Source organism: Channa argus, unplaced genomic scaffold (assembly GCF_033026475.1).
Source record: "Channa argus isolate prfri unplaced genomic scaffold, Channa argus male v1.0 Contig023, whole genome shotgun sequence".
Classification (NCBI taxonomy): domain Eukaryota; kingdom Metazoa; phylum Chordata; class Actinopteri; order Anabantiformes; family Channidae; genus Channa; species Channa argus.
This window is the reverse complement of record NW_027125242.1, coordinates 487,584-631,762: the sequence shown is the minus strand read 5'-3', so window position 1 is coordinate 631,762 and position 144,179 is coordinate 487,584. Positions and strand designations below refer to the sequence as shown.

The 144,179-nt window shown below is 39.0% G+C and overlaps 4 protein-coding genes across 13 annotated transcripts in view; 1 reads left to right on the top strand and 3 right to left on the bottom strand.

Annotated features, from left to right (window-relative positions):
- The window catches only part of LOC137115692 (gap junction alpha-5 protein-like), a 9,274-nt gene extending 7,616 nt beyond the window's left edge, over window positions 1-1,658 (top strand). The window contains exons 1-2 of the mRNA XM_067495459.1: window positions 1-901; window positions 1,447-1,658. The exon at window positions 1-901 is cut by the window's left edge and continues 7,616 nt beyond it. Of these exons, the coding sequence (XP_067351560.1) occupies window positions 1-901; window positions 1,447-1,658 (1,113 nt within the window). The remainder of the gene's footprint in view (window positions 902-1,446) is intronic.
- Window positions 1,368-67,335, bottom strand: LOC137115698 (transcription regulator protein BACH2-like). 2 transcript variants are annotated; one of them, XM_067495477.1, is made up of 6 exons: window positions 67,035-67,335; window positions 57,741-57,914; window positions 42,291-42,573; window positions 37,107-38,501; window positions 11,336-11,542; window positions 1,368-9,961 (listed from the first exon to the last, which is right to left on the bottom strand). In XM_067495477.1, exons 3-6 carry the CDS (start codon window positions 42,555-42,557, stop codon window positions 9,530-9,532), a joined length of 2,301 nt encoding a protein of 766 aa, XP_067351578.1. In that variant the 5' UTR covers window positions 42,558-42,573; window positions 57,741-57,914; window positions 67,035-67,335; the 3' UTR covers window positions 1,368-9,529. The 2 variants fall into 2 exon arrangements, with proteins under 2 accessions (XP_067351578.1, XP_067351577.1); XM_067495476.1 differs by lacking the exon at window positions 57,741-57,914 and having other exon boundaries at window positions 67,035-67,334.
- A 10,404-nt stretch (window positions 67,336-77,739) lies between these two features.
- On the bottom strand, window positions 77,740-93,122 carry LOC137115695 (mitogen-activated protein kinase kinase kinase 7-like). Of its 6 annotated transcripts, XM_067495468.1 has the most exons (15): window positions 92,666-93,122; window positions 92,021-92,131; window positions 88,179-88,244; window positions 87,883-87,928; window positions 87,571-87,709; window positions 83,793-83,917; window positions 83,282-83,410; window positions 82,319-82,449; window positions 80,699-80,798; window positions 80,442-80,557; window positions 80,206-80,344; window positions 79,615-79,676; window positions 79,327-79,442; window positions 79,217-79,249; window positions 78,734-79,084 (listed from the first exon to the last, which is right to left on the bottom strand). In XM_067495468.1, exons 1-14 carry the CDS (start codon window positions 92,729-92,731, stop codon window positions 79,246-79,248), a joined length of 1,350 nt encoding a protein of 449 aa, XP_067351569.1. In that variant the 5' UTR covers window positions 92,732-93,122; the 3' UTR covers window positions 78,734-79,084; window positions 79,217-79,245. The 6 variants fall into 6 exon arrangements, with proteins under 6 accessions (XP_067351566.1, XP_067351567.1, XP_067351571.1 ...); XM_067495465.1 differs by lacking the exons at window positions 78,734-79,084; window positions 79,217-79,249 and adding an exon at window positions 77,740-78,727 and having other exon boundaries at window positions 92,666-93,119; XM_067495466.1 differs by lacking the exons at window positions 78,734-79,084; window positions 79,217-79,249 and adding an exon at window positions 77,740-78,727 and having other exon boundaries at window positions 80,720-80,798; window positions 92,666-93,116.
- Window positions 93,123-95,349: 2,227 nt separating this feature from the next.
- Window positions 95,350-142,436, bottom strand: daam1a (dishevelled associated activator of morphogenesis 1a). Of its 4 annotated transcripts, none has more exons than XM_067495461.1 (26): window positions 141,834-142,435; window positions 121,270-121,487; window positions 121,065-121,154; window positions 120,661-120,732; window positions 120,296-120,390; window positions 119,972-120,191; window positions 119,381-119,494; window positions 118,070-118,180; window positions 117,607-117,710; window positions 117,418-117,484; window positions 117,168-117,285; window positions 116,951-117,089; window positions 116,158-116,216; window positions 115,201-115,388; window positions 114,742-115,002; window positions 104,562-104,669; window positions 104,226-104,326; window positions 101,381-101,465; window positions 101,007-101,113; window positions 99,894-99,982; window positions 98,735-98,903; window positions 98,321-98,428; window positions 97,135-97,195; window positions 96,867-97,001; window positions 95,976-96,146; window positions 95,350-95,767 (listed from the first exon to the last, which is right to left on the bottom strand). In XM_067495461.1, the coding sequence occupies exons 2-26, from the start codon at window positions 121,453-121,455 to the stop codon at window positions 95,567-95,569; spliced, it is 3,159 nt and encodes a 1,052-aa protein (XP_067351562.1). In that variant the 5' UTR covers window positions 121,456-121,487; window positions 141,834-142,435; the 3' UTR covers window positions 95,350-95,566. The 4 variants fall into 4 exon arrangements, with proteins under 4 accessions (XP_067351562.1, XP_067351561.1, XP_067351563.1 ...); XM_067495460.1 differs by having other exon boundaries at window positions 121,270-121,470; XM_067495462.1 differs by having other exon boundaries at window positions 104,226-104,323; window positions 121,270-121,470.
- Between the last annotated feature and the right edge of the window lie 1,743 nt (window positions 142,437-144,179).

The following is a 144,179-nucleotide window of genomic DNA, read 5'->3' as shown; positions in this document are numbered from 1 at the left end:
AACAGTGTAGACTGTTACATCTCCAGGCCTACGGAGAAGACCATCTTCATGGTCTTTATGATTGCCATTGCTGGGGTGTCACTTTTCCTTAACATTCTGGAAATATCTCACCTGGGCATCAGGAGAATCAAACAGACACTGTATGGAGAGAGGTACACAGAGGATGACAGCTTGATTTATAAGTCCAAGAAGAAGTCTATCCAACAGCTTTGTGTGCAGAGCAATTTATCACCTCACAATGGGCCTTTGACTCAGACCTTCAAAGTGATTCCTGATGTGGACATGAAGCCTCCTTATTACAGCTCTGGGCTCAAACCCAACCAGGATGCACCACACAACAGTTTTGCTTATCTTGGACACAGTCAGATGAGCTATATCTGCCCCCAACCTAGGTTGCAAACCAGGTCTGGCCCAAACTGTCCGATCCAAGCCTCCCAAACCCATGAAGGTCTAGAGAGCCACACATGCATAGTAGACCAGCATCCAGCATGGGCGTCTGCTGTGTCTAATGTGGAAACACTAAGCCATCAGGAAGACACCCATGAGAGTCTATCCCATCACCCAAGCCAACTAAAAGCTCTGCTCAGTACTATCAGGGACCACAATGAAGACGAGCGAAGGGAGTCTGTGGGGAGTGAGGTCCTGATCCACAACCCCAGGAAGCCCAGCTTCATGATGAGACCACCATCTGAGAGCTTGTCCTCCATCAGTGGCTCTACAAGCCAGTCCTTACATACCTCAGAGGAGTCAGATGAACTGGGCTCTCTGCAGGGAGACATGCCCATGATGCCACCTGCTGGAGGCAGAAGAATGTCAATGGCAAGTAAAAAGCAAAATTTTCACCTGTGCTTGAGTCACATTCATTACCAGTGCAAACCAGCCACAGACATGTGTTCCCCTGGTGAGAATAGCCAAACAATTTCTAGCTGACAATATAGATGTATCTGAACCACGGCTCACCCTACTGATCAATCAGAGAAAAGCAACAATAAAGTGCAGTTAGAGGGTCTCAGATTAAGAATAGCTTCAGTTAAACACTGTAGCTTTAAAAATATAAATAAAAATATTAAGTAATTAAACAATATGGACTGAATATTTGCCATTTCAACCCAATAATTAAAACAAAGTAAAATGGACAAGAGGTTTAACAGATAATAATTAATCTTTATCCTGACTCCTGCTGTGCTAAACTCTTTATCTCAATAGTTACATTAATTAAATTAATTAAAGAAAATCATAAAACCTCTGCACATAAAATAATTTTTGTAGGAAAATTAATGTATTTCATTATTAGTAATAGATTTATTCATCATTCTTTCTGCTGTTCCTTGAAGTGAAGCTACTTTTTGCCTTTAAATCATGTGCAAAAATTATCAGGTGGACCACTAAGCTGTGACATGGCTTCTAGGTATATTACAGTTTGTGATGTCTTCTTGTCTTCCTCAGAGTATGTTTCTGGATATCTCCTCCATCATGAAAAAGTGAAGAGATGTGCTAATATGGCCATGACCAGGAGCTGTGTTCCACAGTCCAGCAGGGCCAACAAACAGAAGAGAAATTGTATCAGTGATCCAGCCATCAACATTGATCCACTGCGCAAGTCACATGGGGCCAAAGGCAGCCTAACAGTTGGCCATGATGAGGCAGCCAGAGCCTAGTATGTTTTGGATTTAAAGCACTTTAGCTCAGCCACATGTAGGTACTAACAGGAAATAACTGAGGACATCTCTCCATGTGTTGACTGATTTTTTTTTTTGAAAGATTGAGCATTAACCACACAAAGAATAATGGAGAAAACTCAGAGAATATGCTTCTATAGCATGAACTTTAAAACCAAAAAATATTTTTTCTAAGTCAAAGACTATTAGAATCGGTGTACAGCTGTTTATACACAGTCATCTCCTGAGAAAATATAATGCTTTTAATTATATATTTAAAGATTAAACGCTTCTTAACAAAACAACTTCCAAAGATTTTGTCAACAGATATTTTATCAAAATCCACAAACCAACACCAAACATTAGAATTCTCATGCTTTTATTTATCAACAAAAATTGCCTAGACAAAAATGCTTTTTGTTCTTAATTTAAAACCTTTTACATATCAAAGAAACAAAACATGTTGCACAATATTTACAAAAAAACCTAAACAAAACCCAGGTCATTTCAACATTCAAAGATAAAAAATGAAATTCAAAAGGCTGAATCTGCATATAACAGTCATGTTTCAGGTACTCAAAAAAGGACTTGTGAAAAATGGCTCACCAAAATCTACAAATACAATGATGTAACCACTATAAAAAGTTAGAAACAATGTCACTGAAACTTTCTACATGTCTATCATACAGTTCTAACCCATAAGAAGAGGTATACTGAATCATCAAGGTAGATAAGCATTAAGAGTTGTTCAACAGAGGTTTTAAAGAGCCTTATAAATCACTACTGAGAGTCAAGTGGGCCTGATTTACACATTGTGTAAAAAAATTGGATCAAATAAGTACTTCCTTAGTCTGCCACCATGCGTTGTACTAGCAAATTGAAGGCATTTGATTCCACTACTACTGACATCCAAAAAAGAAAGCTCATCATTGATCAAAACTGCTCAACATTTGAACATTGACAGTTTGACCTCCTGTACATTAATGCTGCCTTCAGAGATGCTGGAATGTTGGAAACTTTATAGCTATTCAGTTTTTCAGAACAATGTGATGTCATGTTAACATTGCAGCACAAACTGTGGACTGTGTGGTTGTCAACTGCTCCATGTTACATGGCTACATGCTAAGACACTATCACACTAATCAGAAACAGAATATTGAAGATAGATTTATAGGACCACACCAATGGGTTTTACTTATATTACTGATGGATTTCTAAACTGGAGGTTTTTTTGGCTTTGCATAGGCAGCATTTGCTTTTTATTTCTTTCAGTGCAGTCAAAGTGCAGAGACTCCAAACCTCTGTCATAGTGAACATCATGTACATTTTTACAGTTATCAGAGTTTTGGTTCAATGAATGCAGACTGAAAAATCTGCATTGGACTGCTACTCTGGCAACAATGCAACTTTGACAGCATCAATAACATCACAAATCAAACCCAAGCAGATTTCAAATCTCCAGTTTGTATTGAACTTGAATGTAATTCTGAGTGTACTTTAAAGGATGCTTAGCAATCATAAGAAGTATACAATATGTGGCCAGTAAGGCTAAAATACAAATTGGAGCAGTCCTTTAAAAACTAGTGCCTGCATTTTGTATAAAAATTGCACTGGCTTCACATATTCTCTGTGCTTACATGTCAAGTAATACTGCTACTGATACAACTGCTTCTGAATGCATATGGAAGAGGATTAGAGCTGCTGATATCTGAGATTGATGTCAACATTTTTAATATTGTATTGGAAACTGTCAGACTTTTGTTTCTAAATTTACTCCTGACCTTTTTCTAGTATTATTTTAGTTATAAGTCATAATTATTGATCTAATCTTTTTTTCCATACCTTAGTACTGTGAAGTGCCTAGAAAATGTAGAACGCCCAAATTCAGTATATTTGATTCTTCACATCTCTGAAGTTCAGTCATTATTAAACTTCATTAAACAAGCACCATGTTTCATTTGCATTTTAGCATGAAGGAAAACCAGAGGGAACATGCCTACTTAAAAAGCCAAAGCAAGACACAAATTCATTTAATGGCATTTACTCATTTGTCAGTTGGAAAAAATATATGCTGCAAAAATGCAAAGTTTTAAAATATTTTCTTTAGCCCATTTTTGCACCTTTTTAGTGTAGAATAGATTAAATGCTACAGAAGGATGCAATGCTTCACTCTGATGTTCACAAAAGAGTAGTTTCCGTAATTATTTTTGTTTTATTACAGAAACATATATGATTATTTACAATAACTTAATTTAGTAAATTGTTTATGTTTTATTCCAAGGGGACACTTCAATGTAGTGCTCCAGAATTGTCAATATTAAATAAATAAATAAATCATATGAATAAATAAATAGGAAGAAATAATGTATCAATTAAACTGTAAAATAAAAATGGTCCAATATAAAAAATGTGGAAACAAGAAGAATCAATACTAAATAATATCAAGCATTAACAATTATGATAAATAATGTTTATTATTGATGTTTATTAATGATCATTTTGAAATGTTATGCTGTTCTTTCAGACCAACAGTGAATTGAAAATTGTTTTAAAACTCTTCTAATTTCATGGTTATCTTCCATATTAACATTTTTTTTTTATTTAATAGCGAATACTTTAGGGCTCCATATTTTCGGGGCGGGGTTACACTTTCTCACTTTAATCTCAGAGGGCTCAGAAGGGGACACATCCATATTAGTGTAATTTCAAATGAAAATCCTTTTCCCTTCCCCTGGCTAGTTATGGCCTCTGTAACCTCTAAGGGCAAGACACTGTAGCTGCACTTGTCAGATTCCTATTTTTCTCACGTAAACACTTACGTAACTTTAAGAAAAAGATTTATCCACTTTTCTCCTCAAATTAATCCTCATATCTTAAATTTTTACAAAGCAATAAAAGAACAGATAATTCACAAAATTGTAAACATACACACAGCCCATTAAATTCAAATGTTACAACCTAAGTACATGTGTGACTTGTAAATCAAAACATATTTTTCATGAGTTTTTCAAAAAACAATCAAAAAACATCCATTAACAAATCAAGTCTAAGAAAACATAAACTACGTTTTACATCTATTTCTTCTACACCCTACCCTGACCTGGGAAACCAAGACTCCAAATCAATAAATTAACAATTTTACATTCAGAAATTAAGTGTATGAAAATCAGCTGTGCAGAGTTCTTCAATGTACTCTTAGTGTCAAGTACATTCTGATTAGATCATCATTGGTCAAGTCCATTGACAGTGTTCTGTGGTGATATTGTGGTTGTGACTGGCTCATGGCCATGGCTTGTACAGTAACTATCCCACATCTTACATCTTACAAAATCAAGTGAGGAAACGTTTTATTATTTACCCAGTGCTTGATCAATTCAAGTGCATTGAAATATTATTATGAAAGTTTCAAAATTAGTGTTTGTGATCTTCCTGATTGACCTAAAGGTGACCTAACCCTCATCCAGAGGTTCAAAAGAAGCTCACACACTTTCAGTGTTTGAATGCCCTAATCATGCTCTAACATGAAGCGGACAGTGCAGTGGCGGAGTGCTTGGTGGCAGCGGCAACCACAGCCACGTGCCTTACCATTGACTTTTCAACAGCAGATGAATTTGCCAACTCCCTAAATCGATAACACGCCACTGTGTTTGTTTGAAACTTTTAACTTCATACCATACACTGTTAGTGATACTGGGATACTGCAAGTTAGTATTGATCATTTTGCTTATTGTCTTGATGATGAGTGAATCTGAAAATGTAGGTGTCTTACACCAACATACTGTACCAAATACTTTTAGTGAGTATATTTGTCTTACAATATGAGAAAATTGCAGCTTAATACATGATTACCATAGGTAGAAACATTAAATGCTTAGTACTTCAAAGAAAAGTGGGTCAAAAGAGCACTTATGATTTTTTTAAGCTGTGTTAACATTTTAGCCCATTTAACATGTATCATTACTGCCAACAGTTTTCAAGAGAATAGTGTTATTTCCTTTCTACCTTTTAGGTAGTAAGTTTTCATTAATGTGACTCAGAATCAAGAATATATGATTATTCAAGTTACGGAGTCAGCTAACCTGCTCATCAGCAAATAATTCTGACATTCATTCCATTTGCCATTTTAGTTGTGGCTTTTAAGTAACACTTTAAAAGGATCAGTATTTTCAAATACTGTAATCACTATGAAATAAACCCAAAGGACTTCCATAAAAGACCATGTAACATGGGACTAATTGTACAGAAACAAAGAGAACATTCTAAGACAGAGCACACAATGAAAGCTCAGTCACTTACAAACCAAATTTCCAACAAAAGAAAAAGGGATACTGCGTAAAATGCAAGTGAAAGAAACGGTAAACAAATTAAAACCTCTTTGTTTATAAATGTCATAGAGACCATGTTTAAAATGTTAAAACTGAGTTTGATTTTGAAAACAATAATTTTTAATTTGATGGTACAGTTCAAGTAAGTTGTGACAAGGGCCTGTTCACCACTGTACTACTGCATTACCTGATTTTTTTAACAAGACTTCACATATTTGGGAACTCCTTTGTCATATTTTTTGCTTCAAAATATGCCGAATGTTGTGAGTGGGTGAGAGGCCACTTTACTAACTACTAAATTACTAAATGTAATTAGAGAGAGTGTAGTAAGACCCTTTACACAGTGTCCATCATTTCCAAAGAAATTTTAAAATTTTGACTCTTCAGACCACAGGACAGTTTCCACTTCATCTCAGCTCATTTGAAATGAGCTCAGGCTCAGAGAAGGCAGCAGTGTCTGGATCTTGTTTATGTATGGTTGCTTCTTTGCATGGGAGAGTTTAAACTTACAATTAACTATGTTCAGTGACAATAGTTTCCAGAGGCGTTTCTGAGCATGTGCAGAATCATGTCGGTTTTTCATGCAGTGCTGCCTGAGGGCCAGAAGATCAGTCACTGACTATTGGTTTTTAGCATTGCAGTTGTATACAGAGATTAATCTATTAATGATGCAATGTACAATAGATGATAAAATCCACACATTATCTGGGATATCACATTGCAAAACATTATTCTGAAGGCATTAAACATGCACTTTTTCACAGCCAACCTTTGTTCCTTGTTTCTGAAAGATTCAGCATAACATTAGGTTTATGTGTGTTTTTTTATTTAGGTATTAGACAGCATTTTGTATTCCATTCCATTCAATTTTACTAGAATTTTACACAGTGTCCTGACGTTTCTAAAAATTAGCTTTATATTAATCGTATTTGTAATTTATTTCTAGTGTAATTTCATAGTTTTTTGTTTGTGTTTTTATAAAGTGACTTTTTAAGTCACTTTGACATTATAGTGTCAAATAGGATAACATTCATAGTAACCCTCATATAATAATTCTGAAATAAAACTAAAGAACTTTCCCAGAAAGAACTATATAATTTAGTAGTAATTGTACAAAACAAAAACACAGTTACTTGATTAAAAGTTTTAGGGAATAACCAAAAGATCCTGTAAAAGTAGCATATTGGAGACTGTATGTGTGTAGTCTTGATGACTGGGAAATGACTGTGGCTGTGTGCAAAAAAAGGTTATAAATACATTTGTTGGGACCTTTATTCATTATATAAGATTTGCTGTCATTTGTGCTTGACTGTGATTTACTAGTCCAAAACTGACATTTTGTTTGTTTTAGTAAATAAACATAACATTATCAGTTAATAACTGATTTTTTTTCAAGTTTTAATTTTTAGTATATTACCAAATCATATAGTTCTTTATGGCAGGAACTTGCCAGTTCCTTGTTAAGAATTTCTTGGGAAACCAGGAACCATAAAATAAAACATCACCCAGTTTGACAAAAAAGACAGAAAGTGTTCAGTCAAGGTTTGCATCCCCTTATTTTGAAATGGCAAAAAGACTAAAACAAATATTTTAAAATATTATATTAAATATTTAAACATTAAATTGAATGCACATTCAACTAGTAATTGTTCCTACATCATAAATTAATTAAAGTTAATTTTGAATTAATTAATCCAGGGGGATGCACCATTTTCCCCAGATATACATTTTCAATGTATTTTTCAATGTGAGGGGATGCAAACTTAATCCTAAATCTAACATAATAATGACGCACTTTCAGGTAGTAGAAATGTCCCTTTATCATCAGAAGTACCAAAAATGGTCAAGAATTTTTTTTTTAAAAGTTTAGTAATTTTAGTAAACTAATAAAAATCATATCAATGCAAAATTACTCTTGATAAATTATTTCAGAATTCAGAAAAATTCATTTCTAATCAAGGAACAATTGTTCTACTTGAATTTGCATTAAATATTATGTTGATGAAAAATGTCTTTGTTTTACTCTTTCAAGATAAGGGTGTGCAAACTTTTGCACCCAACAACCTGTCAAGGTTCATCAGCTCTCAACTTACATGCACACTGATTTTACACCAATTAATTACTCAAATCAACAGATACACATTGCAGCTTTGGAAAATGGTCATCAGAAATGTGAACTAACACTGGTATGCTGTCTACGTGGAAGTCCAGTGAGGCTTTGGACTGAAGTGCCTATGTCAATGTGTTTGTTCATATTCAGTGTCAGGTTTGACCTCTTGGAGGTGCTGGGCAGTGCTTTAACTATGTAATGTACTTCTGTCTGTCTAATCACAGATATGAAAAAGGCAGAAGAGAAACATGTAAAAACATCCATCTGAGTACAGGAATAAAAAGAAAAGTGAAGTTTGACAAAAGAAACTTTGCATAATGAGAGCTAATTTACAAATACGCACCTTTGGTAACATTTTACTTTAGAGTCCTGTTGTCACTTAACAATTACCTAATCACTTGATAGGTCATATGATTAAGGAATTTTTCTAAAGGATTAGTGCAACATTTTGAAGAATATACACCACAACATAAATACCACCAGGTGGTTTTATAGTAGTGGTTAATTGTCTATTTGTCTTCTGTTTTGGAAAAACTTAAGATCTATTTTATATATATGTATTCAGTATGTTAACAGATGGAGTCAACCATTCACACTGACATTCACACCTATGCAATTTAGTCTTATTAACCTAATATGCATATCTTTGGATGTGGAAAGAAACCATTCGTAGAAAACCCATCCGAGCAAAGGGAGAACATGCAAGAGAACTCCACACAGAAAGGCTGCAGCCAGCCGGGATTCAAACTGATGGCCTTCTAACTGTGAGGCGGTAGTGTTAACCACTTTACCAATGTGCTCCCCAAATATAAACACAAGCATAAAAAGTCTAATAATGCTGTAGTCAGATAACTGATCAGAAAAAAAATTCCTTTGTCAAGAACTACTGTAGTTTCAGCAATTAACCAAAATGTCTGGTCATGTCACAATAAAATAAAGTTTAAAGTTACCAATAACACTTTTCAGCTAGTTGTTTTCCCCCGCTTCAAGTTGTTTCTTTGCTAACCACATTCTGTTTCCAGCTTTTTGTTGTGGTGCAGTATCTCCCAAATAAAGCAAATACCTGCATCTATTCCTATATAGAACCAGAATTGACAGATAAAAAAATGAACACTGACTTATTTCTTAAGTGTAATTATTAAGATTATACAGGACTGTAAAGTAAAGTGCATGTACATGTTGACAAGGACATTACTGAATATTCTGTGGAATTCCTGAGTTTAACCTCCCATTAAAAACACGAGAGAGGCAGGGAAGCTGAGAGAAAGAGAGTCAGGATGAAAGAGCGTGAGGAGGAAAAAGAAAGCTGCCAGTGCTTTTTTTTGTACCAGTCCAAAAATATCTTTTGAACAGTATTGCTGATAATCATCAATTCCAAATTTCAAATATCAAGGTGTAGACAAGATGTATGTCAGAGACCAGTTTGTCACCAGACTCTAAGTACAGTCCTGTCTTTTCTGTTCCTCTGTTGTGCATTTCTCAGTCATTTCCTGACAGAAATCCACCGTTACAGTGGGGCTACATACTTCCTCAGGGGACCCAAGCACCAGTGGATGCTCCTCCTGCCCCAGACATGACACCTCCACACTACACTGTCTTTCCTCTAGCCCCTGCTGACTGAGACCCACATCAGACACACAGACGGCCTCACTTTGTTTCAGCACAGGTGACCTGGGCCGGCATGGGTCCTTGTCAGAAGGTGATGATGGGTTGGAAGTGAGGTCGATGCTGGTAGAAATGGGAGGTGGCTGGTTGCCCTGCACCTCCCTACATACTTGCTGGGAGAGGAAGGAGAGGTTCTGCCACAGCTCAGACATACAAATCTTCAGCTGGTTGCGCTCACTCAGCAGCTTCTCCTTCTCACACACCTGAATTTATAAGATTGGTATTAGTATCATCAGGTCAGCACAGAGGAGGTACTGTGGTTTTCTTTTTTTTTATCTTCATACTTCCAGTTAATGTTTATTAATGTGGTGTGTGTGTGTGTGTATGTGTGTGTCTCCTCCCCAGTCGCTGATGGCCAAAGCAGGCTAATCTGGGAAGCAGGCTCACCTTGAGGGATAAAGGCGGTGAAGGAGCTGTTGTGTCCCTCTCTTTTTCTCTCACATGACCGGCACAGATTATATATTTGCGTTTTCTGTTTTGGTTTTGTTGGGTTAGTTGGATGATTATTAGGTTAGTGGGAGAAGTTGGAATCAAGGGCCTATTTTGAGCTTGGCCCCGGCTTTCCCCTGTGTTTTGTTTCTTTGGCCGGGGCTCCCATTTTTTGTGTTTTTAAATTAGTTTGAACTTTATCAGCATTGTGATATTTTATATGTTATGTGTTTCACTGAGCCATGGTGATATTAGGACCGTAAGCATGTAACACTTCTAATTTCACAGGTACCATAGATCCCAAATGGAGCAGGATGCTTGTCAGTCATAGATGTTCAGAGCAGACGGTTTGAGGAATTAGTTTACCTTTTACCATGTTTTCTTATTCATTTTACCGCACAAATGTTTGCCAAAATCAAAATAGTAAAACACAGTAAGAGCCAAGATTTAATGTAATAAACTGAAATACACCTGTAACAACTCCTTCTGATTTCTTCAGTTTTTTAGACAGTATGATGAGCCAATTGTTACTTACCCATTTTAGTTGGGAGTAAGTTGTTCTGAGTCAGTGGGTAAATCGAGCTAACTGGGGGTAAACAGCTGAGACAGCTGAGGGTGGAAAACTTTCGAATGTGGCTGAATTGAAAAAGTTCTAATATAAAGTGTGGACTGAAATTCCACCACAACAATGTGAAATAGTAATGTCATTTACGGGGGGGATTTACTTTTAGACATGGGTAATAATAAAATTATTAAACTTTACTGTGTGCTTAAGTTGGCTGTAATTTGCAGATCAGGACCCATGTAAGTATAAGATGTATACAAAAACTGCAGTCAAAAGGAGGAAAAATACTTTTTCAGAGCACTGTACGTGTGAAAAAAATCAGTCACCTGTTGTAGTTGTGATATTTCTATTCAACACAATGATAGGGAAAAGGTTAAGTGTCAGTGAACAATAGTCCTAAAGAGCTAATCTTGTCCAAATGGCCACTAGAGGTTATGTTGAAACAAACTTAGTGCTTCAACATGATCAAATTCAAGACAATTACATTTGACATTTTTCAGTAACTGTCATGTACGATGGATTGTTGCTGTGTTTGGAAGGAAAAAAGTGGGTGTGTGGATATACAGTATGTGTGTGATCGCACCAGTTTGCGGATCTCGCTCTCCAGGTTCTGGATGCAGTCCAGCTTCCTCTTGCGGCAGCGCTGTGCGGCAATGCGATTTTTGCTGCGGCGGCGGATGTCATGAATGAACTCGAGTTGCTCCGAGGTCAGCTTGTGCATCTTGATGAGTATCTGGAAGTCATTGCGTGGCAGGTTGGTGATCTGGTCCACAGGAAAGGGCAGCTTCACCTAAAAAATACCATATTACCAAAATATGTATTTGTTTATTAAATTAATCACTTAATCACTTCACTTCAGTCACCATGGAATACGTGGAGAAATGTCTCCTTTAAATTTTACCTTGAGTTTTGCTTTACAGGCTTTTTACAAGCAGATGGAGCATTTAGTGGCCATTCTTGTAAAAATACAAAAATACATTAACCAAACCGAGGGGATTTTTATAAAGATGCAAATCATGTATGTATTATTGCTAAAAAAACTAAACCCTGTTCTCAGAACAAAACTGTCAAAACTTAGTTCTCTGACTTAACTTTTTTGCAAGACCCTAAAGGCATTATCACTGACAAAACGCATAAGTAAAAAGGATAAAAGGGAATGGAAACACCAGAAGAGGAAGAGAAGCATGTGGTTGTTACAGTATGGTTTTCCTCCTTAACAAGACCTTTGACGAGCACAATATATAGACAAAGGACATCAATACATTTTCTGAATTTCTATTTCCTCAATGTACTGCCATAAATTAAACTGAAATTAGGTGAAAAACAAAATATATGCAACTGAGAAAAACACGGAAGACAGCACAGGAAGGTAGAGCAGTAGTTGGTTCGATTCCCGGCTCCTCTGGGGTAATAATTCATTAACGTGATCAACAAGAAACACTACTTTTGCAATGTTGTACTGTGGCTAGTTGTAAAATATCTATTCATATATATATATATATATAAACCAATGTAAAACAGTTTTATATATAACACTTTATATAATGCGCATATTGTAAGATAAATAGCTTTATGTAATAAATACATTTTAATACAATATTTAGTTTAATATTTTTGTACTTCCAGGATTTTGAAGATTTATTTTTATTTGCTAATGTTACTGAAGAAGGGATGTGAATACCTTCAACAAAACCTTGGTAACATGATTAGATCGGTTCCAAGTTGGCAGATAGAGAGTGATGTGGTGTAAAATCCACTAGGTGTTAGCATTGAGCTGCATGAAACAACATGCTACGGAGTAGGGTAAGAATGTGTGGCAGTGCCAGGATACCTTGTATCACCTAATCAACGATGTCTTTAATTCATTACCACGGAATAATCCCTCATGCTGTTCCATGTACAGTGAAAGTAACAGTACTATATATTTAAAATGTCATCATGTAAGGAACTTAAAGGACAACTTTTCAACTTGCTTTCTATGGCTTTAATTTAGGGTGTAAATATACATGCATCACAATGGAATGCTTTTAAACTTCCCCCTGACTTCACTTTTCTACCTATTGCCACTCAAAGTGCTTTACACTGCTCCTTATTCATTCATTCGCACTCACAATCTACCGGGAGTACCTAAGTTGGGGTTCGGTGTCTTGCTCAAGGACACTTAATCATGTGACTGGAGGAGTTGGGAATTGAACCAACAACTGCGAAATAGGTGGACAACCGCTCTATCTTCCTGTGCTACAGTTGCCCAGTATATGTCTTCTGTTTGGTGCTGGGACCACCAGACGTTGTTCATTGGCAATACGCAGCAGACAGGAGGTATTGTATACCTGAATGAGGGAGTTGAGGTAAGCAGGAGCTGTACAGTTGAACGCCCTGTAGGCAAGAGACAGAGCTTTGAACATTCTTCGAGTAGCTACAGGAAGCCAGTGTAGAGATCTGAAAAGGGGTGTGATAGTGGTGCCGCATTTTGGATGATCTGCAAGGGTTTGTTTGTGCATACCGGTAACCCCATTAACTGAGCGTTGCCGTGTTCAAGACAAGATGTGACCAGCACCTGTACGAGTTGGGTTGTATATATTTTTATTTTGTGCCCCCTTCTCCTTACTTCCTGTCCCTGGTTCTTTTTGCCCAGCTTTACCCTCGTTGTCCCTAATTGTTTGCACCTGTTCCCCCCTCTATTTAAGTTCAGTCTTCCCTTCACTCCCCTGCCAGATCCTTGTTGTTGTTAATGTGGTCACAGCCGTCGTTGTTCCTGACTTTATTGTCGTCGTTATTACCCTCGCCAACCCCACAGTAGACTCTGGACTTTTGGTAAAGCCTAAACTTATGTTTCTTGGACTCTTGGGAAATCTGGACTCTAGCATCTTGGACTTTAGTATTTGTGTGTTTCCTGTGTGATTTTTGTCCTGTCCCTGTTTGTCCTGTCCCTGTTTGCCTAGGCCCTGTTTGCCTAGGCCCTGTTTGCCTAGGCCCTGTTTGCCTAGGCCCTGTTTGCCCAGGCCCGGTCCAGAGGTCAGGGTCAGCCATTGCTCCAACTCCTGCTCGTCCAGCCACGGTCTCCCAGTCGACAAACACCACCTCAGCTCCTGTTGCGGGGCGCGTCGACGTCGCAACTTCAGCTCCTGTTCCGGGGCGCGTCGATGCCGCCACCGGCGCAGCCTCTGGGAATTCCGCTGTGGCTCATCCTGTTCCTGTCACGGCACTGAGTGCGCCGACCGCTCGTCCAGTCCCTGTTCCTCTACCTGTCCCAGCGCCGAGGTCGGCGACCGTTTCTCCTGTCTCTGTTTGTCCCGTCTCTATGTGCCCAGGTCCAGCTCCTGACCCTGATCCTACTCGGGCACCTGCCTTTCGACCGGTCAGTGCTCCGCCGGGCCCCGATGCCAATCCTGCAACAGCACCTGCCTCCAGGTCACTCGATGCCTCGCCCGGCCTCGACTCAAGTCCTGCTACAGCACCTGCCTCCGGTTCGCTCGGCGCCTCGCCCAGCCTTGACTCTGGTCTTGGCTCTGTCTCTGTTCCTGGGTCTGGGTCGGCCGTGGTCCGGCCTGGCTCTGTTCCTGCTCCTAGTGCCGGGTCGGCCGAGGTCCGGTCCGCTCCTGATCCTGCTCCTGCTCCTGTTACTGGCTCTGGGTCAGCCGTGGTCCGGCCCACTCCTGACCCTGCTTCTGTTCCTGGTTCTGGGCCAGCCAACACTCCTTCTGGACAATCTTCTGGCCCTCCACTACGGGGTATCAGCCGACGTCGCCGGCCTCCTGCCCGGCCCCCAGGAGGGCTTCAGCCATTGCCGCCGGCCTCCTGCCCGGCCCCAAGAGGGCTTCTGCCATCGCCGCCGGCCACCTGTCCGGTCCCCGAAGGGCTTCTGCCGTCGCCGCCGGCCACCTGTCCGGTCCCCGGAGGGCTTCTGCCGTCGCCGCCGGCCACCTGTCCGGTCCCCGGAGGGCTTCTGCCGTTGCCGCCGGCAACCTGCCTGACTTCTTGCTGGGCCTCCTGTCTGGCCCTAGAGGGCTTGGATTCTGACTTCATCGTTGTCGTTATTACCCTCACCAACCCCACAGTAGACTTTTGGTAAAGCCTAAACTTATGTTTCTTGGACTCTTGGGAAATCTGGACTGTAGCATCTTGGACTTTGGTATCCTGGACTCTGTGTTTCCTGTGTGGTTTTGGTCTGAGGTTTGCCTTTTGTTTAGTTCAGTGTTTTGGTCTAGTCTCTAGTTTTCTCCGCTTGTTTGATCCTGGTTTTTTCATGTTTAGGTATGCTTGTGTGTTCTTCAGTTTGCCAGTGCTTTGTGTTTAGTTTGTTTGTGTCTGCCTCCCCTTAGTTCTTGTGTTTAGGTGCTCTCCCAACTCTGTTACTTGGGTATCTTTCCCTTCCAGTTTGTTTTAAGTTGTGCTCCGTTTTACTTTAATCATTATTACGTGTTATCCTTTGTTCAGTAGTTTGTGTCCATTTATATTTCTGTTAGTCTCCTTAGCCTTACCCTTGTGTTTACCCGCTTTAGTAGTTTAACGTTTATCTGTGCCTTATTTATTTAGTAGCCTTTGTTTGTTCTTTCATTTCCTAGTCTACCTTGTCCCTGACCCTTAGTTGTGTTTATTTTGGTAATTCTGTTCCCCTCTTGTTTTCAACGTCCACTCTGTTGTCACCTTAGATTCTATTAAGTTAACTCCTTTCGTGTGCTGGTCCTGTTCTGAATCCGGTTTCTAGTATCCTCCTGTTAGGACTAACCTCTGTTCACCATTTACGTTTCTGTCAATAAAAGAGATGTGAAGCAAATTGTGTTTATTAACAGTGGTTTTTAGAGGTGTTCCTAAGCCGATGCATTGATTTCCACTACAGAATAATGTCTGTTTTTAATGGAAATTATTTATAAACACATTTAAAAACACCTGTTGGGCATAATTGCTGTAGAGCCACTTACAAATGATAAAACAAATAGAAAAACAAGTAGGAATCCTGAAAATTAACTCAATAAGGTTTAAAGTTTGACAGTATTTCCAGTAGTTTTGCAAAGGGTTTAAAGGACTACTTCACTCATATTTAACTTCCATGTTTTGGTTCTATTTTGAGTACTTGTCATGATCTTTCCCTTCAAATTCACTTCCCGTTCTGGACTTTTATTTAGTAGCCCCTTGCCCACTTCCTCTTCCCACCCACTAGCTTCACAACTCATCTCCGTTCACACCTGTTCCCCTGCCCATTTAGACAGTTCCCTGTCAGAATGTTGTCTTTTCTCCCCGAAGGAATGCTCTGCCTTCTGGATTGCCTATCCCATGTAATGTGGATTTTGTTGCCTGTTCACCTTTGGTCTAACGTTTGGTGGTTGTGTTCCTCATTTTTACTATGTATGCGTGTTTAGTTTGAGCACAGCTAACAAAGACAATTTGTCCTGGATGTCTCTATACCTGGCTTAGCAGTCATTTCTGTTCCTTATGTTGACTTTTCACCTTATGCACATTCCTGGTCCACCTTGTATATGCCCTGTTCAGTTTGATGTTCACTTCTCTGACCCACAAAGCTGGCAACACCCTGGACCTCATTCTCTGGATAGTGTATGGATAGTCTCTGCCTCATGTCTTCTAGACCCCCTCGTCCCTCAGCTTATAATCGGTGGCTCACCGACTGGCTCCATGGGCAATGCACCACGCTCAGGAGTGCTGAGAGGAAGTGGCACAAATCCAAGACTCCATCTGAGTATCACGGCCTGCTTGAATCTTTTCCTCACAGTGTCACCAGGTCAAAGACTGAATACTACCAGGACAAGCTCAGAAAGCCACCTCCACCTCCGCCATCCACCTTTCTCACTGCAGACGACATTTCCGGCTTCTTTACTAATAAGATGGCAGCAACCAGCTCATAGGTTCTCTCCTCCAGATGATGACATCCTGCTAATTTATTCCAACACTGCATCACCTCTTCTTATTTTCAACTGTGACTGAGGACAATGTATCCACCCTTCTCTTTCCTAACCATCTATTGACCTGCTCTCTGGATCCGATCCCTTCCACTCTCCTTCAAGCAGTTGCAGCCACACTAATTCCACTTATTACACATCAGGCACTCTTGTGGAGAATTACCGACCTGTCTCTCTTCTTCCATATCTGGCCAAGACAATGGAACAAACAGTCTTCAATCAACTCTCAGACTTTCTTTCCAATTACAACTTACTCAACGTCAACCAGTCTGGCTTCAAGACATGTCACTCCACAGAAACTGCACTCCTGACTGTTGTGGAACTTCTTCGAGTTGCAAAAGCCGCAGGTCAGTCTTCTGTCTTAATCCTACTTGACCTATCTGCAGTCTTTGACTCTCTAATCAATCACATCCTTTTGTTAACTCTCTCTGACTTGGGCATCTCTGGAACAGCTCTAGCCTGGCTTCGGTCTTACTTATTGCGATGAACCTTCAAGGTATCATGGCATGTTTCTCACTCTCATAGCCTCTCTACTGGTTTGCTGCAGGGTTCAGTTCTTGGTCATCTTCTTTTTTCTGTCTATACTACATCCCTGGGTTCTATCATCTTCTCACATGACACACAGTCCTGTCTTTTCCACCGAATAACTCCACTGACTCATCACGCATTTCTTCCCGTCTCTCTTCTCTTGGATGAGTTTCACACATATTCTCCTCCTGCATCCTTCAATGTGAGTAAACATGTTGCATTGGCAATGTAATTTTGTGAAACTAAAGTTGACGCCTATTGACGTACTTTTGAGAGGATTGCCTTAGCGTTACAATGGCCCGCTGAAGTATGGCCACTGTTACTACAGTGAAGAATTTCTGGTTAAGCACAAGAGGTTGTAGCTGCTCTCCCTTTTGCAGATAGCTCTGACTATAAAACTATTAAAAGGGCAATCTTACGCATCTATGAAATTCTACCTGGGGCATATAGGCAGAGGTTTAGACTTGCTAAGAAAACTCCTCATCAAACATACATAGAATTTGCTAGGGATAAGGGAAGTCTTTTCAATAAGTGGTGTGGTGCTTGCAAGGTCACTGATTTCAAAGCATTGTGGGAGCTCATTTTGCTGGAAGATTTCAATAAATGTCTCCCTGAAATTACATGTAAATGAGCTGCTTCATTTGCTGATTTATGTGCTTCATCTGAATTATGTGTTAAGTCACAAGCCAACTCTGTTACCTGTTCCAACTGAAAAGACTCACGCTGTCCAACCTTCTTTACCATTTCGCCTAGAGGATTGATGACCTGACCATTCTAGGCCTTTTAAGCTAGAGGCTGATACCAGGATGCTAAAGGGACTGAACATCCTGTCTGTTATTTTTCTTGTACGTTTACACCACACAAGCTCAAATACTGTTATTAAGAAAAGAAACTGTCATTGCTACTTGTGCTCCAACACTTCGAGGTATATGTTGGATCTAGTCTACTACCAATCTAGTCTATTACACTGACCATAACTTACTAGTGATCCACATGCACATTACCATGCATGTATAACCATAACCAATGACATATGCTTTGGGTTTTGTTAGTACAGGATTACAATCTTGAGATTCATCGTAAGAAGGGCACAAAAAAATGTCGCTGCGATTTTGCATCAATCTAATATTGTTATGATTGGTCCGTCATCCAGTCCAGAGAACCAGTCAACTTGTACTCCACCTGCCCTGACCCTTTCACCAATCAAGCTTGGAGATAAGATCTACACCCTCCATAAAAGTAAAGCACCCCTTAGAATTAGAGCAGCTGGGATTTCATGTGAACAGCTTGTCTCTGACACTCCAACATCCACACATCAACATCTGGCTGTTTATACTGCTTTTCTAACTCCTAGCAAATAGGCACATAATGTGGACTGTAACACCAGGGGAAATAGGACAATTGATTAACAGTGCCATCCCACTGCTTGCACTTGGGAAAGTAGACTCCTGATAAGCAGCTCCTGATCCTGGCAGCCCATGTGTGCAGAGAGCTGAGGAGGCTTCTTCCCAGCAAAGCAGCTGGTCCTGATGAAGTATCACCGCGACTGCTAAAGGCCTGCACATTGATCGGGGAGACCCTCAACCTGCCTGGAAAAGAAGGGAGTCCCTCGGTTGTGGAAAACTTTCGGGATCATCCGAGTCCATAAGAAACCACGTCCTGGAAAGCTGAATGACTTCAGGCCAGTCACCCAGATGACACACACATAGAAGACCATGGAGTGAGTCCTGCCACATGCAAAAGTTTGCGGACAACACTATTATTGTGGGCTTTATCAGGAGTGGACAGGAGGAGTACAAGAAACTGATCCAGGACTTTGTCTAATGGTGTGACTCCAACCACCTACACCTCAACACCACCAAGACAAAGGAATTGGTGGTGGACTTCAGGAGGCCAAGGCTTCAACAGAAACCAGTGAATATCAATGGTGACTGTGTGGAGTTTGTAACGAACCTGGGCAGCTTACACATCTGAAAAGGCACCATAAATGCTGAAAAGTACATAGAAGTTTTAGAGCAACATATGCTCCCATCCAGATGTCTCTTTCAGGGAGGTACTTACATATATCAGTGATGGTAAATGCTAAACCACATGGGAGACTGTGGTGCAGGAAGTAGAACGGTTGTCCACCAATCACCCAGTTGTTGGTTTGATCCCTGGCTCCTCCGGTAACATGTTGAAAGTGTCCTTTGAGCAAGACACTGAACCCCAACTTAGTTGCTACCGGTGAGCGTTGGCCTGCTGCATAGCAGCTCCACCATCTGTGTGTGTGTGTGTTAGATTGTGAGTGAGAAATGGTTCATGAGAAGCAGTGTAAAGCGCTTTGAGTACCAGTAGGTAGAAAAGTGCTATATAAGTGCAGACCATTTACATACTGCATCCATCACAAGAACATGGCTTTGCAGGAGTAGCTGAACTGAACCTGAAACTGAACTGGCCTGGTGCAGTCCAGACCTTTCGCTGATAGAAAACATTTGGCGCATCATAATACACGTAAAATCCGGCAACAAAGTCCCAGTACTGTTGAGCAGCTAGAATACTGCATCAAACAAGAATGGGACAAAATTCCTCTCCCAAACTCCAGCAGCTGGTTTTCTCACTTCCTACACACTTACAGACAGTTATTAAAAGATGATGCTATACAATGGTAAACGTCACCCAGTTCTAACTTTTTTGAGATGTGTTGCTGCCATCAAATTCAAAACGAGATAATATTTTCCATGAAATGTTTATTTCATGGAACATCTTAAGTTGTTTATGTTATAATTTGAATAAAATATGTGTTGATGAAATTAACTAAACATTGCTGTTTTTATTTTCATTTTGCACATCGTCCCAATCTGTCTTTTGACAAGCTTATGCTATTAGGGTTTCTGATGACCAACAGGGTGTAGATGTTGTTAGCCTAGATCTTGTTGTTGCTGCTTACCTTGTGGTCTCTTCATGGTTCCCATTTGTCTGAGGGGTCTTAAAACACTTGTAGCTGTCTTGACATCTGTTATGTGACCCTCGGGTAGAACGATCCCCACAGTTCTGACTACCTTCCCTCTCCTTTTTGCCTACCAACTAAACTTAACCAGCCTGAATGACATCCCTAGTTTCGTGGCTGTGGATCCTAGTGATGTGGACCTAATACCTTGATCCAGTATCATCAATGCATAGGGGGTGTCTGACTGTTTGCTTAATTCTTTAGTCAGTATCTTTAACCCTCTCGAATGCTGTAGCTGAGAGGATTTAGACTCTCTTCTAGTTAATCCAGGCAGTGCACAGGCAATCATTAAGTAAAGTTAGCTTCTTTTAGTCAGTAGGCATGGATAATATCGGGGTCTATTGTCTCACTTCCTTCACAGTTCTGCCTTATAAATGCATTGTGTGTTAATACTGTATATATCTTTTTTTCAGCTGTAGCGGAGGACACCAAAAAACAAGCTATTGCTTGTTAAATACTGCTGAATTAATTCATGTTACAGCTGTCCATGGTATTTTTTTTCATAGCAGCAGTGTTCAGCACAGAGTTGCCAGAAGAAAACGATGACATCATTTACTGCTCTGAAAACAGAAGCACGTGTGTATGCAATGTCTGTCCTCTACTCTATGTACATCTATATATAGCTCCATGACTCTCAGCAGTCACATAATAAGGTTGGAATGACAAAGTGAGGCTTGGATAGTAATAAGCCCCCTCACCCTTCATCTCTCTAGTGTTCTGGGTTCCATTTTTAATCGTGTGTGTATCCTCATTCTATCAGATGATTAAATATAAAAAATGTATTTCTTTTTTTGGTTCAATTCTACAGCTTGGCAATAGGATGGGTAATATTTTGGAAATAATATAGTGGTAATATCCAAGTAATAGCAGGTGTAATGTCTTGGTAATAACAAGTTTTTTTTTTTTCTGTAATTTTTTCTGTAAGTTCTGTAATTAGGGGTGGCTGTAGCTCAGTTGGTAAGGCAGTCATCGATGGATCACAGGGTCAGTGGTTATATTCCTGATCCAAGCTATATGTCTCTGGTAAGACACAGAACCCCCAACAGCCCTTTCCCATACCCAGCTGTGCAGTGGCATTCCAAGCCGGGTTGGGTTGCGTCAGGAAGGGCATCCGCTATAAAAACTGTGCCAAATCAACATGCGGACAATGATCTGCTGTGGCAACCCTGAACTAATGGGATAAGCTAAATATGAGTTCTGTAATGATGAGTATGGATACATATCACTTAGCGGAGGTGAAGTTAAAGCTCCACCATACACACAGCAGGGCTGCAGCTGTGAGGCGGAGGTGAGGAGACGAAGCCCAACTCAGACGGGCCACTCAGGTTGACATCTGTTATGTTTAGAACTGAATTGTTCCACACTCAATAGTAAAAAGTAAACAGAAATTGTTTCACCCTTCAAACAAGCATAAACTTTTCAGAAAAACTGTAATGTCAGCTCTGCCTGTGGTTTCATCCATCTGTTTTATGTGTTAACATAGTGAAGCTGTTAACAAACCTATAAAGGCTTTGAATATGCTGACTATATTGACTAAAGTTCTGCTTAACACTGGCACCCTCAACAAACTCTTTGGAAAACCAATAACCACAATGGGTGGTGAGCAAAAAATAATGTTGAGCCCTGTTATTATAAATATAAAAGATAGCTGTAAAATGCATAACTACTCTTTCTACTTAATTTCAAGGTAATATGTCTAGTGGTAAAGATTGACAATGTGTTCAGAAGTGAAGCCACCTTAAACCATGGTTAAAGTATAGGTCAACAAACCCCACCTCCTAATTTTCAGCAATGAGTTTTTTTTATTAAATATAACATGTAATATATATGAAAAATAGAAAAGGGTGTATCTTGGTATACTGAGATATGTAGGGTTTATTACCTATAACATGGCTCAAGATAGGTTCACATATTAGGAACTGCCATGTCATCCATGTTTACTACTACAGAAAATGTTTTTTCTTAAGAATAGTTAGTGAATAAAGCTTCGAAGCAGAGTTGATGCATGGAGTCGATACAGTACATGCCACCTTTCATTGGCAATGGCCAAAATTATCACTGTGAACATTGTGAGGGGTTTGTGCTCTTGCGTCATTCATAGATGGTCTACATCTCTTCGGGTTTAAATTGGATAAATAAGGTTGCCAGCTGTGCCCAGAAGTGCCTAATCAAGACTTCCTTTCCAGGAATTTTCAGTCTTGTCCTTCTTGTATTGCAGCTAGGCAGTGACCACTCATCAAACATTCAGTATGTAATTATGAAGACACTGTAGAGTTACTATGTAATTAAATTAATTTTGAAATTAGTTCCAATAACAAGTCATTTTCTTGCAGTTTTTTAATCATATGTAACTGTATTACCACATGGATTAGAATCAGATCTATTAGCTATTGAGTGTAAATATATAATGCCAACTGAAGCCCACTGTTGTGTTTTTGCAACATAAAAACAAATTATTCCAAATCATGTCTATTATACATTTAAAGTTAGCAGTGCTTCCCGTTACATTGCATCTTTAGAAGCAAGAGAAGTAGCTTTCAGTATAAAATATTTATTATTTTTGCATTTTAATCACCAAAATACTAATCTTGTAAATAGCACTACTTTATTAATGGCAAAAGCAAAACAGCTAAATGTAAAGTGGGTTGGAAAGGAGGGTCTTGGTACGCTGGCCTAATTAGGGCAGGCAGATCTGGGGTCAGAAGTAGCAGATGGTGGACAGAACACCTGCCTACAGGGCACCCTAGGGTGGGTCTGTGACCGCACTGTGGGTGAGACAACTGGGTCAGGGAAAGGAATTGGGACAAACCGCACACTCCTTCATACACACATGAACACCAACCATATATATATATATATATATATATATATATATATATATATATATATATATATATATATATATATATATATATATATATATATATATATATATATATATATATATATATATATATGTGTATATATATATATATACACACACACACACACACACACACACACACACACACACACACACACACGATTTCCTGTGCCCTCCCTCTCAACCATACTCTTCTAAATGATAAATGTTAAATGGTCTGCACTTATATATTTACACTGCTTTCCACTTACCCATTCACTCTCACCATCACTCACACACTTTTGGGGGACCTGCTATGCAGCTAGCCAGCGCTCACCAGGAGCAACGAAGTTGGGGTTCAGTGTCTTGCTCAAGGATGCTTCACACAATACGGGGGCACTTCAACATGTGACCAGAGGAGTTGGGGATCAAACCAGCAACTGGGGGATTGGTGGATGTGCGCTCTACCTTCTGTGTTACAGTCACCCCGAAAGCTCATCTCTCTGGGTGTGATATAGGTTTATACCTTAAAGACTTCCCATTGTTGTGTAATTTCCCACATTCATCTTTTTTTTAATTCTTCTCTTATGACTTCCTTAAATGGCTAATCAACAGAAAATTGCTTTAAACTGCAAAGGATCTGGTCTGTGAAATGCTTTATTTACAGGGCTTTAAAAAAGTATTCATACCCCTTGAACTTCTCCAAATTTTGTCACATTACAATGACAAATATAAATGTATTTTACATATTTTACAAAGTGGTACATAATTGTGAAGTGAAAGGAAAATGATAAATGGTTTTCGATTTTATTTTTTTTTTTACAAATAAATATCTAAAAAGTGTGGCATGCATTTGTATTCAGCCCATCTAAGTCAATACTTGCTTTTCGGGTATGTTTGGGTATGTATCAGCTTTGCACATCTAAAGTTAATTTTTTTATACATTTTTCTTTGCAAAATGGCTTCAAATTCACTGTTCTAGATGAAGAAAAGAATGGTCTGCACTTAAATAGCACTTTTATACCCATCTGCACTCAAAGCGCTTTACACAACTTGATGCTGCCACCACCATGTTTTATGGAGGGGATGGTGTGTTCAAGGTAACGTGCAGTGTTAGGTTTCCGCCAAACATAGCTTTTTGCATTTAGGCTAAAATGTTCAATTTTGTTCCCATCTGACCAGAGCACCTTCTTCCACATGTTTGCTGTGTCCCCCACATGGCTTGTCGCAAACTGCAAATGGGACTTCTTTTGGCTCTCTTTCAGCAATGTCTTTCTTCTTGCCAGTCTTCCATAAAGTTGAGATTTGTGGATTGCATGACTAAAAATTGTCCTGTGAACAGATTTTCCCACCTGAGCTGCGGATCTCTGCAACTCCCTAAGAGTTATGGGCCTCCTAGCTGCTTCTCTGGTTAATGCTTCACTTCACTGGCCTGTCAGTTTAGGTGGACCTCCATGTCTCGGTAGATTTGCAGTTGTGCCATACTCTTTCCATTTTTGGATGATATATTGTACAGCCCTCCGTGAGTTGTTCAATGCAATATTTTTCTATAACCTAACCCTGTTTTAAACTTCATCACTGCTTTATACCACAGAATCTCATGCTCTTATTTTATTTGTTTGATAGTTTCCACATCCACAAATTTAGTTTTTCAACGTTGTGTTGTAATGAAGGAATTACTTCTTCACTTTCAGGTGTTTGCATTTGCCCGGTTTCGCGGGAGTCACAGGAAATGGACGTCATCAACACGCCCACTTACACATGGTGAAATCTCTGGAGTATGTCAGGGTCACAGACTTGGGCATTTCTGTTCACACATACACCCACCCCAGAGAAAGTCTGGAAAATGTCTGAATTCCAGTGCATATCTAATAGGAGCTTTATTCCTTATTCCTTATTATCCTTAATCACCCATTATTATTATATTATAATATAATAATAAAATAACTTTGTGTATAAAGCACGTATGAAACAAAGTGCAAAGTGCTGTACATTAAAAAGGAAAATAAAGATAATTAAATAAATAAAATCAGGGTTAAAAGATAATGCAACCACAAGGAGACACAAGCCAGTGTGTTCCTGTGCAAGTCCCAAGTCTGGATAAATGCAGTGGGTTATGTCAGGAAGGCATCCAACATAAAACACATGCCAAATTAAAAATGTGAATCATGACTTTCACACCAAAAATGACTCCCATACTGGATCGGTCGGGGCCGGGTTAACAACAACCGCCACCGGTGCTGTTGACCTACAGGGTACTGGTGGAAATTGGACTACTGTTGGTCAAAGATGAAGAAGGAGAGGAGGAAGGTGTGTTCGTAGGCAGAGAGAGAAGAGAAAAGCTAAGAATGTAGGACTGACAGTAGGGACTATGAAAGGGAAGGCTAGAGAGTTGGTTGACTTGATGCAGAGAAGGAAGGTGGATATACTGTGTCCAGGAGACCAGGTGGAAAGGTAGCAAGGCTAGAAGCTTAGGAGCAGAGTTGGACATGTTTCAATGGACATGTAGCTGAAGAGAAAAGAGGTGATCAAAATGTGATGGGCAGATTTGGTCTTCAGGACAGGAACGCAGAAGGACAGATGGTGGTAGACTTTGCAAAGAGGATGGAAATGGCTGTAGTGAACACTTTCTTCCAGAAGAGGCAGTAACATAGGGTAAAATATAAGAGCCGAGGTAGAAGCGCTCAGGTGGACTAAATCTTGTGTATCTGAAAGAGATCAGTGACTGTAAAGTATTGGTAGGAGAGAGTGTAGCCAGACAACACAGGATGGTGAAAAAGGAAAAATGTTGTATAGTTTTCAGAGAGGAGCTGAGACAGGCTCTGGGTGATCAGGAGGTTCTTCCAAATGACTGGACCACTACAGCTAATGTGATCAGGGAGACATGTAGGAGGGTACTCGATGTGTCATCTGAAAAGAGAAAAGTGGACAAGGAGATTTGGTGATGGAACGAGGAAGTTCAGGACTGTATACAGAGGAAATGCTTAGCTAGGAAGAAGTGGGACACTGAGAGAACTGAAGAGAGTAGACAGGAGTACAGGGAGATGCAGCATAAGGTGAAGGTAGAGGTGGCAAAGGCCAAACAAAGAGCATATGATGCTAGGTTGGAGACTGAAGAGGGAGAGGTGGATTTGTACAGGTTGGCCAGACAAAGAGATAGAGATGGGAAGGATGTGCAGCAGGTTAGGGTGATTAAAGATAAGGATGGAAATGTACTGACAGGTGCCAGGAGTGTGATGGGAAGATGGAAGGAGAACTTTGAAGAGTGATGAATGAGGAAAATGAAAGAGAAAACGAAGAGTAGAAGAGGTGACTGGTGTGGAACAGGAAGTAGTTACTAATCAAGATTAGGAAGAGTAAGGTGAGGAGGACGTTGAAGAGGATGAAGAGTGGAAAGGCAGTTGGTCCTGATGACAAACCTGTGGAGGTATGGAAGTGTCTAGGAGAGGTGGCAGTAGAGTTTCTCACTAATTTGTTTAACAAGATCTTGGAGAGTGAGAGGATGCCCGAGGACTGGAGGAGAAGTGTACTGGTGCCAATTTTTAAGAACAAGGGAGATGTGCAGAGCTGTGGCAACTACAGAGAAATAAAGCTGATGAGCCATATAATGAAGTTGTGGGAAAGAGTAGTGGAAGCTATGCCAAGGGCAGAGGTGAGCATTTGTGAGCAGCAATATGGTTGCATGCCATCATAGCAAAGGTACAACAGATGCAGTATTTGCTTTGAGGATGCTGATGGAGAAGTACAGGGAGCGTCATAGGGAGTTGCATTGTGTGTTTTTAGATTTAGAGAAAGCATATGACAGAGTGCCATGAGAGGAGCTGTGGTATTGTATGAGGAAGTCTGGTGTGGCAGAGAAGTATGTTAGAGTGGTGCAGGACATGTATGAGACATGTATAAGACCTGGTGAGGTGCTGTAGGTGTGACAGAGGAGTTCAAGGTGGAGGTGGGTCTGCATCAAGGATCGGCTCTGAGCCGATTCTTGTTTGCTCTGGTGAAGGACAGGCTGACAGATGAGGTTAAACAGGAATCTCCGTGGACTATTTGCAGATGACATTGTGATCTGTAGTGAGAGCAGGGAGCAGGTGGAGGAAAATCTGGAGAAGTGGTGGTCTGCTCTGGAAAACAGAGGAATGAAGGTTAGCTGCAGTAACACAGAATACATCTGTGTGAATGGGAGTGATCCAGGTGGAATGGTGAGGTTACAGGGAGCAGAGGTGAAAAAGGTGCAGGACTTTAAGTACTTAGGGTCAACAGTTCAGAGCAATGGAGAGTGTGGAAATGAGGTAAAGAGGCGAGTGCAAGCAGGTTAGAACGGTTGGAGAAAAGTGTCAGGTGTGTTGTGTGATAAAAGAGTATCAGAATGAAAGGAAAGTTGTTCAAGATGGTGGTGAGACCAGAGATGTTGTTCGGCTTAGAGACAGTGGCACTGAAGAAAAGACAGGAGGCAGAGCTAGAGGTAGCAAAGCTTAAGATGTTGAGGTTCTCTTTGGGAGTGACGAGGATGGACGGGATCAGAAATGAGGACATCAGAGGGACAGCTAATGTTAGATGTTTTGGAGATAAAGTCATAGAGGCCAGATTGAGGTGGTTTGGACATGTTCAGTTGAAAGACTGTGAATATATCGGTAGAAGGATGCTTCCGTTGGAGCTGCCAGGCAGGAGGTCTAGAGGAAGAACAAAGAGGACATTTATGGCTGTAGTGAGAGAGGACATGAAGTTAGTTGGTGTGAGTGAAGAGGATGCAGAGGATAGAGTTAGATGGAGGCACATGATTCGCTGTAGCGACCCCTGAAAGGGAACAGAAGAAAGGAAAAGAAGGAGACGAGACTCTGAGTCAGAGAGCCTGAGTTCCCCAGGTAGGTCATTCCAAAGTTTTGGAGCCATGATGGAAAATGCTCTATCCCTCTTGGTTTTTAACAGGGATGTTGGAACAGACAACAATCCCCTGTCTGATGATCTTAAGTTTCGCAACGGCACATATGGAATTAAAAGATCAGAAATATAGGATGGCGCTAAACCATGCAGTGATTTATAAGTATTCAGTAAAATCTTAAAATTTATCCTAAGATGAACAGGGAGCCAATGTAGAGATGCAAGACAAGGAGTAATGTGGCTGAACTTCCTGGTTCTAGTCAGGAGCCTAGCTGCTGAGTTCTAAACAATTTCTAGAAGTTTCAAGTCTTTTTGGTTAAGTCAGGAAAATAGGCTATTGCAATAGTCTAGACCAGAGGACATAAAATCATGAATAATAGTCTCAGCATCATTAAATCTTAACATAGATCTGTTTGTTGCAATGTTTCCAAGATGATAAAATAATGACTGAACTAATTTAGTGATGTGATGCTCAAAACTGAAGTTGCAGTCAAATAAAACTCCAAGATTTCTGGCAAATGGCTTAACAAATTTTGATAAAGGCCCTAAGGATGGGAGTACATTACTGGAAATATTTTGGCGTCCATTTGTGAGAGTTTCTGATTTATTTGAATATAATTGAAGAAAATTTAAGGACATCCAGTTTCTAATATTGGACAAACAATTTTGTAGAGAACTCAGCCTACTATGGTCCATAACAGTGAAATTAAATATTATGTCTCCCAGTGGAAGCATGTAGATTGAGAAAAGAATTCGGCCAAGTATCGATCCTTGGCGAACACCATACTTAGGGGGAGAGGGATGACATATAAAGAAGAGTTAATCGTAATAACCTAATAAAAGTTAAGGCTACTCCGCTTACAGAACAAAACCCCAAAACAATTAAATGTGGATTATTAAATATCAGATCTGTTAGTAAATTTCTTAATAAGCCATCATCAATTCGATATATTCTGTCTTACTGAAACTTGGTTGCAGCAGGAGTCAACCCCCCCAAGTCATATTAATTATCATGTTCCTAGAAGCACAGGCCGAGGTGGAGGAGTAGCTGCAATCTTCCACTCTAGTTTACCAATAAACCCTAGACCTAAGCATAGTTATAACTGAATTGAAAACCTCAATCTTAGCCTTTCACACCCAAACTGGAAAAACTCAAAAAACACTATTTGTTATCGTGTACCGTCCTCCAGTCCTTTATTCAGAGTTTTTGATTGAATTTTCTGATTTTCTATCTGATTTAGTGCTTAGTACAGATAAAGTCATTATAGTGGGTGACTTTAACATTCATGTAGATGCTGACAGTAACTGCCTGAGCACTGCGTTTAATTCATTATCAGATTCAATTGTTTTTTCCCAAAATGTAAATAAACCCACTCACTGTTTTAGGCACACGTTAGACCTTGTCGTTACATATGGAATTGAAGCAGATAATTTAACCATATTTCCTCATAACTCTCTTCTGTCTGACCATTTTCTAATTATCATTTAAATTTACAATAATGGAATATACAGCAGTTATTAAAACATTACAGTACAGTGCTACAGCAGATGCTTAAGTGAAAAAGCTGTAAACAAATTTAAAGAAACGATTCTTTCATCATTTGCTTCACCATATGTTAATACAATGGAAAGTAGTCTCCTTAATGTTACTCCTGCACAAGTAGATTATCTTGTTGAGAATTCTGCAGCCTCACTATGTACAATACTCGATAGTGTTGCCCCTCTGAAAAAGAAGGCAGTGACCCAGAAGATCTCCATGGTATAGTTCGCAAACACACAACTTAAAACAGGCAACATGAAAGTTAGAAAGGAAGTGGGTTTCAAAAAAGTTAGAAGAATCTCATTTAGCCTTAAAAAACTGTACAAAAAAGCTCTCTGTGATGCCAGAACAGCATATTATTCATCATTAATAGAGGAAAACCAGAACAAGCATTCTGTTGAGCGTAGTATTCCCTTAACGCTGAGCATCATTGACTTCACAATTTTCTTTATGAATAAAATTGTAGCTATTAGAGAAAGAATTCATCAGATCCTCCCCCCAAATATTACAGTCAATCAATAAGGCCCCTATGCCTCTTAGCGCAGTGAGATCTATGGGTAAAAAGCAGTCTAACTTCAGTTATTAACTCATCTAAACTAACAACCTGTCATCTAGATGCTATTCCAACTAGACTACTCAAGGAAGCTTTACCCTTATTAGATATGTTCGTAATAGATACCATTAATCTATCTTTAGAAATAGGCTATGTACCACAGGACTATATGGTAGCTGTAATTAAACCACTACTTACAAAACCCTGTCTTGTCCCAGGTGTTCAAAAAGTAATTGCAAAACAATTATCCCAACACCTGTACAGGAATAATTTGTATGATGACTTTCATTCAGGATTTAGAGTTCATCATAGTACAGAAACGATGGCCTCTTGGCCTCAGATAATGGACTAGTCTCTATACTTGTTCTGTTAGATCTTAGTGCTGCATTCCATAACATTGACCACAACATTTTATTAGAGACTGGAACATGAAGTTGGAATTATAGGATCTGCCCTAGGTTGGTTTAAAACTTATCTGTCTGATAGATTTCAATTTGTTCATGTTAATGATGAATCCTCCATGCACACAAAGGTTAGCTATGGAGTTCCACAAGGCTCTGTGTTAGGACCAATACTTTTTACTTTATATATGTCTCCTTTAGGCAACATTATTAGAAAACACTCCATAAATTTCCATTGTATGCTGATGATACCCAGCTATATCTATCTATCTACGGAACCAGCTTTAAGCATGCCTACAAGACACAAAGGCCTGGGTTTCCCACAAGTTTCACTTCTAAACTTAGAGAAAACTGGGACTAAAAATCTCAAAAATAGGCTGTCCAACCATATTGTTACTGTAGATTGCACAACTCTTGCCTCCAGTACTACAGCAAGGAAACTAGAGCTATTTTTGACCAGGATTTGTCCTTTACGTCAAATAAAAAACAATTCTCTAGAACAGCTTTCTTCCACCTACGATAGAGTGACTATCGTAGGTAAATTAGAAGCATCTTGTCTCAAAGTCATGCCGAAAAACTAGTCCATGCATTTGTTACTTCTAGGTTGGAATACTGTAATTCCCTACTTTCAGGATGCCCCAGTAACTCCCTAAAGAGCCTGCAATTAATCCAAAATGCTGCAGCAAGATTGCTGAGCGGAATTAGCAAGAGAGTTTATATTTCACTTTTCCTAGCTTCACTCTATTGGCTTCCCATTAAATCTAGAATAGAATTTAAACTGGTCAAACTCCATCATATATAAAAGACGTCAATGTTTCATATCATTCGACTAAACCTCTTTGATCTCAGAAAGCAGGCCTATTTGTGGTTTTCAGAATTTCCAAAGTTAGAATGGGAGGTAGAGCCTTTAGCTATCAAGCTCCTCTCCTCTCTATTTATGTCAAAAATAGTAGTCGCAGCAAAGGTTCATGTTCATCTTAGCTACAAAAATCTTTTCCATTCATTCAGATTTTGGAAACAGACACATTTTTAGGTCTAGGCTTCCTCTTTGATAAAGTTTATAGTTAGTTATACTCATGCTGTTATAGGCTTAGACCAGGGATGTCAAACTCATTTTAGCTTTGGGGCTACATGGAGGAAAATCTATTCCCAAGTGGGCCGGACCGGTGAAATCATAGTATAGATAACTTAAAAACAATAACTTCAGATTGTTTTTTTTGTTTTAATACGATCAACATAAAAGATAAAGCTGGAGCCTGAGGACAGTGTGTCCAAAATAGCACAAGCACAAAATCACTATTAACCATAAAACACCTCAAGAACATACAAACACACAATGCCTCAGTGATTCACAGAAGTATATAACAGATCACAAAACTATATCAGGGTGTCTCATGCAGCACTTTAAGTGGGTTGCATAGTTTATTTGACTCCTGATACCTGGCATCTTTTAGTTTTCACCAGCGCATCAATATCAGGCGTCATATCCTGAGTGGCAGCCAACTTCAGGATGTAATTCAAGTGCTTGTGCGTGAGCCTTGAGCAAAGCTTTGTTTTATTTATGCTCATTACAGAGAAAACTTGCTCACAAAGATATGTGGTTCCAAACATGCACAACAGTTTTGCAGCGAGGGCTGTCAAGTTGGGGTAGCCTGGCAAGAGATTCTAATAAAATGTGTCCAGGTCAGCTGCGGCAAATTTGCCCTTCAAATCCGCGTCACACTGCAAGTCTATTACTTCAAGTTGGATGCTGACGGGCAGATCAATTGGATTTGCAGTGAATGGCGAGCAAAAAACTTGAAGTCTTTCTACAGTTCACTAAAAATCTGAAAGCGTTGCTCAAACTCCCGTAAAAGTCCCGTTATTTTATCTTTGAACCGCTTCATGTCTGCCACATGTTGGGTCGTGCACACAGTCTTCAGACAGGGGAAGTGAGCTGCATCACCACCGGCGAGTTGCGACAGCTTCAACTTGAAAGCACGTATGCTGTCATGATACTGTTTGACAACTTTGTTCCGCCCTTGCAGCTGTTTGTTCAAGTTATTCAGGTGCTCTGTAACATCCACCATAAATGCAAGGTCCTGTTTCCATTCTGCGGATTGAAATTCTAACACTGGTTTGCCCTTTTCTTCCATGAACTGTTCAATTTCTTCTCGTAAATCAAAGAAACGCCTCAGCACAGCACCTCGGTTTAACCATCTTACCTCAGTGTGGTATGGCAGGCCATAGATGTGGTCTTTCTCTCTGAGAAGGCCGTCAAACTGACAGTGATTCAGGCTTCTGGATCGGATGAAATTAACAGTTTGGATGACCACCTTCATGACGTTGTCCATCTTTAATGACTTGCAACACAAAGCCTCCTGGTGCAAAATACAGTGAAAAGTCCAAAATTCACGTCCTCCATTTGCAGATTGCACTTTCTCTCTGAACTTTGCCACAACGCCTGCTTTTTTACCAATCATTGAAGGCGCACCATCTGTAGCCAGGCTGACAGCGCGGGATCAGTCCACTCCAACCCTGTCCAGCGTGCCGACGAGTGTGGTGAAAATATCAGCTGACCAACTCCACGAACTCCTCAGTGACTGTCAATGTGTCATCAACTCCGCGGATGAAAATGGCCAGTTTTGCAACATCTGTATTGTCCGTGCTTTCATCAATTGCAACTGAATACGCAGGAAATGTCTTTACTTTTTGTTTCAACTAACTGTCCAAATCCACTGGAAGATCGGAAATCCTATCTGCAACTGTGTTTCTTGTCAGGCTGATATTTGCAAAATCCTGGTGCTTTTCAGGGCACACAATCTCCGCTGCCTTCATCATGCATGTTTTTACAAATTCACCCTCACTAAATGGATTTGAATCCACTGGGATTTCATTAGCAATGAGGTAGCTAGCTTTCACTGCAGGGTCACTGATGTCTCGGCTATGAGTAAACACAGACTGCTGTTTCTTCAGACCCACCAAAAGTTCATTCCCCTTTTCTTTTCTCCGCTGTCCTTGAAAGTTGTGATATTTGTCGGCATGAAGACTCACATAGTGGGGACGAAGGTTATATTCTTTCAGCACTGCAACATGCTGTAAACACACCAAACATACAGCTTTCCCATTCACTTCCGTGAATAAATAGGGGGATGACCATTTTTTTTGGAACACTCTGCACTCTGCATCCACTTTTCTCTTTTTTGAAACATATAATGTTGTGAATAATGTTAAGTACAAGCCGTAATAAATGTTGCGGGTAAAACAAAGTAGCTCATCCGGACTGGCTGCACATGCTTGACCTACTTGCTCTGCCTCGATAAGAGTTTGCTTGCTTAACTCAATTGCTATTGCGCCATCCGGTGGACGCAATTGGAACAGCAGTTTCTTTTATTAAAAAATTGCAGCTCATTTTTATACTTTACAAAACTATCTTGCGGGCCGGATTAAACCTGTTTACGGGCCTAATCCGGCCCGCGGGCCATACGTGTGACAGCCCTGGCTTGTTGGGGGACCTAGCCTTAATGCACTGAACTCCTTTTCTCCTTTTGTCCTCTCCTCTTACCCCGCAATTGTTACCACTTTATAACATTAACTTTGTGTGTTTTCTCCTGTATTTGTCTTTCTTCTTCTCTGTCTCCCTCTTTCTGTCCCTTTCTGCAGCTGTCCCTGACTTTGGAGCTGTGGGTTTTCCAGTGCGCAGCTACTAGTCCAACCAACCTGCCAAATGTTTTGTTGTTGGTTATGTTGCTCTGTTCCTTTCTCTCTTCACTTTCCACTCACCCAAACCGGTCAAAGCAGATGGCTGCCCACCCTGAGCCTTGTTCTGCTGGAGGTTTCTTGCATTAAAGGGAATTTTTTTCCCCTCTCCACTGTTGCCTAGGGCTTGCTCAAGGTGGAATTTTCAGGTTTTCTCTATCCATCTTTATAGTCTTGACTTTATTCTGTAAAGTGCCTTGCAATGCCTTTGTTGTAAATTGCCCTATAGAAATAAAGTTGAACTGAATTAAGTTCAAACCCGTAAACATTATGTTATACACACATTTGACTAAAGCCAATAGCGGCCCATATAGATCATCAAAATAATATAAATAAAATAATAAATCAGGGGTCTATAGTTATACTCATTTAATATGGCTTTCCGAGAAAGAGAGAGAGAGAGAGATGCTACAGTACAAATTTTCACATATTGCATCACCATGGTAACCATTTGGCTCTTTTTAACCATACAGAGTCTGTGATGGAAGTATTTGCGCATTGCTCCTGAGCAGAAAACAGTCTAAAAATAGTTCCAGCTGCAAGCCACCTACAGTGTCCAACCACAGACATTGGCTACTGACAATGAAAAAGAGACCAACATTGTCAGTGGTTTGTGGGCCCATGTTCTCCTGTAGTAAGTTACTACCTTCTTTAAAACCCTGTCTGCCCTATAACAAGGCCAATCTACTACTACTACATCTTGCATCATCTGTTACGTATTGTCTTCCATGCCATTACTCTAGTCTGTGTAATGGCTTTTATGTTTATTCATTCTGCAACCTGACAGTATGTGCCCCCCTAAAATGATGGATCAAGCCAACATAGACATGTGGACTGGGCATGTTGGTTCTCTGAAGGAGACTCTCAGGAGGCACGACCAGCAATTAGCAGAGACCCTGATAACTTGCCAGCTGTATCGCCACTTCTTTTTGGAGACCGCTGCACGCCAGAACCCTCAGGCTACTGATGATGATTTTGCATCCGATGCTGGTATGCCCACCTCAACTGCTCCCACCTTTCCTCTTGAACCGAGGATCCTGGTACATGCTGTTGGTTCCTCACCCCATCTCCTGTGGTCTTTATTTCCATCTGAAATGGCTAAAGTTGCCCGTGTTATTACTCATTTGAAGGGTCAAGCCCTGTTTTTTGGGGTTTTTTTTGATGACTTTTCACCCTGTGAGGCCTGAGTAGGAGGCATCCTATGGCTTAGGTAGACTTGTTCCTGATTATTCCGTTTATGTTTATTCTGATTTATTTTTCCAGTTAAACAAGTGGTTTGATATAGATGGTAAAAATACATGTAAATGTTTCTATGTAATCAAAGCTATATTACCTAAGGTTTAAGAACTTAGCTTGTTATAATCACATTAATAACACAAATCTTTATTTTATATGTGATGTAAGCACTAATTACCAGACCAGCCAGACAATGCATCTGATGGAAACTCTATTTATAAAACTATTAAACTAAACTATTGACACTGTGCTGACCTGAAAGGTTGTAGGACCTTCGCTACGTATTTTCCCACTGCTCTGTAAAATTAACCCTGTCTTCACTTTTTCCTTCTCTCAAACCAGATCCAAAATAGTACTGGGTATCAGCTTCTTATTCAAAGCAGATGTGAAGATCTTGAAACAACATTACATGCCATACAGTATTGATTCAGTGCATGTTTGAAATCTGTTTGGATTTGATTGACTTTTGAATGAGAAAAAGTGGTGAGAAGCTAATTACAAATTACATTAATCAATAATTAATTTGTTCTAATGGTTAGGCTCTTTGAAAGAAAGACATTTCAACATTTTTTATCAAAAGCTATGCATTCTTACTCTTTTGTTTCTGTACAAAAACAAAGTTAAATTCTGAAGAAAACAAAGACACCATAATATATCACATGGCTTAATTAATTACACAGCATTTTTGTGCACAAACAGATGTAGTAGGTTACAGATCCGGCCTCACATGAATCTGTACTTCTGAGGGGATGTAAACCATGCTATTCACATTCTCTCTTCTGAAAGGACAGTTGTTTGGAACCTGAAGTCATAATCAAATCTATGTGGGCGACTGTGGCGCAGAAGGGTTGTCCACCAATCTCACAGTTATTGGTTCAATCCCCACCTCCTCCAGTCACATGTCGAAGTGTCGTTGAGCACGACACTGAACCCCAACTTAGTTGCTCCCGGTGAGTGTTGGCCAGCTGCATAGCAGCTCCCCTCATCGGTGTATGAGTGTGTGATTGGGTGAATAAGAAGCAGTTTAAAGCACTTTGAGTGCCACTAGGTAGAAAAGTGTTATATAAGTGCAGACCATTTACCATTTATCTAACCTATCTGGCACCACCAGACACATTCCATGTCATGACTTATTTATTTCGTGTTTTATTTATTCATCTCGTGATTTATTTCAACAGTGATTTGTTACACTTCATGTAGAACTGGGACACCATTGTTATTACTTAAAAGTTAAAAGGGCTTACAAATTAAAAGGGTTTTGTAGTAGTTGGGTAATGACGTAAAATAACTGCAGCTGAGGATAGTTGCATAAACTTGCCTAAGCCTTTTTAAACTCCTCCCTGAGTCTGTTGAGCTGATTGAAAGGTTCAGAGCCCCTGTCACAATGAATAGCAGTTGTCACTGTCTTTTGTAGTGTTTACTATATTAAATGTTTTCAGATCATGACAAACATTTTGACTACAAAGTAAATAAAGAAGTAAATACATATATCCAGACATTTCTGTTATTTTCTGTGAGTAATTATGTTTATATAATTCTGATTTTGGTAATGATGATGTTGACTACTAAAAGGATACTTGGCCAATCCATTGTGTTGCTTCAGCAATATTACAAAGGTTTACTTTAACAAAGCTCATAAAACCATTAACAGTGTTAGAGTAGCAGAATTTGCCTTGATGCTAATACATTGAATATGTTTGGCAAGAAAGTAAAGTATAGAATCATACATGTACTAACCTCAGGACCAGAGGCTCTAGATACGCCGCTTTCACTGTCTCCTTCTGAGAAAGAGCCTGATTCGTCACTGGAGTTGCCACCACTGGCACCAACTCCCTGTTCACTTTTGACCTTGGTGAAACCCTGAGAGAAGACCACTTTGCCACTGTGGGGGTTTCTCTGCTCCACCACCCCAGCCAAGCAGTAAGACAATCCAGAGATGGAGCCTGGGTGTGGAGATGGGGAAAAGCCTGCATCCTCACGGTAAGAAAACAAGGAATGGGAGCTGGAATTCTGGGTCTGGGGCTCAGACAAAGACTGGGAGTGGGTTGATGTCCTGATGGGAGCAGGTCGGCTGGTTGTGAGGTTTGACGGAGCAGAAAGAGAAGGAGGTTCTACCTGCATCAAGTTTGAAGCTTTTTCTTTGAACTTCTCATCCACGTATGAATGGCCGGAGATTTCTCGCTCACCAGCTGCTGAAGAGAAAATAACACTGCGTCTGTCCAGCTCCCCCTCCTGGTTAGAGGAGGATGCTTTGGACCCTGGCCTATCTATGTTCTTGCCAATGCCAGTCAATGCTGCTGGTAATACATCTGCAATGCTGCTCTTGAGGTCCATTGCACCTAGTGATTCCCTCTTATCCCTCTGCCTGTCTTTGACCAGTTCACTGTGGTTGAGGGACAGTCTGTTGGTGAGCAGCTGCTGGATTGTTGTGCTGGGCACACTGCTGAGATCCAGGCCACCTCTCTGGAGGTATGAGCGTAGACAGGATGAGGGGGAGCCTCGGCTTGGAGATTGCTCCGTTGCTACCGGAACCCCTTCTACCTCCAACTCCATCTCAAATACCTCCTCAGTGCACAACTCTGAGTTGCAACCATTCCGTACATCTCCTTCCTCAAACACAAAAGGTTCCTCTTTAATTCTGGATGGTGAAAGTAGAGTTTGTGAAGCAGCACTGCTCTGTGCTAACTGTGAGCTCACAGGGCTTACTGAGGTATGATTGGTTGAAATGACATAATCAATGTCATGATGGTTTTCTCCATTGTGCTTAATGTCACAGGTCTGGTACCCATATTTCCTGTATTTAGGGCACTGGGTAAGGTCAGAAGGAAGTGAAGCAGTGCTTGCTACATGATTTGTCTGCTGCCTAGTCTCTGCTAAATCATCCAAGGATACTGCCTCAGAAAAGACTGTATCCTCGATCGTGATTTCATCATCATATTCCACCTTTCCATTACTGACATGTTGGCTGTCATTTTGAAGCTGGGCTTGAAGAAAGCGGAAGCAGGAGTCCTCCAAGTTGTGAACACCAAGAAAGTCAGCACACAGGATGACCTCATGAATGTTCTCCTGACTTAAAACCAGCTTGGCTGTGTAGGCAAACTGGAGCAGTGGAGCAAAACCCTTAGCTGTCACCTGTATAGGAGAGTAGAGAACAATTTCAATTAAATTTGAGCATCTAATAGCAAATGAGCAAATGTTAAATACAAATGCTATGAAGCAGCAGCACTTATTGATGGAATGGGAAGAAAAAATGTTGAACATGCATATGGTAAAAAAAAAGTTGTGCTGTTCAAACAAATCTGAGCAATAGTGAAACATTTAAAACTATTTCTTGTCTACCTAGCAGCTTGGATATTCTCCATGGAGATCTAGTACCAGGGGCCTCTACCTTAAAGTCCACAAAACCCATCTCAAAGAATAAGAGTTAGAGAAACTTTTCCAACTATGGAGGAGGGAGAGTGTGTAAACAACATAAGTAGACAGGGTTTGAGCTTCTTTGTCTTTTCCATTCTTCACATAAATACTGCTTACTTTTTATGTGCACAGTCAATTGCATCACAATGAATGCCTTTAAGCAGAGACTGCACAAAACTGTGTACTCTTACTCCTATTTATTTAATTCACTGATGTCACATAAACATAAAAGACACAAAAGTCATAAAAGTTCTTGAAGGAAAATCAGTTAGGTAGAAAACATCAGAACCCATGACAATGCTCGTCTTTGTGTTGAACTGTGGGTAATTTCTTTTTTTGCTTGTCATGCAGATAGAATGAATCAAATCTATACTATATGATAACAACAAATAAAGAGAATGCACATTAAACGTTAATTCCTGAGATATTGCGTTGTTTTTTGGAACAATATATGTTCATTTTGGAATTGATGCCAGCAGTGCCACATGAAGGTCTGAAAGCACCGATCATTGGGTTTCTGTCCTGTACCTTAAAATATGGATGGTTATGAAAATTATGAAAAATAAATGAAAAAATCTCCTAATTTGGTGCAATGTTAAATTTTTCTTGGAGCAGCCTCTCACTCTCAACCAGAGCAGGTAGGCTCCACTATTTTGTGTGTGTATATGTGTATATATAGATAGATAGATAGATAGATAGATAAAGATATATAACTCTCTCTCTCTCTCTCTCTCTCTCTCTCTCTCTCTCTCTCTCTCTCTCTCTCTCTCTCTCTCTCTCTCTCTCTCTCTCTCTCTCTCTCTCTCTCTCTCTCTCTCTATATATATATATATATATATATATATATATATATATATATATATAAAACTCTAATTATCTCAAAAATAGTAGTCGCAGAAAAGGTTCATGTTCATCTTAGCAAAAAAATCTTTTCCGTTCACATTCAGATTTTGGAAACAGACAAATTTTTAGGTCTAGGCTTTTGATAAAGTTTATAGTTAGTTATAGTCATGCTGCTATAGGCTTAGACTGTTGGGGGACCCACCCCCGATGCACTGAACTCCTTTCTTCCTTTTGTCCTCTCCTTTTACCCCACAATTATCACCACTTTATAACATTAACTTTCGTGTGTTCTTTCTCCAGTAGCTGTCTTTCTCCTTCTCTATCCTCCCGCTCTCTGACCCTTTCTGCAGGTGTCCTAGGATTTGGAGCTGTGTGTTTTCCAGTGCACAGCTACTGGTCAAGGCAGATGGTGGAGGTTTCTTCCGTTAAAGGGAGTTTTTCCCTCTACACTGTTGCCTAGGGCTTGCTCAAGGTAGAATTGTTGGGTTTTTTCTACACATCTTTATAGTCTTGAATTTATTCTGTAAAGTGCCTTGAGATGACTTTGTTGTGCATTGCCCTATATAAATAAAGTTGAACTGAATTAATTTCAAACCTGTAAACATTATGTTATACACACATTTGACTAAAATCAATATGGGCCCTTTTTGTGAATGGCGCTATAAAAATAAAGTTGAATAGAGTTGAACTGGGTGTCAACTATTTTAAGTTAGCCCATCAGCTGGTCAGTAAGGCTTTAAGAGATCAATAAGTAAAACTGCACAATAAACTTTAGAATTTCTATGAATTTATATCGGGTTTTTTACAAGAATTGTTGAAATGGCAAAGGGTACAATTTCTGTTAATTAAATACACAACTTTTAACTTAATTTAATGAGGTTCATTTAACACCCCATGGCCTTCAACAGCCTAGGTGACCAGATCACTCTGTTCAATTCAATTTACCACCCATTGAACATCCTGTAAGTACACCTACTCCACAAAATGTTAACATAGAGTTAAGAGAGCACAGTAAGTTGTACAAAAAGAGTACAAGACACAAATTATCTGAGTAGTGGCAAGGAGAAGGGTAATGAGGCAAAAGGCTAAAACACTAGTTTTGATTGACTAGCACTGACTAAAGGATTACTGGTTGGCTTGTCAGGTTAAGTAGTTCACAGTCTGTGAAGACAGCATTATTAATTACAACTGAACATTTATAATAATATAATAATAATATAATTTTAATATTTTAAAAGTCATTACTTTTCCCCACAAAGATTTTTCATACTGCTAAAGCACCTGAACAACTATCTATAGAAAACAATAACCTAGAAAATAACTTTTGCCACAAAAGCCAAGAATTCAGGAATTTGCCCAAATGCCAGAGAGCAGAGTGTATAGACAAAAAAAAGCCATGTTTAGAGTCAGTAGGGAATAGACTCGTTGTAAAGTGCTGATGGTCTGCATGAGTTATTACTGTAAAAGGTAGAGACATATTAATCAATCTGACAGATCTGGGCCATTATATGGTAATACCAGCCACTGGGATCAGGGGCTGCTCCCCATTCAGCCTCAGTGGTGAACAGAAGCAGTAGCACTATCAGGGCAATTCCATTAATATTCATGTCCAACATTTGTCTGTAAACACATCAATTTAAGTCAACCCTACCGTTTCCATCCACATCATCACACTTCCTTTTTAACCTTAAATAGCAGAGGAAGGTCATGTTAGCTTTAGTTCAGCATCCTCCTGTTCCTTTTATACATGCATACAGTCCCACTCATCCACACTGGCACAGTAGCTGCCCACAGTCAAAGCCTATAAAGGACTAGTTTTCAAGGACAGAGACCAGACTGGGTCCAAGCCAAACTCCATAAAAATAATATGCTATAGTATAGCATAGGCAATTCTTTTCTGTCAGGTCTGTGTCAGTACTGTTTGTCCTGAGTGGGTCCAAGTGGGCCCTAGCAGTTGTAATAATGTGATGACACATTCTACTTTTTCCCACTCCGGCAACTGGTTAATTGCTGGAGCATCATGCTGCTGCTGGTACTGCTGGTCTCTCTCTGTTTGCATCCGTTCTGGTCCACTGAACAAGTCACATTGCAGCACTCAACAATACATCAGCTTAATCAGAGTGGGCAAAGAACGTACAGTCACTTGGTCCATAGTCTGCCTCATTTCCAATGCCCTGAGTCTGTGCAACAATTAGTCCTTTTTCAGTATATTTCAGACTAAAATGTATTGGGAATCCTCAAAACACAGTCACTAAAACCAACAAGTATTTGTCTCTACTCCTGCACAATCAGTCTGCAACTTGAATTACCTTATTCGTTTTTGCCGCAGACCTCTATAGTTTTTAATAATTTTCAACTTTATCTAAACACATCATATCACATCAACATGTTTCTTCATTGCAAAGAGATTGTTAACAAATGTTGCACCAAATGCTTTAAATAATTGTAATTTTGTACAACTATAGGCTAATCTCTTGTCCATAGTTGTTAGAAAGCAAGGAAGGGAAGATGTGGTAGTCTACCCTGAAGTAAAGGTTTTTAACCATACATTTATAGTTTCAAAGCATTAACTGAGAAAACTCTTTCCCAGAATTTGAAAGTTCGAGTTCTGATAAAAACCTCAAAACATGCAAGTGTTAAGAGTGTTCTCATTCTGGCCTTTACCTTCTCTGGCAGGGTAATGATGGGCTCTGCTTCACACGGTGAGCCACTGTGCCCCAGCAGGGCATGAAGGAAGTAGCGGCTGCTAGCAGCAAGGACGGCCCTGTGTGCACGTACTTCCCTGCCTTCCACCAGTACAGTAACATCACAAAGGATGCCCTGCCGACGCTGTTCCTCTAGGCTCAACAGCACATTGGCACAGTGAACCTTGGATTCATATACATACATGGGTGCTGCCACCTCACTGTCCCGCTCCTCGTCTGACGACATCACTCTTTCTAGCACCCTGAGTAGAAGAAAGACAGAAAGAAATTATTTTATGTCAGGAAACTATATGGGACCTATATGGGTTTTTGATGGAGGCTTTTGATTGTGTTCATTAAATTGAACTTTATTCAATTAAGCTTTATTTATATAGCACCAATTCACAACAACTGTATACTAACAAATGCAAATAATTGCATAGTTTTTTATATGGATTATATGGGCATGTACTACTTTAATTCTGGGAGAAAGCTCTTTCACATAATTTTTGGATTGATGTCATAGCTCTCTGTTGCTTGCAGATTATATACTGTACTATTTCCCAGAGATCGGATACTTCCTTTCTTCTTGTCATTATTATGTTTATTATTTCCGTAGTAACAAAACAGTGTGAGCAGCCTGTCATATGGTGGGATGTGCACAGTGGTCATACAGACCGATGCCTTTCTGTTTAAAATTACAGAGAGGCATCAGAATCAAATTATTAATTCTTAGAATGTTTACTAAATAATCAAAATCACAAATATATATGCAATAAGTATATCCAGTGAAAGACAATATACAATATCTGGTTCATGAGTTTATATTAAAAGAAAAAGACGTTTTTTGGATAATTCTATTCATATAGAAAAAGGCTTTCAAAAGTTTACCTATATGTTTGTATATATCTGATTCATTAATGCATCATTTGATTACACATAAGACTCCACAGGGCCCATAACCGGGGTTGGGGTTGATGTTGATGTTGGTGGGGCTGTTGTTGTTCCTACTAATGTTGAAACCAAACCACAAAGTAATTATAATAACATGATGTGTCATAAAAATCTGATTGTCATTCCAATATTTACCGCAACTGCCAGAATGTTGCTGGTCTCCTGACAGAGACTCAGATGTTTGATGTTTGATCAGTAGAATGATACATTTAAGATGTGCTAATGAAGTTAATTGTAAAAACTATTATAACTTATTTAGCCAGTGCTAGCTGTACTGGTATACCTGTACATGGCTTACTGCCTCTCATATTCATTGTTCTCCCACACCCTGTAATTGCAAACATAGTGGCCTAACTTTTGTTTTGTGCACATTGGACTTCATTAGAGTCTGAAATCCGACCAGCCCATATGTGACCTTGTCCTATTTCGCAATGATGGGCTGCTTCACCCTAAGGAAGAGCACAGGAACCTGTACTAAAGTCATCCACCAGGTGGTGATCATGAAACTCTAATTTTGCATATGAGGTGCAAAACCATGTCACCAGTCTTTAACTAGAGAGCCAAAGTAAAATTAGACTGAAAACAGGCTGGATTACAGAAGTCATAGAAACTAATCCTTAATCCAATTAAGATTTGTAACTTTGGTAATATCTACACATATTGGCCACTTCATTTATTTTATTGATTTATTTCAGGGATAATGTATATTCATTAACATTTCTGTAAACATGACAGAGTTAACCAGAAGCCTTATTTTTCCTCTGCAGACAGATGTTAAATGTCACCCTAAAAGCCACATGATTATGAAACATTTCACCATCCAATAAAAAATACCATGTACTAAGTGACCCTAAATGCAACAAAGAATAAAATAAAAGATTTAAAAATAATTGACGGGCAGAAACATTACATTATCAAGAATTTATTAAGAAGCCTTCCAAAGTGACGTTTTCCAGAGGCTTTTCTTTGTGTTTCATTTCAGTGCTGTAGTACATAAAGCCCTGATACAGACTGCTGAGCATGCAGTCTGTCTGTCTTATCAGCCTTGGGCTCTTGGTCTGTGTGTGTGTGTGTGTGTGTGTGTGTGTGTGTGTGTGTGATCAGGCATAGACAGGGCTGCTTTCTGCTGATTCATAGCTTTTGTATAGATAGAGCCCACCACTGGGGGGTTGCTGAAGTAGTGTTCTGGCTTGTCTCCCTGTGGCCGATGGGCAAATCATCTCAGTACAGCATATAATCTTCTGCTTTCCGTCAGGACCATTTCAGGCTCATACACTTCTCAACTGCTTTTCATTGTGCTTGAGTATTTCTCACTAACACTATTTGTCCAACCAGTATTAATGCTGTGGCTGGTCAATGTATTAAATATGAAGGCACTCACTGGCCACTTTATTATGTACATCAATACAATCTGAAAAATCTGTGTTTATTATTGAGGTTAGTGGGTGGCCACCCTACTTAAATTGAATGAGGGGGCTAAAACTTTAGCTTGATATTATTCATGGCAACATGACACTTCTTGTTTCAGGTCATACAAGTGAAGACTTTAAACACTTCATGTTTTATGTCTCAATATCCTAAGATCAGGATCTCTTGAAAAGTTTTGTCCCTCTTTTAGATATGAGTGGCACCATGTTTAGGATAACCTTATTTTATTTTCCAATTAAGTAGGTAATTTATAGACAGACTAAATAACGGTACTTAATATCAACACAATCTTTTGGAACATATCACATTAAACATAGAGCAGTCGTCCACCAATCCAAAGTTGTTGGTTTGGTGCACGGCTCATCAGGTTACATGTTCAAGTGTCCTTGAGCAAGACACTGAACCCCAGTTAGTGTCATGCTCCCCCTATTGGTGTGTGTGTGTGTGTGTGTGTGAGTGTGAGAACGAATAGGTGAATGAGAAGCAGTGTAAAGCACTTTACCTACCAATAGGTAGAAAAGCACTATATAAATGCAGACCATTTATCAACTTCTACGTGAAACAAGAAGTATCTTGTTGGCATAAATACACAGTCGCAATGTGTACTGCAAATTAAGTCTCACTTTATAGCTATTTAAATTTATTTAAAGTTATTTTAATTAGCTACTGACAGCTCTGTTTTAGTTTAAACCTGTGGTTCCCAATGTTTCTTCCATGGAGCCCCCCCTACTTGTATCCAAGAAATGCTGACCACCACCAGCTGCACTCACATGCAGACACCTAAAGAACTGTGTTGGGCTGTAACGCGTCATTAGTAAGTAATTAGTGTAATAATGTATTCAGTAACAAGTACTGTTAAAAAAATAATAATTCTATTTATTTACAACTATATATGCCCTCCAAAAACAACTTTGCAACATTACTTTTGTTATCACAACATCAAAGATTGATTTGATTGATTCATTGATTAATATTCATTTTCATTGTGCTTGCACACATCACTATTAGCAGCACCATAAGCTGGTTGGAAGATGGTAGTGCCCACATTTAGTGGTCACATCTTTACAATAGTTAAACAGTATTGATTGTATGGGTGATGCTTGATTCAAATACCATGCAGTTTGTTCTATTTACAGAACATGAACATCTCTGTGAACATGATTACTTTAGCTCTCTGCAGTCAGTACTGGCTACACCATCACATCAACATACTGAAATTATTTGGAGACATTGCATAAACACTTCCTGCTCTGTTTATTCCCCCAATTCTCACTTTGAATTAGCAGAGCCTTTGACTTGTATAGATATGCTTCATGTTGCTTTTTGCCCTCTCAACCATGCTGGGTAAACTGTTCAGAGACAGTTGAAGGGCTTTGGTAAACAAGACATTGCCAGTGGTTTCATCATCTTGTCTGGGCTCTGCGCTAATATGTGTGAGGAGAGGATGGTATGTTTCAGCAGCACACTGGGCTCATATCCATAAAACCCACACTGTAACATTGGTAGTGATGGGGGGACAAATACTGAAATGCACTGACATGTGTACTATATGTTGGATATTGATACACATAAAATAAAAAGAACACAATACCTTGTGGCCAAAATATGCAGCAGTCTAACTGAATTGTTCAGAATGGATTTTTTCGAGTTTTTTTGACTGGTCTGGTACATCATAGAGTAACAGTTGTATTAATGAGGAAATATAACTATCCTCAGGTCGATCCTAAGAATGTCATGGGGCTGTTTTGTCTGTGTGCTGTGTTTCAGTTTTGTGATTCAAAACTTAATAGTACAGTGAGATGGTGACATGACTGACATGACAGATGTCTGTTGGTTAGCTAGCGAACAGATCAGGGTAGCGCTGTTTATCTAAGTAGTCAAACATCTCTGTTTTCTTTATAACCACTATAGTAAAACATTAACACAGCCATACAGAAAATCAGCCAGCCTATATTTACTGTTGAACCAAAGCAAAATCACAATTTATTACACAAACTTTGAAAAATAAGGCCTTATCGTAGGTCTTTTCTCCCTGCGGTGGTTGTAATGCTGTGCAACAACATCAGAAATTTTTGCTGTACATTTGCAAAAAAATGTTTCTGCTGCTGTAACATAAAAATTTCCCCACTGTGGGACAAATAAAGGTTTATCTTATCTTACCTTATCTCTTATCTTAGATATGATCTATGAAAGCCGAGACAGTGTTTAGATTTTGCTAAATTTGTTTCCCTGAGAAATTATACTGTTATCAGGAGATAATGACAACGATAATAGCATTCATGGCTGTTCTCAGCTTAGGTAGGTTACACTATCAGAAAAACAAACAAAATGTTAGTCCTGACAGTAAAATTAAGATACCAGATTATGCCAGGTAATAAAAGACAAGCGTGTTAAAATCAAATGTATGTATTAGTAAGATAAACAAAATAATATTTACCAAATCATTGTTAATATTTTTTTACATGGATATGAGATTACTCATATGATATAAGATTACTTAATGATATGAGATTTACTCTTAAAGGGGTAAAACTGCAAACCATCAAATCTGTAAAGTTAATGTTTTATCTGGGAAAAAAAAAAGAGTTTACTCGCAACTCGCTTAAATGCTTTAACCTCTGCTTTGAAGGTTGAACATTCAGTTGCAGGTTTATAAACTTTCTTATGAACGCAGCAATCTGTTTATGAACATGCAGGTTTTGGCACATTTATTACATGCTCCTTTTCTGCAAACAAAGGTTTGTAAAATAATGAGGGTCTGTAAATAGCACGTATGTAAATGTAATTGAATATTGTGAAATTTAATTGAAAATGATGTCACTGAAGGTAGATGAAGATGGTGGCAACTCAGCAACATCAGTATAGAGTGGCATTAGCTTGCTATTGCTATAAGTTACAGGTACTGATTAAAGCTCTGGTGGAGACAAAAATCAATGTTTATTCAGCATGTCTTCTGTTTGACATTACTGCTGTAGTTGACTGATGAGATTAATCCTACCATTGGATTTTTTGGCCCATGTACAGGTTTATTCCAGTAATTTAATCATTTGAGAGAAAACTACTTCTAACTTCTACTAACTACTTCAAGTCCTCTCATTTGCATCATTTGCAGGAAAGGAGACCTGAGTATTTGCAAAAACTGATCAGTAGAATGCCTCCATTGTCAGGCAGTTATTACTGCTTTACATGCAAATAGATTAGGACCATAAGTCTGTGCTCAAATAAGCTTAAAAATGCTTACTAAAGACCATGTGGTATTTCAGCTTTTCCTTTTTAATAAATTTACAGATATTTCTAAATTTCTGTTTTCATGTTGTCATTATGGCATACTGAGTGTAGATTAATGAGAAACAAATAAATAAAAGATTGTATTATCTGCAACATAACAAAATTTTAAAAAGTTAAAGGGGTCTGAATGCCCTATATAATGAAGCTAAACCATCACTCACACATACACACAACTATGACTTTTCCAACCCTTGAGACAGAGATGAGCAAAGGTGGCCAGAGACACACACAGCCCATCCCAGCAGGCAGAAATATCCAGTGAATTATTCATCATAGGAGAAGCAGAGCCCAAGACCAGGCAGGGATCCCCCAGAGCTGAAGCTACACACATATTAATTAACAAACACTAACAATTTACCAGTTCCACCATGTGCGTATGTGGTTGGGTAAATCCAATGTATGTCCCACTTTCCACATCCTTTCTTGCCTTATCCCCTGCCCTGATTATGTCATATTTTTATCTGATGGTGTCTATGGGGTATTCAAGTAGCATATTCTGTTTGCACACACGTGCGATTGTGTGTGCGTGCCCTTTGTTAAGTGCAAGAACATGTGTAAGTTTCTAAGATTAAAAAAGTGAAAAACATACAGTAAGTATTAATTTTTACATTTACATGTACATTACATTTAGTTATTTGATAGATGCTTTTGTCATGTAAGTCACATGTGAGGTTCAAAACAAGCTAAAAACCTAAGTCAAGGAGACAACATTAAAGCAAATTACCTATTTTATTAGATGCAAGTGCAAGGACATGTCAAAATCAGACATTGATGGTAACCTGAGAAAGCCTTTTAGGCCTCAAAATAAAAGTATGTCTGTGAGAAGCTATCCTAGAGGAATTTAAACAAGCCAGAATGGATTGACTACATCAGCTGTGTATCTCTGATACCTGGAATGGCATTACCAAAAGAAGACACAGGACCCATGATGCCGGGAAGAAACACTGTGGATCTGACAGAGGAGAAAGGGTGGATTTGGACATATTGATTAAAAGAAAATGTATGAGTAAGGTTAATCATTAAAGAAGTGTAGCCAAGAAGACGTGTGAATACTTTTGATGTATTAAAATGTATCAAATATCAAAAGAATTTAGGAAAATGGCTAAAAGGAATTGAAATGTTTGTGTGTAATCCTGTAATGAGGCTATAACAAGGAGGCTGTGCAGAAACAGACAGCTGGAGAAAAAGGGAACTTACATTGACAAAAATAGAATGATGGGATCATGGTAACTAACAAATCTGTGGACACAATAGACACAATGGTAACAGACATTTTTTATCAAATTGTGGGAAAACTTGGTGACTGGTCATTTTCACTTCAGCTTGACGAAACAACAGACATCAGTGGAAATGCAAAGCTTATTGATTTTGTTAGTGGATTAATAATAACAATGTTTGTAAACATGTAGTTTTCTAAAAGATTTTGAGAGGATGAAACAACAGAAGAGGACGTATATTTAATGTTGTTAATGTTGTTAATGCATTCTTCTCAGAAAACACTCTGAACTGGAAATCCTGCACCAGTATCTATACCAACGCAGCCTGTGATATAAGCAAGGCTTATGGCACAGATTAAATGAAAATCCTATAGTGCAGTCGACACACTCTGTCATACATAGGGAAGGATTGGCATCTAAGAAAATTAGTCCTTACAAATTAGAACAATGTTTTAAATGATAGCGTCAAAGTAATAAACTTCATTAAGCCACTCAAAAACAAAACAATTGCCCATGCACAGAGAGGTTGGCCTACTCTCTCGAATAGACTGCTCAACAGGTTGTTGGAAGAGCATGGATCTCTCAATACCACCTTGTATATAGACACAAACTGGCTTGCAAAGCTGTGCTATCTAACAGCTATCTATTCAGCAAACTGAAGCAAATGGATGTGTGTCTGCAGGACAAAAGGACACCAGCATTCTAACCCTGTTTGACAAGGTCTGTAGGTTCCTGAAGAAAGCGGAGCTGTGGAAAAGGGTATGTGCAGATGAGGATTTCACCTGCTTTGCTCAGGTGAATGCTTTTACAATAAATTCAAGACTATATAAATCCCCCTTGATCAGAGTTAGGTGAGAGTGATGAGGAAAACCTCCATTTAAAAGAAGAAACCTTCAACAGAACTCAGCTCAGGGTGGGTGGCCATCTGCCTTGACCAGCCAGGTTCAGTAGAAAGGGGAGAGAAAAAACAAACAAGAAGCAATAAACAAATAATACTCCATATTTGATCACTACAGCTTAGAAATAGAATGCTCATGTTCATTATTTAGATTTTGTCTATTCACAGCGTTCATGTGGCTGTTCAGATATTATGGTTCTTGTACTGTCCTTTATGTGTTTATGGGCTTTTTCAGGGTTATTTATGATTATGATGGAATGCATTGCCAGTATTAAAGTATATTGTCTTGTTCAGCTGACATATGTGCACACAGTGTCACATTGGTCACATTCATATAGGATACACAACCAACCTAAAGTTTCATGGAAACATAGCATCAACACTGATATACCTGTCATAAGGCCTGCTCATTTTGTTAGCTTAAACACATTTTTGGATAAACTGATATTTTTAATGATTAATATTCAGGAAATCATCAAAGCTATCAAAAGTCTTCCTCCGGGGAACTTCAAAATCTGTATAATGTCTCCTAATCAGTTGCTGATATTTTAATTTACCAACATTTTAACCTCATGGTGGAGCCAGAGGACAGTCTGGAGTTCACCAAAGTCAGTAGGATTCACTGTCTAGCAGCCAGGCTTGTCGGTACACAAAGTTGTGCAAATACACTACTTACATGTAGCTGGTGAAATAATTTAGTCTGGACTAAAGTGGAGGATCAGTCAATTGGTAAGAGTGATTTAAAAAACATAAAATAAAAAAATCACACTCACTTGCCAGTTTATTAGGTACAGCAGGAGCTCTGCCATGAATTCTACTTTTACCAGGTTATAATGCAGTTTTGTTTTTTCAAATAAGGTGGCCAAAACATATGAACCCCTTCTTGATATAATGGACTCCAGAAAGACTCCACCATTCACCGTGACCTCATTAATTAGTGGAATAGTACAAACATAATATTCCTGACAGTTGTAACTTTAAAACTAAGAAATTATAAACTTGTAAAAGTAGGCAGAACTACTGTATTGGACTGCATTAGAGATATACCTAATGAAGTGGCCAGTGAGTATATGTATTATCTTGAAAGATGATTGTTTGCTTATGACTGCTTCTTTCTCTTAACTTATCACACACATACAAATAAATGAATGAATAAACTTTATCTTGGAAAGGAATTATTCACAGCTAAAAATAGTGCTCAGTCCTGGCTACATTACCAGGGCCCTCCCTTAGGACTTCCCTATCTCCGGAAATACAATGCCATGACATAAGCGCCTCTCATTCAACAAAGAATCTTTGTTGACAAAGCATCTCTCAGGAACTTTAACTTGCACTGTGGTCAAAGAGATCCTGATAAACTACCTCTGAGGTCACTGCCAGCAGTGTTTACTCGCCCTTGAGCCTTCAGTATCCCTACATAAGTCACCTTACCATTGTCAAGTGGAACTGAATTCAGTGCAATTTAGACCTCTTCATCCCCCTGCATAAAGCCGTCCCTCTGTCAGAGCAATAATTGTCAGACAACCAATGAAGATGTCTGTGAGGGGCAAGAGTAGGAGTTAGGGATTATAAGTAGTAAATAGACTGTGTACTGTATGTGTTAGATCTTTGATCTTTCATATCAAAACTATGATATAAAAGATTCATTTACAAACAAGAATAATTCTTTTTAAAAAGGTATTGTAAAAACTGCAGTTTTCTATATTTGTGCACAAACTTGACACTTTCCCTGCCATCAGCTCTTTTAAACATTTACCTGGCTGCCATGCCATTCACACAAATGCTTTCACCTTCACAACTAATATGAGAACTGTCCTGCAACTGAATATGAATAATCATGAATGAAGACGTGTATGAGCCAAACTAGGGTTTCCTCTGTTTTGTTTTGTTGTGTATTGTAAGGTCAATTAGATTGAGAAGTATACGTATAGATGTACTAATGATGTTATTATTTAAAAATTATGGTTTTGATGTTTGCCATTGTAGTTTACCTTTTAAGTTTGTTAACAGTTGTAAAGGAAAAATGCATAACAATGGTTTGTTACAAGATAGTTCAGGTCAACGCAGCCATTGAAAATCACAGATGTGGACTACAAGAGAGCCAGTAACTGCAGCAATGGAACTGATTACGAGATAGTGGGGACCACAACAAGTTAGAATTGAAAGGTTCAGTGTATAGCTGTGGAGGCATATGGTTACTTACCATGTTCTTTGGATTTAGCCACACTACTTGAAACTTGTTTTATGAAACTGTTTTGTAAACGTGTTTGTGAAATTACTGTTCATAAACTTGTATTGTAGAATTTGTCTATTTAAGCTAAGTTAAAAAACTAATGCAATAAATGTTCAATGTTCCTCATACAACTATGACTGGAGTAAACTAATTGTTTTAAATATAAAAGGAATAATCCCATAACATGAACAAAGGACATCCATTATGTAAACCTGGGTCAATGAATAATTTAGGATTTGTTCCCGTATATCCAGTACGACCAAACTTCTTTTTCCCGTGCAATAAATCTAGTTAGACATATGTACATTTTCACTGGGCAGTTAAACTGCGGAGGAACAGAGGTGGACACTGTTGCAGAAAAAGGGAACTCCACTATTTGGTGCCTTTCAGCAGCAATCAACAGTACATGCCCCACACAGTGTTTGATGTAGACTGTACTTTCTTCTCCACATGAAAATATTCAGCATTATTGCTCATTAGCATGTCAAATCACACAAACATCACGGTGCTTTGTTTTTTTAGTGGCCAGTGTTAATATGGAATATCAATTAAGACACAGTTTATCTGGTGCATGTCCAAATGTGTCACATCAAAACAGTGGAATGAATGAATGGTGTTTAAGATGATGGTAAAGCTCTGAGCTGCCAAATGACTCATAAAAGCAGGGATGTTGAGCAGAGGATTATTTCATCTCCTGCACAAGGCAACACAGTGTAGGCGTGAAAAAATGAAAGTACACATGTGGGCTGCTAGATGCTAGAAGTTTCCACAGAGGAAAACTGACAAGATTAACATCACCTTTATGAAATACACTCAATTCTTTTGTGCTTTAAATATTTTGTGTTGCAGCACAGCAACAGCTTTTTGCTGGAATTCTAACACACATAATAGAGTCACAAGAGATGCACCAGATGATGACCTCATCCATCTCCTTGATGATTATTTATCCTGTAGTATTTTGAATTATCACTCTCCTCATATTTGATGTCAAACTGAACATTGTGGTGACACCACCACTCCTACTAAACCAGGAACCATTTAAAAGTCAGTCCTGCTCCACTCGATTTGATTTAATCTGTTATGCTTACAGATGTAGTGGAGGAGGAGTTTTTCTCATTAGTGAGCTCCTTTATAGTCACCTTTGTTTCCTGGCACTGACTACTGACTACCCTTCTTTTAGAGAGAGGCTGGGCTGACATCACTGTGCTTTAGGCTGCTGGGGAAATGTAAATTGGATCAGGCTTGTCAGGTTTCAGGGAAAGTGAAGCTAGCGTTTGCTGTGTGAGTCACGCTTAGGATGGAAATGCTGCAGAAATTCAAATTCAATGCACTGGGAAAGCAGCCAAATCAAACAGAAATGAAGAGATTGGATCAAAAAAAAAAAAGGAAAACACTTTTGGCTGCATATATAACCTCTCAGTGTTTACTACTGGATTTAAACATGATACAGCCTACAGTCAGCGATTAGGAACAAGCTTTTTTCTAAAGACAAGCTTGTTTTAATGAACACTTGGCATCTGTCTCTGTAGTAACTTTGATGATACTTTCTGTCATGATCACAAAGTTCATACAGCTCCTCATTTGTAGCTGTTATACTAGACTGACAAAGTGCCCTTAAACCTTGACCCATGATAGGAACATTTAGGAATTTCGAAGAACTGTCAACACAGATGGGCAAGAAGCAGGTCCTGCACTACAAAATGTTTAATGGGGAGGGTGGTGGTGAGGTAGTTGGGATTAACTGAGGCACACGCACACAAGACGTTGCTTTCAAATGTAAATTATAAATCTTTCTAGCAACATTTAAGGTCCACCTGTACAATCTATTGCAATTCTTATTATTATATGCCCAATTACTTTTTCACATGGGTCCATAAAATGTAAATGCAAAAGCACGTCATGCTGTTGAATCCATGTGTGCAGACTGTTTGCTATAAAAGCAGTGGCAGGACAAAACAGTTGGACCAGCCTTAGGCCATTTTCAAAGTCTATATATACCACAGTCATCCTGCTATTCTACCTATATATTATGAAAAAAATGTAATGATAAATGTAATTCAACAATATTGCAATTAAAGAAATTATTCTATAATGTGGGACTGTGACAATATCTACCACCACATGGTTATTCTGCTGTGTTCTGGGCTGTTCAGGCTGGGTGCAATCTTACTGGTTGTTGTCAAATACAAGCAGAAGTGCAAGAGGCCAAATTATAGACAAACATTTTTGTACTTTGTACACCCTTTCAACTTTGCTTGTTCGCTGCCTAGGTTCGAACGTAGGCAGGCGTCTGCTAGGTCAACCATGGCATATAATGTTACTAGCGATTTTTCACTACAGTTTAACTGCACTTTTTACCATGGTAATATTGTGTTGTCATTTTATATTGTTATATCTCTATTTATTTCTACCTAACTATTAGGTAGATAGGAGTAGTAGCAGTAGGAGACATAATACACTGACACTCGTCACTGTCAGTGTATAACTGCAGTGAGCACCGACCTCACATACATATACAACAAGAAAACCATTAATTTAACTGATTAAATAAAAAGACAATATGGCTAAAGAAATTAGAATCATGGTATTTCCTATTATTGATCAATTAAAGAGCATACATTGATATTTAACAAAGTAAAAGAGGCAAAGCTAGACATGCTGTACATGTTTTTAATACTTCTGGAGAAATGTGTGCATGCCTCTACCACTCTACCACAAGAATTCAGCTGCCCTTTGATTCCAATATTAAGTAACCTGCTATAGGAAATAGATAGAAGTCATTACAGCTTAGCGAAGAACAAATGTGTAAGAAAGATGCCCGGCTATAGTAGAGTGGGCATCAGGAGAACCGGGACATTTCCCAGGGGGTTGCTACACAAAGTGGGCCAGAGGCTCTGCGTGAAAAAAAAAACAGAGACAGGCAGACAGATGGACAGACAGACACAGAGAGAGAGCCAGGGAGACTCTGCACTCTAAGCAAACTCACACCCAATATTAAAAAAACTGCTGAAATCAGAACTCTTCCATACCTTGCTATCCACTTAAATCTATTCTATCTAAAAAAAACAAAACCAAAAAAACCCCCAAAACACTTCCTTTCGGCACTTTCTTGTGCTTTTTTTTTATATCAAAGTGATGATAATAGAAAGAATATAAAACATCTGGTTCTGTTTCCATCACTGGTGTGGTTTAAATTCACATGGTCTGAACAGAGGGCCTGAAGGAGGCTCTCACTAGACTGAAACATTGAAAAATGGACATTTACCCAAAACACAGCTGTTTTTAAAGTTGCAAATATATAAAACAGTCACCAATTTGTAAAACCATAGAACGTAATTAAACATATGGGACATAAATGATGGAGCAGCATTAAAATATCCACTAATGTTGATACCACACAACTGATTTAAATAAAGAAGCTTCTACTGATTAGGGCTCTCCAGCTTTTCATTCTCTTAAAGATCAGCTAAAGATGTTAATGTCATTTGCTACAGCTTAAAAAACAATTTCCATCCATCCATCCCCAAAGGCTAATTTTAAAGGTTTATTCAGGCTCACAGGAGGCTAGAGCCAGTTTCAATGATAACAACTGATCAGGAATTTTAGTAAGTAGTAAATGTACCAATGGGTTATAAATTTAAACAAAAACCTGAACCTGAAGAGAACTGCCAATGCTAATGAATACACAGTGGTTCTGGGTGATCATTTTTATCCTGTGATGAAACATGTTTGTACCGATGACAGTGCCTTCTTTCATTGCAATGTCCCCATCCATAGAACAAGAGGGGTCAATGAATGGTTTGATGATTATAAACATGATGTGAAACATATGCTGTGCGCTTTGCAGTCACCAGATCTCAACCTACCTGAACACCTATAAGAGATTTTGGACCAATATGCTGAGGGAATATCTTCTAGAAGAATGATGTTCCATCCCTCCAGTAGACTTAGTAGTAGATTTCAGTAGAATCAATGCCAAGGGGTAATGAAGTTGTTCTATTGACATATTATGGCCTAGAACCTTACTAAGAGATTTTATCTTGTTTTCTTACCTGTCTGTATGTATCTAAAAGGTCTAACAAACATATTGAATATAAGATAATATGTGTGTCCAGATCACCCCACCCTAGTATCAGAGTTGAGTAAAACTTAACATGAAAAAAGAAAGATGCAAGAAATTTTGTGTCCAGGACTAAATCCCCTAACTACAGTGATTTCCTTGAAAATGCTGATGTAAGCACATTTGGAGCTATAGTTCTATTATTGCTAAAGTGCAAGTAACAACATCATGCAATTAGATGAGCTAATTATTTCCATCTATGCACATAATTATAGTGAACCATTGTGTTGCTTGCTGTATTATTAACTTATTTGCCAGTCAAAAGTATTATAATCCTGGTGGGATTGGTAACAACAAAACATCAAACTGGACCTCCTCTCACACAGTGTAGACTATTTTATCTTCTTACTTGTGTCCTGCAACTATCACAGCACTACAGCACTGTACTACGCTTCCATTGTCTTGCTGTATTCTGTGCTGCATCTGAAATGCTACAATAAAGCTAGCCACATGGTTTTAATGCATGACAGCGTGCTTGTTTATCACTTCTGCTGCTGTAATCCTTCATAGCACAAATAAATCCTAGTTGCATCACATCAAAGCCGGAGCCATATCTCCTGCAGCAGCAGATATGGGATTGAATGCGAGGACGTGTTAATCTGTCTCGACAGGTGGAACCTCCACAACATCAAGCAGCCTTTGCAGCTTCACTGAAGGTGCTGTTACATCAGCTCAGCAACAGCTTCAATAGCCCTACTTAGACCAGGAAATACTGGACAAAACACTCAACTGCAATCAGCAATTGCACCCTTTGTCATCAAATGTCAATACCTTTCTATATCCTTGATTGCTATGAGTTTGTCCATGACAGATATTTTAACCAAGTATATTTGACACAGCCTTTACAGGAGTAAATGCCTAGGCTATTGATTTCAATAAAAGCTAGGTTAGCCAGCTGTCTCCTTTTGAGAAAGGTGCAAAATCATTGTATATGCCTTATCTGTTCAATAAATGAGCTCCCAACATGCATTGTGATATACATATGTGCTTTGAAAAAAACACATTATTGGTCATTTTCTTGTTTCAGTGGTTAGCAGAGCTTAAGTAGGTTGTATCCTAATTAACCTGACATGCTTGTGCCTTATTTCCATAACTTAGCTGTAAACCTTATGGCAGAACATTTAACCTTTACATTTTTGTAAAAGTGAAACGTCTAAAATACCACAGCAACTTTTTTAATTACTACACATTTTGAAAATGCAGAAAAAAAACAGACTGTCATGAATCAAAACATAGATCTGCAATTACACCTTTTCATTCCTTTTATTCTAAATATGCTGTAGTAAGCTTACCTCTACATGAAATATGTGGATTTAAGCAGTATGCAAACAGCTGACCATGACCTCACCATCTGCACTCCTTTCTGCACCAATCACTGCCAGACATGCCAGATGGGTTTCCAGATCCATGGCAATGTTACGCACCAGATGAACCAGAAATGCCAACAGCTCTGTGGTCAGTTAGACCTGGGAGTGAAGAGACATGTGTGGGTTTGCAGTTTTGCAATTTGGTTTTAGATTGATTGATGGGTGTGTGTGTTTGTATGTCTTATTTGTACATTAACAGAGACAATTTCTTGTGTCTCATCATCAGGAGAATTCTCATCAGAATCAGTCTGTGTTTTTTGTCTCAGAAGTCCAAACAATGGCTGTTCAAATCTGTTCAGAGAAACAAATATCATGCAGCTGCTTGGCACTCATTGGAGTGCTTTCATGTCAAGAACACCATCCCTTGCTCTCGGATTAGAGGATGGTTTGCTGCCATAACAAATTTGCTGCTGGTGACACTTTTCATTGTTGCAAGGTTTGAACAGATGAATCCATGAAATATTGAATAAGCAATAACTCTTTTCAACATATAGGGCAGTTCTATTTCAAGACAAAGGAAATGTGCCAGAATATGTTGCTGCACATTTATTCACTTATAAGCTAAAGATGTAGATGGGGCCAAATGTCTTTTATTTGTAAGACACTGCATTAAATAGTAAAAAACATCTGTTCAAAATCTATTTTCTCATGTTTTTACCAGCAGGTTTGGCAATTCTACCTCAAACTACCTCAAATTTTAATTTGTTTTCACAACATTGAATCATGATCAATTAAATAGAAAAATAAAATCCTCCATAAAATTTCATCTACTTATCCTTTAGTCTCCCATATGCCTTCTAACAAACTCTAGCTAAGATTTACTGTACACCAAGAGATATTTAATGAAAACGAAATATTCTTGTACCCAACTTTTGTTTTGAATAATCTTTTTCTCAAAGTAAATTGAAGTGTTTATTGTAAGTATGGTTTAGATTTTAGCCAAAATATTTATTCACCACTAATTGAACTACAAATACAAGTATATTTATATTACAATATATTAAAGACATTCACTGTACTCATGTAAATCTCCATTTAAATAACTGTGTAATCCAAAAAAAAGTAGATAAAGTAGTTTAAATCAGCTACAACTTTACAGTTATAAACAGTGATGTTTAAACATTAACAACTACAATTGTCACACGACTTGTACTATATCCATTACACTTCAGTTCCACCAAATCTTCAAAGCAAAGACTATGACATTACCAAGTCAAACGGGATCATAACTACTGGATTACTATCCTCTTCCTAGCTCTGCCTTTTACTGAAACAAATTGTGTGTATTATTGTTGAAATTTGTATCATTGGGATAAATCTTCATGATATTGGAGGATAAATAAAATGAAAAGATAAATAAATATCATATGCAATAGACAACACAGCCCTAAACTGAAACCTCACCATCTAATATAAAACCCTTTCAAGTCTGCGATTATAGAAAACCTAACATCAGTTATAGACTTTAATAACACCAACAATTATAATAACCCAGTAGTTTTAATAGGAAAGTAACACAGATAGGGTTAGGTATAAAGGTTTGCATTCACTTTTTTTGAAATGTCAAAAAGAGTAAAACAAATATTTTTTCATAAACATATTATTTAATGGACAGTTAGTACATATATTTTATCAGAAGTTAATTAAAGTTCATTTTTAATTAATTTATCAAGGGGAATGTAAAATTCTGCAATTTTGTAATCGTTATTGCAATTGTTTTTTAAATTTACACTTCTGGATTAGTTTTCTTACTTCTGATGATGAAAGAACAATACTAAGAATATATAGTAGCTAATTGTGCATGGAAATTATGTTGACTTTAGGGTTATGTTTACATCTTACAATTAAACTTAATGAATGGAGATGCAAACATAACCCTGAACCTAAATCAATCAAAAAAAAGAATACTGATCCAGGAGTTCATATAAATAGGTTATAGTAAAATAATGAAAATTGCATAAGAATTACAAAATTTGTAATTAATTAATAAAAAAAAAATTTTGATTCATTTCTGATGAAACAACATATGTACTAACTAAATGTGCATTAAATACAAACACACACATTTTTTAAAATTCTATTCCATTTTTTTGTCCTTGTGCCGTGATTACACCACAGCAGATCATTGTACACATGTTGATTTGGCACAGGTTTTATGCTGGATGCCCTTCCTGACGTAACCCTCCCCAGTTAATACTGGGTTTGGACAAACATTGCACAGCTGGGAATGGAAATTGGCTGTTGGGAGTTCAGCGTCTTGCTTGCACTTTGACCTATAGACGAGGATCGAACGAATGACGCTGTGCTCCGTGGATAACTGCCTTATCAACTGAGCTACAGCCGCCCCCATACAGTTTTTGACCCAACTAAAATGAAGAAAAATTCAGAATACCTCTAATTCCAGTTATTTAATTCCCTGAATTTTCAACCAGGTGTCTTAGATGCAGGTTTCAAAAACTGTGACTCGAGTTTTTTTTCGTCTTTCTTTAGGTACCTCGTGGCCTTTAATCAGTGCAAAAATCTAATTTTTATTAAGAAAAGAATGATGTCTTATATTGAAAAGCAAAGCCTTGATACTGTGGGAGACACAAAAATCACTGTCTTCTGCAACATTGTTAGGGGTTATCTGGCTGGTCATATCTGGTAGCTGGGGCAGACCTGGGGGAGATGTAGATAGATAACTGGTAGATAACAATACAAACATAAAAACAAAATTTGTAATAAAACTAAGACACTGCAGTTCAAAATGATACACAGATGACCAGTTCTGCATGTCTTTTCAAATGTATTATAAGCCCACTATATACAAATTCTGGTAGCCTTATATCTGGTACTGCCATGTATGAAATTCAGAGCAGGCTTGGAACTCAGCTTAAAATTCAGCCAGTATTTTCTCCTTGTGTGTTTAATATACACATTACAAATGTCCTAATCATACTATTCAATGTCTTAACATTAAGTGCAAGGAAAACTATTTATAACTTCAGTGGGTTTCTTTTCTAACTTACATTCTCTGGTTAGATCAGAATAATGAGCATATTCCAAGCTTCCTGGCTTGTCTCACACACTCCAAGACTACTATGTACAGTGCATCCAGAAAGTATTCCCAGCACTTAACTTTTTCCACATTTTGTAATGTTACAGCCTTATTCCAAAATGCAAAAAATTCATTATTTTTTCAAAATTCTGCAAACAATACCCCATAATGACAACAAGAATGAAGTTTATTTGAAATCTTTGCAAATGTATTAAAAAAAAAAAATCACATTCAAATAAGTATTCATTGCCTTTGCTTAATACTTGCTTGAAGCACCTTAAGCACCAATTACAGTCAATTAAGTCTTTTTGAGTATGATGCTACAAGCTTGCCACACCTATTTTTGGGCAGTTTTCCCCATTCTTCTTTGCAGTACCTATTAAGCTCCATCAGGGTGGATGGGGCTGTTGTTGCACAGCCATTTTCAGATCTCTCCAGAGATGTTCAATTGGGCTCAAGTCTGGGCTCTGGCTGGGTCAATCAAGGACGTTCACAGAGTTGTGCTGTAGCCACTCCTTTGTTATCTTGGCTTTGTGCTTAGGGCTTTTGTCCTTTTAAAAGATGAACCATCGCCCCAGTCTGAGGTCGTGAGCACTTTGCAACAGGTTTTCATCAAGGATGTCTTTGTACATTGCTGCGTTCATCTTTCTCTCAATCCTGAATAGTTTCCCAGTTCTTGCCACTGAAAAACATACCCACAGCATGATGCTGCCACCACCATGCTTTACTGTAGGGATGGTATTGGCCAGGTAGTGAGCACTGCCTGGTTTCCTCCAGACATGACATTGGCATTCAGGCCAAAGTGTTCAATCTTTGTTTAATCAGACCAAAGAATTCTATTTCTCATGGTCTGAGAGTCCTTCTGGCGGGCTGTCATGTGCCTTTTACTGAGGAGTGGTTCCCGTCTAGCCACTCTACCATACAAGCCTGATTAGTGGAGTGCAGCAGAGATGGTTGTTCTTCTGGAAGGTTTTCTACTCTCCACAGAGAAACGCTGGAGCTCTTTCAGAGTGACCATCTGGTTCTTTGTCATCTTATTGACTAAGGCCCTTCTCTCTCGATTGCTCAGTTTGGCTGGCCGGCCCGGTAGAGGTAGAGGCTAGGTAGAGTCCTGGTGGTTGGAAACCTCTTCCATTTACAGATGATGGAGGCCACGGCGGTGCTCATTGGGACGTTCAATGCTGCAGGAATTTTTCTGTACCTTTTCCCAGATCTGTGCCTCGATACAATCCTGTCTACAGACAATTCCTTGGACTTCATGGCTTGGTTTGTGCTCTGACAGGCACTGTTAACTGTGGGAGCTTATATTGACAGGTGTATGCCTTTCCAAATTCTGTCCAATCAACCAAATTTTCCACAAGGGGCCTCCAATCAAGTTGCAGAAACATCCTAAGGATGATCAGTGGAAACAGGATGCACCAGAGCTCAATTTTGAATCTCATGGATACTTACATACATGAGGTTTTTTCTTTTTTTATATAGAATAAATTTGCAAAGGTTTCAAACAATCACCCTTCACATTGTCATCGTGGGTTATTGTTTGTAGAAATTCTGTATGCACTGTATCTGCTATTGCAACTTGAGCAATTATTTTAACTATATGAGATGCAAGGACACAACTAATCATTCTGTGATACTGACGCAGGTAACTCAATAAAAGTGCAGTGTACAAATCACACTGTGTAAGAACCAGCAAGTGAAAGAAAAAGAAAGGTACGGACGATAGGACAGGAAGGAAAAGAGACATACACAGCTAGAGAGAGAGCTCTATCAGACATTCTGAGTCTGGTTTCTTCTGTCTGCCCTTGAGCTGTGCTACATCTCCTGGGACAGTCTGTACTCATCACCTTCACACACACACACACACACACACACACACACTTAGACTGCCCTTGATCAGTTTCTCTCAGAAAATGTACGCATTCACACACACACACATCCACACATTGTATAACGGTGTTGTGAACGTGAATTATGTATCAGTTCATCATACACTCTTCAAACAATCTCTTAGACAGAGCAGCACAGGGGTGAAAAACACTTTGCAGAATAAAAACAAGCTCTTTCTGAACCATTTGGACTTGGTCTTAAAATTCTGGTGTTTGCACAATAATGCTGATTACACGTTGGGTGGAATCTATCATTTTCTAAGCTCTCTCAGTGTTGGATGTTAATATACTAAATTCTGTAAATAACTGTAAAGGTTGAGCTCATGCTGTTTACACATAAAGCTCTCAATCTATCAATTAAGAAGCTCACATCAACATCAATCTAACCACTCGATTAATCGGAGTTAAACTGACCTAGGTCATTGTAAGGCACATCACACACGGAACCAGGGACAGCACCGTGTGTCCTTTTACCCTTCCTGGATAATGCAAAATCACCATTTCTATCATGTTTCTGTTGTCCTATTCATTCAATGGTGTGAGTACAAAATGTAAGTTCTTAAGTAAAAATGCAAGTCAAATAAATGGCTTTCAGCTTGTCCCTTTAGGGGTTGCAACAGCAGAATACATTCAGCACATTGATTTGGAAGAGTTTTTACACTGGATGTCCTTCCTACGCAACCCTCCCATTTTATCCAGGCCTTTGGTGGCCTTTGGTGGCTGGGTGGGGCCACACCTGGTGGGGTGGGATCGAACCTGTGGCCTTCTGCATCCGAAAACAATGCTCTACCACTGAACCACCTGTCCACCAACAGCAGAAGGACGAGCCTTGTTTAAACAAAATGTAAAAGTGAGTATTTCTACACTGCTGCTAGTACTGACCATAGAATGTAATGTCATAGGAAGCTTTGACCACACCTCTCTTCACTAAGATTACTTATGGAGCATCTTTCCATTCAAAGAACATTACTAAAAAAATTGGCTTTTAAACACTATTGAATTTGATGCAGTTGTGAAATGTATAACACTGACACATTAGCATTATTGCAAATAAAATTTAGACCTTAAAAATGAGAGTTGATGGGTGTTGAATAAAACCAGCTGCTGGTAAAGGTGGAGATGATTTGAACTACTTTAGGCACTGATAGCTGCTTATCCTACCGGAGTTGTTATTGTTGTTGTGAGTTATTTTTTGATAAAATGGACATAAAATGGAAATACTCGAGAAAAGCAAAATTAAATACCTCAAAATGATACTTAAGTACTCTGCTTGAGTAGTTGTACTTGATCACCTTTGGTCTTATTAAATTCAGTATTATGTACATTACCAGAACACTAGACTTTCTGTTCCTGTGGAAATTCCAGAGGCTCAGAGGGCACAATCCCTTCCTTTTCAGCTTATATGTAAAATATGAAAAATATAAAAAATATAATTAATTATATGATCAATCTTTTTACAACCTTTTTTCCAATTTATCAAGCATTGTTGTCTTTTTATTTTTCCATTGGCATCTTTAGCCTTTTTTTATTTCACCATTTCTATTTTGAATTTTATTTTCCAATTCATAATTTATAATCTAATAGCATTTCTTTTTATTTGGAGACTGATAGATTATCTGATCAGTCATATTGTTACATCCCGCAGTTACATTTATACAGGAGGAAGTCAGGAGAAACAATAAAAATGGAAAATGTGTGGATATCAAGTTAGTTATGGTGGATAAGGATTGGTTCATGAGTGATCACTGTTTGTTGCCTAAATGAAATAAGTCCTTTTGGTTTTATTTTAAACTTAACAACAGTAGTTATTTTAATCCATGATTTCTCCCAATGGGGTTAAATGGGTTACATTTAGCTAAACCATGCGTGTTCCATAAAAAAAAAAAAAAATCATGACAACAATGGTCAGGCTACTGTAACCATGGTGATATAGCATCGGTCACCCATCACCTGAATCCTTTACTTTCCTATTTCTCTGAAATGCAAAATATTTGGACTAATTTCATACACTGTAATGAGTCCCATTTATATGCAAACAACAAAAATCAATTAGTTTTTAACAAGTCACATTGGAAGAAAAATACAACTTTTTTCCTAGTGAAGTGGATACAAACAGACCCACAAAGAAATTGATTTATTTATTCCAAGTAAATGTTATATTAAACACAGTATCTAAATCAAAGATAAAACACATGAATTGAACTCTCATCCTAAACAGTCGATCTGACATATATTAAACAATTTGATTTAAATAACAGCTCCAATAGCAATTCTAGTATTTGATGATTGCTACATTTTACAGCAGCAGAACGTTGGTGTTTATATTCTAATCCTTCTTCTCAGTTACTGTTTCATGGGTCACATAGTGGTTTGCACAGCTGATTGAAAAGCAGTTATATTCAAGACCGAATAAAAAGGGGAATCTCCTTCCATTTAGCTGTAGTGAATAAACCGTACACAAACTCACACACACACGTTTCCACATAAATTAAATGACATGCTTTGCCCATGCTAAACACACAGCATGTCTTCATACTCTCACCCTTTTTCTTTTCTATAAAGATTCTCTAAACAACTTCTATAAATTAACCTAAACCCATATACAATAAATATCAACAAACCATAGAGTCCAATCTAACAAACTGACTTCATATTTCTCTAGAGTATATCTCCTGGATTCTATGCGTAAACCCTTTCCTTTCAGTGAACAATGCTATCCACGATACCACTGACAAGTAGCAATGACATTCAGTACAGATGAGCTTGCCTCTAATACCAGAAGGCCAAACAGTTAACAAAGGACACACAATGTCTCATAACTATTAATGAAAATTACAATTTTCAAAAGGTACAATGTGTTGTCCTTTCTGTTGTTCTTTTTAATTCTTACTTTGGTGCCTTTCAGGGGCCATACCATGTGTAAACTTTGGGGGGCTTTACACTCTTGGAAAAAGGGGCATTCCAGCAGTTTAGTACTTTGCATCCATAAAGTGAAGGAACTTGCAAGAATATGGTCAATGTCTATAAGCATGACTTTTAGTTTCTTGTGGCCCCAAATGCTGTATCACGTTTATCTGCCAGCCAGGTAAAAAATGTTGATAATTTAAGATTTTTTTCTTTGTGATGAACGTGTAGTCTAAGCCAACACTGACATAACAGAGATAAATAAAATAAACCCGAGCAATATTTCAGTAGTGTCTGCTAAAGAACTGTCTGCAGCAAAAGTGGTGCAGGTGGTAAATATTTTATTTGACTTCCCGTCACCTTTCGTCTGTTCGCTTGAACTGAACGGTAATAGATACAGAAGTGCTGCCAGCATCACAGATAGTGATGGAGGATGGACGAGAGGCCCTGAAGGCAAAGGGGATAACAAAGAGCCAATGTGTGAACAAGGAGGCGTCCTCACAATGGACAGAACAAGTCATAAACAGCCACTAACTGCAGTCATATTACAAAAAGCTACTGCGTTTATTAAAGAACACCTCTGTCATTCTTACAGTAGGCTAAAGGGCAGAGGTACCGCTCCTTTTGACACATACACTGTGGCAGCCATAGTGGAATGTAGAGGATAACTATTATGGGATACATCAAGCTCGGGGACGCATTCTTGCTGTCCTCCGTGGTGCTTGTTCGGCAGCGGAGGGCGGGAACACGGAGGTGGGAGCCTGGCTCCTTTGTCCCTCTGCAGCCTCTTCCTCCCCCAGCACAAGCGCGTGCCCTAGTTGTGGCAACGTCTCTCGCGCAAAACATGTGCGTCCCTCCCGATCCATGGTGGATGAAGGTGCTGGGATGCGAGTAGCTGAGAAATGCTGAGCCCCAGTGAAAGCCAGCAACTTCATAGTAGAATGAACTGACGCCTATTTACAGTCACAATGACAAGAGGCTAGACGTTACTTTAGTCTTTGTCATGACTCGAGCTGGCGTTAGTGTTTTTAAAAAGTTAGCGTCAGCAAAACAGCTAATGGCGAAAGAACCTAAAACAATTTGTTAGGGACATATTTTCGGAAAAAAGCCTAACGTTGAGTTAGCTAAAGCGCATCGCCGGCCACGGCAGCATCCCTGCTAACCTACGGGAACAGCCCCAATGTCAGACCACATCCCACAGGCTGAGCAACAATAAGTGACACCCACACACACACACACACACACACGCCGTGGTTATAAAACCTCCAGCTTACAGAACGCCGGTGTGGCTACAACCAAGTACGGCTCCAGTAACGGTAGTCTGTTTTATTGCAGCGTAGTAAAACCCAACGATTGTATGTTGTGTGTATACGGCAGGGAGCGACTCACCGTGTTTTCCTGCGCGTCTTCGTTTACTTTCTCACAAATAAGATTGAGTCCACATCCTGTTCCTCCACAGCAAGACCTGCTGCCGTCAGTGGAGCCTCCCGTTAGGCATCAGTCGGTATGTGGTGGACGGATCTCCTCTGACAGAGCGTGCGTGTATGTGTTAGTATGAAACGCCTTTTCTCCTCCAGGAGCTGCATTGTTGACACTGGCTCCCTGACGTCATGCTGGCCCTCATTCACAACAACGAGCAGGCCCTCCAACCCCCGCTCTACTATGGTGGAGCCCCCACCCCCCGCTCCGCTACCTCAGGCTACAGTGTCCGCTGTGCTGCATATCTGAGCTGTGTTAACGTTTGCAGTGTCATCGCAATTTCAAGCGATTTAATAGTAAAGTGCTGTGCGGGAAGAATCCCCTGTTCGTGTAGCCTCTTGAAATTCAATGAATAAAACCAAGGTGTGTAAACAATAATCTGAAAGTACCAAGCCAAAGAAAAGTCAATGCTTGGTAAAACCATCAAAATGCAACAATTAATGTTCTATCAATAGATTATTGATTATTTGACATTGATATTATATATATATATATATATATATATATATATATATATATATATATATATATATATATATATATATAGTGATCTGTAGCGAGAGCAGGGAGCAGGTGGAGGAAAATCTAGAGAGGTGGAGATATGCTCTGGAAAGCAAAGGAATGAAGGTTAGACACAGCAAGACAGAATCCATGCGTTTGAATGAGAGAGACCCAAGTGGAATGGTGAGGTTACAGGTTGTAGAGGTAAAGAAGGTGCAGAACATTAAGTACTTAGGGTCAATGGTTCAGAGCAACGGACAGTGTGGAAAAGAGGCGAAGAGGTGTTTGCAAGCAGGTTGGAATGGGGGGAGAAAAGTATCAGTGAGAATCAAAGGACAGGTGTTTAAGACGATGGTGAAACCAGCAATGTTGTACAGCTTAGAGACAGTGGCGCTGAAAAAAACGACAGGAGGCAGAGCTGAAGGTAGTAGAGCTTGAGATGTTAGGGTTCTCTTTGGGAGTGAGGATGCAGAGGATACGGTTAGATGGAGGCCCATGATTTGCTGTTGCAACCCCTGATAGGGAACACCCAAAAGGAAAGGAAGGAGATTTTTACCCACAGTTTAAACTGTTTGATAGCAACTTGGTACTAAATACACAAGCCAACAGATGGCATAAAACAAAAAAGACAAATGGCCATTCTGTAGAGTACAGCAGGTGTGTTAGGATATATTTTCCAAATAGGAGCAGAGTCCTGCAGGAACTGGGAGAGTAGATACATTTTATGCTTTGCCACAGACAGCCACCTCTTGAGCCTCATTCTGAGTGACTGGATTCAGATCAGCCCACATTCTCAATGTCAAGATGTTAAAAATAGCCAGAACTGATTTGTACAGCTCCTCTGGCAGCTAACATCAGCTCAGCAGGGGGACATGATGTCCTCAGGGAAAGATCCATGGGTAGTTGGTTTGGGTAAGAATGACAAAGAAATGGCAAACAAATTGGTACAGTAACTGTCTCCTGGAGGCACAAACACCTCTGATGATTGTTCACACTGTTAGTATGTGTATTTGTTGATTCAGTGCAGTCAGATAGAAATGTGTCAATTGCTGTGATGTTGAACAGTCACCAATTATAACAATTGTGCGTTCTCACATGTGCTGTTGATGAGATTCAACAGCACATGTGTTCCTGAGTTGGTGACACCATACAATGTTAATGAGAAACAGTTTTTACAACTCCAAATATCAGTGTTTATTTGTTTGTTGTGGGTGTACAAAATTCAGTCATTTTCTAAATGAATATTTTCAACAGTCCTCAAACCAACAATGTATCTTCTCTACCCATGTTTAGTGTCTGTTTGTCTATACTGTACATCTCTGTTGTTGTCCAAAGACGTTTAAGAACCCCTCAGACACAATGCTTCACTTGGTGACAGGTTCCTAATTCTGAAACACTTGGTTGTGAAGTTTTTTAAAAATGTTGCCATAACGTTTTAAAGTGGCCATGTCCAACAGCTGTAAATCTTTATAGCAATTTGTGATAATGGCTTTTAACAAGATAATGACCAAGTGCAAATATGTGTCAGGCTGATGGGTTTTTAATAGTTTTTGGAAAGCAGCAGAGGTCACAGGGCAAAGATGAATATAAATGACATATACTAAAACACATTCAATGTTGGATTTTAGTGTTTGTATGTTATTGAAAATAAAATACCCCCCCCACCCCCAAAAAAACATTTGGAAGCCAAATTGACACTGACTAAAGTAACAATACTTGAGAACATTAATCACAGAGCTTTCTCTGCACCCACAGAAGGTTCAGCAACACACTTTGATTTTTAAATCAAGCTCAGCTGTGAATCCATATATGATTGTTACTGAATGCAAATACCAACATGTTGAAACACTGAGTGCGACAGTTCCTATAGAAACCTGAGATAGGATGTGTTCAAGTGAGTCCCTTTGTTCTATAAATCACATAAGAATCAAAGGGCTGACAAATTGTCTAACTAAATAATAAGATGTAAATAGTGGGGTATAACAAATTTTGCATTTTGTAAATGGTAGGTGGTGTTGCTGATGTGTGTGTTGTATAATTATAACACACAGTGCTGGGTTCATATTCAGTTCAACTTGTCATCCAGGTTATTTCTGTGCTGGTGTGTTTGAGTTTGTGCAATAGCGTGTGGACAAAATTTAGTTCAGTACCATCAATATGAGGACACTATGGATAACTGTTAAAATGTAAAATACCTGGTTTTGGGGTTGTAGTTAGATATACAGCTATGACGGGAAAGGTTAAGGCTGGGGATGTCAATTAACACCCTCACAAAGATAGAAAGGTGTGTGTGTGTGTGTGGGCGGGTACTACAGCAGAGCATGTCAAACTGTTGTTGAAGGGAGCACTGGGATCTAAAAAAAACATGCATCACTATGGAAACTGTAGCTCTGCATTCAAGTGAATCCAATCCTTCATTTGAACTAGACATTTACTGATCAGCCACAACATAAATACCACCCGGTAGTCTTAGAGCTGTAGTAGACAGGGGTCAGTCTGGGAAAAATGTAAAGTTGATCAACAACTATCAGAACACAAAGAGCATTGCAGGTTGTTATGTATGGGGCTGTGCAGACCTGTCAGTGCCCATGCTGACCCCTGTCCACTACAGAGCGACTGTGGTGCAGGAAGATAGATCAGTTGTCCACCAATCTCACAGTTGTTGGTTCAATCCCCGGCTCCTCCGGTCACATGTCAAAGTGTCCTTGAGCAAGACACTGAACCCCAACTTAGTTGCTTCCAGTGAGCGTTGACCATCTGCATAGCATCTCCCCAATCAGTGTGTGTGATTGTGAGTGCAAATGGGTGTATAATAAGCAGTGTAAAGTGCTTTGAGTACCAATAGTTAGAAAAGTGCTATATAAGTGCAGACCATTTAACATTTACAGCATTAACTTCACTACATGGTATTAATGTTGTGGCTGATCAGAGCTCTAGTGGGACTGGTCACTAACCTGCTGTAATTTCGCTGCTGATGACATGTTTTCAAGAAAAATGTGTTTTCCACTTTAGCCAAAAATCAAATTAAATCTCCCAACATATCAACTTAAAGTTTCTCCTTAAATGGCCCGTTACAATTCAACATGAAATTAGAAAGAATCATTTTAATTTTAGACAATTTCTGAAACTCTGTTACTGCTTAATTGCCATTTTTTTGTGTGTGTATTTATTGCTGTTTGGTCTTCTTTGTACTTTTTCTAAAATTAACCCACATGTTTTTTGTTTTTGCACCAGGATAGTTTAACTAAGAGCAATCTCTTTTACAGGAATATATTCGTCACATTCACTTTGGAAGCTGTCATTCTGAGCTGTGGCCCCTGGTAGCTCCTCTGGAACTGTTGGGGTTAAATGCATTGTTTCAAAGACAGTACAATGTTGCTTGATGAGGAGCAAGTGCTCCTTTCATACTTTTCCTTCAACAATAAATGCCATACTTTCAAAAATGATACATTAAACTCAAATTATTCACTTCTCCCAAACACTCAAGCATCTACAGACACGTGGAGCCCCCTTTGTACTGTAAGAGAAATAAAGCTCCACCACTCAGGTGTATAGTAGGAGACACAGTACCCCCATCTGCACTTCTGCATGGAATTTCCATTTTCTTCAAACACAGGTTCTTTCTGTGTGGGTTTCTTTTTAAGGTCCACTGACTTATGGAATTTTTACTCACTGTAGGTGTAATAGACTGTCAACCTGTGCAGGTGTACTCACCTCTTACCCTGTGCCAGCTGGATCATGTCTTATTTGTTTGGATTTCATGAAAATTAATATCAGGAATTGAAAACTTAATGTTATGAACCAGTACCAGTATTTGGAATCACACTGTCCCTCATTGTCTCCCTCTCAGCATATCTCTATAAGGAATTTTTTCTTATGTCTCTCCAAACCTGGCTCAAAAAAGGACAAAGGAGGCCACACAAAATTCTCACATAATTCAACATGTTTTAAATGTATACATACAAAATATACAAATTATTTTTGTGAGCAACTCAGTGTTGTATGCACTGTTGGACGGGTAGTGTGAAAAGTGTGTTTCTATAAGTAGACAAGACAGAGTGGATTCAGCAGGGAGGCCCAGGGAAAGAGTTTGAGCAGGTCTTTAAGGCCTCCATTATAGGAATCTCATTGCAGCTGATACAGGTGTACTGTAAACCAGAAGAGGTGATCTCCATGGTATAGTTCGCAAACACGCAACTTAAAACAAGCAACATGAAAGTTAGAAAGGAAGCGGCGTTCCAGAAATTTAAAAGAATCTCATTTAGCCTGGAAAAATAGTTTAAAAATGTACAAAAAAGCTGTCCGTGATGCCAGAACAGCATATTATTCATCATTAATAGAAGAAAACAAGAACAACCCCCGGTTTCTGTTCAGCACTGTAGCCAGGCTGACTAAGAGCCATAGTTCTGTTGAGCCTACTATTCCCTTAACTCTGAGCAGCAATGACTTCATGACCTTCTTTATGAATAAAATTGTAGCTATTAGAGAAAGAATTCACCAGATCCTCCCCCCAAATATTACAGATAGATCTTCATGTACAGCAGTGCTAGAGTCATCGATAAGGCCCCAATCCCTGTTAGACTGCTTTTTACCCATAGATCTCTCTGAGCTAACTTCAATTATTACCTCATCTAAACCAACAACCTGTCTGCTAGACCCTATTCCAACTAAGCTGCTCAAGGAAGCTTTACCCTTAATAGATACATTCATATTAGATATCATCAATCTATATTTAGAAACAGGCTATGTACCACAGGCCTATAAGGTAGCTGTAATTAAACCACTACTTAAAAAACCCTGTCTTGACCCAGGTGTTTTAGCCAATTACAGACCAATATCTAATCTCCCCTTTGTTTCTAAAATAATTGAAAAAGTAGTTGCAAAACAATTATGTGATCACCTTTATAGGAATAATTTGTATGAAGACTTTCAGTCAGGATTTAGAGTTCATCATAGTACAGAAACAGCACTGGTAAAAGTCACCAACGATCTTCTGATGGCCTCAGATAATGGAGTAGTCTCTAAACTTGTTCTGTTAGATCTTAGTGCTGCATTTGATACCATTGATCACAACATTTTATTACAGAGACTGGAACATGAAATTGGGAATAAAGGAACTGCACTAGGTTGGTTTAAATCTTATCTGTCTGATAGATTTCAATTTGTTCATGTTAATGATGAATCCTCCATGCACCCAACGGTTAGCTATCGAGTTCCACAAGGCTCTGTGTTCTTCCACCTACGGAACATTGCCAAAATTAGGAGCATCCTGTCTCAAAGTGATGCTGAAAAACTGGTCCACGCATTTGTTACCTCTAGGTTGGACTACTGTAATTCCCTACTTTCAGGATGCCCCAGTAACTCCCTAAAGAGCCTGCAATTAATCCAAAATGCTGCAGCAAGAGTGCTGACTGGAACTAGCAAGAGAGATCATATTTCACCTTCACTAGCTTCTCTCCATTGGCTTCCCATTAAATCTAGAATAGAATTTAAAACCCTGCTTCTTACATATAAAGCTCTGAATGGTCAGGCTCCATCATATATAGAAGACCTCATAGCACCATATCATCCCAGTAGACCACTTCGATCTCAGAATGCAGCCCTACTTGTGGTTCCCAGAATTTCCAAAGGTAGAATGGGAAGTAGAGCCTTTAGCTATCAAGCTCCTCTCCTGTGGAACCAGCTCCCAGTTCAGATTTGGGAAACAGACACCCTCTCTACTTTTAAGTCTAGGCTTAAATCTTCCTCTTTAATAAAGCTTATAGTTAGTTATAGTTATGCTGCTATAGGCTTAAACTTCTGGGGGACCCACCCCCCAATGCACTGAGCTCCTTTCCTCCTCTTGAACCCTCTCTCCTCTCCTCTCATGCTGCAATTGTCACCACTGTATGTCAGTATCTCTTTGTGTTTTCTCCCATCGTTGTCTTTGTCCTTCTCTGTCCCCCTCTCTCTGTCCCTTTCTGCAGGTGTCCCTGGCTTTGAAGCTGTGTGTCTTCCAGCGTGCAGCTACTGGTCCTACCAACCTGCCCGATGTTTTGTTGGTGCCTTTTGTTTCTCTGTTCCAGGGGAATTGTTGGGTTCTCTCTACACATCTTTATAATCTTGCCTTTATTCTGTAAAGTGCCCTGAGATGACTTTGTTGTGAATTGGCACTATATAAATAAAGTTGAATTGAATTGAAAAATTGAATGTCTAATACTCAGCTCCACCCTCTGACTTTCTCAAAGACAAGGAAAACACAGCCAACCACAAATGGACAAAGGCAAAACCCAGAGGCCATCACATAAAACTCTCTTCCAAACATTGTAACTATGTCAAAGGACTTGATTCCAAGTCAACAGCACAACAAGCAAGTTAAGGCATCTTTTGTGTTTGCATCTTCTCCACCACAAGTGATATAAGGGAGGGACAATGGTCAGTGTGCATTTATGCATTCTGTGCTGACCTGTGGTGAATCAGCCAACTTTATAATGTCAAATAAAGCATGAAGTTTCCCATCAGTAAGAGTAGCAGTAGCATGTCATATTTTGACTGTAACACCAGCTTTTATCTACCAAAAAATTAACACATTTGAAAAGGCTATTAGCATGAGCTACTGGTGAATTACCATAGGTTGCCCTTCCCAGGAATGAAGAACACTGGTTGGTTGCTCTCAGGAACAGGGGTCGATCTACCACGAAAGGGCAACTGGAATGAAAATAAAAAAGCTAATTATCTGTAGACCCTTTAACTGTGATATTTGTGTGGACACATTCTTCCTAGTGCAGAGGCTGCAGGAATGTGAGGAATGATAGGGAGCTCAGCAGACAGAGTGGGAGGTTTAGCCACACAAAGCTGTTTCACACTGTGAGCTCTGCTGCCTTGTCACTGCTCATGTTCCCTCCGTGCTCCAAGGCCAACAACAAAAGCAGCAGTTGCAACACATGCTGCTCACCAGATCCTGTGTGTACGCCACGAGAACCTCGGTCAGATGTGAACACATTATTTAAACAGAAAGCTTTATAAGGGGAAATAACAGTAGGTGCAGGTTAAGCAGGCTCATTAGGTTTCCATGAGATGGGCTTTTTAATTTTTTCTTCTTCATACAAATTAATAGTAATATTGTACTGCATCGATTATCATCTTCTGTTTGTGTAATGTAGGAACACACTAATGAACAGCTGAATAACAGTATTTGAATTTAAAAAAAAATGCAACCCTATCATCACTTTTGGTAACATAGTGTCTACTATGTACTTTCAAAAATTTAAGTTTCAAAGCCTATTTTGAGGAAAATTGGAATAATTTCTAAAATTCAAAAAAAAAACGAAAAAAAAAATTTCTTCTTTTGCTTGAACCTTTATCTGACAGAACTAAAAAGCCAGGATTTTTGATGCCTGAAGTTTGATGTCTGCAACATAGACAGGCATGTCTACCACTTTATAATATAACCTTTTATTTAAATAATACTTTTCAATAGTTTGAAACTGAGGATTGTTGCCATTTGCAAGTAGAATTCTTGCTGGATACAAGACTAGGTGCTCAACACTCTGTGGTCATCATTGTCTGACTCCCCTCTTCATAATGTTACATTGATTTTCAATAAGAAACAAATCTGAACTGCAGGCTGGTCTGTCAAAAATGAACAAGCTCTGTGTACAAAGCCACGCTGTTGTAGCATGTGCAGAATAATGTCTATTATTGTCTTGATGAAATAACATCTGACCCTCTGGGAAAATATGTGCCTTTCTAAAACCCATAATCTATACTTAAGTCCATGCTACCTTCACACAAATGGAAGTCACCTATGCTGTGGCCACTGATGCAATTCCATCACAGATGCTGCCTTTTATGCCTTTTGCTGATAACAGCCTGGATACACAGATCATAATATTCCATCTTTTCTTAAAACAAGCAAAACAAAACATGTTTCCAATGTCTTATGGCCCATGTGACATCTGCTTGGGCCCAGAGAACTCTGCAGTGCTTCTGCACAGAATTGATGTAATAGGCTACCTCCTTGTGTAATAAACTTTCAAGCTATATTTCTGCATGTGGTCAAACTTTGTTCCCTGACAAGGATTAAAAAAAAAAGTTCAGCATGACAGTTCTCATGCAGTGCCACCTGATGGCTTGAAGGTCACACACATTTAACAGTGGTTTCTTCCCTTGGGCTGGGACACACTAAAATGTCACCCCAGTCACTGCTCTTTGCACCATATTATGAACTATAGATGGTGAAAGTGCTAGAATCATCGATAAGGCCCCAATCCGTTAGACTGCTTTTTACCCATAGATCTCTCTGAGTTAACTTCAATTATTACCTCATCTAAACCAACAACCTGTCTGCTAGATCCTATTCCAACTAAGCTGCTCAAGGAAGCTTTACCCTTAATAGATACATTCATATTAGATATCATCAATCTATCTTTAGAAACAGGCTATGTACCACAGGCCTATAAGGTAGCTGTAATTAAACCACTACTTAAAAAACCCTGTCTTGACCCAGGTGTTTTAGCCAATTACAGACCAATATCTAATCTCCCCTTTATTTCTAAAATAATTGAAAAAGTAGTTGCAAAACAATTATGTGATCACCTTCATAGGAATAATTTGAAGACTGAAGACATGAAATTTTGTTGCTTTGTTCTTTTCTCTCTCCACTTTCCACTCACCCCAATCGGTCAAGGCAGATGGTCGTCCACCCTGAGCCTGGTTCTGCTGGAGGTTTCTTCTGTTAAAGGGAGTTTTTCCTCTCCACTGTTGCCTCTGGCTTGCTCCAGGGGGAATTGTTGGGTTCTCTCTATACATCTTTATAATCTTGACTTTATTCTGTAAAGTGCCCTGAGATGATTTTGTTGTGAATTGGTGCTATATAAATAAAGTTTAATTGAACTGAATTGAATTGAAAGGCCTATATTCTTTGCAATCTTGGGTTGAAAAATATATATATATATTTTTGAATAGTCACAAACTTGGGCACAAAGTGGAGAATCATTATCCAACTTTCCTTCTAATGACTGAACCTTTGGTGAATGATACCCTCAGGTAATCTGCTCAGTTTCAAATAATTTAGAAAGGTGTTACATCAACAGTTGTTGTTGTAATTTTTATGTCTGATGGAATACTGAATTTTCTCATATTTAAAAGTATAATTAAGTTAATTTGTGAAAACATTGGACAGAGCCATGCTAGCAGTTTCACACTTCATTTATCTGTACTTTTGCCAGAGAAATTAAGGTTCAGGCATTCAAGAAAAAAATCCAAACATTCTTAAAATGGTTTTGTAAAAAGTTTGTAAATTATTTCTTTAACTTTCTTAAAATTGCATTCGGGGCGTAATAAAAAACATAGGTGATTCAGTAATTCTTAGGCATCAGTTAAAATATTAAAGAAACTGATACAAAAAAAAATTACTATACAAGAATAATCCTAAGGCAATGTCCAAACTTTTAACCAACATTTAACCAACTATCCTAACAACATTGCAAAATTTCCAACTAATAGAAGTCACTAAACTGAAAGAAAACGCATGCTTGACCTAAATAAGTACAGTGCAGTATTTATGTAACATTAATATTCTGTGAAACATAACGGTGTGTAAAAAATTACTATGAAAAACAATGAACAATGAATGTATCAAAACTTTGTGAGTTAATTATTCTACAGTTATTTCCAAGCCAAACAACCTTTTGGGAAAGCTGATCTTTTGCTCAAAGATAGAATGTCTTTGAAGCGGAATTTCTTTGAAACACTTTTGATTTAAACTACAACAAATTGATTTAAACTGCAGACACAGCACCTTTCTCCTTGTAAAAAAAACAAATGAGTGTGATAAACTGTCTATATACAAGTTAGAATGTACAAAATATAACTGCACTTCCTTCCTTTCCAACAATTACAAAATATATAACAATAAAATAAAATAAAATCTAAACAATGAAACTCACTGGCTAAAAGTTTCAGGCATTACTAGCTGGATTCAAATCCATTTCTGACAAGTCCATGTGATGTGTTTTTGGTCCAACAGTGTTACAAGGAAAGTAACTAAACAGTTATATCAGAGTATTCTCTCTCTTTTTATATATATATATATATATATATATATATATATATATATATATATATATATATATATATATATATATATATATATATATATATATATATATATATATATATATATATATATATATTTTTTTTTAAACTTGCAGTCTACTTGCAGTTTGTTCTAACAGACTAAACTGAAAATTTGGACCACACTGCTGCTTGAACCAAAAAGGATGCAATCACTGGAACCACTCAGTCCTTATCTCTGACACCGACCCATTCAAAGTAACACACAGTAGAATTTTAAACACAGATGTTAATCCACTGGTGTACTACAACAGTCTGGTTATTACATCAGTACATTTACAGTAGATGTGTAAAATATGTATTCTGTGGTACTGTTTGCACACGGTTTTACTGTAACTAGCTGCCACTGGACGTAGTAAACTGTGGGAGTTTTCAGCCTTGTTCTTAATCTTATAATTATGGTCTTCATTACAATGGCTCATGTTAACTTTGTATTCACAACCTTCAGGAAACATGACTCCAGCAAACAAGATACGGGCTGTGCAACACCCACCCAGAAGGTTGAGGCTTAGTCACTTTTCCATAAATATGTCTAAAACCAGTTGTGACAACTGCCTTATGTTACAGTTCAGATTTCATTACTTAACAAAAAAGAACTGACATTTCAGTTGGATTCAAAGCCTATAATCCTAAACTGTTATCTTGATATATTGTTGTTTGTACATTGAATTTCTTCTTTTCTCAAAACGAAATGATGTATTTTTTGGTGGGTTAGAGTAGTTGGTTCCCCTCATAATTTAAAGAAAAAGGCAGTCCAAAGGAGAACCACAAGCAAACAAAATGTAAACCCTTTGCTGTAGCTCAACATTCTCTCCTAGCTGTGCTGCTGGTTCTGACTCTTTATTCGGTTAAATGTGCTCTTCAGGTTCTGCCAGCAAGCCGACAAATGATTGTTGTCATCCAGCAGCTTGCTGTGCTCCTGGATGAGTCGAGATGATGTCTGGTTCTCTCTCTGATCCTGCTCCAGCTCTGACATCAGCTCCTGTCTAGACAGAGAAAGCATCACAACACCTCTGTTACTGTCAGTATAGCAAGAACAATTTTTGAATCTATTAAAGTTATTAACAGAAAATTAGTTTATAAGGCAGTTGTCCTCGGACCACAGGGTCAGTGGTTTGATCCCTGGTCACAGCTATATGTCAAAGTGTCTCTGGGCAAGATACTGAGCCCCTAACACCTCATTCCCCTCCCCAGCTGTGCAGTGCCGGTCCAAGCCAGGTAGAATTTGGGGAGGGTTGTGTCAGGAAGGGCATCCAGCGTAAAAACTGTGCCAAATCATCATGCGGGCAATGATCCGCTGTGGTGACCCTGAACTCACGGCATTTGGAAGCCTGTTTCTGCCACTGGGGGAAAAAAAAATCATGATCCTTTATCTCAAAATAATGACTTACTAATTCAAAAATATGGAGATAGTTTCTCAATATTTTGACTTAGTAAGTCATTACTAAGTCAATGACATTGGCATTTATACTGACCCGTTCCGAGAATTCTTGCCAGCTCAAGATCAGCTAATGGAATTAAGAGCAGTAAAGCTAAATCAAAGTTGTAGGAAAGATATTAACATGCAATATGGGACTTGACTTACTTCCTCTGAACAAGTTGATCAATCTCTGACTGGACTTTAAGGTACTCCTGAGCCATCCCGATGTGCTGCTCAAACACAGCCATGGACTCTTTGGAGTTTGGACAGGGTGCCAGAGGCTGAAAGCAAGAAACAGCTCAGTGACAAGGTACACAGGATAAGCCACATTGGGATCAACATAACATTTTAATGTTATGCTGATCCCAATGTGGCTGATAATGATGATGGATGTTATTAATATTATCAACAATAATAAATACATAAAAGTAATATAACAACATAAAAACTTACCTGTAACTGGTAATCAAGTTTTAGGCAAGCCATGGGAATTGAGCTGTCAGTATCATTACTGGCTACACACACACACACACACACACACACACACCATTGTCACTGTAGAAGAGCTCCTGTACAGTAGCAAAAGGAAAACACACATGCACAAACACATAGTTGCACTGTGATGCCTCTTAGTGGTACAACGTGGACAGTGCAACATGATTTAAAGTTTTGACTGTCAACCATATGGTGAGGTTCTGATAGTATCAACCTGCTGAGATGCCACCAAAATAGCCTCCAAAATTTGGAGCCAAAAACGTATTACTGAATGCAAAAATCTGTAGAGGGCAATTTTATTATTTAGATCAACTTATTTAGACTTTTCAATGTGCCAAGACACCAACAGAGTGGCAGTTAAATGTGCAATCAGCAAAGTGAACTGCTATTGTTCACTTGTTAGCCATATTTACTCCTGCAATTGTTTATATCACCCTATATTGTGTCATCTCTAGCTTTTGGAGACATCATGTGAATCAATTTTGCACAGCAAATTTGAGTTTGACTTCAACTTCTTTCAGCCGTGAAAACTTTCATTAGGTTTCCTACCTGTCGGACTAATTGTCATCCTTAGCTCAGATTGGCCACTCGTGGTTACAGGGCTCGTGCAGTGGTTGGGACTTTGGGAATGCTCTAGTTGACTGTCTATGCTGGACACCCTGGACAGATCTGTACGCAATGTGGCTGTCTGAGAAGAACAAGAAAAACATATATTTATTAGAGCTTTAACAAAACACACTCCTTTACAGTAAGATACTTTAACTATTAGTTTGATATCGCGTTACCTTTGAGGGTTTGAGCGGCAGTGAAATTCTGGCATCAAAGCTTTTCAGGGTTTCCTCTCTGCGTTCTGTGTTATCATTATGCCTATTACTGTTGATGGTGGAGTCAACAGACAAGCCTGCAAAACAGCAAAGACTGATTTATGGTAACTCTTTCTCTGCCTGGAACACATGACAAATTCAACACACCCTGACCAAAATATTATCCAAGATGACAGAAAAAGTCACGCATTAGTAGAAAAAACTGATTTGATGGTTACACGTAAACTGCTGTTGTTTACTTGTGGCTGGTGAAGAGCCACTTCTGTTGGCTGAGGGCTGGTGAGGGAGATCAAGTGGTTCATCAGAACCTGGAAAGTACTAGAAGATTCAAACAGACTCATTAGTTTCACCTAGTTCATAAAAACCAATTAGAGAGTATTTTTGGTGTCACATTAAAGGAATGGTTTAACATATGAAATATGGTTATATTTTGTTTCCAGAGTGAAAGATAGAAAAAAATAATATAACTCTACACATTGAGGGCAGAGGTGAGGATTATTTGATTATGTAAAACCAATTGGGGGAAGCTCTGCAATTTTAAATTAACCATATATCATTAATGTATTGGTTTAATTTAAGTAAATTGGTTATTCTGTTTTATAAATAATTAGATTGTCATGTCTTACAATCAATTCAAGAAATAGTTTAAACTTTGCATCCTTACTCCTGGATTACTCTGGCTAGGCTGTTTTTAACTTTTAGCTTGACTTCAGGCTAAACCAGAGGTACAATTAATATGACAGACTGAAACAAAATTTGTTCTACAACTCCTCCCGGAAGCTGTACCATGATGACCATTCTGTTTATAGTAAGTAAGTATATATATATATATATATATATATATATATATATATATATATATATATATATATATATATATATATATATATATATATATATATATATATATATATATATATATATATATATATATATATATATATAAATAATATTTTTATGTATGTATATACAATCAACAGAAGTTCTGTTGGTGTAATTAAAACATAACTGACCCGAAATCTTTATCGACAGACAACCTGAAGAATTATACCAGGGCTTTAACTGTCTCTTAATAAAACAATGTAACATTAAACAATGGCAAAATATCTTTATTTTAATTTCATATTATGAAAATACATTGGATTAAATTAAATGTCTTACGCTATACAAATTTTGTATATTATGTAATGGTGTATGGTACACATTATTCTTATTCTTATTATTCTTATTAAGTTTTTCTCATACTGTTTCCTAATCCATTTTGTATAATTTATTTTCTTGTTTTCCTATATGTTTGTGTGTAAAGTAGAATATTAATAATGCTGAGTTGATATAAGACAATTATAAGCAAAGCCTTAGAACAAAAGGAGCTATGAAAGGAAGGAAATTAAGGTGCTAAGTTTACAGCTACTTGCCTTGACCCCTGAACTTACTACTGGTCTACAACATGATCAACAGATTTTTTTCCTGAATTCTTCTTATTAATTATTACAAAAATACATTATTCTTAGTTTTGTAAATTTGATATATGTAGCTCTGTGGCAGCAAATGTCACAGTTTTGCTTACGATATAACGGCTATTTTTCAAATTAATAAGATCACATTAGTTCTGACTTGCTTTATTCTAGTTCCGTTTGGGCTCATTTAAGGCAAGTTCTGAAGCTTTGTTGTCAAGATGTGGTTAGTCTAGCTTACCGGGCTAACGCTTACCTGTTTCTGTTTAAAATTCTAAAGATCTTGTAAGCTAATTGTAATGTGCTATTGTTATGTTATTGTTTTTTATTTTGTAAACAAACAAATGTAAAAACTGTGGTTTTAGTTATGTGTTTGGTTTGTACCTTCATCAGATCGCTCATGGTGTTCATGGCCTCCTCCATGGATGGCCTCTGGCTGGGTTCTTTGTCCCAGCAGCTGGTCATAAGAGTCTCTATGGGCTCTGGGAGGTCTTTGATCAAAGGAGGTCGTGTACCTACATCAAAGAAACAGTTCAGGCTGTTGAATGTTTAATTGTTGTGTTGCTGATGAGAATGCTGGGTCTTCATTGAACCGAAGGAACAACATAAAACGTCACAATTATATACAGTGGCAAGAAAAGCTCAGAGAACCCTTTGGAATTATTATGATTGTTGTTGGTGGTAAACACAAATTAGTTTTATTTTTCACGAGTTCAAATACAAATATCAGAATATAAAGTGGAGGTCATGGTAGATGTTAAAGCAACAGTATAAAACTTTCATTTTGAAAGGTATGCCAAAAAGAAAGAAAAGAAATATAGACTTAAAAAAGTTGTGCTTGAGCTACAGTAAATGTTTAATTGATATTTAATGAGTGTAAGAAAAAGAAACCTAATGTTTTGATAAAAAGAAGCAGAACAGCAGAACCAGAAATTATCTTTTTTATTCCACACATTTATCTTCCTTGTAAAACCCAGTGCCTTCATTACCTACAAGGTATCTTCAGCATTAACAGTTGAGTCAAGTAATTTTGCGGTGTTATGCCATTTAATGTATAATGAAACCTCTAGCCCTAAAAAGGAGATGGGATTGTTTTCCTACATTCCTCAAACCTGGACACAACCAACCCAAGTGATGCCCATCAACTCAAATGACATGGCTTTTTGACATTTATTGCATTTCTTTTTAGTTAATGCAGTAGTATTCACAACATCTGTCAACAGCTACGGATGTCTAAAGCCAGTGGAAGTGCCCTTTACTTTGTATGAACTCAGCAGGATTTAAATAAGTGTTTATCACCATGGCAATTAATTAAGATGGCTTCAGACAAAACAGGATTTCACTCACCTCTGTGAACAGCCCACATTATACAAAATGCTGAACCACCAATCTCGTCAAAGGGTTTCTTGCGTGTGATGACCTCCCACAGGATAATGCCCCAGCTGAATACATCACACTTTTCACTGTAGTTACTGCCTGAGAAATGTACATGAACATCATATTTATTGTATACATGAGTCACAAGGTTCTTAATTATTGTAGCTATTTATCTAAACTTGATAGGTGTTAAAATAGGTTCTACAGATGTTTTATTTTAATCATATTTTATGCAAGAGAAGTAAACAAGTGTATATTTATGCCAATTTAAAATAACTGCAATGCATTCCTTTATCACAATTATGATAATAACACAGATGGAGAACAACAAGTGTCATGAATATAATGAGAGCAGGGGGATGCAACTCTGCACATTGTATGTGTGTACACCACTGATTGTGACACACAAATCTATGTGATATGACCTTACCAGTTCTCACGTAGAGCTAAACAATAAGTTAAAATAGTGTTTGTGGTTTACCTTCAAACACCTCTGGTGCCATCCACGCAGCACTGCCTTTGTTGTTGGTCATGTAAGTCTGAATATCACAAGCTGTACCAAAGTCACATATCTTCAGCACAGTGCCACGAGCCACGAGGAGCAGACTAAAACATTACAGTGGACAGGGATGAGAAATTCACTATACATATCCTGTTATACTTAATAGCCCACTTCCGAAAAGTGGAACGGAAATTTGCCAGCACAACCATTTAAGAAACCAACAGTGAAGCATGGTGGTGGCAGCATTGAGCTATGGGGGCTTTATCATTATGGCAGTAGATTGGTGGTCAAAATTGCAATTTTATTTACTACTTTATTATACTGTACCCACATATTTAAAAAAAAAAAAATTTCTTGAAGTAAAACTACAACATGAGTGATGCTGGAGCATAAACAACATATGAATTTAGCAACATTCTAGTACATGGCAGAAATATATTTATTTTGTAGAATAATACATACAGTTTCCAAAAAAATTTGATTTCACTGCTTGCAATATAACACTATATAATCTTGGCCAAAAATATCGGCACCCTTGCAATTCTGTAAGAAAATGCAACCTATCTCTCAGAAAAAATTGTTTTTATTGCAAATGTTTTGGTATTCAACTGCTTATTGTTTTTGTTTGCACTGTGATGGAACAGTATGATAAAATGATTGCATTTTACTCTTAGCATTTTACCTAGTTATAATGGCAACTTGTACCTAGTGTACTTTTAAAATGTTCAAACTTTGTCTCATATACATGTTTTGACTTGAAGACATACTGAATGTTGAAGCAGAAAAAAAAACGTCAAACTTAATAAAAATTCACACAGAACTTACAAATGGACTGGACAAACTTATTGGCACCTTATGAAAATTGTAAGAAATAATTGCTTTTCAAGCATGCAATGCTCCTGTTCTTTGTATTTAGACAAACCTGTGGCAAGTAACAGGTGTGGGCAATATAGAAATCACACTTGCAACCAGTTAAAATGGACAAAAGTTGACTCAACCTTTGTGTTGTGTGTCACACTGAGCATGAAGAAAAGAAAGAAGTGTAAAGTGGTGTCTGTGGACTAAAAGAAAAAAGTGTGAAAAAACATGGACAATCTTAACTCCATCTCCAGAGATTTGTTCCTGTGTCCACTGTGTGCAATATCATCAAGAAGTTTAAAGGGCATGGCACTGTAGCTAACCTCTATGGACCTGGACGGATAAGCAAAATTAATGAAAAATAACAACAAAGGATTGTTGGAATGGTGGATAAAGAACCCAGATTAACTTCCAAATAAATTCAAGCCAATCTGCAGAAACAGGGTACACAACAGTGTCATCTTGCACAGCTCATCAGCTCTGTCGCCATCTGAATGAAAAGAGACGCTATGGTAGGTGACCCAGGAGGACACCACTGCTGACACAAAGGCATAAAAAAGCAAGACAGGAGTTTGCCAAGACTTATGTGACAAAGCCACAATCCTTCTGGGAGAACTTACTGTGGACAGATGAGACAAAAGTAAAGCTTTTTGGTAAAAGGACATCATGGCACTGTTTACAGAAAAAGAAATGAGGTGGAGGTTCAAAGATGTTTTGGGGTTGCTGCTTCTGGCACTGGATGCCTTGACTGTGTGAATGGTATCATGAAATCTGATGATTACGAAGAAATTTTGGGGTGCAACATAGTGGGCAGTATCAGAAAGCTGTGTCTCCATCAGAGATCATTGGTCTTTTAGCAAGACAATGACCAGAAACTTACTTCAAAAGCAATGGTTACAAATAAAGTGCTAGAGAGTTCTTAAACGGCCAGCAATGAGTCCAAATCTTAATGCCATAGAACACCAGTGGAGAGACTTCAAAACAGCATTTGGGAGTAGGCATCCTTCAAATCTGAATGACTTGGAGCAGTTTGCAAAAGAAGAGTGGTCCAAAATTCCAGTAGAGAGGTGTAAGACACTTATTCATGGTAACAGATACATACATTGAGTTAAGGGTGCCAATAATTTTTGGTTTCTGTCTGGAATTGTATCAGATTTGACTTTTCTTCTTTGTTTTTGGTGTGTTCCAATGCAAACAAAAACAATAAGAAGATGAATAACAAATCATATGCAGTTGGGACAATTTTCTGAGAGAAAGGTTGCATTTTGTGACAGAATTCCAAGAGTGCCAATATTTTTGGCCATGACTGTATTCCCTCCAGAGTAGGCCTTGTTTCTCACCTGGCCTTAATAGGCTTGTTAGGGCCTTGGGTGGATAATAGGGGAGATAAGAACAGGGTGGGTCAAGATATAAGGATTACAACCCTGTCCTTTGATGTCACATCTTTCTTCATCAGCATCCCCACCACCGATTCCCTAGCGTTCATTAGGAGAAGACTAGACAAGGACAACTCCCTACACACCACAAACAACCTTAACCCAGATTCAATTTTCTCTCTAATACCACACAGAAACATGCCTGTGGTCACAATAGGTGTATTGTTGCAAATCTATAGGAGGATGTGTTGAAAAAAAAAAAAAAACACTTCTGCCCACATTTTAGACATAGAAGACAGATTGTATAAGAGAGGAGTATGTTAACCCATATATGTTCACATGGAGAATACTTCTCCAAGCAGAAGCCTCAAGCACAACCTGTCTGCCATTTTCCATGCTGCCCTTTCATCCATGCCCAGGAAGAAGAAGACCACTTTACTTATCCACCAAGAGGTCCATACCTATTAACCCCATTTTAGAGAGGTGTTCTCACCTCTCCCATTACCCACCTAATAAACCTATTCAGGCCAGGTGAGAAACAAGGCCTACTCTGGAGGATATAACAGGGTTCCTAGCATATTTTCCCTCAGACTGAAGTAGCTGATTGGATAAGAAGCAAAATGTTTTTAACCAAAAAAAGAAGTCCAGTTGACAGGATTCAACCTTTGGACAACCATATCTGGATGGCTAAGATATTTTTGAGGGAGCATCATGATTCATAACTTTTTGACATATTAGTCATGAATTCTGATTGTCACTAAAGTCACAAATATAGACAAACGCAATGTTTCCAGGCTGATAAACCATAAATAGTCATGATCTTTTCAGGGATCTTTTGAACACACCCATTACACGCAACCCATTTTTTTTACTGGGCTCAGTCCAACACGTCACAACCTAATGTTTAGCACTGACACACAGAGTACACATAAGTAATGATAACACTAGGCTTCTTATGTCACCTAACGTTAGCTGGAGTCAGGTGTACAAACAGTGTCAGTGTCATAGGACACTGACCATACGGTCAGAATACCGTGGAGAAAGCCATTGTTTCCAAACACTGCAGCATGCGTGAATTTTGCCAAAGACCACATTAACAGTCCACAACAATACTGGTAAAATGTCTTTTGGACATATGAAATAGAATTGTTTGGAAAGAACACTACATATGGTGTAAAAAGAGAAGGCGTAACAGCATGACAACAATCATAAAGTATAATCATACACAGTAAAGTGGAGGGAGCATCGGGATTCAGTCATCATAACTGTCAGCTTAGAAATATTGTGTTTGTTGATAATTGTGACTTTGGTAGATAACAGATCACATTTTAGGATCAATTTATGTAGAAAACTAAGATATTTCAAACAGCCGCATTACTTTTCCTTGTGCCTGAAATTAGAAATAATGTTTTACTTTTAAAGCATCTATCTTACAGTCCAAATTTCCAAAAGTCTTATCTACACATGATTTCAGAGAACTTCTAAACGTGTACACTTTTTTGTTTTATCATTTGGAATCTTACTTGGGAGGTTTGAGGTCACGATGAATTATGGCCTTTGGCTTCATAGCATGTAGATAGGCAACCCCTTGGGCACACTGCAGACACCAGCTCATGGCGTGAGATGCTGTGTAGTAGGCCTGTGGGTCTGCACTGTGCAAGACTTATTTTATTGGTTGAAAAGCATAGAAAGAGGAATAAGAAAAGAAACTTGAATTATGATTCAAAAATGTTTATTTATATTTAATTTTAGAGTAACTCCTTTAGTAATATTGATTACCTTACTTCAAGAACTACAATATCCAGCCTAATGTTCAAATAAACAATATGACTTACGGTTATATAAAGATCCACACTCGGCATACTCCATGACCAGACAGACCTGTAAACACAATCATGTGACCAGCAGTGAAAGCATTAAAGTGGTGCATGGGTCAGCTGTATTTTCCTCTAAAGACACCGAGAATTAGTGTTCAACTGCCTGCGAGATGTTCAAACTGCAAGATGTTCAAAAACATTTATGTTAGAAAATATGTTAATTAATTTCATTTTCCTAAACTGTTTAAAATCACACACATAGTAAGGGCACTGATATCTTTGAGAAGACACCAGCGAAACTTTTGAATACTTACTGGACTGTCACAGGAGCCATAAAGCTTAACAATGTTGGGGTGATTTACCCGGGAGAGCTGGCGGAGCTGTGCACAGACAAAAAGAGAGAAACAATACTGCACTATGAATTCATATATTCATATCTCTACATCACATTACAGCATTTATACCCACCAATCAGCCACAACATTAATACTCGTGATCTAATGGTAAATATTAATTGGTCCAATAATGGAGGCAGTATGAGGTTACACAGCCCCATATGCAACAAAAGGTTACACTGTGTGCAAACGTAAGACAAGATACTACTTATCTACTAATTAACTTAAAATATGCACGCATGTTTTCCTAATGTATGGGGAATTGGTGTTTTTAAAGGAAATGGGTAGGCAATCAAAATATAGATTTGATTTAGTTTATTTCATTTTACCGCAATTTACATCAAAAGAATTTGAACGCAAGAATTTTAACCTGTATTGACTAAAACATATAGCAGGTATTGCAGGTTTGCATACTATTATGTTTAAACCCCATTCTCAGAAAAGATAAAAATCATTTCTTTTAAATCAATAAAACTAAAATATGTGATTTATTTCCGTTTATCTGTCAAAAGGCAGAAAAAAAAGCAAAGACTGATACAGCAACACACTCAAAAAACAAAAACATTACTCTAAAATGTGCAGGTCAGTTGGTAACATGTGAGGGTATCTTGACTACCTATAAGAGGAGAACCCACCAAAGCCTCTGTTTTTGAAAGCAAAGATGGGTCATTATTCATTACTTTGTCTAAAACCTTGTGAGAGAGTTGTCAGTCACTTCAAAACAAACAACGTCCAATCCTGTATTTCAAAGAATGTAGGTCTTTCACAAAATTTGGGCTTCAGGGTCTTTAGGGACATTTCAGTGTATAAAGGCTAGGGGAATAAACCACTGGTAAATGTTTGTGACCTTCAAGCTCTCAGGCAGCATTCCTTGAAAAACCAACATGTTACCGCACATGCTCGAGAGAACCTTTGAAAAACGAATGTGACATAACAATCCGCTACTGCACCCAAGAACAAGAATGTAAATAAAAACAGAATGCAATGATTTGCAAATATCATCAACCAATATTTTGTTCATAATAGAACATAAACAACATTTCAGACGTTAAAACTGAGACAGTTTACCATTTCATGGAAAATATTAGCTCATTTTGAATTTGATGGTACCAACACATCTCAAACCCATATCGGTTGATCACTCTGATGGCTAAATAGTAAATAGTCTGCACTTATTTAGCGCTTTCTACCTTATTATCACACACACTCAAACATCAATGGCTTATACTCACCAGGAGCAACTACATTGGGGTTCAGGTCACTTTGACATGTGACAGGAAGGGCTGGGAATCAAACCAACAATTACTAGCCAAACACTACTACAGTGACACTTACACTTCGTTATTCAGAGTTGTTACAGAGTAAATGGTAAATGGTCTGCACTTATATAGCGCTTTTCTACCTACTGGTACTCAGGGCGCTTTACACTGCTTATCATTCACCCATTCACACTCTCACACCGATGGAGAAGCCTTGAAGGTGTACAGTAGGATTTTGAATTCTATTTTGTATTTAACCGGGAGCCAGTGAAGTTGCTGTAGGATAGGGGTGATGTGATGAAATGAGTATGTTTTGGTGATTATGCGAGCAGCAGAATTTTGGACCAGTTGGAGTTTATGGAGGGATTTATGGGGGAGGCCGAAGAGAAGAAAGTTACAGTAATCCATGTGGGAGGTGACAAGCCTGGGGACAAGGATGAAGACTGTATGGGAAATGAGGGAGGGGTGGAGACAATTAATGTTTCATGAAATGAAAATATGCAGACCTAGTGATGTGGGATAAGAATGATAATGAGCTGCCAGGATGACCTGAGGGGAGGGAAAAACAGAAAAGTAGTTGATTGTTAGGAAAAAACTGTCAACTTTGGATGTGGATTTTGTACCAATGAGCAGGAGTTCTGTTTTATCACTGTTTAATTTGATTAAGTTTGAGGTGAACCATAATTTTATTTCACATATGCAGTTGGTTAGGGAGGAGGCTGTGTTGAATTTAATTTGCTAGATAGGTAGAGCTGGGTGTCCTCAGCGAAGCAGTGGAAATTAATACTGAAATTGCGGAAAATATTGCCAAGGGGAAGAAGGTAGGCGATGAAGAGAAAACAGAAAACAGAGCCCTGGGGCACACCTGTAGTAACAGGGGAAGGCTGGGAACTAAAGGATTTGAGATGGATTGAGTCTAGGGGGGTGCAAGTGATGCCAATGGAGGATAGTCTATTGAGGAGAATGGCGTGGGAGATTGTATCAAAGTCCGCACTCGGTTCAAGGAGGATGAGAATCGATAGTAAACGGAAAAAAAAAGTAAAGTCAGCTGCCATGAGGAGATCATTAGAAAAATCTTAAAGACCAATAGACCAATTTGCTTTAAAGAAGTTCCAAGAATTTCCAAATGTAGAATGGGCAGCAGAGACTTTGGTTATGAAGCTTCCCTCCTGTGGACCCAGCTCTTAATCCAGACTTAGGAGCCTCACACAGTTATAGCCAATTCAGATGACTACGAAACAACTCTTTGTCATACTCCAATGGAATTATACTACATGGGGATGCACTGAGCTCCTCTTATTTATATGTCACCACTGCATGTCATTAACATTAACACTAACTGTGTTTTCCTCTCTCTAAGTTGTGCTTCTTCCTCTCTCTGTACCTTTCTGCAGGTATATGGCTTTGGAGCTGTGCCTATCTAATGTGCAGTTACTGGCTTTATCAGCCTCATGGATGTTTTGCCTCTTCCTTTTTTTGCTCCACTTTCTTTTAATATTTCTGCTTTCTACTCATCCAACTGGTCAACGGCAATGGTTCTGCTGGACAAATCTTTCGTTACAGGAGAATTTCTTTCTTCCATCACCTAGTGCTTGCTCAGAGTCTTGACTTTATAATTTAGAGTTCCTTGAGATGACTTTGTTGTGAATTAGCTTTATATAAAATGTTTAACTGAATCTCTACATACAACAGAACAACACCTGCCACAGCTCAAAAATTTCTAATTATTCATATTTTTATGTTTTTATTTGGTTGTGTTATTACCATGACACCTGGGCCATGGCTTACCAGATATAATATCAAATATATGATGCTGGATGTTCTAATCATCAACCAGGTCATCTGGTTATTTTGGTTCTTGTTTTGTCTTATCCACCTGGAAACTGGATTATAATATGTAATCTAGTATAACTGCACACTCATATGCATACATAATTACATAAATATAAAAATAAGACACTACATGTATGATGTGTTGGTGCTGCAGCATAGGCTGTGTGATAGACTCGGCCCCCCCGCAACCCACATAGTATAAGCGGTAACAGATAATAACTAATGTAAAGTATTATTTTGCTGTGACTATTTTCATCAATTAATTGGTGAGTTGCAGACATTGACTACACCTGTGTATAAACCTTTTCTTGAGTAAGTTTGAAATTGTAAATGTCTAGCTGAGAAAACAGGCTTTACGTTACTTTGGATAAACCAACAAATACAGGATAATATGAATTGTCAAGAAAAATATCTAGCTAATAAACAAACTGAGAACGGGCCTTATGTCTGATCAGTACTTGATTACATGTGAATCCCAGCGGGTTGTGAAAACAATCTTAAACAATCAAATATTATAATGTTAATTACAGTACAAGAGGTAAGACCAGAAGAGACTGTCAGAATAGTGATGGATTATTAGGCTTCTACAAACACTGGCACATGGCTGGCATATGGGAAATGGTGGGTTTGTGTTAGACAGAGCAGAACAACAAAGGATGTCCACAGTACCTCCACTAGAAAAGCGTTGCGTTCATTTTCACTCTCAATGCTCTTGATTGCTACATCCTTTCCTTTCCATACAGCCTTAAAGACCACTCCAAATGTTCCTCTGCCAACAGCCTGAGGAAAGATAACACAAAAATGTTATACCACTCTAGCACATGAAACAATGCACAGAAAGGGGGAGCAATGCATGTTAATTTGGTCCCCTAATATCAAAACAGGGGTATAATAAACTTGTCTTGGCTTTAATGTCTTTTAAATCATTACTTATATTCTGACGCCTTTTCAGAGTTTCCACATAGAACTGTGATTTCAAAGTGAATATTTTTACAGCTACCCTGCTTTTTCATAATTGGAGGCCTTGATCTAGTTGGTAAAATGCCATAAGGGGCTTTGATTACCAGATGCTGTCATGTTCCATCATTTCTTCAGGCCTTAATGTACTAACGTTAACTGTGAAAACAGCAGAATTATACGTGCAGACTTCATTCTCTCAACTAGGCTGTGTCTGTATTTCAGGTTTGCTCTTGAATAGAAAAGAAACAATACATTAGCTGCATTTATTCCCGTACTACTGGGAGCCTTACTTCAGAACTGCAGAGCTAACGTTATGGTAAAGCTTGCCGAGCTGTTGTTAGTCAATAAGTTTACCCCTTCCACTTTGATGTCTTCACACTGAATGTCTTCGAACAGACAACCAACTGGAGTCTCCACCATCGCAACGGAGGGGAGACCGTCCTCAAGGTAAGCCGACGACGCTGGAATAAAAAACCCAGAACTTCTCCTGTGGTTTGTGGGCCAACTGACACCCGTCGTTGGTTGGCGACTCTTGCTAAACAGACGGTTACATCTGTTGCTGTGAATTCAGGAAGTAGACACCAGTAGCAGCTCGCGCAGCGTTGTTGTCTGGTTGTGCGCTCGTGAACATCTCATCACAGAAGTCAGGAGACAAAGCCGGCGAAAAGATCGTTTCTAGCATGGTACACCGCAAAGGGGTTGACTAACTAGCAGACTTCATCTTAATGCGGGTTGATTATATGGTCTATAATGTGGTAAATTACTATCATGCAGGCGCTTTGTTTATTTGCGCCTGTGAATGCAGCCTTATTTTGTTTCCGTGTGCGCGAGGCTCCACAAGGGGCGACACCCGGATATGTTTCAAAAACAATGCTCACTATAATAATGGCATTGCTAATAATGGCATTTTACTTGTCTGTCGCTTAAATGGCCATTACAGTTATGGCTTTATTTAAAATTAAAACGCCGGTTTATAATCTTAATAAGGCAAGGACAAACCCAGTCTTGGCAGTCTATGCTGGTTTGTTTCCAAATTTGCTAAGAACGTTTCTCAGATAGAGCCCTATTTTGGGCCGATGGTGAGGAAGTACAGCTCTGCCTCTACAGCAATTTCGTTACATTGATGTCAAAGTTTCTCCTTTTTGTATTTTTCATATATCTGCCTGTTTGTAGTTTCAGGCTTTGTGCCCTCAACCTGTACTTTAACATGTTTCTATGTTTATAATCAGCCACCGTTATCAGGTGCATTGCAACAGTGTACTGTTTTAAGGGCCAGATAATGTAGCATGTTTTGTAGCATGTTAGCATGCTTTGTGCGTATGAGCTCTTGTGTCAGTAATCAAGGGTTTTCTTTATTTTGTTATATATTGACTATTATCATCTGGACCTGGCCTGATGCAGATATATCCCATTAACTCCTTTAATTTTATTTCGATCTTCTACTGCTTTGTACAACTAAGAGCCCTATTAAGGATTTTCATGTCAAACCAGCTACACATTTTATGGAAAACATATGTAGTGCTTTGGTGGTGATACTACATAACCAAGAAGTCAGGGGAAAATATAGATATTTATAGATTCAGTGGTTTATTCCCAAATTGCATGAATGAAGAACTGATCCTCACTTTTTTCATAAACTATTCAGCCACAGCATTAACACCACCTGGTGGAGGTCATGTTGTAGTGCAAAATATGTAACATTAACCATGGCTGACAGGTGTCAGAACACCTGTGTATTGCAAGTTCCTGTGGCTACACAGCCTATGCTAAATACTAAAAAGTTGGTATTAAAGTTTAGGCTTATCCGTGTAAGTGTTTTGTTTAAATGTTTACCAGATATTGTAAATGTGAAAATGAATAACTTAATTACAATATTACAAAACTGATTTGTGCAGATATTTACAAGATGTTGTTTGAAATAATTTAATGAGTGTAGAAGAAATGAAACAGTGTGTGATAACCAGCAATATAAAATAACCAACATAAAAAAAATCTGAACAATATTGACAATAATTCTGTTTTAAACTTTTGTTAAAATTTCTCATTGATACATTAACATTTTTTATATTGATTATATTTCTTTGAAAATTGTATATGTATTAGAACTCATTAAACCAGAGATTTGAAAATTTGGACAAACATACAAGTTAGACTACAAAAACAATTTAAGAACTTGTTTGGCTTTCTTACGTGTCTTAAATGTCCAGTTATTATAATAGTACAAGCAACAGTGTCAACACATTAAGATACATAAATTAGGTTCAACAGAAAATTTACAGTAGTGTTTCTGAAAGCTCCAGGTTCTGTACCAATCACATATTAAAAGTTAAACATACTGTAAATGCAAATGAACCAAAACACATTTCATAATTTGCATCCAGTTGCGAAAATTTTATTATTATTATTATGTAAGCTATTACATTATATTACAGAGTTTTAAGCAACAAATAAGTCAGCAATTCATTGTTAATACTCAAGGCTCTAAACAGACACACACACAACGCTTAAAAGTAAGCATTTATTTTTTATTTTCTAAATCAAATCTACTGCAACAGAGTAGTGCTAATAGATTAACTTAAGAAAAACTTGTGGTCTCTGTTGTCATGTCTTGTGTCGTGTCATTTTGTTCTACAGCAACAAGATTTGAAAGACTAGTTCAACAACAACATATAGTGAAAGACACTTCTTTTTATCTTGCTAGTAGGAAGTGAGACACAAATATATATGTCATGTCTGTAGGTAGACAGTGGAACTGGGCTAAGGTCTCTGTTAGCTGTTAGCTAGCTTGTACCCCTACCAACACCTCTGAAGCTCTGATTTGCATAGTATTTTATGAAAATTTTAAATGTGTATTTTTTTGTGTATACCCACACTGGGTACATGCATGCATTAGAAGAGATGGAAACATTGCCCCAGAATTTTTTAAAAAGTGTTTAAGTAAACAGGATATAATATGCCAATAACAATAATGATAATGTGTCTTTTGTTCCATCGTGCATGAAAACACAGTAAATGGCCTAAAAATCGTTGTTTAGATATATGGTTCATGCATATTTTATTTAAATGTTTATTCTTTAAGAGTTATAGAGGTGTTGAAGCCATTTCCAGCTATTGTTGTGCGTGATGCTGAAGCAGACGTGAACAGGTTAGCAGTCTATCACAGACATACAAACATACATACATAAATACGGTAAAAGTTATGGAGACATTATTATGTTTCTACCAGTGATGTGCTGCTCTCCATGAAGTGTCCTGTCACTGGTTTAGTTTAGTCACTGGTCTTTCGCGGCTGCTGTTGAACAAAATGTGTTGCCGTTGTTTTCTGCGGTTCATTTTGGACAAATCCCTATCAAAAACCTCTCCAGAGCGAAGAGCAGACACCAAGTCATCAAACTCCCCACCTTCCTCTTCATTTGCTTTGGCTTTCTTTGCTTTCTGCTCCCTGTCCCTTTTTAACTAGAGAACAAGAAAAGATGATGACAAAGAATTACATGTTTTACTGTACACTTGCCATGAACAAAGTGATCATGTGTGAAAATGGGAAAGACGCATAAGTGGGAATTTACTATAGAAAGGCATATAGTGTAAGCAACTGGTAAAGAAAAATCTGGGTACATTACATTCTACATCTGCCTACAGTCCATCTCTCTACGTGTCTTCTAACCTGTGCCTCCATCAGTGCTCGTTTCTCTTCCTCATCCTTGCGTCTAGCCATGTTCTCATTGTCCTGTTTGGCCTCTGCAAAAGCTGTGAGGAAATTGTCAAAGATCCTATAAAATTCATCTGGCTGCAAGCTGGACGGGTCTTCTCCAAAGTATCTCAGTGCCTTTCCAAACTACAAAAAGAGACATTAAAGGTGGTACAGAAAATTGGTCTATTTTTTAAATGTGTTGCTTTAGAATATATGGAGATATACATCATGAAGAAAGATTTAGTCTGACCTACATACAGGAGGGAGATTGATACTGCAGTAGAATGTGGATTAATTAATATTAGGCAGCAACACATTAACACAAACATTAAGTGAAACATTTTGAAAAATATGCTTATTCACAGTTCTCTTAAAATAACATGTTGAGATGCACTGTTTAGGGCAAATGTCAGGACATTCTCTAAATACTATAAAAAGCAGTGTGCGCCACTTTATGCTAATCTTACAGATACTGCACAGTGTTATCATATTATGCATTTTGAAGACCAAATAAAGTTGAAAGTGGGCCAAACAATTGTAAATGTTAAATGTTGTCCACTTATACAGAGCTTTTCTACCCACAGTATTGGTACTCAGAGCACTTTACACTGCTCTTCATTCACCCATTCACACTCACAATCACACACACTCAGCTGCTAGGTGTTGTCCAGCTGATATGCAGATGCTATGCAGCTGGCCAACACTCATCGGGAGCAACTAAGTTGGGGTTCAGTGTCTTGCTCAATGACAATTCGACATGTGATCAAAGGAACTGGGGATCAAACCAACAACTCTGGGATTGGTAGACCACCGCTCTACCTCCGTCACACAGTCGTCAATATGAGTGATCTATTGCCCACTTACCAGATCTTTGGCCTCAGCAAGTGACTCCTCTACCTCAGAGAAACTGAAGGTGGCTACAGTGATGAACTGACTGATCACAGAGACAAACTTATCAGCAGGACCCAGAGAAGACTGAGTCTGCTGGTACTGCAGCTCCTGTTAAGACACAGACAAAAATTAGATTGATATGCACTAATTCTTATGCACTTTTGCTCTGATTTCAAATATGTAAATATTTTCTGGATATATAGTAAGTATAACATCTTTGCAGCTCGATGACGTCACTTACTGCCTCAACAATTTTTAGGCCAGATCTCAGATTACCAATCTCCTTCTCCAACTCTGTCATACTGGAAAAAAGATAGATTCAGCATAAAACCAAAGTGAGAGAAACATATGAATTCCTAAATTTTATTCAACACTTGTCAAAACAGAGTTACAGAGTGATTTACATAGGCAGATTCATGTGAACCACAACTAAATAAAAATGACAAAAAAATCAGTCGACTAAGGTACAGAAAGCAATCAATGCACGTGATAATTATATGATAAAATCAACATAAAGTATGTAGCATAATCAATTAGGCATGTATAACACATCCAAACCAAGAAAAACATTGCTATTTGTAAATGGCTTTTTCTGTTAAAAAAACTAATTTTAAAAGCTGATATTAAAGATGTAACTGAATCTGCAGGTCTCAGGTAATCAGGTAGGGAGTTCACCTTTTGTTTGCATTTAGTACTAACTACAGACATGAGATTGATTTTTGGCTTAACCCTTAATCCGTGTCCCTCACACTGTCTGATCAGTCACCGGAACACTAGTTTCTATTCATAAAGTCCTCCACTATGACACCCATATGTAATTTGTCCCCACCCTAGAGGACATACTGTAGGTAGGGTTATGTACTAAATAAACATGGTTAGTTGCTGTTAAAATGCCATAATTTGGTTTATATTTTACTGTGACATGATTTTAATTGCATGGTCATACTCCACATAACTTCTTTCAATTAGCAACAAAAAGTTCTTTCTGCTTTGTTGGCCCATCCAACCACCCCAACCTCCTGCTTCCAAAGCATTTTTTCACTGCAAGCCTTTGCAAACAGTGAATTGTAAGTGGAGCTGCCTTTTGAGGACAACCTCTGCACCTGCTGTCATTGGTAGTATGGGTCTTCCTAATACTCCTAACCACCGCTGCATTTGAGTTTCTGCTTATACCCTTGTACTGTCTTCCATCATCATCAAGTTTCACAATGTGGTTTCTTACTTATTCAGACAATTACTTGATGTTCAACCATGTGGCACAACCCAGGTAAAAAAACAAAATGAGAAAGCTGTGGTTTTCATGAGTTATTTTATAACTTTAATCATGTAATTAGTTTTAAACTTTAAACTGGATTATTTGATTTTTGCATCTACTGCCTCTATGCCTCTCACCAAAGCCACTGTGACAATGTGTTTGTGTGTCTTACTTGACTTTAGCAGCTTCTGGCACATTCTGCAGCTCTTCACTCAAAGCTGCCACCTGTGGGTACTTCCTTTCCAGTACAGTGACCATGTAATGAAGCAGAGTGATGTTTCTACAAATAAACACACATTTAACAATGAATCATCTATCATTTATCTAAGTGGGATATTTAAAAATATTAAGTTACAAATAGACCTTTGTTGCAGGAGATATTGTGACTGGTCAGAGTAGAAAAGCATGTGTAATAATAACATTAACTAATAACTAATAAAATTAACAGTAGCTCTGTCCTATTTAAGCACCCTAGTTAGTCATAACAGTGACCTTGATCCTAAATTTAGTCTTCATTCATTTTCATCGTCAATATTGTTATTTTTCCACACACAAAAGTGAAAATGTAGATGGTAAAAAAATGTACTTGGCAATGCTTGATTTGGTGTCAGCTATCTTGTTGAGACTGGAGACTTTAAATCCATAAGCGTTTCCTCGTTGGCCTTTGTTCATGTAGTTTCCAAAGGCCAGAACCACCTCTAGGACCTGACGCAGCGTCCTGCTTTGTACCACCTCCTTGGACCCAAGACACATAGCTGACACCACAGATAGAGGGAGGGAATGTTAAATGAGTTATATATGTTCACACAAACACCACTCTAATCAAGACTGTCTCATTTAATATCTTATATTATCTTCAGTAGTACAGACAAAAGAGAGAGAAGCATCTTCATAAATATTAGTAACATTTTTCATATTTAACCCTTCTCTCTAATGTTTACTTTCACCCACTGTAAACTCATCTGCTTTGACGAAGGTTGAATTTACATATGTTTTCAGGTAGTCTGTCTGTCTTTCCCATTCTTGTGATCACAATTTCTAAACCTGAACTGCACTGCAATCTGAGTGTGGACTGTAAAGGCACACTGTGACCTGGACCGTAGGCAGCCTGTAAGTGTAAGCCTGTCAGTCTAGAGGGCCATCAAATACGTACCAATAGGACTGTAACAGAAATCCCATGTAGAGACACCGAATTACGATGATTTCCAGCACTCATAGCTAAATTGTTTATGTTTTTCTGTTTGTGTAGAGCTGGTGGTCTAGCAATGTTACTGTAGCTTTTCTACTTACCAGAGACCATTCGGACTCAGGTGATATTGCATTTACTTAATTTCAGACCTGCTGTGTGTGGGAGTATAGAGTAAAGGGTAAGGGTAAGAAATTTTATGATCTGATCTTAATATTATACCAAGTGTGTAAGTACACTTTACAAAATGTATTGTTCATTCATTATTTTCATCTTTCCTCATTTTTAACCTGAACATGACATGGTAATCTGTCTGTTGGGAAGGCAATAAAAGTCTTTTCCATTGAAAAACATGTTCATGGTTTAATTTCTGATGTGAAATTAAAAATAACATGTCTTGCTTACACTGCTTAGAAAAGGTCCTGGAGGAGAGAAAGCATACCTAGTAACATTTACTTAATTATAATTTGTAGCTGCTTGTACAAACTATCTACATAGTCCTATTTTACATAGGGACAGTCTCACAATAACCTGTTAATATCCCCCAAAACCTTTTTACCTTTTATTTTAGGTTTGACTTCAGCCACTCTTTCAGCAAACTTCTTCTTGAAGTAAAGAGCCTGAAGTCTCTGTTGATAGTGATTGATTCTGGGTGAGGACACAAAATAGAAAGCAAATGAGAGTCATTGGCACCTGTTGCAGAAAGAGGAAATTGAGAAATCACTCAGTGTAAATCACTGTTCGATGAAATTTATTGATAATACAGTCAGGTTCTTTGCAAAGCCCATATAAACTCCCTATGGAGGTAAACATAGAATGTTTAAGTAATTTAGTTTAAAACAGGATGTAGTATATGGTGGAGTTATACCATAATTTAGGGGTACTTTGACCTTTGACCTGTCTACAGCCACAACTCAAAGCTGGTACCTTAAAAGTAACTGCAGTACTGCAAATAATCTAAGGGTGGGGTTCAGGGTTGGAGGAGTGGTTACAGAGATAACATGTTAATAAATGTTGTTTCATTAGTGTAATCTGAAAAAAGCTTGTATACAGTAAAAATTATTTTATCTTCTCATATCTGCTATACCTGAGAAAGGTCCTTGAGGATTAAAAAAAGGCTTTCTATAAGAACATTCAAATGAGCTATATTTTACCCAGATCAGATTTTAACATTAGTAATTTTACTTTTAGTTAAGTACAGTAGTAACTTTTTTTACCTCAGTAAAGGGCATTTGTGTTTCACTCTGTTGTTCACATGGTAAATGCATGAATGCAGCAAATGCTTTGTTTTAAGTTTGGAACGACAAAAAGCAGTTCAATCAGAGCCATAAACCATGAGTCTAAACATTTTTTGTAAGTGTAACCAATTTTCTTTTTTATTACAATATATACTATCAACAGCTTTCAGATTGTCCCTTGGTCTCCTTCTTTGTAAAAAGTATATATTCTTAGTCTGTAACTGAGGAAGACCAAATGAGGAAGAACAAAGTTAAGGTAGTCATAAAATAAAAGTATTTTTGGTAATGTGTTTAATATAAGTCTTTAGTTACAGAGTCTCACTCATAATAACCTACACTCAGAGCCTATAGCAGAAAACCACAGCATATGCAACTGTGATGTAGTATTGTTAGTTATTGACAAATTGTTGTTGTTTTGTTTTTTCAGCATGTACCTGCTCATGTCATACAGGAAGCGGTCTGCTTTGGCCATGCGGTCCAGCTCATGCTTGTGCTCATCCAACAACTCAATGTCACTCTTCTCAGGAATAAATTTCAGAAGCTTCAAACACACACACACACACACACAAACACGCACACACACTATTATACTTATAATATATAATAGTATATAATAATAATAATATAATAGTGTGCGTGTTTGCACTTGCACTGGATTTAAAACTTTCTTTATGTAGTTCTTTATCAGGTATATTATGCAAAAATAAGTATACTGCTAAGTATTTCAAAATATCATGCAGAAATGTTCTCTTTTGTTACATGTAACTATATAATTAAACTTTTGAAAAGCTATGTTTATGTTTGGCACCTGCTCCAGCATGTCTTTGGGTAAATCTTCCTGTTCATCCATGGTCAGGATGGCATAACAGATCTCTTCATTAGTCAGCTTCAGTCTGTATGACAGAAATGTAGATTTTGTTAGATGTTTGGTTTTTAAATTAGGGATGCCACTTTTACAATTACTTGCCAATACCAAGTACTGATATGAGTACAAAAATGAATATTGTTTTCCTTCCAGCATGACTTGCTGAACAGTGAAATCCTCATCAATCCACTGTACACTTAAGTTGATGAGAAACACTGGAGACACTACTGTCCAAAGAGTAGTGGGGACACACCTGAAGACCTTCAAAGACTGCAAAATTCACACTTAAATACTGTTTCTACCAACTGCCCGACCAGCTCCTACTGGTTGAATGTGACACCCACTAATAGAACAAAAAACACATGTCTATGCAAATTGTGATCAACTCATTTTCCTTTGGGGATCTTCATGTTAGTAGGCTCAATTTGCAGCTTCTTCCCATATGTGAGGATATATGTGTCTGTAGATATGTGAGTACAGAGGAATCACTGCTGAGACAAAGGCAGGTTTATGTTACTTAAGTTGACAATAATAATTTACCATATAGTAAATAACCTATACTGTTAGGGGGGTTTGAGCCAATCCCAGCTGTCACTAGACAAAGGATATAGAGTCATACATTACCTTAAAAAGGTATTCGTACACCTTAAAATGTTACAAGCAAAAATGTTAACTCATTTTATTGGGATTTTATGTGATACACCAACACCAAGTGGCACATGATTGTGACGTAAAAGGAAAATTATATCAAATAAATAAATAACTGAAAAATTGTGGTGTGCTCCAGGTGTGAAAGATGTGGGTCTGCATCAAGAATCGTATCTGAGCCCCGTCTTGTTTACTCTGGTGATGGACAAGCAGATAGGTGAGGTTAGACAGGAATCTCCTTGGACTATGATGTTTGCAGATGACGTGATTTGTAGTAAGAGCAGAAAGCAGGTAGAGGAAAATCTAGAGAGTTGGAGGTCTGCTGTGGAAAACAGAGGAATGAAGGTTAGCTGCAGCAAGACAGAATACATGTGTGTCAATGAGAGGGACCCAGGTGGAATGGTGAGGTTACAGGGAGCAGAGGTGAAAAAGGTACTTTAAGTACTTAGGGTCACTGGTTCAGAGCAATAGAGAGTTTGAAAAGAGGTGAAGAGGCAAGTGCAAGCAGGTTGGAACGGTTGGAGAAAAGGGTCAGGTGTGTTGTGTGATAAAAGAGTATCAACGAGAATGAAAGGAAAGTTGTTCAAGATGGTGGTGAGACCAGCGATGTTGTTCATCGAGACAGTGGCACTGAAGAAAAGGAGGCAGAGCTGGAGTTAGCAGAGCTTAAGATGTTGAGGTTCTCTTTGGGAGTGACGAGGATGGACGGGATCAGGAATGAGGACATCAGAGGGACAGCTAATGTTAGATGTTTTGGAGATAAAGTCAGAGAGGCCAGATTGAGGTGGTTTGGACATGTTCAGATGAGAGACTGTGAATATATCGGTAGACGGATGCTTACATTGGAGCTGCCAGGCAGGAGGTCTAGAGTAAGACAAAAGAGGACATTTATGGCTGTAGTGAGAGAGGACATGAAGTTAGTTGGTGTGAGAAAAGAGGATGCAGAGGACAGGGTTAGATGGAGGCACGTGATTCGCTGTGGTGACCCCTGAAAGGGAACAGCCGAAAGGAAAAAAAGAAGAAGCGGTGTGCATTTGTATTCCAGACCCCTTTACTCTGACACCCTTAAGTAAAATCTAGTGGAACCAATTGCCTTTGTAATGGTAAATGGTCTACACTTATATAGCACTTTTCTATCTGGCACTCAAAGCACTTTAAACTTTGCTTCTCATTCACCCATTCACACTCACAATCAAACAGACACTACCGATGGGGAAGCTGCTATGCAGCTGGCCAACACTCACCAGGAGCAACTAAGTTGGGGTTCAGTGTCTTGCTCAAGGACACTTTGGCATGTGAACACACCATCCCCACCTTGATAGCTGGCGGTGGCAGCAGCATGTTGTAGGGATACTTTTCTCCAGCAAGGACAGTGAAGGTTGTCAGAGTTGATGGGAAGATGGATGAAGCCAAATACAGGGCAAAAGACTGGCAAGGAGGTTCACCTTCCAGCAGGACCACAACCCTAATCATATAGCCAGAGCTACAATAGAATGGTTTAGATCAAAGCATATTCATTTGTTTGAATGGGCCAGTCAAATTCCAGACCTAAGTCAGGTTGACAATCTGTGGCAAGACTTGAAAAAAGCTGTTCACAGATGCCCTCCATCCAATCTGATTCAGCTTGAGCTATTTTGCAAAGAGGAATGGGCAAAAAGTTCACTCTCTAGATGTACAAAGCTGGTAGAGACATACCCCCAAAGACTTGCAGCTGTAATTTCAGCAAAAGGTGGTACTACAAAGTATCGACTGAGGGGGGCTGAATACAAATGCATGCCACACTTTTCAGATATTTATTATTAAAAGTTTGGAAACCATTTATCATTTTCCTTTCACTTCACAATTAAGTACCACTTTGTGTTGGTCTATCACATAAAATCCCAATTATTACATTTATGTTTGTAGTTTTAATGTGACAAAATGTGAGGACCCACGCAAGTGAAGGGAGAAAATGCAAACTCCACACTACGCCTATTTGAACCGGGGAACTCTTAGATGTAGTGCTAAACATTCAGATCACATTTCAAGACTGTTAGTGGATATACAGGCTGCTAACAACAACAAAATAAATTTGTATCTGAATATTATTTTCCTGTGTGGGTGTTTCTTTCTCTCATTCCTAATCCTAACATCTACTGACCGTGAGAGCAGAATGTTACAGTTCTGTGCTCGGCGACCATCAATTACTGACAGCTCCTTGACTTTCTTGGCAAGAGTTTGGTCATCGTCTGCCTCCTTCTGCTGATAAAGAAAAACATAAACATTAAAATCATTATATATCATTAACTTGGAATTAGCTTGGTTTAACTAGCCAAGTCAGACATCTCATAAGTCTGACTCACAATGGATATATTAATAGGTATATATACTAAGAAAACTAGTAGATCAGTGTGGCTTTATTCAGTATCTGTAGATCAACATTTCAAGAAATCTACGATTAGATGGACTGATCTGACATTTGCACATATAATGTTACCTGTGGCTTCTGATAGGCAGAGAAGGTCCTCTGAAATTCTTCTAAATCAAGAACTTTGAACACCTTGAGATCATCTATTTCTTTCCAAATGGTTCCTTCTAACTTGCTCTGAAACAAACAATAAATGGGTGGGTTTATCATCATTATGTTAGTTTAAACTCAGGGTTTCCTCTGTTTGTGTTTATGTTGTGTATTGAGTGTGTTACATTTAGGCGTACTGTTATTGTGACATCATTTGGCTCTGATGGTTGCCTTTGATGTTTACCTTCTAAATGGTCTGCACTTATATAGCGCTTTTCTACCTATTGGCACTCAAAGCAGTTTACACTGCTTCTTATTCACCCATTCACACTCACATTCATACACCAATGGGGGAGCTGCTATGCAGCTGGCCAACACTCAACGGGAGCAACTAAGTTGGGGTTCAGTGTCTTGCTCAAGGACACTTAAACATGTGACTGGAGGAGCCGGTGTTTGAACCAACAACTGTGAGATTGGTGGACAACCACTCTACCTTCCTGCGCCACAGTCGCCCCACAGTAACTTCTAAGTTACTTGTCAGTGGTCAAGGGAATCATGCATAGAAAAGGTTTTATTACAAGAGGTGCATGTTGAGCTCAGGTACAAAAGGGAGCAGACGTGACACAGTAATTGGAGCAAATGGACTGACTACAAGAAAGTGGGGTTCACAACAAGGTAGAAGTGAAAGGTTCAGTGTGTAGCTGTGGAGACACATGGTTTCTTACCGAGTTCTGTTGATTCAGCAATACTTTAGGAAACGGGTTTAGCTATACTCACAGAAACGAGTTTAGCCATACTTTAGGACGTTTGATTGAAGAAACTGTTTGTGAACATGTTTGTGAGATTACTGTTCTTAAACTTGTATGTATAATTGGTCTTTCATCAGCTAAGTTGAGAAGTAAATACAATAAATGTTCAATGTTCGTCATACAACGATCTCCGGAGTGAAGTACTTGGACCATCAGATTTGAGTAAGATTGCATCTACATTAGTAAGAACCCTTCTTTACTTTGTCTTAACACTACTCAGCGAATAATGGAAGGAGAAATAGATCTGGCTAGTGTGGAAAAAACACAGGCAAGGCCAAGTCTCAAGGCCATGGACAGAATGCTTTACAAAATCTGATAGACACAAGAAGGGTCAAGTTGGACCTGCTGGCGAAACAAAGGAGCAAGATACGCCGTTTAATGGAGGGTGACGGATGCATGGAGGAGGTGGAAATCCAACTGTTGACAGAGTTCAACCAACTGTTTGGTGACTTTTGTGATATGATTACCTCAGTTTAAGAATTATTCCGTAAGCTTAAATCCGAAAAGGATATGAATAGCGATCAGCAAGGCTTGTCTGAGCTGAAAGCAAGTTCATTCAAATCATTTGATGATGATGGTGTCCCTTGGGTTAAAGAGGCACATCACCGCATTGAGGAAGCAAGTAGGGCAAATGACACTGTAAGTCCTGAAGACGTTGTGTGTATCCTCAACATCTAGGAAGTCCAAAACAAGTTCTCTTCGCTCTGTAACATCTTCAGCTTCAAAATGGCATACGTTAGAGTTGTACTACAAAGAACAACCTTATAAGGAAGGCGAAAGCATTAAGGCAAAGACACGCTATAGAGGAGCAGGAAGCTTAGCTTAGGGTACAAGAAGCCAAGCTTAAGGCAGGAGAGGAGCAGCAGGAAGCTAAGCGTAGAGCGGAAAAGGAGAAAATGACCCGCTAATGCTCAATTTCAGGTCTTAAGGAAGCATGGAGGTTCCATGGTGTCATGTGGTTCAAACTTCAGCAATGACAACTTCAATCTTAGTCAGCCACAGATAATCACAGAAAAGCGCTATATAAGTGCAGACCATTTACCATTTACCATTTATTCATGGATAGTGTCACAATCTGCTAAATTTGGTAAAGGGACACTACTGCCTTAATCTCCCATTGAAGGATTTGGACATTAAAATGTCAAACAATCATGCCATAGCAGAACAACATGCTACAAATCTGAAGAAGAAGTTTCTCAGGAATCACTCATTTAGGGTGGATTATATTGCCTTCATGAATGATATGATCACCAAAGAATATGCAGTAAAGGTTCCAGATAAGGATCTTGGCCGCAGTGATGGAAAGTTTTGGTACATTCCTCATCATGGAGTGTATCAACCTAAAAAGTATAAGCTTCATGTGGTGTTTGACTGTGGCGCCTCTAATCAGGGAACCTCATTAAATGAGCAGCTCCTTCAAGGACCAAATCTACTAGCACAATAATTGGTGTACTGACTAGGTTTTGTCAGGAGCCTGCGGCAATATTGGCAGTTGTGGAGGCTATATTCCACTAGGTAAAGGTCCCGTCGGGCAACGCTGACCTACTCAGATTCTTGAGGTGGCCAGATGCTGACAATAGTCAGCCGATGGCAAAATACATAATGGAGGTACATCTGTTTGGAGCCACTTCATCACCCAGTTGTGCTAGCTATGCTCTCAGACTATGTGCAGAATACAACACACACCTGTTTGATGCTTGCACACTAAACACGTTCTGCGAAACTTATGTAGACGACTGCTTAAAATTACTGGAGGCTGTTACCACAGTTTATAGACTGTATGTCAGATGGGTGGCTTCAGTTTAAATAAATGGATCAGCAACAGTCGAATGGTGTTCACATTCATTCCAGAAAAGGAGAAGGCGATATCCATTTTCTAATGTTGGACATAGAATCTTGTAGAGAATTCAGCCTACTATGATCTATAGGAGTAATAAGGAGATACAGCTGAGTGTCATCGGCAAAACCAGTTGTGAACACTGTGCCCGATAAACCTACCTAGTGCCTCAGTTCAATTCAATTCAATTCAACTTTATATAGCGCCAATTCACAACAAATTCATCTCAAGGCACTTTACAGAATAAAGTCAAGACTATAAAGATGTATATAGAGAACCCAACAATTCCCCCTGGAGCAAGCCATAGGCAACAGTGGAGAGGAAATACTCCCTTTAAGGTAAGAAACCTTCAGCAGAGCAAGGCTCAGGGTGGGCGGCCATCTGCCTTGAGCGGTTGGGGTGAGTGGAAAGTGAAGAGAGAAAAGAAAAAGAACAAAATCAACAACAAAACATTGGGCAGGTTGGTAGGACGAGGGACGAGGGGCCTGGGACACCTGCAGACAGAGAAGGAAAAAGACAACTACAGGAGAAAACATACAGAGTTAATGTCATACAGTGTTGACAATTATGGAGTGAGAGGAGAGGTGAGAGGGTCAAGAGGAGGAAAGGAGATCAGTCCATTGGAGGGGTGGGTCCCCGGAGGGAAAAGAGGAAGGTTTTAAGCCTAGACTTGAAAGTAGAGAGGGTATCTGGATCCCTAATCTGAACTTGGAGCTGGTTCCATGGGAGAGGAACTTGATAGCTAAAGGTTCTGCCTCCAACTCTACCTTTTGAAATTCTGGGAACCACAAGTAGGCCTGAATTCTTAGATCGATGTGGTCTACTGGGATGATATGGTACTATGAGATCTTCTATATATGATGGAGCCTGACCATTCAGAGCTTTATATGTAAATTGTACCCTAGATTTTATGTGAAGCCAATGGAGAGAAGTTAGTGAAGGTAAAATATGATCTCTCTTGCTAGTTCCAGTCAGCACTCTTGGATTTTGGATTAATTGCAGGCTCTTTAGGGAGTTACTAGGGCATCCTGAAAGTAGGGAATTACAGTAGTCCAACCTAGAAGTAACAAATGAATGGACTAGGCAATGTTCCATAGGTGGAAGAAGGCTGTTCTAAAGATTTGTTTTATATGTGAGTTAAAGGACAAATGCTGGTCAAAAATAACTCCAAGGTTCCTCACAGTAGTACTGGAGGCCAGACTTATGCCATCTAGAGTAACAATATGGTTGGACATCATATATCTAAGATTTTTGGACCCAAATACCATGACTTCAGTTTTGTCTGAGTTTAGAAGTAAAAAATTGTGGGACATCCAGGCCTTTATGTCTTGTAGTCATGCTTGAAGCTTAATTACCTTCTATAATTAACTACATAGCTAACCTTTGTGAGCATGGATGATTCATCATTAGCGAACAAATTGAAGTCTATCAGATAAGATTTAAACCAAGCTAGTGCAGTTCCTTTAATCCCAATTTCATGTTCCAGTCTCTGTACTAAAATGTTGTGATCAATGGTATCAAATGTAGATGTAATGTGCTAGTTTTAGGGTTGGACCCAATAAGGTGCTTGACACAACTTCTCAGTTCTAATAAAGTTTGTCATAGTTATCGTTGGCAAAGCAGGATGATGATGTGGTAAGTCCTCTGCCTCACTAGATGGCACTGATCTCCAGTCTATGAGGGAGGACACCTAGATGAGAACTTGGTACTGACTTGTGGGATGTGGAGTCTAAACAAGAGACAAGACTTACTAGAGTGCGCGAAGAGATGAGCTGAGTCTGGAGGGGAGGTAGGGATTGTGAGGGAAATTTCAAAATCTAGGTAACACTGTTTCACTGTTTTCACACTTCTCACAGACCCACTATCAAACCTGCTTACACCAGTGCCTCCTCACCGTTTGCTCCCCAGCAAGACATCATGTCTCTGGCCATACAAAGAAGTATGTTAGGTAGATATCAACTATAAAACTACCTACACCTGAACATTTGCTTCCCAGAAGGGAGCCCACGGGAACCAGCACAAATCATCAATCTCAAGGTCTTAAAAGACAATGAAGACAAAAGGACAAAGTAACATGAACTTGTTAATTAAGACTCCTGACCACATTGTATGAAGGTTGATTTGCATTGACTCATCCCTTTCTTCTTTGTGTGAACCCAGCTGTTGAGTTGTATGTATAAAAGGCTGAACAACCTACACATCTTGGTCAATCAGATTGGCCCGCTCTTGAGTGTAGCTCTGTTCTGCTCTGCATGTTTCTCTATTTTGCTGATTAAATTCACCGTTATCATTCACTTGTAAGTTGCCTTTTTGCCTCCTAACTTGCCTTACAGTTTTTGCCACGACAGGGATCTTACAGGGAAGAGTGGAGTATGGACCTGACAGTGTGGATAGATGCAGCAGGCATGAGTAGCTTGAACAAAGGGTAGGGGAACGATGGGGGAGATGGTCCACTAGCCAAGATGTAGTGGTCTGGGTCCGTATCGCAGTGATCAGGTCTGGTAATGAGTGCGTGGAAAGTAGCCATGGTGGATCTCCAATCCCTGATGTCAGAAGGACTCCAAAATCCTCTAAGTGACACAATATCAAACCTCACTGATACAAGGTGCACAAAACTAAGAGCAATCACTCAATTCCAGAATCCCATAATCTGTTCATGATGTTAAAGTGATTCACAATATTGATGTCCATGAAAATCCCTTTCAGTGAATATATACTAATACTGTTATATTGGTAATACTGAGGTCCGTGACGCTTAACTCAATAATCACTGTAATTCGTGAACACGTAGTCAAACATTCGTTGGAGCTTCATAGGCAGGTAGTAACATGGATTGGCAAATACATATGCATGGCGTGAATCAAAGCACAGGCATACCATGGAAACCATTGCCCTTACAATGGCATGGTTACATGGGTCCGTGATGATCTTGATTCCTTATGGGCATTTAGCAGTACTCATAATCCTTAGCTTAATTTTGTATAGTCGGCAACAGAGAGATTCGATAGGGAGCTGTTACTCATTAAACCAGAGCAGCAGGCAGAGTCCGTGGTCCGAACCATGGCAACGATTAACTGATGAAGGCTGGAAAGTCGGAGTGACAAAGCAGACAATCTGGCAGCTTGGTGAGGGAACTGAGGAGGTATATACATTTACATTTATATTTAGTCATTTAGCAGATGCTTTTATCCAAAGCAACTTACAAGTGAGGTACAAGGCAGCAAAAATCTAAGTCAAGGAGAAAACATCAAAGCAAAGTCCTATCAGAAAAGTGTTCACAGTTCACGAGATGCAAGTGCGAGCAGAAAAGGATTTTTTTTAAAGAGATTTAAGTGCATAGGAAGATGTGGAAGAGTTCTGTTTTCAGCAGTTTTTTGAATATTGGGAGAGAGTCTGCTGAGCGTGCAGAGTTTGGTAGCTCGTTCCACCATCATGGGATCATTGCGCTAAAAAGTTTTGCTTGGTGTCTTCTGTGTGGTACTGGGACCACCAGACGTCGTTCGAGATGAGATATGATCAGCGCCTGTACAATGAGTTGGGTTGTATATTCCGTGATGTAGTGTCTTCTCTTCCTGATGTTGTAAAGAGCAAATCTGCACGCCCTAGAGACTGAGGAGAAGCTCAGTTGGTCGTTGATGATGACCCCCACATTTTTGGCCGATTTAGTGGGGACAATCATTGTAGATCTAATGTTGATGCTGATGTTGTGTTGTGTCGAAGGTCTGGGTGGAAAGACAAGGACTTCGGTCTCAAAGAGATTGAATTGAAGATGTCTCTCACTCCTCCAGGGTGAGATGTCTGAGAGACAGTGAAGTCGTCCGGTGGAAAGGACAGTAAGAGCTGTGTGTCAGCAGCATAGCAGTGATAGTAAAGACCATGTGAGTGAATGATGGCACCTAGGGATGAAGTATAGATAGAAAAAAGAAGAGGACCAAGAACTGAGCCCTGCGGCACACCGGTAGAGAGGCTATGAGAGTGAGAAAGATGCCCCCACCAGGATACCTTGAAGCTTTGTCCTGATAGGTAAGAACAAAGCCAGTCTAGGGCTGATCCAGAAATGCCTAAGTCAAAGAGTGTGGAAAAGAGGATCTGATGGTTCACAGTTTTAAAGGCTGACGATAGGTCAAGTAGAATTAAGACAGAAGACTGACCTGTGTCTTTTGCAGCTCGAAGATATTCCACAACAGTCAGGAGTGCTGTTTCTGTAGAGTTACCCCTCTTGAAGCCAGGCTGGTTGACATCGAGGAAGTTGTTCTTGGAAAGAAAGTCTGAGAGTTTATTGAAGACTGCTCGTTCCCTTTTCTTGGCCAGAAAAGGAAGGAGGGAGACAGGTCGGTAGTTCTCCACAACAAAAGGATCAAGAGAAAGCTTCTTGAGCCGTGGGGTAATCAAGGCCTGCTTGAAACAGGTTGGAAAAGTCCCTGTTTTGAGAGATGTGTTGATGACTTGTGTAATAGCTGGCATTAGAGCGGGAGCAGCTGCTTGAAGAAGAGTGGAAGTGATTGGATCCAGAGAGCAGGTGGTCGGATGGTTAGAGAGGAGGAGGGTGGATACATCATCCTCAGTCAGAATTGCAAATGATGAGAACAATGCAGTGTTGCAAGAAGTCAGATGGATGTCATCATCTGGAGGAGAGAACTGTGAGCTGACGGCTGCCACCTTGTTGGTAAAGAAGTCGGCAAAGTTGTCAGCAGTGAGAGAGGTAGATGGCGGAGGTGAAGGTTGGTAGGTGAGTGATTTGAAAGTGGAGAACAGCTTTCTGCTGTCCGAGGTGTTGCCTAGCTTATCCTGGTAGTAATTGATCTTTGCCCTGGTGACACTGTGAGAAAAAGGTCCAAGCAAATCCTGATACTCAGCAAGGGCAGATGGAGTCTTGGACAGCTTGCGTTACAGCTAGTAAAACCAGGGATGGGCCACTAAGTTTAAACAGGAGTACTTCAAAGGAAGAGAATTCACTAGATGATAACTGTTTACATCTAGGAAATTTCCTGTACAAGGCCACCACCACGTCCACTGGCTCTGGGGCAACTAAAGTAGTCAAAATCGGGTGGGCACAGCTAAGCCAGTTGACTGTGCTCACCTGGTCATAGCCAGTACTCCTTGATAAACAAGAAATCTAGGTCCATAAAGGTGATAAAATCATTAAGAATTAAAGTCTTGTTAGAGAGAGATCTCACATTAATCAAAGCCAAACATGGAGCTGTTAACATGGGGAGACAGATTCATGGCTTGGATTCATTCAAGATTTGTTTACCTAATCTGCAGGGGGGAGTGGACCTAGATCGTAGGAAACACCAATTCACGAATGCAAAGGCGAGAGAGTGAAATAATTGGTGGGGGTCAATCATGTGAGGCAGACCATACAGCATGCTGAATATTGACGGCAAGTTTTCGGCTTCCCAATCTGTTAGGGTGGATCCCATCACTCCTGACTTCTGCCTAGAAGAGATTCAAATTGTCAATATAACTAAAATCATGAGACCTGCAAGCAGACTGGAGCCAAATGTGGAGGCTGATGTTTCTGCTGAAATGCCTTATTCCTCTATTTAATTTGTGAATAGGGCCCAAAATAACAGACTTGCCACAGGTACTGAGAAAGGTGAACATGTCCTTAACATCCTTTTTTTGTCAGCTCGATTGTTCACGGGAAGTGTCACACAACCCCACATGAACAATCACTCGAATGATGGAGGATGGGAGAGATCTCTAAATGTATGGAGTAGTCTGGAGTGAAAATAATTTTCCTGGTTTTCTTAGTTTCAACAAATCCTATCAAAAAGACCAAATTGAGCAATGTGCTCAATATGTAGGTTGTTAACAGAGGAGGAAAGGGTAATGGTGTGGCCAGAAAAGGAAATACAATTAATGGGGGAGGAATACAGCTGGAGGGGGATACCAATTAGAAGGACTTCAGTTTTGGTGCTGTTCAGTTGAAGGAAGTTCCGTTGAAGGAAGTTCTCTGACGCTAATCTCCTGCAGGCAGCAGGCTAGAGCAGATGGAAGTGTCGGGAGCACAGGTTCAACCTCACATAGAGCTGAGTATCTTCAGCATAGCAGTGGAAGGAGACTCCATGCTTGCCAATGACATGGCCCAGTGGGAACATATAGATGTTGAAAACGGTCAGCTCAAGAACCAACCCTTGTGGCACCCCACAGATGACCGCATGGGGCCATGATTCGGCATCCCCCAGGGCCACATACTCAGCCCTATTTGTGGGATAGGACCCAAACCACCCAAGAGCAGTGCCAGAAAATCCAGCGATATGGTGTAGACGGTGAAGGAGAATTTTGTGGTCAACTGTATCAAAAGTGGCTGTGAGATCCAGAAGGATAAGAAGTAATTGTAAGGCCTGGTCAGCAGACATGAGAGAGGTCATTAGTGACCCTGACCAGGGCTGTCTCTGTGCTGTGGGAGGATTGTATCTTTTGAGGTGATCATGAAGCTGGGCTCAGACAACTTTTTCCAGGACCTTTAACAGGAATGGAAGGTTGGAGATTGGATGATAGTTTGACATTACTTGGATCCAGATGTAGTGTAATTATTGCAGTTATCAATGGTGTTGGGACTTGGCCGCTCTGGATAGAGTAATTAATGATGCTGGTAATGAGGGGGCTTATGTCTGAAACATTAGCTTTTACCAGGGGAGTGGGGAGAGTGTCCAAGGTGCATGTTGAGGGTCTCATCCTTTGAATGAGACCCTCAACTTCTCTCACTGTGGTGACACAAAACTGTGACTGACAACCTTATGGCTTTGAAGTAGGCAGGTCTGGAGATGAGGGGGGAGAACGGAGGAGCGGATGGTGTCTATCCTATTGGTGAAATGTGCAATAAAACTATTGCACAGCCCCTCTATGAGATTGCTGCAAATGTGGGTTTGGGGTTTGAGCAGATGATTTATTATGGAAAAAAGTTAATAATTTATTTATGAATGAATTAATTAATTATATTTGAGTAATATTGTAATCTGGCAAGTGCTCTGGAGTAGCTTTTTTATGTTCTCTGGATCTTGTTTTATAGACAGTTAAGTTGGTTGAAACAAAGCGTCGCTCGAGTGCCCGCCCAGCTGTTTTCATCTGATGCAGCTCACTTGTTAACCACGGGGCAGATTTTGAGAAAGTGACCACTCGAGATCTAACAGGATCGTGGGCCTCAAGGATATTCTGGAATCCATTGTTGTAGTAGTCCATTACTAGATTCATACGGCTTCTCATTCCTCTATTCACACTGACAATCACACACACACTCACCAATGGCCTAACCTCACTGGGACCACCTAAGATGAGGTTTAGTGTCTTGCTCAAGGACAGATGGCATGACAGGAGGAGCCAGGAATTGAACCAACAATAGTAGGATTGCTGGGCAACTTTAACTTTAGAAATGCATTTCTAAATCCTAACAGTAGGATTTGGATGAGAAGCATCAGTTTAAAACAACAGTAATGTGAAAAGTTGTTGTACAAGTTCTAACAGTAACACTATCTTCATTAGCTACTGTAGCAGTATGTAAATGTACCTCAGGCAGTTTGCTCCAGTTGAATGACTTAAGTGGGTTAGTGGGCTGAGGAATATTCTTCTTCTGGGCAGTTCCTAGTGGGGCTCCTGGAGGAGGAGGTTGAACAAACTGAGCTCCACCAAAAATTGGGAGGCCTCCTGGAGGAGGAGGAGGGGGTGGTGGTGGTGGTGGAGGAGGAGGAAGAAAGGGGATGGTTGGGACAGGATGAGTTAGAGGTAAACCACCAGAAGAGACAGGAGGTCCTCCTGGGACATTGGATGTCTATCAAGAAGAGTAACAGATAAGGAGATTATAAATTCTGAACAAAAAGATTTTCATGACACAAATCATCATTATGGTGCACTTGAACTCAAATCTTTCACGCATGTACTTCTATATTTTATCACAATATTAAATACTGAAACAGAACTATTCCATTTCTAGATCATAGATTAAAATGTCTAGTGCAGATGAACATACAGACGTGAGTTGCTGTAGCTGAGTAGACAGTGCTGCCACATGGATTTTAGCTTGTTTGTGGTCATTGATCTCTCGCTCCAGCTTTTCTTTTATTTTGTTCAGCATCTCCATTATATCATCTTTCTCCTTATTCTTGGCCTCACACTCCCTCTCTTTCTTCTCAAAACGTTGTTGTAATTTCTGATGCTCTGGAGAGAAGACAAGGTGACACAACAAGCATATTACTTAATATAGAACAAATAACATTCATCCTGGACAGTGTAATTTAAAAATGCAGAGCTGCTGGCAGAGATAAGCTGAAGACAACAAATCAGCATTGTACATATTTAACCCTTAACCCCATATTAACCCACAGTTTTTTTTAAAAGTTGGGTTGGCTGCTTGGATCCTGATATACAAGTGTAGATTTTTTTTTTTTAAACTACAGCATGCACATATTAGTCAAATGTAAATATGCTTTTATTTTAACACGTAGAGATTCTGTCGAAAAACACTGAGCAGCACAGACAGCAGCACAGAGATAATAACTTCTAAAAGTGTTTTGAGCAAATCTTGCTCTCCTGACTAATAAGAGAAGTATAACAACTTCTGCTTAATGCGTACACTTTGTAGCATTCTCATATATTGGAATTTTATAAAGACAATTTCCCGTAGGGCTGTGCAGAACATTGCCAAGTATAAAGAGAGAAGCAAAGCTGTATTGAAGCAGGGAGAGGGAGGTCTGCACTGTCCCTCAACTCTCAGGCTAGTGCCGGCTTAAGTTGCACACCGTAGCTTTATGCAGCATTTATTCCCAACTAAACAAGTCATCAAAAGTAAACAATTATCAGCAGTTTTCAGATGTATAATTAAAATGGACAAATATTTAATGTATAATAGATTAGGTTAGAACATGTGTTATACACGTTAAAGAAGGAAAAAAACTTATACATTGTGTGTGTGTGTGTTTGTTTTCACCTTTTCTCATGTTATCAGCTTGTTCTTTCCACTGTTTGACCTCATTCTCTTTGACAAGCCTATAGACACATACGCATACATATCACTGCATCTTTTACTACTGCTACAGAGAATGTGATGTTATGTTGTCCAATGTTAACTGCTAAGTCTCAGCCTACTACTTGGGTTACAATGGGTAATTTAACTTGGTCAGATTTGATGGAGATGGAGAAAGGAAATAGTAAGGTTGCACTCGTTTACTGACCTACTGTAGTGAAAATTTTCAGAATCAAGGCAGATCACAAACATCTTCACAACATGGCATATTAGGTTCACAGAAATTCAGACACATGATATGAACTTCACCTTCTTCTGTATTAGTATCAAATCAATCAATCAAGTATCGCACACACACATTCATGCATACACTTTTTTGTTTTTTACCTTTGTTACATGTCCATGTTTTGAAATATTTGTTTCAACATTTCAAAAAATATAAAATATAATTTTGCTAATGTAGTAGTCATCTGAGTTGATGTATCAAAGATTGCAACAAGTGTACTGAACATCCATCCATCTATTCTCTGTAACCACTTCAGGGTCACAGGGGGCTGAAGCTTATCCCAGCTGTCATTGAGAGGTTGGTTACACCCTGGACTAGTTGCCAGTCAATCTCAGGACCGACTACTGAACATGCAGTATATTGCCTGTCATTATCTCATCTTTCCAGTGGTGCTGTTTGAATCTCATCTGTCATAAGTACTAAAAGCTTTACAGTGTGAAGCACTAAAGGTTAGGAATCCAGGAAACTTACATGCGTACAACATTTTTCACATTAAAGTCCTCCAGTGGAGCGACATCAGGGTTTTCACCTTTGTCTGTTTGTAAAATCAGCTGCTGAACTATCCTGTCCAACAGCACCCAGTACTGAAGTGTGGTACTGTTCTGATTATCTGCAAACAGATGGTGAGGAGTCAGCTAATAAATAATTTCTACAGTCATTCATGTAAGTAGCAGAAAAACAGTCTTACATGGTATCATGAGGCAGTGTTGCAGTAGAGACAGGAGGTGAGGATAAGCTGCAGTGTTGCTCAGCTTGTTCTTTATCAGCTCAAACATGTGGTTGGCACTTTTAGTTTCAATATGGACCTGAGGTAATACACAGATAGTTTCACATTTAAAGGCAGACTGATACAGGGCTGTTTAAGATAAGAAGGTCTGTACGTGTAGTTGTAACCATCAAAATGTGAAAAAAACATTTAGACAGTATGAATGACTCACAGCGTCAAAGCGTTTAGACATCACAAGCTCATCTTCATTTCTCAACATCTCAAAGAAGTCCAGATGTCTGGATAACAACAATCCCAATCACCACTCAACTTTATACACTTTATACATTTAAATTGAAGTACACAGACCTTCCTTAGAAATCTTATTCATTTATTAGTTTTAAGATGCCATACTATGTACCTGTCCAACGTGGCATTTTCATGAGTGCGTAGTTTGTCAATGACAGGCTGAATGCCCAACATCAGAAACTCATACCGCAAATGGACTCGGAACTCTAGACTGTTCTGAAAACACACACATGCGCAATACATTTCATTCATATTTATCTGTTGTATGAGACTAGTTAAGTGCCAATAATTTTATGTTTTTTCTAAAAACTTGCACATCTACAATAGTTTTACAGTATGGAATTTCTGAAAGACTATAGAAAATATCAGCCCCCTGAGAATTAAAAAAGCAATCATGTCATGTAATTTCTTATTTATTATTAAACCAATGTGTGATTACACACAATATTTAGTAGAATAACACCTAACTACAATTTAAAGACACAAAGAAAACACATGACACTGAACCTGTACAATAAATATATTTAATAAAGTGCTTTTCCTTATAATGGCAGCACAGAACATTGGTTTCTCACCTCGCCTGCTCCCTGGCTGAGCACAGCATTTATGAAGGACATGATGGAGGTCTTCAGATTTACTTCATCTCTGTAACGGCCTGTGGATTTGTCCAAATCTGTCACCAGGGTCTGCATGGCAAACAAGTTATACTATTACTAAGCATATTCGTATGGATAGTACATTGTTTTTGGTCTTGTTTTCAATAAGTATTTGACATCTATTTGGTTTTATAAAAAGAAATTTCTGGAAATGTTAAATTCTAATATAACATTGGAACACATCTGATGTACCAAGTTGCTAAACAGTATCTGGAGAGAACACACAGAGTTAATGACATACATTGGTGACAATTGCGGGGTGAGAGGAGAGGAGAGATGGTCAAGAGGAGGAAAGGAGCTCAGTGCATTGGGGGGTGGGTCCCCCAGCAGTCTAAGCCTATGGCAGCATAACTATAACTAACTATATGCTTTATTAAAGAGGAAGGTTTTAAGCTTAGACTTAAAAGTAGAGAGGGTGTCTGCTTCCCAAATCTGAACTGGGAGCTGGTTCCACAAGAGAGTAGCTTGATAGCTAAAGGTTATACCCCCCATTCTACCTTTGGAAATTCTGGGAACCACAAGTAGGCCTGCATTCTGAGATCAAAGTGGTCTACTGGGATGATATGGTGCTATGAGGTCTTCTATATATGATGGAGCCTGAGCATTCAGAGCTTTATATGTAAGAAGCAGGGTTTTAAATTCTATTCTAGATTTAATGGGAGGCCAATGGAGAGAAGCTAGTGAAGGTGAAATATGATCTCTCTTGCTAGTTCCAGTCAGCACTCTTGCTGCAGCATTTTGGATTAATTGCAGGCTCTTTAGGGAGTTAATGGGGCATCCTGAAAGTAGGGAATTACAGTAGTCCAACCTAGAAGTAACAAATGCATGGACCAGTTTTTCGGCATCACTTTGAGACAGTATTCTCCTAATTTTGGCAATGTTCCGTAGGTGGAAGAAGGCTGTTCTAGAGATTTGTTTTATATGTGAGTTAAAGGACAGATCCTGATCAAAAATAACTCCAAGGTTCCTTGCAGTAGTACTGGAGGCCAGACTTATGCCATCTACAGTAACGATACAGTTGGACATCATATCTCTGTGACGCAATACGCTTACCGCACGAGTTTAAACACAGCTACTATTTAATTACTGTTTTAGTTTTGATATTTGATATATATTAATTATTATCCTGGTTTTGTCAGTAGAAAGTCTAGTAACTCAAGGAAGTATTAACCTGATTATTTTGGGGAATATTAAAAAAGGCCCACACAAACAAATAAAATAAGAGCAGACCTGAAAGCGAGTTCTCTCTGAGGCATATTTCTGGTAGTGCATCATAGCTTCTAGGACTTTCTTATGGCCTCCTGGCACCAAACAAACTGCACCAAGGATCTCTAACACTGCAACCTAGAAGGAGAGAAGAATGGTCCATCAAAAACGAGAAAATTAGAACAGCTACAATTAATTTCTTGGATTAAAAAAAAAACTATTCAGAAACATCTAATTAATAATTAGATACTTTAAAATATACTTTTAAATGTATTCAACATAAACTGTTTTTATTGTTAGATTTAATTGTGTTAAGTATGCAAAAAAAAAACTATATATCAAAAAATTGATTGTTTAAGAGGTGATCAATACATTATTTTACGAATGGCATTTGTAATATGTCCCAGTTTTGTTTTGTATTGTCAAACCTGTGAAGGTACACATATGGTTTATGGTTGTTTTGGTTTCTATTACGTTTGTGGTCTTGTTACTCCTAATATTTCCATATCCTTTTCTCTAGCGTGTGTAAAATGTATGATCTTACACTCACAGTTTCTATAAATCTGTCTTTACATTTTTTTCATGGTTTTAGATTATGCTCCATTTTTACAGTACCTTGGTTTTGATGTTTTCAGTGGTTAGACTTTGAGCAATGATATTAATGCTCTCACAATGGCCCAGGACATGAGCTCTCCCTTGAGAGTTGTTCATCAGAGCTTTGATGCAGCCAATCAGTGTGGTGTGGATCTGAGACTCTGTGGTCTCATAGTCCATTGACTTGAGGAAATTCAGTATACAAGAGAGGCCATCCAACTCAATGAACCGTGTCACAAACCTGAGGATCGATAAGCCAGAATGACAGATTATGGTTATTGTTATAGCTAGTGCAGTATGGAAAAACATGAAATTAAGCTTTGTGTGTGACAATAGGAATCAGACCTCATTGGTTGTGTCCTCAGTGCTGTTTTTAGACCTTCTACCATCTTATGTCTTCCTTGCTCTTCTTCATCTTCCAGGGATAGCAGAGTCTTCCTCTGGAAAAAAACAGATCACTTCAGCTTTCCATATTTGTTAACTTTGAGAAACAAAACTATCACTTTGGCTCTTAACTAAATGTTGTATATCTGCACGTAGATATATGCATGATAGATGAAAATATCAATTATACAAACATTTGTAAAATGTGTAAAATTATTCTGATGAAATAAGTTCTGCATGAACTCATTCTTTACTCATGGTGAATTATTGGTAACTGAATCCAATCTGTCATTATTTGTCTGAGACTAAACTGGAATCAGACTCACAGCAGCTATGGACCTGAGCTGGTCAATATAAAACTCTGGCCAGCTGCTTGCTCCTTTATTCTCCTCTAACTCCTGAAAAAAACACATGTACAGAAACAGGTCAGTGTGAACAATGTACTCACATTTACTAGACAACTAACTAAGGTGCCATCTATTTCCAGCAGCAGCTCCAAAAGGTTAATTATATTCTAAATAATGGGGAATGACATTACTATGCATGTCTGTGTTTACTTAGAACTGTTTGAAATATTTAAGACTTATTCAGACAGCTTATTGCACAACAGCTAATTTCAAAATTAAGTTGCAGAAATTCTTCCAAAACAAGCTGCTGTCCAATAGCTCACTATATAACAAGTACAATATAAACTGCAGAGCAAGATAAATTAACTGTTGTAGTTTCTTACCATTTTTTTACTACAGTAGATCTGCCATTTTTTCTCTGCAGGCAAAGCAAACATGGCAGTTCTGTGCTCATCTGTAAGGTCTAATTCATCCTGGGATAGAAGGAACAAAAAACAATTTAAAGCATAAAGAGACTGTTATAAAATTATCATGGATATTTAAAGCCACACATAAATTTAGAACTGCAGCATTGACTCTGTTTCTCACCACCAGCTCAGTGAAGTTAGAGTTCAGCTCTTGAAGGGGGGGCATGGGCAGTTTGTGTTCCATCACCACTGCTGTTGTGTTATCATAGCAATAGGTGATCTCTGGTTGGTCACTTCCTTTAAAGCAGCAAGACAATAGAGATGACAGGCCACCCGTGCCCTGGGGCTGCTTCTCTCGGGATGCCATGGTTTAAGCAGAGACCTAACCAGAAGTATTGGCTTGCAATTAAACGATAATCATTATTAGCTACTGTGAATACATGTTGCAGCACTTTCAATGTCTTGAGAGTGAAAAAAGAGAAATCACAAGAAGATCTAATGGGCTGAGTCTGAGTCTAACTTACAAAATTATTACAAAACCTATTTTCAACAAACATTTTGATACACTATGTAAATGTAAATAAAAGAATAATGAAAATAGTGCAATTATATGCAAATACTTTGAAACTTATTTGTAATTGTAAATAGTACAACGACAACTTATCAAATATTGAAACGGTGAAATTGAATAGTTTTTTTTAATATTAGCTCATATTAAAATATATATCTTGTATATTTTTTGTCCTTTTAGCTTATCCTGTAAGATCATTTGTCCGTTTGTTGATTTTGGCACAGTATTCATGCCAGATGCCCTTCCTGATGCAGCCCTCCCCAGTTTCAACCAGGCTTGGGACCTGCACTACAGAGCTGGGGATGGGCTGTTGGGGGTTCAGTGTCTTGCCGAGAGATACTTTCACATGTGGTCGGGAGGAGCAGGGAGCGATCATAAAACACACTAGTGAAAATCATTGGACAAAGTCATTGAACAAAAGACAAAATACGCCAAAATACACACTAACAAGGTTGGCAACAAGTCACAATCATGACTGGGTATAAAAAGAGCCTGCCAGAGAAAATGAGTCTTTCACCAGTAAGAATGGGGTAAGGTTACACAAAAAAATATAGTGAGGGGCCACATCTAGTTTACTGGGTTGTCTTGGGTATGGAAATCAGCAAAAATGATAAAGGGAGTAGGAAGTGCGTTCTACATTGATTTTTCCAAAGACATTCTGATGCCTGTTCAACCACTGCATTGTTATATATTTTACACATTTTCTTTCAGGATTATCAGCCAGTTACAGCAGCTCTCCCACCACTTTCTTTCTTTTTATTTTGTTCTATTGTTTACTGTCTTACAGGTTTTCTTTAAATTGGTTAAATCGTGTTGGGACTGTGCACACAGGGAGACTACTTTTACTACTTGGGCGTTCTACTTTACTGTTCTGAACTTTTGTGAATGTGTTTCGAAGAGCCTTTCAGCTTCAGACAGGGCTCCTTTGTTTACACAAAGGACAAACATTTAGCTCTATGTGGCCCTGGACTTCTCTACACTGAAGAACCCAGAGATTCCACCTGAACTACATAGGAAAATAAGAGGCTGCAGAGTGGGACGGATGATCCAGGAGAGGAAACAGAGGTATATATATATATAATATATAATATTTACCCTCTGTTATATCAAATGTCCATTCTTTCTTTAATAAGATTAAAGAGCTTTCGTTGCTGATCTGTAGTGGGGGTATAGACAGTGCAGTCTAATGGGTTTTACAGAGACGTGGCTGACTAAAGTGACACCGAACTGGAGGGTTTTAAACTTGTGCGGATGGACAAGAGATTGAAAGAGTGAGGTAAGAAGAGAAGAGGAGGACTGGCCATGTTTATTAACTAGAGATGGTGCAGCCCAGCGTATAACTTAGTTAAGGAACAACATTGCACTATGATCATTGCGTCACAAGGTATTGGTATTGGTCATTAAATCCCGAAGGAGTTTTTGCACCTCATTGTATTTAATCTGTACAATGCAACCGCAAGGGGGCACAAGCCAGTGTCTTCTTGTGCCAGTCCCAAGTCTGGATAAATGCAGAGGGTTGTGGCAGGAAGGGCATCCGACGTAAAACACATGCCAAATCAAACATGCGAATCGTGACAAAGACTTCCATACCGGATCGGTCGGGGCCCGGGTTAACAACGACCGCCACCGGTGCTGTTGACCTACAGGGTACCGGTGGAAATTGGACTACTGTTGGTCGAAGACGAAGAAGAAGAGGAGGAAGGTGTGTTCGTAGGCAGAGAGAGAAGAGGAAAGCTAAGAATGTAGGACTGACAGTAGGGACTTTGAATGTTGGTACTATGACAGGGAAGGCTAGGGAGTTGATCAACATGATGCAGAGAAGGAAGGTGGACATACTGTGTGTCCAGGAGACCAGGTGGAAAGGTAGCAAGGCTAGAAGCTTAGGAGCAGGGTTCAAGTTGTTTTACCATGGGTCAGATAGGAAGAGAAATGGAGTAGGAGTTATATTGAAAGAGGATTTTGTGAGGAATGTTCTAGAGGTGAAAAGAGTATCAGACAGGTTGATGAGTCTGAAGCTGGAAGTGGAAGGGGTGATGTTCAATGTTGTGAGTGGTTATGCCCCACAGGTAGGATGTGAGTTAGAAGAGAAGGAGAAATTCTGGAGTGAGTTAGATGAAGTGATGCAGAGCATCCCCAGAGATGAGAGAGTTGTCATTGGTGCAGATTTCAATGGGCATGTAGGTGAAGGGAACAGAGGTGATGAGACTGTTATGGGCAGGTTTGGTGTTCAGGACAGGAATGCAGAAGGACAGATGGTGGATGACTTTGCAAAGAGGATGGAAATGGCTGTAGTAAACACTTTCTTTCAGAAGAGGCAGGAACATAGGGTGACGTACAAGAGCGGAGGGAGAAGCACTCAGGTAGACTACATCTTGTGTAGACGTTGTAATCTGAAAGAGATCAGTGACTGTAAAGCATTGGTAGGGGAGAGTGTAGCCAGACAACACAGGATGGTGGTGCGAAAATGATGTTGGTGGTGAGGAAGATAAGGAGGACTAAGGCAGAGCAGAGGACGAAGTGGTGGAAGTTGAAAAAGGAAGAATGTCGTTTAGTTTTCAGGGAGGAGCTGAGACAGACTCTGGGTGGTTTGGAGGTGCTTCCAGATGACTGGACTACTACAGCTAATTTGATCAGGGAGACAGGTAGGAGGGTATTCGGTGTGTCATCTGGAAAGAGGAAAGCGGACAAGGAGACTTGGTGGTGGAACGAGGAAGTTCAGGAGTGTATACAGAGAAAGAGGTTAGCTAAGAAGAAGTGGGACACTGAGAGGACTGAAGAGAGTAGACAGGAGCACAGGGAGATACAGCGTAAGGTGAAGATAGAGGTGGCAAAGGCCAAACAAAGAGCATATGAGGACTTGTATGTTAGGTTGGACACTAAAGAGGGAGAGGTGGATTTGTACAGGTTGGCCAGACAAAGAGATAGAGATGGAAAGGATGTGCAGCAGGTTAGGGTGATTAAAGATAAGGATGGAAATGTATTGACAGGTGCCAGGAGTGTGATGGGAAGATGGAAGGAGTACTTTGAAGAGTTGATGAACGAGGAAAATGAAAGGGAACGAAGAGTAGAAGAGGTGACTGTTGTGGAGCAGGAAGTAGCAAAGATTAGTAAGAGTGAAGTGAGGGGGACATTGAAGAGGATGAAGAGTGGAAAGGCAGTTGGTCCTGATGACATACCTGTGGAGGTATGGAAGTGTCTAGGAGAGGTGGCAGTAGAGTTTTTGACTAGTTGGTTTAACAAGATCTTGGAGAGTGAGAGGATGCCAGAGGACTGGAGGAAAAGTGTACTGGTACCAATTTTTAAGAACAAGGGAGATGTGCAGAGCTGTGGCAACTACAGAGGAATAAAGCTGATGAGTCACACAATGAAGTTGTGGGAAAGAGTAGTGGAAGCTTGGCTAAGGGCAGAGGTGAGTATTTGTGAGCAGCAATATGGTTTCATGCCTAGAAAGAGTACAACAGATGCAGTATTTGCTTTGAGGACGCTGATGGAGAAGTACAGAGAGGGTCATAGGGAGTTGCATTGTGTCTTCGTAGATTTAGAAAAAGCGTATGACAGGGTGCCGAGAGAGGAGCTGTGGTATTGTATGAGGACGTCTGGAGTGGCAGAGAAGTATGTTAGAGTGGTGCAGGACATGTATGAGAGCTGTAAGACAGTGGTGAGGTGTGCTGTAGGTGTGACAGAGGAGTTCAAGGTGGAGGTGGGTCTGCATCAAGGATCGGCTCTGAGCCCCTTCTTGTTTGCTCTGGTGATGGACAGGCTGGCAGATAAGGTTAAACAGGAATCTCCCTGGACTATGATGTTTGCAGATGACATTGTGATCTGTAGCGAGAGCAGGGAGCAGGTGGAGGAAAATCTAGAGAGGTGGAGGTCTGCTCTGGAAAACAGAGGAATGAATCTTAGCCGCAGCAAGACAGAATACATGTGTGTCAATGAGAGGGACCCAGGTGGAATGGTGAGGTTACAGGGAGCAGAGGTGAAGAAGGTGCAGGACTTTAAGTATTTAGGGTCAACGGTTCAGAGCAACGGTGAGTGTGGAAAAGAGGTGAAGAGGCGAGTGCAGGCAGGTTGGAACGGGTGGAGAAAAGTGTCAGGTGTGTTGTGTGATAAAAGAGTCTCAGCGAGAATGAAAGGAAAGGTGTTCAAGACGGTGGTGAGACCAGCAATGTTGTTCGGCTTAGAGACAGTGGCACTGAAGAAAAGACAGGAGGCAGAGCTGGAGGTAGCAGAGCTTAAGATGTTGAGGTTCTCTTTGGGAGTGACGAGGATGGACAGGATCAGGAATGAGGACATCAGAGGGACAGCTCATGTTAGATGTTTTGGAGATAAAGTCAGAGAGGCCAGATTGAGGTGGTTTGGACATGTTCAGAGGAGAAACTGTGAATATATCGGTAGAAGGATGCTGAGGTTGGAGCTGCCAGGCAGGAGGTCTAGAGGAAGATCAAAGAGGAGATTTATGGATGTAGTGAGGGAGGACATGAAGTTAGTTGGTGTGAGTGAAGAGGATGCAGAGGATAGAGTTAGATGGAGGCACATGATTCGCTGTGGCGACCCCCGGAAGGGAGCAGCCGAAAGGAAAAGAAGAAGAAGAAGTATTTAATCTGTACATCACTCCCTCTGCTGACGCAGCAGCTGTATTTCACTCAACACGTGCCTCTGATCGGTGGGGACTTAAGTTGCATCTTGCTCTCTTTCACTCTCCCTACTTTCACCCAGTATGTGAATTGCCATACCGGGATGAACAAGACGCTGAACTTGCTATATGATTATGTCAAAGTTGCATACACCTCTGTCCCCCTCCCCCCACTTGGTCAATCTGATCACAACCTGATACATTTGCTCCCTGAATATACACCCAGGGTAAGAAGAGAGCCTGCACAGAAGATGTCTGTGAAAGTGTGGACTGATTAGGCCAGTGAGAGACTTAGAGAGTGTTTCCAGACCACAGACTGGGAGACACAGTGTGGGTCTCATGGTGATGACATAAACAGCCTGACCCACTACATCACGGACTATATTTTGTGTGGAGAACACTGTAAACATGGAGGGTATTGTGCTTCTCCATTGACAAAACCTAGGTGACCCCTCAGCCAAAAACCCTACTGAACAAGAAGAAGAGGGATTTTATCTCAGGATCTCAGGAAACAGAGAGGAGCAAAGGTCATGTCTACTTGTTCAACATGAAAGCCTGAAGAGCAGAGCCAGAGAGAAAACAGAAGGAGACCAGTGCTTTGCCAATTAATTGAATATCCCTGAACTCTGTGGAGCAGGTGGGGGAGAGGAGGATGTTAGCCAAGCTGACATGCATTATGGAAAATACCTCTCACCCCCTGCATCTGAGAGTGCATCTGTGTAGCTCCTTCAGTGGTGTACTAATACACCCTCAGTGTAAGAGGAATCAGTACTGCAAATTTTTTATTCCCACCACTGTAAGGCTGTACAACTCAACAGTTCAGCTGAATATCTCTGGTCATTCTGGATTACTGTATCATTCTCTTTTTGGTTTGGGTTTATAATCATATTAAATAATCTTTAACCATTATCCAGAATTGATTGATGAATGTGTGAATGATGAGGTGAACCAGGGAAACCAAACCCCCATCTTGTCATTCTTTTTCCTCTCCTGGTCTTTGGCAATCCCTACACAAATCCAACAAAACTACTATGGTCACTAATCAGATCTTTCTCTCAGAAAAGACTATATCTATACTGTTGCACTCCAGGGCATATACAATAGTATGATCTTGTCTGTTAAAAGGAAAGGCTCAGTAGAAGTCGGGAAAACCCGGCTGAGCTCTACACTGATTCCCCTTATGGGGTCAAAGACTCACTCTTAATATCAAGTCTCACACTTTCTGTGCATTTGTGGATTTGGGAGGTGATACTGAAGCTTCTCTCCCTTCATCAACCACTTTTCATTTGAGCCCTAGACAACCATCTATTTCACCAAATAGAAATTATGAATGAGACTATACAAATATCTGGTTCTGGCAATCAACATGAATAGCTGGTGTTTAATGATATTTCTGGTATTGACCTCCTTATCTCCCTTTCATTGTGAAAAACACCTGGCTGCAGAAGCACAATCATATCAACTAGGTGGACAGCAAAAAAACTGTGGAGTAAGTTATCTTTCTTTCCGTCTCTGAGCTGAAGCCTCGTCCCCAGTCTCCACACACACCCCCAGTACCTCGATCTTTAAGAGGTATTTAACAAGACACATTATTCCTACTCCTCTTCAGCAGGGGCCAGGTTGTTTTTTTTGGGCAAAAAGGATGGCACTCTTCTTCCCGGACTTTATTGACATTGCTCTTAAGAACAAGTACCTCTTTCCATTAATCTCCACTGCTTTTGGGCTCCTGAAGGGGAAACAAGACTGTTATATCTGCATTATATCTGCATAACTCATACCTCCTGGGACCTCCCTGAGCGTTCAAAATGTCAAAGCAGTTTTTTTCAGAGATTCCCACAGAACACGCTGTTCATCAAGGAATTTCACTCCTCTACTGTCTTGTTCCTGCTGTTAATACTATCTGCTAGAAAAATCCAGATTGACCCAGAAAAGGTGATCTTGGTGAGAAAATATGCTCATCCTGAAAACAGGAACTAGCTTCTACATTTCCTCAGGTTTGCTAACTTATACTAGAAGTTCATCTATGGCTACAGTTTTCTGGCACCACCACTACATCGTCTCAACTTGTTCCATATTCCATACACCTGGATCTCAGCACCCTCAAACACTGCTTTACTTCAGTACCCATCCAGGCAGTTCATAGTGGAAGTGGATGTATCTGACTCTGGCGTCGGAGCTGTTATTTTGTTCTTTCATGACTCCACCTTTTTTCTCTTTCTGCCTATCCCCTTTCAAAGACAATTATGATATAGGCAACTAGCAGTTATTGGTAGTAAAACTGGCCCTACAAAAGTGGTATCATTAGCTGGAGGGAGCAGAGAAACCTTTGTGATGTGGATGGATCATAAAAATCTAAAACACCCAGCTAAAAGACTTTCAAGCCCATTGGGACCTGTTTTTCAACTTATTCTGGTGCCAGAAATTGCAAGCCCAATGAACTCTCTAGAATATTTTCCACCACAGATATGGAAACTATGACTCTGGAATAAATCTTGCCACAATCTGTGCATCTGGGGGGCAAGCACAGTTCAATTCTTCCAAACATCTTTCGTCTTGGTTTCTCCATGCATTACTGGACTCATTTATTATGAGATGATCCATGATGCCAGAACAAGATATTATTCATCATTAATAGAAGAAAACAAGAACAACCCCCGGTTTCTATTCAGCACTGTAGCCAGGCTGACTAAGAGCCATAGTTCTGTTGAGCCTAATTTTCCCTTAACTCAAACCAGCAATAACTTCATGACTTTCTTTATGAATAAAATTTTAGCTATTAGAGAAAGAATTCACTAGATCCTCCCCCAAAATTCTACAGATAGATCTTAATGTATAACAGTGCAGACATCAATAAGGCCCCAATCCCTCTTAGACTGCTTTTTACCCATAGATCTCGCTGAGCTAACTTCAGTTATTATCTCATCTATACCAACCATATTCCAAATAAACTGCTCAAGGAAGCTTTACCATTAATCAATGCGTTCGTATTAGATATCATTAATCTATCTTTAGAAACAGGCTATGTACCACAGGCCTATAAGTTAGCTATAATTAAACCACTACATAAAAAACCCTGTCTTGACCCAGGTGTTTTAGCCAATTACAGAGCAATATCTAATCGTCCCTTTATTTGTGACCACTTTTATAGGAATAATTCGTATGAAGACTTTCAGTCAGGATTTAGAGTTCATCATAGTATAGAAACAGCACTGGTAAAAGTCACCAACGATCTTCTCATGGCATCAGACAATGGACTAGTCTCTATACTTGTTCTGTTAGATCTTAGTGCTGCATTTGATACCATTGATCACAACATTTTATTACAGAGACTGGAACATGAAATTGGGATTAAATGAACTGCACTTGGTTGGTTTAAATCTTATCTATCTGATAGATTTCAATTTGTTCATGTTAATGATGAATCCTCCATGCACACAAAGGTTAGCTATGGAGTTCCACAAGGCTCTGTGTTAGGACCAATACTTTTTACTTTATATATGTCTCCTTTAGACAACATAATTAGAAAACACTCCATAAATTTCCACTGCTATGCTGATGATACCCAGCTATATTTATCTATGAAACCAGATAAAAATAATCAGTTAATAAAGCTTAAAGCATGCTTCTGGAGCTTCTCTCCATTGTCTACTCATTAAATCTAGAATAGAATTTAGTACCCGGCTTCTTACACATAAAGCTCTGAATGGTCAGGCTCCATCATATATAGATGACCTCATAGCACCATATCATCCCAGTAGACCACTTCAATTTCAGAATGCAGGCCTACTTGTGGTTCCCAGAATTTCCAAAGTTAGAATGGGAGGCAGAGCCTTTAGCTATCACTCTCCTCTCCTGTTCAACCGACCTAGTGCAGTTCCTTTAATCCCAATTTCATAAGTTCCAGTCTCTCTAATAAAATGTTGTGATCAATGGTATCGAATGCAGCACTAAGATCTAACAGAACAAGTATAGAGACTAGCCCGTTATCTGATGCCAAGAGAAGATCATTGGTGACTTTTACCAGTGCTGTTTCTGTACGATGAACTCTAAACCTGACTGAAAGTCTTCATACAAATCATTCCTGTACAGGAGGTCACATAAATGCTTTGCAACTACTTTTTCAAGAATTTTAGAAAGAAAGGGGAGATTACAATTAAAACTCTTGGGTCAAGACAGGGTTTTTTAAGTAGTGGTTTAATTACAGCTAACTTATAGGCCTGTGGTACATAGCCTGTTTCTAAAGATAGATTGATGATATCTAATATGAATGTATCTATTAAGGGTAAAGCTTCCTCTAGCAGCTTAGTTGGAATAGGGTCTAGCAGACAGGTTGTTGGTTTAAATGATGTAATAATTGAAGTTAGCTCAGATCTATGGGTAAAATGCAGTCTAAGAGGGATTGGGGCCTTTTTGATGATTCTAGCACTGTTGTACATGAAGATCTATCTGTAATATTTAGGGGGAGGATCTAGTAAATTCTTTCTCTAATAGCTACAATTTAGAGTAGAGTCCATCGTTCATTTATCCTAACAGAATTGTGTCCTGGACCCTTAAAATATAAGCTCTTTACTCTGAAAGAGTAAAGCTATCTTATACTTGTGAGAAGAATTATGGAGTTTTACAGTATTCAAAATGTTCTTTGTGGCAAAAAAGACAAGACCTAGGCGAGGCTTTGATGATACTGGAAGGGCCTTACATCCTTTTGAATATTCACCTAAAGCCCACGTGAAGCTCATCTTACTACCACATGGCCTCCTAGGCTTGATACTTGAATGAAACCTTATGTGTTCTTTAGGTCTGTCCCTTATGTCCCCAGAGTAAGGGTACAGTACGACCTGGGTTTCAACGTTTACAAACTCCACTAGGTCTTTAAACGTAGCCTTGTGCTCATAATACTCATGAATGTCAAAAAACACATTCCTCCACTTCTTTCTCAACTTGTATGAAAGCTTAGAAACACTCGGATGCAGCTTCAAACTCCTATATATTCCAAATCTGGAATTGGCGTTTCCACAATTGGTCAGCAAAAGAGAAAAGGAGTTCACTATCCTCAGCCTTAATTGTTTGCCAACTTAAGGCCTTATCTACGTAGGCTATGAAGATCTTATATTCATTGGCAAAACGCTGTCACAACTGTGACTCCGTGTTGTCCTGGTGAGCATCACTGTCTCTTCCCTCCGCTCTGATCTCCCTGTCTCTCCCTCCCCGCTGCGCTGCCTATCAGCCTAGATTCCCTACACCAGTTACCTCCCTTTCTTAAACCCTGGTCACCTGTTGTACTCCACCGGATTATTTTCCTGTTTCCCTGAGTGACTAGTCTCCGTGTCTACCTAGGATTTCTATGTGTAAATTATTTCTCTGTTACCTGCTCGTCCCATGCCTGTGAGGCTTTCTTGTGTTTTTTCTATCCGAGTACGTTTGTTTTTGTCCTGTTGATACTTCAGGTAATTCCTGCTATTGGACAGTGTACCTGAGACTCCCTGCTGGTTTTCAGAGTATTAAGTTTCTTTACGTTTTAAGTTTGGACTTAAGCACTGTGGATTATTCTTAGAAGAGGAGTTTGCGCAAGCCAGAAGATAAGAGTTGTGTTTTGTTTGTTTGATTCTTTCTGTTGATTTGATACTTTGTTTATTTGTTACTTTGTTAGATTCCTGCTGTTTGTTTTCTCCCTAGGTTTTTTCCCGACTGCCCTTAGTTGTCCCGCACCTTTTGGGCTCCACATCACCACCACTGCTCTGCTCTCTGGCGAAGTAAGATTCTAGTTATGTCTCAATCTTTTTCCGTGTCGTAGATGATTTTGCTCACCTCTGTCTCCTCTTCTCCCCCAGATCGCTCTACTGCTTCCTGGCCGCCTCCTTCACTCACTCCTGCCCCGAATCACCACCCCGGCTACCCCATCTATTGCTCATTCTCTCTTAATAAACTATCATTGCCTCCCACTCCTCCGTTTTCTGCTCCTTTTGGGTCCTGATGAATTCTAATCATGATAAACGCTCCTTTAAAAGTTTCTTGGCCTTTTTGTATCCTTGGCACGGTTCCATGTGAAAACATGCACTACTTCTCTAGGTAGGCCACTTGTATACTGCTCTAAAAAATTTCCTGTTTTACTCTCCACTCCGTGTTCAAATTCTCTGAAGAGTCTATAGTCCAGATGATCTCCACTAAAGTTGAGAATGTTTTCAGGAGGTAGAGTAGACAACCATTGGTGTTTATCCAAAATTTCTGTATTATCATTTTCTCTTTTTTTGCTTTAAGCTTAGCCTCTTTGCTGTTCCTTTTCTGCTTCTTCTTCCTCTAGAGCATGTTTCTGCCTTAATGCTTCAGTCTTTTATAATAAAGCTACTCTTTCCAGTTGAGCCTTAAGGCATACCTTTGAAGCTAAAGATGCAACAGAGTGAACAGAACTTGGTTTCGATTTCCTGGATCAACTTGAGAAAACCACAGACACAGTGCACGTCACTTGCCCTATTTGCTTCCTCTTTGTGCTGATGTGCCTCTTTAATCCAATAAGCAACATCATCACAAAACGTTCTAAATAAACTTGCCCTTAGCTCAAACCAGCATTGTCGATCACTGTTTATTTCCTCTTAGGATTTAAGTTTGTGGAGTCCTTCTCTTTTGTTTGTCCCCTGATGGTTTGCGCCTGTTCCCTCCTCTATTTAAGTTCAGTCTTCCCCTCACTCCCCTGCCAGATCCTCTTCGTCATTAACGTGGTCGCTGCCGTCATTGTTACCGCCGTCATTGTCGTTATTACCCTCACCAACGGCACATCTGTATGTATGTTTCATGGACTCTTGTTGCTTGGACATTTTCTCTGCCTGTTGCTCCCGGGTTTTGTGTTTTAGGTTTGCCTTTGTATTCTTTATTTGCTAACGCTCTTTGTTCAGTTTGTTTATGTCTGCCTCCCCTGAGTTCCCGTGTTAGTTTTCTGTGCTCCCCCCGGCTCTGTTACTTTAGTCTGCATGTTCATTTATTCCGTAGAGTGTGTGTGTGTGTGTGTCTTGGTTTTCCTGTTAGTACCCTTAGCCTGTCCTCGTGGGTCTCGTTAGTTAAACTTTTAGGTTTCTTTTGATTTAAAAATTGTCCGGTGTTTATTACCCTTCCTCCTGTTTGGTAGTTTCTAGTTTACTTGCTTTGGTTGTCTATGTTAACCCGTGCCTTATTTATTTAATAGTTTAGTGTTTCTCCCGTGTGTTCATTTAGGTTTTATTTCTGTATCTGTTCTCGCTATAGCCTGGGTTTTTTGTTACCTCCTGTTAGGAGCGATTTTGGTTGTCGTTATGTCTGTCAAATAAAACCCTTTTTCGTTCATCCTTCGCACTGTCTCCTCTCTGTGGTCCATCCCTAACAAAAACCTTGACACCTTCTTTATCAGAGACAAAACACACCAAATAGTTGGTTGAACTCTGTCATCCGTTTAATTTCCACGAGTGCCATACAGCAATCATCATCCATTAAACAAAGTATCTTGTTCTTTTGTTTTGACTTTGCAAATAATTCTCCATGGGCACAGATTTATGAATAGTAATTTCACAAACACATTAACAAATCAATTCCACAGAACGAGATAAGAAACCGCAAAAGAAGTCGGTTCTTTCTATCAGCTCTAATAGCTGACCTTAAATCTCTAATAGATGTAGCTCCTATAGCTGTGTCTGTTTTTTCCAAAAGCTTCCCATAAAACCTCGACTAGAATTTAAAACCCTCCTCGTTACATACAAAGCTCTTAATGTTCAAGCTTCATCACTATTAAAATACCGCACGGTACCATATCCTCCAATTTGACCACTCCGATCCCAGAATGCAGACCTACTTGTGGTTCCCAGAGTTTCTAAGAGTATAATGGTAGACAGAACCTTTAGCTATCAAGCCCCCCCCTGTGGAACTGGCTCCCAATCCAGAATCGGGGGCAGACACCATCTCTACTTTTAAGACTAGGCTTAAAACTTTCCTTTTTGTTAAAGCTTATAGTTAAAGCTGCTCAGTCAACCTGAACTAGCTCTTAGTTATAATGCTTTAGGTTTAGACTACAGGTAGAACTGCCTCTGACTCTTTTCTCTCTATGCATTTAAATGCCACCACTGCATAAAATTTAATTTGTCTCTTTCCTGTAGTTGTGCTTTTCCCTCTCTATCCCTTTCTGCATGTGTCCACGGCTTTGGAGCTGTGTGTTTTCCAGTGCGCAGCTACTGGTCCTACCAACCTGCCTGATGTTTTGTTGTTGCTTTTTGTTGCCCCCTTCTGAACAATATCACTTGTTGTCTGAACTGAATTTGGTTGGTTAATGCACCTGTAACATGCTTTCTGCTTTCTGCTCTTGACACTAAAGCCTTTCTGATGTGTTCAAGGAGTGCTGATTAATGATTGGCTCCTGAGTCAGTGAGTAATACAGAACCGGTTATAGCGAAGCCAAGAGTGGGCTGACAGGTGATTCAGGCGCAGCTATATTTTAAGGCATGTCGACTTGCCAGACTGGTGAGTAGAGCCACACCTTGAACAGGAAGAAACTGTCACTGAACCAGACACAGATATGGGAGTTTTAATACTTTAAAAAGAAAATAAAAATCTGAAGTCTGAATTGGCAATTAGGACTGTATGTGTTTATGTAACAATTCTACTGAGATGTTTCAGCATCTCTACAATACCTATCAAAAGCATTAACTCTCCCTTGGAAGTTTTCACCTCAAGTAAAACGTTACATAACACCTTTTAAAAATACTGGATCACAGTTGATTTAATTTGCCCTTTTGACAAAAAAAAGGCAAAAAAACTCTTTCAAGTGATCCAAAAGTAATGGATGGATGTTAACATTTGGAAGACCTCCTAAAAAGACCAAATTAAGCTCCATGTAATAAATACTGAAACTTGAGTGTCGATGGACATCCAAAACTTATTAGGGCCAAGCCAACAAGCCATAGGTTGGCCATCAGTGGATGGCCTTTTAGCTGTGTGTTTCACACCACTGACACTGCAGCTGCTCCAGTTTACCACATTGAATCAGCATTTGGATTATCTGTTAAGTTCTCATCCCACAGCGTCAGATATTGACGCTTTCTAAGATGTCAAATCGTGCCGCTTTGTACGTCTTCGGTCAAATACTAATGCACCATAGTTACTAATTGATTACACTGAAAGCTCCAAGTCTCAGTCACCGACGGGAATGTCAGCACGTGACACAGAAGGGAGTATGCAAAGCAACACGTTCTAACGCCTTGTAAGAAAATGCCATTGTATTACCATCACCAGTTACTGCCATCATTTGTATCTTCTTATCAGACACAGTAAAAATTCTAAGATAATGCATTTCCCTTGAGTTTTTCATCTAGGGTCCCAGATCTTCTGCTGTTTCCTCCACACAGGTACAGAAAAAGCACTGCTACGTGCCCATCAGCTGTTTGTTGGCCCAGATAAAAGCCTATAGGAGCCAATGCAGCATTTGGTCTTTGCTGGTCTAGTTCTTTGCCGTCAGCTTGGTGTGTCAAAGCCCTTCAATGTTCAGATTTTCAGTGTGAAGAAAAAGGAGAAAATATTCACTTGATGTCCAAATTAAGTCAGTTGATTCAGATCCCCTTCTCTGTCATGCTGATACAGGTTTAAATCATAGATGTCTGCATATGATTCTTTTTGGATGTAATTGTTTTATCTTAGAAATATTCCACTGAAGTAACTAAATGAGTAGACACTTAATTACTTCCAACATTTGATAAAAATGCAGTATTTTGTTGAAATATATTGAAGCCCAAGCATAAAGTGTCATAAAATGGGAATCCTCATGTAAAATTTGCTAAATACTGCATGTGGCTGAAAAACACAGTATTTATGTGAATAAAGTGTTAGCTGATCAACTTATGGAATGTCTGACACTTAACCCAACTAAATACACAAATTTAAAAAAAAGGTACTGGAACTCTGACCACAGATCTCCATAAAGGATTTGTTGATATTTAACGGTATACTGTCCGTGTCCTTGCCTCAATCGCCGAGAGGTTTTTACATAACAGCACATCAGTGGTTACTACAGCATTCTGTTAATAATCAGCATTGTGTGTTTGGGTGAGTGTGTAACAGATGGATGATGGTGTTTGAATGTATCTTGTTGCCCAGATTAGCCACTTAGGTCAGTGTTCACATGGTTTAATCAATACAGTATTCATCAATGTTGGGAAAGTATGTTTTTTCCAGCCCCTCTTCCACACGGAGGTTAAAGATCAATGTCAGCTGCAAGGGATACACTGCCTCACTTAGAGGCAACTGATCCACTAAAAGTTTTCCAAATGAATGTGTGTTGTTAATGGCTTTTAACCCAACTGCACACCAACCTTACAGGAACAGGAACTTATGAGCTTAATCATACATAGATCTATAGGTTTCACAGATCACTTCCTACTCTATTACTTGACTTGATAACTTAATAGATCACCTGTAATAAGTTTGTTTTTTGACCCTCTATTTCAGCAGTTTTACCTGCCTTAGAAAGACTTGGGTGCCCCAGCTTTTGCAGAGTATAATAAGTCAAATTTATGTAAAAGGAATTTAGTAGACATATCAGAAGTGATATAATGAGAGTTGACAGACAGAAATAAATGATCAGGAATAACATAATAATTATTCATCACTGACAAACTCTGTGATTTGTATGTGAAATTATTGCTCATTATCTTTAAGTCCCCCAAAAGACCAAAACCAATAATAAGCTAGTGCATCTGTCAGTACTTTATGACTTCTTTATTCTGGTAATTCCTTCTGGAATACATACTTTTCATCTTTTTAACTTTATTCTTAAAAGAGCTGCACCCTGTACACCAGATTTTTTTCTTAAGGGAAATTTAAGTAGATTTGTGGAGGATGTGAATCCATCATATTCCTAGTGCCTTCGATTCCTTGCATGAATTACAGAGCCCACTTCCAGTTATTGATTTAACTGAACAGGAGTCTGTGAGAACTAGTCACATCCTAACCCATTGGTAACTGAAATATGTGGGAACCCAAACCTCTGCTGTTAATGATAATGATATCAAGGGATGGGAGATTGGCATGAAAAAATTGCCTTATATAATGTACAGTAGCATATTTAGCAACTTGTTCAACTCCATTGCTACAGACAGTGAAGTGATGAACAATCTGAAAAGCTCTGAGACCAGCACTTCCACAGTAATTAGTTTAAGGATGAGATTTAAAGAGAAAATGTGATGACGTATGGTTATCTCACAGCTGTCCTGCACTACAAAACTGCCTTTGAGTTGTAGTGGTGATAGTAAAAACAGGTTTTTGAAAAACACTAGATTAGTGTAATCTCTTTTCATCTGAAATCAAACCTGTCTTGTCTTTTTAGTACTGTTGTAATTTTAAAGGTCCAACAACCAAAAAGCCAAATGTGTTTTACCCCATCAGCTTCTTGTAAAAAATGGACACACAGTCTTAGTTTTTTTTGGCAAATTTAGATTTTAGACACATTCTTTTCTAATTTATCATCACCTGGTGGGGAATGGAAACTGTGCCATTCAAGTATCAGTCCATCATTGTTTTCTATGTATGTTCATCACTTTTATTAAAGTTTATTGCAGCTAGCCTGGCAGTTTTGCAAGTACATTTCAGCCAATGTACATTTGTTATTTGCAGTCCTGCTTTCCACAATAGGTCTCCATGGCAGGGCAGCACTGCATTTTAAAAACTATAACTGTAACTGATGACTAATATTAAAGTGATATAATATTTTATTGACCAATGAAATGATTTTGCTTTTGGGTTAGGGTTAGAGGGTTTCAAATTGAAACTGTAAACTAATATCTCTAAACATGTCATTATTAAGACTAACAGAAGAAGTGTTTTAAATATTGCAACCTTTAAGCCATATTAAAAAGCAGATGACTATTCACTTTGAATAGTTGCTGTTTTTGTGAAGTTTTGTTTTCCTGTGTTAATTTTGCACAATGTGTGGCACCAGCAAAGTGGCAGAAATTTTGCAGGTAGTGACCTCTATTACATGTTTTACTGGCCTTGTTCACGCAGCTAAAATGGCCAACTGAACATCTGTATGGGGAAGGCTGTATAAGGGGAAATGTTCTAGTGGGTCAAGAAAGCAGTCATTGCAGCCCTGACTTAGTTTAAATGGAAGATAAGGGCAAGCTTTCGGATAGTAAGTATTTGTGCTCATCCCTGTCATTGTTACATCTCCATCTATAGTCTTACACTTTGGCAGTAGATACACATTCAAAAGCAGATATAGAGTAGTTCCTCAAGGTACAAGCTAGCTGGATTATTATTTTCAGTGCTACAGATCATTTCAGGTGAGATAAGAGGAAATGATTAATGATATATTTTCTTTGTTTTGTTGTTGCTTTTTGTTGCTCTGTTCTTTTCTCTCTTCAATTTCCACTCACCCTAGTGTAGTTTCTTGTCCTTTCCTTCAGCTTTACCTTTCACTATAATTCATTATTGTTTGCACCTTTTTCCCTCACTATTTAATTTCAGCTTTCCCCACAGTTCCTTGCCAGATCCTTGCCTCACTTCCTGCCTACATAATGAACTTATGATTTACCTGACCCTAGTAATCCTCGCCCCTGTGAATTGGACTCTATTTCCCACCAACTTTAGGTGTGTTTCTGTTCATTTGTCTCCCTAGTCTTGTACTGAGTGTTAGTTTGGTTTCTCCATTGTAGTCAAGGTTTGATCCAGGTCTTATTTTGTTTTTGTTCTAGTTGTTTTCCCAGTGTTAATTTAGATTTACGGTGTATTCTTTCTGTTGTCAATGTTTGGTCTGTTTTGTACCGTGTTTTCTTAGTTATTTTCCCTTGTGTGTTGATTGTCTGTGTTTAGCATTTTGTTCAGCATTTGCTACCAGCTGTATGCCATTCTATATCCTCCTTTTAGGAGTGATTTGTGTTACTCTTTAAGTTTTCCTTATTCAATAAAATGGTTTATTATTTTACTCTCTCACTGTCTCTTCACTTGGGTCTGCCTTAATACAAACTCGATACAGCGTGAATGGACCCATAGGCAACAGCCAGAAAGGAGAGCTGATGTTTTTATTAGAAGCCTCACACAATTCACTCTGGACCTGACCAAATATTGACCCACTAGAATGACTGAAAACATATCCATCTGCCATAATCAAATCTGCAAACTGTGAACTGAAATGAGATGTGAACAAGCAATGAATAAACCATTCTAGTACAGCTAAATAAGACACAGTGTTCCATTATTCTTTTGCCCCATCTAAAAGTCAGATTCCTGTCTCCCTCCCGGAGAGCTGTTGTGTGGCAGACATCCAATTTATTTTGTTTGGTTAACTGTTTTTTTATTTAGTTTATTCTTTTCAATTTGTTCAGCACACAAGTACTGTAGTTACCTTCTATGGTTCCTGACCCAACTAACTGCTGACTTCACACATCAGCCTTTGCTTATTTGAAGTATTCATTAAGACATAAATAAGTTACTTAGACTGTTTCTGTGTGGAACACATTCTTGTTAAGGACTGAATGAGCTGAGCATACAATAACAATTACCCAAAGACCTAGTTACTCCTCCAAGTTGGGCACGTTTATAAATCACTTTAACGCCCATTCATGGTCACTGAATATTTAGTCTATTACTTTGCAGTTACAGTGTGGTTCATGTCAATAGTCAATTGGTATAGTGGTATAGTCAGTTCACTATCTGTGCAATGAGAATAATCAACTAATCTAATACATTCGAGCTCCACCACTCATCACCATTCATAATTGTTTACACCTGTTCCCCTGCCTTTATAACCCAGCGCTCCCCTCTTTTCCCTGTCATATCATTCTCTTTGCTTTTGGTCACCTTCTGGTTTGCCTGGCTAGTGTTATTTGGCTATGTTACCGGTTTGTCTTGGTCTTAGGTTTGGTTTGATTTTCATTTGGTGTCTTAGTCATTTAGTAATTCTTAGTGTTTATGCCCCTAGCTAATATTTTTACATTTATGTTTAGGTTCTCTGGTTTTTGTAGCATGCCGGCATTTTTGTTTCAGTTCTTGTAAACTCACTCCTTGGTTAATTAGCATCATCCTTGTTAGTTGTATGTTTGGCTTTCCTGTTCAGATTCAGTTTCCATAGTTTTGGCTTATGTTCGTTTCCAAGTTTCCTGTGTTTGTATTAAGGCCTGTATTTCTTATTTTCACTGTCCATAGCTTTAAACACTCCAATTTAAGTCTTTGTCCTCTGAGTTTTTTTTTTTTTGTTCTCCATGTCTTTTTGTAAATAGTTTATTTTCTTGCCACACGCCTCTCTCATCTTGTTGCACTTGGGTCCACCCTTAATACCAATCCTGACAATAAATGAAAATTGAACCCAAATAAACAACAAATATTAATAAAAGAACTTCAGTAAGTAGAAATGTCAAAACAAAGGTTTTTATAAACACAAATGTCTGTCTTGAAGAGAAGGTGTGTGTGTGTGTGTATATGTGGTGGGGGTGTATGTATATATATATATATATATATATATATATATATATATATATATATATATATATGGATATGGATATATGTGTGGATGTGTGTGTGTATAAATATGTATGCGGGTGTGTGTGTGTGTGTATATATGTATATATATGTATGCGGGGGTGTGTATATATGTATGCGGGTGTGTGTATATATATGTATGTGGTTGTGTGTGTGAGTATATATGAATGCGGGTGTGTGTGTGTGTGTGTGTGTGTGTGTGTGTATATATATATACACACACACAGACCCCCGCATAGGGTGTGTGTGTATATATGTATGCGGGTGTGTGTCTGTGTGTGTATATATGTATGCGGGTGTGTGTGTGTCTACATAGGAGCTCTTTGCAGCTCTTTGCAGAGAATAAACATCCAAATGAGTCATTTAAGAACCTGAGTTTTTAACACGGCCTAGTGCAGTGGTTTAAGGGTGGACATTACTCAAAACTTTTTTTCTTATGTGGTCAGCACATGGCTATGAGTTGCATGTAGACTACTATTCTTGTACCTTGTGTCCCTCTGGATTCACCATTACTGTTCCTAAAACATAAATAGAGCTCCATGTTGGTATTTAATTATTGGTTATGTTTTATGTAGTATGTATGGTCATTTAAAATTTATATTACTATACAACTAACTTTGCATGTCCCACACTGTCAGTGCTAGTTTGAGGCTGGCCGCTGCCACTGGCAGCTTTTTCAGACAGTGTGTAGTACATACAAAACAATGGAATCAACAACAGACCTCATAGGTTATTTATCTGTTCTTCGAATTGATGATACTATGTTAGTGACATAATAGTATTCAAGTGTTCAATAATATCTGACAAAAACTGGTATAGAGATATATTGGTAGTAATTATAGAGATCTCTAACCAGCTTTTATTTCTGTTCACAACAAAGCTGCAACAATAAAGATCACATAACCTGATTGGCCTAATGGTTAATAGGATGGTGTTCACCAGTGCCACTGGCCAATTTTTATGCAGCTTTTTAAACAGTTATTTTTAGGTAGAATTTCCTTATACTCTACAAAGTTGTTAGAAGACAAGGACATCAGATATGGTGTGCTGTATTTCTTACCTTTGGATCCAATTCTATGTGATGCACTGAGACACCATGTTCAGCTTTATCAGCGATTGTCAGGGGTCAGATAAATAAATAAATCAGTCACTCAGCGGTCACTGTAGCTTAAACATCTCAGCTGCCCCAAAACTACGCTAGATGAGTGGGTTTTCTTTACGTGCTTTATATAATCCAAAGAAAAAGGAGCAAATTAATTGAGTGTAATGCAGAACTGAAGCTTCAACTTTAAACAGAAAGTAATTCTACATCTAAAACCTTAAACAGTCTGACACTTCCAGTAGACCTAGAGCCAAATTCACAACGTGCAAACTGAATTTGCAGTCGTATTCCACAAGATGTTTCTTCAGTTACAAACTGGATATATGCAAAATCCACAAGAGGAAAAAAAGTCACCAAGAGCTGATTAAGATAGAAATTTCCTCAAACTACGCCAGGAAGGTGCAGGTATCCAGGAAAATACACATCCTCTTGCATTTGCTTCATTTGTTCTGAGCATGTATGTTTTTATATTTGAGATCTTTCCATTTGTTTCCATGCATGAGCACTGATTGGTGTCTGCGTTGACTCAATCTGTCACGGAGAATGTAAAGAGAAACTCACAGACCAGCCTGGGTCATGCTGTTTAGTATGACGATTGTTCAAAACACACACTACAACATTCCTGGTGGAGCCAGTCACACCCAGAACTCTCCCATTACAGTTTGTGTGTGTGTGTGTCTGTCTGTGGTGAGGGGGTAGCTCTCTATATCTGCTGATCAGCTGATTACAAATAATGTGACTTACAGCTGATCCCTTCAGCACTAGTTTGACTTTTACTGCCCTCTTTATCATGGGCCTACTCTTCTGCTCTTACACAATTACTCTGCAACATGATTACAACAGTCATGACAGTACTTGGAGTGTGGGTTCAGTATGGAGATATCAGCAGTAAATTAGGAAGTGATGCATTTAGTTTAGAACCATGAAAGTTTCCAATTGCAGCTGTTGTTGTTATTTTTATGGCCAATGAATAAGCTCTACTCTTATTCACACTTTTAAAATGTAACTTATTTTATAGGCTTCTCAGTGGGAGGGACTCAGAAGTGAGGGAAGCATGGATGCAATCAAGGAAACTGAAATGTGACTCAAACCCTGCGTGATGAGCCTCAGCTCCAACCTCCAGGTACTTGTTGGGAGGACCTACAGGTCCACAGCTTCCTATTCTGCTAATCACGCCTACTTCGTAGGGTGTTTTGAATTTAGTTAATCTCTCTAGCTCACAAGGTAAATGGTAAATGGTCTGCACTTCCTTCCTATTATAGAGCTTTTCTCCCTATTGGTACTCAAAGCGCTTTAATTCAATTAAACTTTATTTATATAGCGCCAATTCACAACAAAGTCATCTCAAGGCACTTTACAGAATTAAGTCAAGACGATAAAGACATATAGAGAGAACCCAACTATTCCCCCTTGAGCAAGCCCTAGGCAACAGTGAAGAGGGAGAACTTCCTTTAATGGAAGAAACCTCCAGCAGGACCAGGCTCAGGGTGGGCAGCCATCTGCCTTGTTGAGGTGAGTGGAAAGTGAAGAGAGAAAAGAAAAAGAGCACCAAAAGCAACAACAAAGCATCGGGCAGGTTGGTAGGACCAGTAGCTGCACACTGGAAAACACACAGCTTCAAAGCCTGGAGACACCTGCAGAGAGGGGGACAGAGAAGGAGAAAGACAACTACTGGAGAAAACACACAGAGTTAATGTCATACAGCAGGGACAATTGTGGGGTGAGAGGAGAGAGGGACAAGAGGAGAAGGGGTCCCCCAGCAGTCTAAGCCTATAGCAGCTCTAACTATAACTAAGTATAAGCTTTATCAAAGAGGAAGGTTTTAAGCATAGACTTAAAAGTATAGAGGGCTACTGCTTCCTGAATAAGAACTGGGAGCTGGTTCCACAGGAGAGGAGCTTGATAGCTAAAGGCTCTACCTCCCATTCTAGCTTTGGAAATTCTGGAACCACAAGTAGGCCTGCATTCTGAGAGCGAAGTGGTCTACTGGGATGATATGGGGCTATGAGGTCTTCTATATATGATGGACCCTGATCATTCAGAGCTTTATATGTAAGGAGCAGGGTTTTAAATTCTAGTGTGTGGGTTGTATCCACCTAATTTCGTTTTGATGCATATTGCGCATTTTCTGTTAATCCAATAAACCTCATTTAACTACTGAAATAAATTACTGTGTCCTTCAGTTATTTAAAAGATCAAAATGAAAATGTTGATCCAAACACCCAAATATTTATAAATGAAAATCATGGACATTGTGGTTCCTAAACTTTTGCATACAACTGTACTTATACACTGATGGGGGAG

Bases quoted from the DNA above. Each gene is read 5' to 3' on its own strand.
- LOC137115698 (XM_067495477.1), bottom strand. From the start codon at position 42,557: ATGTCGTCAGACGAGGAGCGGGACAGTGAGGTGGCAGCACCCATGTAT. The intron at 11,543-37,106 runs GTTAGTACATGT...GGTATTTTTTAG, and splicing joins CTAGAGCCTCTGGTCCTGAG to GTGAAGCTGCCCTTTCCTGT. The intron at 9,962-11,335 runs GTGCGATCACAC...TTATAAATTCAG, and splicing joins AGAGCGAGATCCGCAAACTG to GTGTGTGAGAAGGAGAAGCT.
- LOC137115695 (XM_067495465.1), bottom strand. From the start codon at position 92,731: ATGGTGGAGACTCCAGTTGGTTGTCTGTTCGAAGACATTCAGTGTGAA. The intron at 87,710-87,882 runs GTAAGTCATATT...CAATAAAATAAG, and splicing joins GTGTGGATCTTTATATAACC to TCTTGCACAGTGCAGACCCA. The intron at 79,677-80,205 runs GTAGGAAACCTA...GTGTGTGTGTAG, and splicing joins GATGACAATTAGTCCGACAG to CCAGTAATGATACTGACAGC.
- daam1a (XM_067495461.1), bottom strand. From the start codon at position 121,455: ATGGCATCCCGAGAGAAGCAGCCCCAGGGCACGGGTGGCCTGTCATCT. The intron at 120,391-120,660 runs GTGAGTCTGATT...GTTTTTTTCCAG, and splicing joins AGCTCAGGTCCATAGCTGCT to AGGAAGACTCTGCTATCCCT. The intron at 115,003-115,200 runs GTATGTTCATCT...TCTTCTTGATAG, and splicing joins AGCTACAGCAACTCACGTCT to ACATCCAATGTCCCAGGAGG.